General features: G+C 41.7%; 1 long non-coding RNA gene across 1 annotated transcript; it reads right to left on the bottom strand.

The window, feature by feature from the left end:
- Positions 1–58,631: 58,631 nt before the first annotated feature.
- On the bottom strand, positions 58,632–125,116 carry LOC116512994. The gene is made up of 3 exons (XR_004255951.1): positions 124,865–125,116; positions 61,332–61,417; positions 58,632–58,995 (listed from the first exon to the last, which is right to left on the bottom strand). It is a non-coding gene; the product is annotated as an uncharacterized LOC116512994 (long non-coding RNA).
- Positions 125,117–144,179: the final 19,063 nt, after the last annotated feature.

The raw sequence follows: 144,179 nt of genomic DNA, 5'->3' as shown, positions 1-144,179 counted from the left end.
TATGGCGGATACAGTGCCGGGGCATCCAAAAGCCCTGCCACTGTGCCCGACGTAGAGGCATTCCGCCTCTGTGGCGAACACAGTGCTGGGGTGTCCAAAAGCCCTGCCGCTGTGTCCGACATAGAGCCGTCCGGACACAGCGGCAGGGCTTTTGGATGCCCCGGCACTATGTCCAACATAGAGGTGTCCCGCCTCTATGGTGGACACCCTGCCAGGGCATCCAAAAGCCCTGCCACTATGTTCAAAAGCCCTGCCGGCTGCCGCTATGTCCAAAAGCCCTGCTGCTATGTCCAAAAGCCCTGCCGCTATGTCCAAAAGCCCTGCTATGTCCAAAAGCCCTGCTGCTATATCCAAAAGCCCTGCCGTTATGTCCAAAAGCCCTGCCGCTATGTCCAAAAGCCCTGCCGCTATGTTCAAAAGCCCTGCCGGCTGCCGCTATGTCCAAAAGCCCTGCCACTATGTCCAAAAGCCCTGACGCTATGTCCAAAAGCCCTGCTGCTATGTCCAAAAGCCCTGCTGCTATGTCCAAAAGCCCTGCCGCTATGTCCAAAAGCCCTGACGCTATGTCCAAAAGCCCTGCTGCTATGTCCAAAAGCCCTGCCGCTATGTCCAAAAGCCCTGCTATGTCCAAAAGCCCTGCTGCTATGTCCAAAAGCCCTGCCGCTATGTCCGACATAAAAAAAGTGCCAGCCCGTGCACCAGCAGAGGAGGGTAACACACACACACACAAACAAAAATTACTTACAATAATACAATTACTTAAAAAACTACATTAATTTTGAATTCCTCCCCCTCCCTCCGACCCCCATACCTTTCCCAGCTGTTTCACAGAGGATTTCAACTCTGCTCTTGTCTGCCATGATGAAAATGTAAAAATGTAAAAGGAAAAAGGCAAGAGCTGCTGAGGTCAGGCTGGGTTAGCTGCTGCCAGAGTCCCCAATGGATGACTCTGCTTAACTGTTTAAAAAAGCATCTAAAAAAAATGCCCTCTAAGGAGGAGGTGAGAGAACCAAGTGCCTCATCTACATAAGGAATTTTTCAGCTTTTAACCCTTGCTTAACTCTGTTCGAGTGACCATAAAGATAGACTAAATGAGGCATGTGGTTCTCACGCCTCCTCCTGTTGAGGGCACTTTTTTAGAGGCTTTTTTAAACAGTTAAGCACTAAGCAGAGTCATCCACTGTGACTCTGGCAGCAACTACCTCAGCCTTTTTCCTTTTACATTTTTTTTCTTTTCATGATGAAGTGGTGAGGCCCTGCCTCCCCTGATTGCATGTCACTGATTTTGACCTATGTTAACAATAATGTTAATGGAGAATCTATAGCCTTACTTACACCCAGTCCATTCCTGGATTTTGAAGACTATTAAATTTATTATAGTAACATGAACCAAATGTCATTAGGAATCCAATTGATAATTATACACCCTAACAAAAATTAAATATTTCCCCTTCCCTTACAACTTTCTTCCAGGTTTTCAGATGTCTTTAGAAGGCCAATTTAATGAAACATAAAAAGCACAGACATAGAAGAACCAAATAAAAAAATTAGGTATTTAAAAAACCCAGAAAGAAATCTACTATAAAAGTATTCTAACATTATGTTTATTTTCCTCATAGAGAGAACTTGAAATCTTCTTTCAAAATTTATATATGTTTAGTCATAATTTTAAATGGATGTGAATATCAAAAGTTAGATGTTTGAAGACATTATAAAAAGTCATTTCAAATGAAAGCTTCCTAGAATTGTCAGAATAGCCAGGATAGACATAAATGTAATTATAAAATAAATAGTACCTAAATAAAATAAATGAATAAAGGTAATAATAAAAATGGCAAAGTTGATGACAGAGTAACAGTTAACAGCAGCATTACAATACAAAAAAAACAGCTTAGAGAGATGATGGAAAAAGAGGAGGGGAAGAAGGCCAAGGAGGCAAAGATGAAATAATGGACCTATTGAACAAAAATGAGATTAATGTCAAACTATATTGCAGTAAATGAGATTTAAAAAGATACTAGTATTGACAGTAATTTAAACAAAGAAAAAGGCAAAGAAAAAGAAGCTTTGCTGTTGGTGAAGATAACAGTTCCTACCTCTATGGTGATAAGAAATGTACTATTTTTAGTTGCTGATGTCAGCAACAAAGCAAAGCAGGTTATGGGAATTAGCTTTCCTTTACCTATGTGTTCTTTCTTATATCCTTTATTGCCATCTAATGTTAGAGAGGTGACTTGAATGTTATAAAGGAAAACATCACCCAAAAAGACACATATTTTCCAGTAGACTCGAGGGAGGGGCTACGTATGAGAGAGTCTGAAAGCCTGATTGGTGCAAAGACCAAGGGAATTTTCTTTTAACCTCCTCCTTTCCCTGTTGGCTCCCAGTTCCTCTTAATCTTTGGTCCAAATAACTGCTTTTTGTTCCCAGTGAATTATTGAGAGAAGTAGGTAATTTATTCAATTCTTTCTATTCGATCTATTGGACACTTTAAATTCCAAAATTTGAGCTGCTGCCTCACAGGGACAGGGGCCTCCATCTCACAGCGCATCGGGGGAGAGCTAATTGGCGCTTTGCTCTCTCCTCGTGGCACCGGGATCTCTGACCGATCCCTGGAACTACAAGGATCTCAGGCTCCTTCTAGCAGCTCTGCGGGTGAGGCTGCGAAGCAAAAAATGCCAGTTGAGCTGAGGGCAGCTTGCATGCAATCCCTCGCAGCCATGCCGCAATTGTTGAGCTGCGGCTATTCAATTCAAGTCGTGGCGAAGGAAAAAGTTTTAAACGGCGCAAGAAGCCTGTGGTGGCCATTTTGGAACACGCACATGGAGGCAGCCATTTCTGGCACTAATTGCTCCTGCTTGCATCGCGGCCAGAATTGGGCTGGCAAGCTTGCTCTTTGACAGCCCGTGATTCCCTAGCAGATCCAGGTCTCCATTAAGGCCAGGATCTCACCAATCTGGCTCTCCCCCCAGGGGTTTCAGCCTTTCTTCCCCATCTGTATCCCCTGTTAGGCCTTCCAGACAACCTGGTCTAGAGATTTCCCCTTCTCCTCCTATACCTAACCAAGGAGTCAAGGAGTATGATGGGGATCTGTTAGAGGGTTCTTCTAGGGAATTTCTTCCCCACCACACTCTAGCTCCTCAGAGCCCACTTGCAGACCAATCTGAGGATGAATTTGAGGATTTAAAGTTATTGCCTGAGAGCATCAAGACACTGATCTCCTCAGCCATCTCAAAGGGGGTTGCCTCAGCTCTCACCCAAAGGGAATCTCTCCCTCCAGGGGATCGGAGAACACATTCTTCTCAACAGCACAAGGGCTCCTCCTTGGCTCAGGGGCATCTCACTAGGCCCCCTTCCCCCTAAGTGGTTAGTGAGGGATCTTTTAAGTCTTGACGGAGGGACGACGCGCAGCCAGGTTTCAACTAACAAAACTATTTATTCAGGTTGACGGCGATTCAAGGAACGAAAACTCGCGCCAAGGTATTTATACTCTTTTTAAACCAATCACTGGCCGGGGACGAGACAGCAACTGCTGACGTCAGTCCCTCGGCCAATCAACAGTAACGTTAAGCCGGCAACACCCTCTAGAGCTCTCAGCCAATCAGAGAGCTAGAGGGTGTTACTGGCAGCAAGAATATTTAACTAATATTTAACACCCCTTTCCCCCAGTTCTGCGCATGCCCGTAACGGAGCATGCGTAGTCCTTAAGGTACGTTGGGCGGCGCCGGACCCGCCCAGATCTTCTCAGTTCAGGGGAAGTCGTCGGCGGAGGAGGACCTCCTCGTGGTAGCTCCTCCCCGAAGGGAGTGCAGCTCCGAGGCACGCCCTTTCGGGAAGGCCCAGAAGGCGGGCTCAACTGTAACGGTAGGTATAGCCGTGGGGGCGCGTCACTGGTCGTAGGAGGGACCCTCTGGGTAACGTCCTCGGATTGAGTTGTTAGGCCGGCGTCTCTGTGGTTGACGCTTGGGTAAGCAGGGCCTGGTGTGGCGAAGGCCCTTGTTTGCGGTCTTCCTGTTTGAGAATGTTGTGGTTGATACAGGAGGGGGCCTGGTGTGGCGAAGGCCCTTAGTTGCGGTCTCTCGGATTGAGGACTTTGTGATTGTGGCAGGTTGAGGCCTGGAGTGGCGAAGGCTTCACATTGCAACCCCGGTGCTGCGGTGTTGTCACTCAGGGGTTCGCGGCCACCGGCCTGCGACGGGAGACGCCTCCTCAATTGATCCAGGTGGCGTCTCCATTGGGATCCATCGGCCAATTGGACCCTAAAAGAACATGGGCCGGTCAGGGCAACGATAGAGCCAGGCACCCATTTTGGTTCCCCCGCAAAGGACCGAGCCCACACTGGATCCCCTAGCTTAAAGGACCGGGGAGGGAGAACCCCCAGATTGCTCGGCTGATCCCCTGAATAGAGCGGGTGAAGCCTATCCAGGGGAGTCCGCAGGCGCCGGCCCATCAAGAGCTCCGCGGGGCTTTTGTTGGTCGTTGGACAGGGGGTGGAATGTTGGCTTAGCAGGTAAGCCGCCACCCTTGCCTGCCAGTCGCCCCGGTCCATGCGGCTCAGCGCCTCCTTTGCTGAGCGGACCGCCCGTTCTGCCCGGCCATTGCTGGCCGGGTGGTACGGGGCTATGGGCGCATGCCGGATCCCTTGCTCGGCCAAGAACTCCTGGAAAGTGGTGGATGTGAACTGGGGCCCATTGTCCGAGACCACCACGTCCGGCAACCCATGGGTCGCGAACAGTCTCCGTAGGGCCCTGACCGTACTCTCGGCTGTGGTAGAGCCCATGAGGACTAGCTCCACCCACCGAGAGTAGGCATCCACCACAACCAGGAAATTCTGGCCGTGGAAGGGACCAGCGAAATCGATGTGGAGGCGCGACCATGGGCCTCTCGGAGCCTCCCACTCACGAGCAGGCCCGGCTGGGGGGTTGGGCCTGGATAATTGACAGGTCGTGCAGCGGCCTACATGGGCCGCTATTTCTGTGTCCAGCAAGGGCCACCAGACATAGCTACGGGCCAATGCCTTCATTCGTGCTATGCCCGGGTGGTCTTTGTGGAGCAGATCCAGAACTAGTGGCCGGAGCGCGGTGGGGATCAGCACCCGATCCCCCCAGATGAGACACCCCCCGTGGAGGGAGATCTCGGCCTGGCGATTTTTAAAGGGCTGGAAGCCCTCTGCCACTTTGTCTGCTGGCCATCCTCGTAACACCCAGGAAGAGACCTGGGACAGGACCGGATCGGCCTTCGTGTGGGCCGCTACGTCCGCGGCAGAGAGTGGGAAACCGGAGGCGGCAATGGAGAGGACGGAGAGAGAGGGGACGGGGGCGGTGTCCGTCTCCGGTAGTGGGCAACGGCTGAGGGCATCTGCATGCCCTAGCTGTTTGCCCGGACGGTAAAGCAACGTATAAGAATACGCTGCGAGGAACTCCGTCCAGCGAGTCATGCGGGGGGATAGAATGGAGGGAGTCGGCTTGTCCCCCGCCAAAAGCCCAAGGAGTGGCTTATGGTCGGTGACAAGGGTAAAGTGCCGACCGTAGAGGTAATCGTGGAACCTCTTAATCCCGGACACTGCAGCCAGAGCCTCCTTGTCGATCTGACTGTAGTTGCGCTCCGCCGAGGAGAGTGTCCGGGAATAAAAGGCCACAGGGGCTTCTGAGCCATTAGGGAGGATATGGCTCAGAACCGCCCCTACACCAAATGGGGAGGCGTCACACGCCAACGTCAGAGGCATCCCATCATGATATTGAATGAGAACTGCCGATGACGTCAGCGTCTCTTTGACAGCCGCGAACGCATGCGCTTCGCGGCTCCCCCAGCGCCAGGCCGCGGATCGGTCGAGCAACCGATGCAGCGGCTCGGCTAGTGACGCCTTGTGAGGAATGAAGGGGGCGTAAAAATTGAGCAGCCCTAAGAACGCCTGTAGCTCCGCCCTGGAGGTGGGAGCAGGGGCGTTCTTAATGGCGGCAATTTTTGATGGTGTAGGGTGAATGCCTTGGGCATCTATTAAGAAGCCCAAGAATTCTACCCTAGGGACAGCAAATGAGCATTTGCTGCTTTTCAATTTTAATCCCGCGCCCCTGAAACGACAGAGGACCTTCCTTAATATTTCGATGAGTTCTGAGCGGCTCGTTGCAGCGATCAGAACATCATCGAAATATGGAACTACCCCCGGAAGTCCGTGGAGCAAGCGCTCCATGAGACTTTGGAAGATCCCCGGGGCCACGGACACGCCGAATTGTAGGCGGCGACAACGGAAAGCCCCACGATGGGTGACGATGGTCTGGGCAGCCGCCGCATCGTCATCCACCGGGAGCTGTTGATAGGCTTGCGCCATATCCAGTTTGGCAAATATGCAACCCTGCCCCAAGGAATGGAGCAGGTGTTGCACAACAGGGACTGGATAGGGGTTTGCCTGAAGGGCCAAGTTGATCGTCGACTTGTAGTCGGCGCAGATTCTCACCGAGCCATCCGGTTTGATCGGGAGGACTATGGGTGTCTCCCATGGAGCATGATCAACTGGCTCGATGACCCCCTGCGCCAATAATTTGTCAAGTTCGGCGTCAACCTTGGCCCTTAAGGCAAAAGGCACCCTGCGGGCTTTCAGCCTAATAGGAGCAATCTGAGGATCCAAACTAAGGGAGATGGGGGTTCCTTTGTAACACCCTAGCTGCCCATCAAACACATCAGAGAACTCCTGTAGGACGTCCTCAATTGTAGAAGCATTTACCCGGTGCACCCCCCCGATGGACAGTCCCAGTGCCGGAAACCAGTCAAGGCCAAGAAGGGCCGGCAAGTTATTCCTTACAATTATAATTGGCAGCTCCCCCTCAAATTTGCCATACTTAACATGAATAGGAAAGGATCCCAGAACAGGAATCAACTTTCCCTGGTAGTCCCTTAAGAGTACCCGGGATGGGGCTAACTTAGTTTGGGAGACGGTCGGGCAAAGGTGTGAGAACATGTCCCATGACAATAAGGATCGGGAGGAACCAGAGTCCACCTCCATTTGGCAAGGCTGACCTGCCAGGTGGACATTGGCTGTGATTTTGCGATTTCCCGAGGAGGCCTGATTGATGGAACTTTCCACTTCCTGCGGCTCGGACACGTTGTGGCAGTCGTCTCCTCTGCGAGTTGGTCTCGGTGGCTGCTGGCGGCGCTGCTGCGGCTTGGGTTTCTCGTTAGCCCGGAAGAAGGCAGGAGCTGGCAAAGAGGCTCGGCAGACTTGGGCGAGGTGCCCCTGCCTCTGACAGCGGCGGCAGATTGCGTTTTTAAATTGACAAGTTTGGCGGTCGTGGCGGCCTCCGCAACTAAGGCAAGACACCTTGGAGTTTTGCGGTGTGGCTGTTGATGGTGCAGGTTGCTTCCGCCGCGGTTGGGCACGGACTTGGCCGACGTTGTCGGGCTCCAGGTCATCAGTAGGTGAAAAATCATCATAGTCAATTTCATGTACTTGTGAGGCCATTGGAGTGAAGGAGGCTTGCCCTGTCGTTTGAGATGACAGCTGCAGCCGCTCCAAATCTGCTGTTGATTGCTCAGAGAGCTCAGCTGCTCTGGCGATCTCTACTGCCTGGAGAAGTGTAATGTCGTGATGGCGGAACATGCGGCTTCTTAAATGCACATCCCGCACTCCGCACACGAACTGCTCGACTAAATTTTCTTCGAGGTTCGAAAAATCGCACTGGGCCGCCACAGTGCGCAGGGCTTCCAAAAATTGACTGATCGTCTCCCCCGGCTTCTGTACTCGTCTCCTGAATGCGAAGCTGCGGGCAATTTTGGACGGCGTTGGGGCATAGTGCCCCTTCAATTTCGCCATCAAGTTGTCCCAGCCTAATTTGTATGCGGGTCTGGGAGCAGCCATAGCTCTGGCTGAGGCAAACATCGAAGGTTCGCAGCATGATAAGAAGAAGCTGCACTTCTCCTCATCTGTTTGAGCCTGTTTTTTTGTAGCGATTAAATAAGTTTCAAAACGCTCCATGAATCCTTCCCAGGATTCGCCGGCGGAGCCGAAAGGAGCGAAAGGCGGCAATGAATTCATTTTAAATAAGATTTCAGTAGGCTGACGTGTGAGGAGCGGAGTGACGGAGGTCGTGACAGGAAAATTTTTCCCTCAGCGTTCGGTGCCGGCGCGGATAGCGACTTACAGCAGCTAGCTGAAATAACCTCTCTGTACTCTAACCTAGGCTTGCGTGGAATCGCCGGATCCCACCCTCGTCGCCAGTTTTAAGTCTTGACGGAGGGACGACGCGCAGCCAGGTTTCAACTAACAAAACTATTTATTCAGGTTGACGGCGATTCAAGGAACGAAAACTCGCGCCAAGGTATTTATACTCTTTTTAAACCAATCACTGGCCGGGGACGAGACAGCAACTGCTGACGTCAGTCCCTCGGCCAATCAACAGTAACGTTAAGCCGGCAACACCCTCTAGAGCTCTCAGCCAATCAGAGAGCTAGAGGGTGTTACTGGCAGCAAGAATATTTAACTAATATTTAACAGGATCGGTGTTAGGTGATGACCCTTGCCAGAACATGGGTTTCTCAGAGGATGAAGAAACTGTTCTTCCTGATCCTCCAGCCTTCCCCAATCTCTTTTCTCCTCCAATGTTTAAAACTCTGCTACTCAAAGCCAGAAAGACTACTAAGGTGGGGACTGGGGACCCTGCGGTTCTTCAACTTAGGGATCCAAACCTGGTCATGTTTTCCAAGACGGCCACCAATAAGGAGAAGGTTCCAGCCATTCCTTTATTCCTAGAGATGGTAAAGAATCAGTGGGTTCGCCCTTCCACCAACCCTGGGAGCAATGACCACCACTTCTACAACATGGAACAGGTTTTCTCCCAGGCACTTCAACTGCCTATTGTGGACGCTCCAGTGGCCATCCTAGACAATTCTTTGACTGTTGTGTCAGGCGATGTGGCTGATAAGTTGAAGCCGGAGGACAAGCGCATGGAACTTACCTTGAGTAAGAACTTCAATGCTTCTGCTTGGGTGATAAAATCTGCCGCCGCCATCTCCTACTTCAACCGCTCAGCAGTCATGTGGCTTTGCCAACTACAGGATTGCATTCCTGTTCAAGATGAGCGACTGCAGAGGATAATTGCTGCCATGCAGTTATCTGCGGATGCCACTGTAGATGCTGTGAAATACTCATCCTGGGCCCTTGCTACCTTGGTGACCTCCAGGCGCCTACTTTGGCTTCGCAACTGGCAAATGGACAACAAGTCCAAGTGGAACTTGGCATCTGCCCCATATGCAGGGGCTAATCTCTTTGGCGAATCATTAGATCTGATTCTCATAGAGAATAAAGATAAAAAGAAGGTAAAAGATTAAAAAAGGCTGACCAACTACAAGAAGCGAGACAATTGCCCGTCTTCATACCACAGGCATTCCTTTTTTTAAAGTTTTTATTTTACACACATAAACACATCAACAAGAACAAACACATGACTTAAGACAACATAGGAACAAGAAGTTTCATCATATATCATACAGCAGTTCCATATCGGTTTCTTTGCAGTTAGTGTTTTCCCTTTCTATACCTTTCTGTTTTGACCACCCTTCCTCACTCGATCACAGACGACAGTCAGACAGACTTAAAAGGAAATAACTTTATCAGTCCTGGCTCAGGCTGGCTGCGAGCCCAAAAATAAACATAAATAAAGTCTCTGGCAAAAAGGTTACGCAGCAGAATGCAAAAACAAAGAGCTATTACAGCAACACCAGGTTTACAGAAAGAAAGCAAATCACTTATCCAAGTGTCTCTTCGAATCAGGGTTACAGAAAGCAAATCACTTATACAAGTGCCTCTCACAAACAAACCACGACCGATGAACGACGAACCACGAACGAATGAATGAACGTTGACTTCTGCAACCAGGGCGTGGCACCATCAGTCCTTTTATCTCCAAAAGACGACACTAACGAGCTCCAGCTGCATTGCTATTCCTGCATCCCGACTCAACTCACAGCAAACGTCTGCTGAGTCACAACACTATCCCCCACTGCAGGGCCCATTCTCCGGGTCTGACGGTCTGGATGCAGTCAGAATGGGTTGTCCATAATCTGGCCCACACTCATTTCCTGTGGTGCCTTTTTCATGAATCCCAAATATCCTTGCTCCAATGCTCCCCAGGTATCCGGTGGCCACCACGTCTCCTCCCGCCCTTCACAGCTTCGACACCACATCCAGGGTCCTCCACCCTCTCCAAGGCCGACCCACCAGCCCCTATACTGATGGAGCCTGGCAGCGGCTATAACAGTTCTGGCCGAGCCCTAACACTCTGTCCAGGGTCCTCCACCTCCTCCAAGGCCAACTCATATGACTCCTCACCGTCGGAGTCTGGCGGCAGCTCCACCGACTCCTGCCGAGCCACCACACACTCCCCTCCCACAGGGCCCTTCCCCCGGTTCCGACGCTCGGGGTGTGGCCCAGAAGGGTTGGTGATGGCCTCCACGGAACACAGTCCAAGACACTGGTACCCCGCCGGGAACCTAGAAACAATGTCCAGTGCTGTGGGGACCGGGGTTGACAAAGACTGGAATCTTGGTGAAGTCGTCCTGCAGACCTGGCCCATTGGCACTGGGCACATGACTCCACGCACCTCCGCACATCATTTCTCAGATAGGGCCACCAAAATTGACAGTAGGCCAGGTGCAACGTCCGGAAAAAAACCCCAATGTCTCGATGCAGAAGCACCATGAACCTGCGAGAGCACCTGTCGACGGATGTGCGTTGCGGGAACATAGAGCCAGCCCCAAGACTTCAAAAGATCCCCTTCCAAAGTCCATGGGGAAGCCAGCCCTACTTCCGCCTTTTGTCGCTCCACCCAGTTGTCACCCTGCTGCGCATCCCGTATCAGAGACTGTATGCTCACGGGATGACAAACGGCAGCGCAGGATGCAACGGGTAGAACAGTCCGAGGTGGAAGTGAGTTCGCAAGGTCAGAGTTCTCCACTTTACTAGGCAGGGCATCCGCTCTGAGATTCCACCCCCCCCCGAATGCACGCTACCTTGTGCGAATGGTGTATCACGGCTGCACAAACGTGCGGGTTGTCCGACATGATAGTGCATTGCTGAGGGATGGCTGCAGTCCGCGCAACCCTTCTGTTCTTTTTGGGGCAACTCCCTGCCAGGTGTCCAAGATCCCCACAGTAGAAGCACAATCCCTCAGCACGTCGTCTGTCCATCTCTGTACACGACACTTGAGGTCTGACAGCACCCAACTCCATGGGCTCCTCCCAGTCCACTGCAGTCTCCTGCTGAACCGGCACGCTGGTGGTCTCCTGGAATGCACGGTGAGGCCTTCGCCTCTGCAGCCGGGCATCTATCCGGAGGCACAAGTGGACCAATGCATCGAATGACGGTGGCCTGTCCACCCTCGCCAGTTCATCCTGCAAGGCCTCTGACAATCCATCCTGGAATGTGTCCATTAGAGCTGGTTCATTCCACGTGGAATCCTGGCTACACAGCCTGAATTCACTAACATATTCCTGCAATGAACCACTCCCCTGCTGCAGTGACTTCAGACTTCTAGCTGATGTTTCCCCCTTGATAGGATCTTCAAACATCTGTTTAAAGTACTGACAAAAACCCTGGAAGTCATCCAACAAAGGGCTCGGCTGAATTAACAAGGGGGTAGCCCAATGGGCAGCCTGAGAGCAAACTGATCCGCAGCCTGAGAGCAAACTGATCCGCTCTCAAACTCAAGAACAGCTGGCATTGTCCCAGAAACGTGGCCAACATGGCCTGACTCACATCAATTTGGTCCGCCAATACCGCTATCTGTTGGGCCATTTGCCTATTTTCAGCAATTAATTGCTCCATAATTAATCAAATGGAGGCTTTCTTTGGCAGAAGTCAATCTGTTCTGACACCCCTTCCTCGCTCGATCACAGACGACAGTCAGACAGACTTAAAAGGAAATAACTTTATCAGTCCTGGCTCACGCTGGTTGCGAGCCCAAAAATAAACATAAATAAAGTCTCTGGCAAAAAGGTTATACAGCAGAATGCAAAAACAAAGAGCTATTACAGCAACACCAGGTTTACAGAAAGAAAGCAAATCACTTATCCAAGTATCTCTCACAAACAAACCACGACTGATGAACAACGAACCACGAACGAATAAATGAACGTTGACTTCTGCAATCAGGGCGTGGCACCATCAGTCCTTTTATATCCAAAAGATGACACTAACGAGCCCCAGCTGCATTGCTATTCCTGCATCCCGACTCAACTCACAGCAAACTTCTGCTGAGTCACAACACCTTTCTATCTTACATTCATGGTCTCTTTATTCGTTATCCCTTTTTATGTATAATTCTATATGTATTTATAGTTAGCTATTTATAACCAAATATTGTTTATCTATAATGTGCTATATATTCTTACTATCATTTATTCTCTTACATACAATTCTAGGTAAACATTCACATGGTTATTCTTTTTCTTTGCCAATCTTATACTATTGTTATTCCATTTAAGAGATTATAGAGTACAGTTTGAATTGGATTGTTTACCATCCCAAGCGTCTATTATGACATCACCTTATTTTCTCTTTCTTTTCTTTTCTCTCTCCCTCCTTCTCTATTTCCTTCCTACCTCCTCTCCTTCCCCTTCCTTCTTCCCCTTCCTCTCTCCTACTTTTATTCTCCCTCTTCCCTTTCCTACCCTCTCTCCTTCTCTTTTTCTCCCTTCCTCCCTCCTCTCCTTCTCTTTCTCTCCCTTCCACCCACCTTTCCTTATCTCTTTCTTCTTCCCTTACCTCTCCTCCACTCTTCCTCTTCCTTTCCTACTATCTCTCCTTCTCTTTCTCTCCCTTCCATCCTCCTCTCCTTTCCCTTCCTTCTTCCCTCCTTTCACTACTTCCTTCCTCCTCTCCTTTCCTTCCTTCTTCCCTCCCTTTCTTTTTCTATTGTTATAAGTGTCTCTTTCAAATCTCAATTTATATTTTCTTGGGGATGGTATTTCCACAAACCCATATAATTTCATATCATTTCCTTTTTTCTCTTTCGTTCTATAGTCTATATACCAGCTATAGTCCTGAATTGATTTCACCATTCTTAACCTTCTTATTTTATTAAACATCTGGGCTCTTTTTTTTTTTGTGCATTCAGTCCATTTAAATTTATCGAGATAATTGTTTTTTCTTGATCCATCTTTAACTGGGGTTGTTTTTTCTACTTCTGGTTTGTATCTGACCTTTCCCTCTCGCGCGTTCCTTCTCTGCTCTCTCTCTTTCATGCCTCTGTTCTTCTGTCCTGTTTCTTTCATTATGTTCTGATGTTTCTTTGTCTTGACCTCCACTTTCCAATTCCTCCTTGCAGAATTCTTCATAGAATTTCTTTGCATCTTCTATATTTTCTATCTTATATCTTTTTCCTTGCCAAGATACTAGAACCCCTTCTGGTACCAACCATCTGTACATTATTCTGTTTTTATTTAACTGGTTTGTTAAGAATTAGTACTGCCTACGTTGTTCCCGAATTCTTTGTGGAATTTGTTTGAGTGTGATCAACTCTTTTCCCTGTAGAGTAATTATCTCTTCTCTTATTTTTTTAGCAAATCTTAAATTTACTTCCCTCGGGAGTCCATGTCTTCTGGCATAATTAGTATGCACCCTATAAGCCTCATCAATGTCTCCTCTCACTTTAAGAGATTCAGTGAGAATTCTAATTACTTTTCCTTTCATGTCCTCCTCCTTCTCTTCCGGTATGTTTTGGAATCTTAGGTAGAATGCAGCTCTTTCATTTTCCAGTCAAATTAATGATAGTTCTAAATCTTTATTAAGTTGTTTATATTCCAATTCCATTTTTTTCCATCCTCTGGTCTGATTGTTCTATTTTTTCTTCCATATACTGGATTTTCTGTTCATTGATTGTTACTGACTGTATCTTTTCAATTTTGTCATCTACCATCTTAATAGTTCCTTTCAATTCTCCCATTTCATTTTTCATTTCTTCATGATTCCTCCTTGTTTCTTCATGATTAGTAGTTGTCACTTCTTGGCTTTTCGCCAGTGTCTCTTGTATCATCTGGAGGATTGATTGCATACTCTGCATCGTTGGAGCTGATCCCACTGTTTCTGCCATCTTTTCACCTTTCTCCAACCCCAACGCACTCTCAATCGATCTTTGATTTGATTTGAGGAGGGGGGTGTTGCAGAGATCACATTGGGTGTAGTTTTTTTCACTAATTTTACTGAAGTTGCCATTTTTCACCCCCCCTATTTATCCTTGCCCACAATTGCATATAAGGTTTACTTTTACTTCTACTTTGTCAGTAATATCTATTATATAAATTATTGTATATTTCAATATTCAACAATAATTAACTGTCCTTAATATCACATTTCAATCCCTAAACATTCCTATGTAGTATTCTATCCTATTTGATTATTTGGTTTTTGGTCTTTACTTAATATATATCATAGATTTATAAATTACACTATTATCTTATACCAATAAATGTCTCTCAATTTTATCAATTATGCAAGCATTCAATCCTAGTGACTAGTCTCTCTGTGTATATCAACAACGATTTTTTTACATCACGTTTCAGGGTTCGGATTTTCAATCCACTAGGTGTCACCCTTTTCTCAGTCCCACTGTTATTATCCATGCAGCAAAATTCTCTTTCCAATACAGTTCTCTCTCTGTTGTCTCTGGCACTGTTCCAAGCTCCGAGGCAAATAAGTGTCAAATACTTATAAATTCAACAAGCAGCAGAAGGAAGAATGAGCAGAAAAAGAAAAGGAGCTCAGGGTACCAACCCAGCTGTTAATCTCTTCTTTGAGCTCTCCAAATCTTTTCGGCAAATATTATCTCCCACTCCACTCCTGTTTATCCATGTCGGATTTTCGTTCTCACTGTGGCTAATTCCTTTAACCTCTTCCGGCTGTCCCTTTCATCCCAGCGTCTCAGCGTCTCTGCTCCAGTTCTTTTTGGCAAAATTGAGCTGCAAAAACAGCTTCTCTCCTGGCTCTTTCTCCTTTCCAGCTCACCCTCTCTGCCAGTTTCGCGTTGCCTTCCTCTTTGGGTTGTCAGCAATAGTAACAGGTATTCCGATTTCTACCACTTCTCTATTTGCTCCCTTCTTATGCGGTCGCCATCGTTCCGGTCCTAACCAAAAGGCAGGATAGCTCCTCATCTGTTTAGGGGGTTTCTCCTATCTGCAGGGGGATTTGCCTTATCACCCCAGCGTCTACAGAGTATCCCCTTTAATCTGTTGATCCCTTCAGGATCAACGGTGCTCAAAAAAGAGCCCAAACGAAGGAGTTAGCGTTAGAAGTTAGGAGAGCTTCCTTCCCTCCACTCTAAGCATGGTGACGTCACCACAGGAAGTACCCTCCACAAGCTCTACAAGGCTCCTGAGCCAGAGTACCAGCAACCCAGGTACTTTCCTTATAGATCAGATAGGCAGCCCCAGAGACCCTTCTATCAGGATAGAGGTAGGTACCAGGGCCAGTCCAGGTGGCCCTTTCGTAGGGTGGGGGGGTGGTGGTTATCCCTTCCGTAAAGGGAAATGACTCCAACCCGAGCATTCCCATCGCCGCCTGGAATTGTTTGCACATCAGAGGGATCAAATAACATCAGATGCCTGGGTACAAACCACGGTCAGACACGGTCTTCACCTAGAGTTCCTCTCCATGCCCCCAAACTTCTTCAGGGTTTTCCCATCATCCCGGGATCTGAACCATTGTTGTCTGATGTCTCAAGCCATACAACACCTGCTAGACATCCAGGCAGTGGAACCGGTCCCGGAGATGGAACAAGGGTTGGGCTACTATTCCAATGTGTTTGTGGTCCCGAAGACCTCAGGGGGATGGAGAGCCATTCTGGATCTCAAGCGCCTCAATCAATATCTGGTATACAGGCATTTCAAAATGTTCTCCCTCAGCTCTATTCTTCAGGGGATCAGGCGGGGAGTTTACTTAGCATCGGTAGATTTAAGGGAGGCTTACCTCCACATCTCAATCCTGCCTGCCCATTGCAGGTACCTTCAGTTCTCCCACAGAGGGGAGGGCACCACTTCCAATACAAAGCTCTCCCCTTCAGCCTAGCCTCAGCACTGCGCAAGTTCACAAAGGTCTTGGTGGCATTGGCAGCTCACCTCTGCTCTGCTCCGGTGAGACTTCAATGCTACCTGGATGACTTGGTTGTGCAGGCCCACTTGCATGCACAGGTGGTTCACGACCTCCGCCTGACCATCCAGACTTTACAGTCCCTGGGGTTTTCGGTCAACTTCTCCAAAAGTCATCTCTCACCCACGATAAAGATACTTCATCTAGGGGCAGTGATAGACTCCACCATTTCATTTCATTTTCATTTCATTTTCCCTTTATTTGTATGCCGCCCTTTTCCCTGGGGGGACTCAGGGCGGCTCACAGTTCAAAAAAAGGGGGGGAGGACAGACAATTACCAACATAAAGACAATACAACATATTAAAAAAACACAACAGTCACACAATTCGAGTGGGGTTAGAATCTTAACCCCAGGCCAGCCGGGACAGCCAGATCTTTAGGGCGGCGCGGAAGGACTGGAGGTGGTGAGGGTCCGAATCTCCACGGGGAGTTCATTCCAGAGGGTCGGAGCAGCCACCGAGAAGGCTCTCCTCCGGGTAGTTGCCAGTCTACACTGGCTAGATGATGGAATTCGGAGGAGACCTAATCTATGCGATCGTATTGGTCTAGTGGAGGTAATTGGCAGTAGGCGGTCTCTCAAGTACCCAGGTCCAGTACCATGAAGGGCTTTGTAGGTGATAAGTAGCACCTTGAATCGCACCCGGAGATCAACAGGCAGCCAGTGCAGCTCGCGGAGGATAGGTGTTATGTGGGTGAACCGAGGTGCACCCACGATTGCTCGTGCGGCCGCATTCTGGACCAGCTGAAGTCGCCGGATGCTCTTCAAGGGCAGCCCCATGTAGAGCACATTGCAGTATTCCAGCCTAGAGGTCACAAGGGCACGAGTGACTGTTGTGAGGGCCTCCCGGTTCAGGTATGGACGCAACTGGTGCACCAGGCGAACCTGGGCAAATGCCCCCCTGGTCACAGCTGACAAATGATGTTCGAAAGTCAGCTGTGGGTCCAGGAGGACTCCCAAGTTGCGAACCCTGTCTGAGGGGCGTACAATTTGACCCCCCAGCCTGAGAGATGGAACACTTGGCAATTCGCGGGAGGGAAACACAGCAGCCACTCGGTCTTTTCTGGATTGAGCACAAGTTTGTTGACCCCCATCCAGTCTTTAACAGCCTCAAGACCCTGGCTCATCACATCCATCGCTTCGTTGAGTTGGCACGGGGCGGACAGATACAACTGTGTATCGTCCGCATACTGGTGGTATTTTATCCCGTGCCATCGAATGATCTCACCCAGCGGTTTCATGTAGATGTTGAAAAGAAGGGGGGACAGGACCGAACCCTGCGGCACCCCATATGTTAGGGGCCTAGGGGTCGATCTCTGCCCCCCGACTAACACCGACTGCGACCTGTCCGAGAGGTAAGAGGAGAACCACTGTAAAACAGCGCCTCCCACCCCCACCTCCCGCAGTCGTCGCAGAAGGATACCATGGTCAATGGTATCGAAAGCCGCCGAGAGGTCAAGGAGCACCAGGATGGAGGCATGGCCTCCATCCCTGGCTCTCCAGAGATCATCGGTCAACGCGACCAAAGCGGTTTCTGTGCTGCAGCCAGGTCTGAAGCCTGACTGGAATGGATCGAGATAGCTGGCTTCCTCCAAGGACCGCTGGAGCTGAAAGGCCACCACAAAGGGGAGGTTGGAGACCGGACGATAGTTATTTAAAACAGCTGGATCCAAGGATGGTTTCTTCAGGAGGGGTCTCACCACCGCCGCCTTTAAAGCGGGGGGAAAGACCCCCTCCCGTAGAGAGGTGGTAACAACCGCCTGGATCCAGCCTCATGTCACCTCTCTGCTGTTTACAACCAGCCAGGAGGGGCACGGGTCCAGCACACATGTGGAGGCACCTACAGCTCTCATCGCCTTGTCCACATCCTCAGGGGTAACAGCTTGAAACTCAATCCAGCGATAGCTTACCAGATTATCCCTTAGTGCCTCGGCTGGTTCTGCAGAATTGGAGTCCAGGTCTGCCCGGAACCGAGCAACCTTGTCTGCGAGGAATTGGACGTAATCCTCAGCCCTGCCCTGCAGCGGATCGCCCGTATCCCTCCTATTTAGGAGGGAACGGGTTATCCTAAACAGGGCGGCTGGGCGCGACTCGGCAGATGCAACCAGAGAGGCAATGTGTGTTCTCTTAGCCGTCCTAATTGCTCGAATGTACTCTCTGGTGCAGGTTGTTAAAAGTGCTTGGCTCGATTCGGATTTACTGGACCTCCATAAGTGCTCTAGGCATCTCCTTTGGCGCTTCCTCTCCCGGAGTTCCTCAGTAAACCAAGGAGCCCTCCGGGATCCACTGCCTCGGAGCGGCCGTAGAGGCGCAATCCGGTTAAGAGACTTCGTCGCTGCCACGTTCCAGGCAGCAACCAGAGTCTCCGCCGGACTGCGGGCGAGAGTATCAGGAATAACCCCAAGCTCCGTCTGGAACCCCAAAGGGTCCATAAGTCACCTGGGGCGGAACCACCTGGTTGGTTCCTCCTCCCTACAGTGGGGGTTTGGTCTCCGAAAGTCAAGCCTCAATAGGTAATGGTCTGACCATGACAGGGGCAAGATCTCGCTTGTGACCCGCTGAGTGGGTTGGTCCTCAGATTACTTGGGTCAAGCCCATGGTTGTCATGGAAGCCATGAACTCCTGCGCTCCATCAGAGTGTTCACCGAGCGAAGGCAAATTGAAATCCCCCAGAACCATAAGTCTAGGGAACTCAACTGCCAGCTCAGCTATCGACTCGAGGAGCGAGGGGAGGGCTGCTGCAACGCAGTTAGGAGGCAGGTATGTTAGCAGCAGACCCACTTGACCCTTGAGGTCCAACTTCACCAGCAGGGACTCACACCCAACAAGCTCCGGAGCAGGGATCCTACGAGGTGCTAGAGACTCTCGGATAACAATGGCCACAACCCCACCCCTTCTTTGAGCTCTCGGCTGATGGAGCACCTGAAAACCCTCTGGGCACATCTCTACGAGGGGACTCCTCCCTCCGGGCCCAGCCAGGTCTCAGTAATACATGCCAGGTCTGCCCTCTCGTCTAAAATTAAGTCCCAAACGAGAGGAGCTTTATGAACTACAGACCTGGCATTTAGCGCCAGCAGCCTGAGGCCAGGGTCCTTATTACTCACACCACCTGGCCTTGGAGTGAGACTCATAGGACCGGAAGGAGGGATCTCTGTGACGTAGCGAGCCCTCCTTCCCCGGTAATGGCCTACCCTAAAGTCCCCGCCATATCTGCCCCTCCCTGTTAAGACCGTAATGCTCCGGCCCACTCCCGTGTCCGTGGTCCCCCTACCCATCCCCATAACCCCCGCGAGCTCCAGCAGGCCCTTCGAAACAAGCATTCTGCGGCTGGGATTGACCCAGGCCCCCCTAATACTTCTGCAGAGCACTCAGTATAGAGGGTGCCTGGCTAAGGCCCCAGCCTACTCAGACATACACAATCACAACACCATTCACTCCCCACTAACAATTTAAAAAACATAAAGAGAATACAACAATGATAGGGGTTAAAAGTGGGCACATGCAACAACAGTCACCTCATTCACACCTCACTCATAAAATACTCATTAAAAATTACGGAGCACTGCGATAGTGCGCTATCAAACAATGGTGTAAAAATGAAGAGAGAGCTGCTCCGCTCTTCTCCCTCTTCTATGTCCCAGAGAAAAGTCCACGGCTGGAAGACCGGAAGTCAATGGTGTACAAAGCAGTCGCACGTGGAGAGGGGCAAGGCAAAAATGCCTGATGTTTATAGATAGAAACCGTTCAGTCTTACTCCCCTTAAATTCCCAGAGGAGATCAGCGGACCATGTGGAAGGGAGTCTCTTTCCTGGAATTATATAAGGTCTATAATCCGGTGGGCCAGGGTCTGAAACTGGCCCCAGCTGCTCCAGAAGGAGGGGGAGAGAGCACCGATTTTCTTGATACCAAGTCCTCGTCCCTAAAGCTGCCATCATCTATTGTTCCTAATAAACGGTTAAGGAGGTGGTAAAAAAGGCTCCCCAATAGCTGGGGGGAGCGGCAAAGGAGCAATGTTTGAGGCGGCTATGATGATAAGGAGGCCAGAAGATGGAAAAAAGGAAGGAGCGTCCGGGCCTCTTTTCTCCTTGGATCGGGAGTGCAGAATGATGATAAAGCTGCTCAGGGCTCCGTCCTCCTCTCCATTCGATCACCAGCCAGCCAGACAAGCGGCCAGATCTTTTTCCCCAGAGGACCACAGGACAAACAAGGCAGCTGGCAGCAGGGCGAGCAGAGTAGAACGGGGGGGGGGCGTCCAGGGGGGGCTACGGCGGTGGCAAAATACAGCCGGCCGCCCAATCCACCGCTCCCGACGATCTCCAACAAGTTTCTGATCACATCTGGGGGTGGTGATAGACTCCACCACATCTGGGGGCAGTGATAGACTCCATCTCAACTTTCTCCAGAGCGCCTCGTCAGTCTCCAGTTGTTGGTACGGCAGGTACGCGCAAGAAGATCAGTTTCCATCTTGACCTTGGCCTGTTTATTGGGCAAGATGGTGTCATGCATAGGGATTGTGCCTTGGGCTTGTCTCCATTCCTGAACATTGCAGTGGGCTCTCATCCCGTTCCAGCGGAAGCACATGAGCAACTACCTGTGGCTCATCCACCTGCCAGCAGAGGTATGCCTGTCAATGAAGTGGTGGCTGTCTTCAGCTCTAGGACATGGATCTCAATTCTGGGAGCCAGATCACATAACTATCACTATAGATGCATTCAGTTGGGGGGCCCTGATGGATTCCAGGTTGGTGCAGGGTTGTTGGACTGTGTTGGACCTGCGCTACAATATAAACTGGCTGGAACTGAAGGCGGCCCGTCTGGCCCTCCAACAGTTCAAGTACTCGATCGCAGGACATCATGTTCTTCTTTTGATAGACTGTGGCCACGAAGGCCCACATAAATCATCGGGGGGGGGACTCACTCCAGAGCCTTCTGGATGGAAGCGCTGAAGATGAGTGGAGAGACATTTAGCATCACTGGTGTAGGAACACATCTCGGGCATGGCCAACCATCAGGCTGATTGGCTCAGCCGCATGACTATAGACTATGGGGAGTGGCACATTCAGCCCGATCTGTTCCAAATGATTTGCCACCACTTTGGATCTCCGCTGGTGGATTTATTTGCAATCCTGGTGAATGCTCAGCTCCCGCGCTTCTTCTCCTGATTTCCTGCCTGGGCAGAAGATGAGGTAGATGCTCTCCTGACCAAATGGCCTCCAGGCCTTCTGTACATCTTTCCCCCTTTCCCACTAATACCAGGGACCATGAGGAAAGTAGCGGTAGAGAGGGCAGAAATCATTCTAATTGCACCACATTGGCCCAGATGGCCTTGGTTTGCAGACCTCATCCAGCTTTCCATTTCTCCCCCATGGAGGATTCCTCGGGAGGAGATCTCTCTGTCCCAGGGGTGCTGATCCACCCAGAGCCCCAGTGGCTCCACTTGACCACCTGGCACTTGAGCGGAACCTCCTGAGGAAGGCCAACCTGTCCTCCCAAGTTATTGCAACCATCGAGGCCTCCAGGCAACCATCAACCACGCAAATGTATAATTCCACATGGTCAGCCTTCATTAGATGGTGTTCCCCTCTCAAGATCTGTCCAACCGAGGCCTTGGTTGCTCAGATACTCGACTTCCTTTTCAAGGGATTGGATGGGGGGTCTTTCCCATAATACCCTACGATGTCAGGTAGCGGCATTGTCCTCAGTCATTGCCAGGGATGGACATCCATCTTTGGCCCTCCTTCCTCTGGTCAAGAGATTCCTACGGGGTGCTGTCAACCTGCGGCCTCCCCACATACATAGGGACCTGCCACTAGTGCTCAGGGCTTTGACAGGGGCTACATTTGAGCCATTGCATACTGTCCACCTTAAGTTTTTGTCCATGAAGGTGGCTTTCCTAGTCGCCGTGACCTCTGCCAGGCGCATTTCCGAATTGGGGGCTCTGTCATCTAAAGATGACCTTTGTCAATTTCACCAGGACAGGGTGGTCCTCAGGTTGGATCCTACCTTCCTCCCAAAGGTCAATTCGCCTTTCTACCCAGCCCAGGAGGTTATTCTTCCAAATTTTTGTCCTAAGCTCTGCCATGAGAGGGAGCATCTTTGGCACTGTTTAGACATGCGCCAAACCTTGCACATTTATCTCTGCCACACATCAGGCTTCCACAGGTCTGAAGCCCTTTTCATTTCATTCCAGCCCGGCTCCTTGGGGGCCAGAGTTTCGGCTGCCACAATTGGCAGATGGCTATGACAGACCCTACCCACTGCTTACGAGTCTTCAGGCCAGCCCTCTCCCTTGGGAATCACTGCCCACTCAGAGTGCTGCGACTACAGCGGCATGGGCCACGAGGGCTCTGTTCGAGGAAATTTGTCAGGTGGCCACATGTTCCTCACCCACCTCTTTTATCCGCCACTATCGGCTGGATGCCTTCACATCTGCTGAGGCATCATTTGCGTGTAGAGTTCCCTAGCAGGTAGCGACCGCCCCTGCCCCTCGGTCTTAGGTTCCCTCCCCAGGACTGAGCTTGGGTACGTCCCATGCATAGCCCCTCCCTCGAGTCTACTGGGAAAAGAACATTGGTCCTTACCTGAACATTTCTTTTCAGTAGAAAAGAGGGAGGGGCTACATCCCACCCCAATTAGTTAGTTGCTAGTCTGTTGAGGTGTGGGGCGGTCGGGTGGTTTTGTTTCTGTTTGTCTGTTTCTGCAGCTTGCATTCCGTCATTGGACTTCAAGGAACTGGTAGACAACAGAGAAAGGAGCAGGTTAAAAGAAAATTTCCTCAGTCTTTGGTCCAATCAGGCTTTCAGAATATCCCATGCATAGCCCTTACCTCTCATCTTCTGAAAAGAAATGTTCAGATAAGGACCAACGTTCTTTTTCTAAAATGTGAATCAATAATTCATAATTGTATATGAAATATAAAAAATATTATAATACATCTATAAAAAATTACCATAGCTCTGTATGATTTAAGACCCTTTTCAGCATTCCATTGGTGCATTTAAAACTTCTAGTTTTCATTCTTGCCTTTTGGCTAAGATCAAGTATGCATTTTTTGTCATGTGCTTTATCATTAAAGCAGACTCAGACATGATAATCTTCATATACAGAACCTCTCCCCAGAACCTTTCCAGAAAATGGTATTTTAAATAGAGAGTTATGCTCCATGAAGTTGGATTCATGGCCATCTTATTTAAGGTACATGTATTCATCCCATCCTGTGGAAATTCATATTGGCTTTCATAGAAAAATCCATTTATTTGGAACAAATCATAATTGTTGTACTTCAGTTATTTAATTGATTCCTATTCCTAATGAGCTAAAAGCCATAATTTTGTAAGATTGCCAGTCAGTAGCACTTTTTTGAATAGTTTATGTCAACAGTTATGGTACACATTTGTCTCCTTTTGGTCGCTTTTAGGATTCCCTTCAATTTGCAGCATCAGGGTCGTTTCCAATGACTCATGCCTTCTCATATGTCTGAAATATCTAATTTTAGCTTCATTATTAGTATTTACAGTGATTAGTCTAGTTTTATTTCATTTAGTGTGAATGATTTGTTCTTATGATCCAAAAACAACACAACAACAACAACAACAGCAGCAACAACAACAATCAACTCGAGCCTATTATCCTCCCATTTTATGCTCTTATTTTTTTGAGGGGGGAGGGCCATCTATACAGCAGCATGCAACCACCAATATTATATATGATGATAATATCCTAATTTTGTTTTACAGTGTGTAAAATTCAACTTCATTTCTTTACATTATTCTCTTTAAATGTAAATCAAGATGGAACCAAGAGCTTGGTATAAATCAAGGGACATTCCCATAGGCATGCTGGTACCATGGACATCAGGTTTCTGACCTCGTTATAGTGGATACAAAAGGCAACTCTGATTTAAGGGATTTAAAAAATCATAAACCTGGAATGGGTAGTATAGGGTAGATGGAATGTTGAAAAGAAGTACACTTCACTGAAATATTTCATTTCAACTCTGTCTAAGAGGTTGCTTCTATTTCCATCATCCAAAGTCTTAGATTTTTGTTTTCAGTTTATGAATGCACCATTTAAAATATACACATGTGCATACTAAGCTATCAAATTTGCTAAATATTCTACCACCCGCTCGATGTGGTCAGCATGGTTGTTCTTTTTGGAACAAATCTATGGCATTCATTCAAAAGGGGAAGGAATAGCTTTTGCAGTAACCATGATTTGGCAATGAGGGAGCCCAGAATAGATGCCCAGAATGAATCTGTCAGTTCTGTTTTATTCTATGTTTCAACAGTAACGAATCAGAATCTGAAATTCATTTACATTTTAAGAAGAAGGAAATCATATCACTCTGAGAAAGTAGCTTGCCTGCTGCTTGTTATTACTGGAATAAATACTTAAGTATTATTCTGAATAAATTATTTATATGTGAATTATTGTGGTTGGTTTCACAATCAACTATCTGTTTAGACTGGATTTGGCATTTCATACACCTACTGAGTCCTTCCCAAGGCAAATTTGATAGTGTTAAAGGTATTGCCACAGACAGAAAACTGTTTCATGTAAAGAGACCTTTTGGTGATTCTGTCAATTTTGATGGTGTTCAAGTGATGATCCAGGTGATTTGAGATTGCTCCCAAGATGTTTAACTATTAGTACTATTGATTCCTTTCTATTCTATTCTATTCTATTCTATTCTATCCTATCCTATCCTATCCTAATCCTATCCTATTGTCTCCAGATATTGTAGTGTCTGCTATACTTTGTCTTGCTATATCTGTTTTCTATTTTTCATTTGGTTTTACCTGTAGGCCAGTTTGGTTTCTTCAGTACTCAGTACGTTCCATGAGAGCTTAGTGTAACCATAAGTTACACTAAGTCAGTGCATCATCATCATCGTCTTTCAGATATTCTTCCAGTTTCGTCTTTCAGATATTCTTCCTTTTTCTTTTTCAATTGTATGGAGGAGGAGCATTAGGATTAATTTAATATAGCTTTCCAGTTCAATGAACTCTGTAGGAGGTTTCTTAGTCCCTCTTCAAAATCTTGGCTTCCAAATCTGTCACCAAATTATATTTTTTCATGAAATGGAAGGCAGTAATTATTAAATGATTAATATGTAACTAAAAAGTATTGATATTAACTCTACTTAAGTGCAATGAAATTGAACTAGAGACAAAATGAAATCAAATATTACTGCCTAGTTGTTTCTATCTCACTAAGTTTGAAGTGTGGACTCTAGCATGCCATTCAAAGGCCACACGTGGTGAAGGATAAGTTGTTTATCCTTGTGTTACACCTATAGGTTATTTCACTTTTAGTTAGGAAGTGAAGTATGTGTTGGCAGGTAGATATTTGAATGTTTTCCAAGAACCTTAAAAGGATAGGGATGTGAAAGAGTGATACTTCAGATTCAGAAAGAAAATCATAAAGCCTGTAGTATATGCATTTGTTGGAGAAAAAACACAGAACCCCACTGACTTGGGGGAATCTGTAGAAAAAAGAAATGCAAAATTTTGAACTTGTTTAATAGAAGAAGTACTAGCTTTGGATGGGAAAATAATGGAGGGAAAGAATCTTATATGCATTAATTTATGATACAAAACATCATCAAAAATAGAAAGAATGTTTTTCTGTCCATAGTTCATAGAACAAAAATAACATTATGTGAATATATCAACTAAGTTTCTGGTGAGTGTGTGTGTTTTTAACTGTGTTTTGGGGAAAGGGTGAATGGGAATTGAGTTTGATTATAATTTTGTATTCCTTTTTAGTGCTCTCATTATTTGAATTGTTCCTTATTAGCAAACTGTACCAGAATCTAGACTGCTGCTAAAGAAAGTGTGAAATTATAAATTACTCTCAGTTTCTTTTCTGTGTTTTTGTGTCTGGTGACAATTTGTAAAATTATTGTTTTAGCTTGTTGGCTGACTAACTGATTATAGGTCTACTTACTGTGTGCTTTACATGATTATGGCAAACTGCCTTTTTCTTCAGCCTAGCTTACAGCCCTGGGATTTCCATTCAAGAGCCAGATAATACTCATGAATTTCCTTCATTTTAATAGTGCATTGTCTGCTGTGAATTATGCACTTTAAATATGTTCCCTCACTCAATCCTAACAACTGAATTTTGAAGAAAATAGCAACCACTTATATAGTACATGTCTCATTTTTTTTTTTGCTTTGGGTATTTTTAAGTTGGCTTATTGCCATTCAAGGAATACCATAGTCTTCTGAACTTCAAGTCATGCTGTCAAGGATTGTTCTACATCTTTAAACTTCCACCTTCAGTACCTCCTTGGAAAGTTGCTTGGCAATGTTGCCTGGAAGTTAGTAGAAACAGAACAATAAAATAAAATAAAACAATACCTTTGCATTTTCATCAACCTTCTTCAACTTAGTTTCTTAATATTATACCAAGTTATCTTGAATTGCAAAACTTAGAAAAACAGGGAAGAGTGCTATGAATTTTAACCTAGGATTAATAGTATTGAGGTAGAGACTGAAATATAAACATACTTTCAAATTATCAGACATAACACTCATTGATGGATCTTGAAAAACAAAGGAACTAAAGTATAGTTTATGCAAACGTTACATTTAAAATATAATACACTAAGTCATATAGTTTGCCAGCTGGCTTAATGTATTATTTGCCCACTCTTAATTCCGACGGCAATTCTTGTCTTCTCATTTGTCTTTCTGAGTACTTATGTTGCAGCAGATTGAGGTTTGTAATCTACTTACGAAAGACCAGGACTTGAGACCACGAAGGTGAGAGAAACAGGTTTATTGGATGCATCGAGTTCAGCGTGTTCACACACCAAAACCTGAACTGCCTGGGCTCTGCCCAGGAAGCTACTTTTATGTCGTGTTCCACACTGTGCATTCTCAAGGCGTTTCCATACACGAGACAAGCATGACATTTCGAAAAGCAGAAGTTCATTTGGAATGTTACAGCAAAGTACATAGGAGAAATACAAAAAAGAGAAATTCCTATAATGTCTTAAGCTGTCAGCAGTTTTTACCTCTGTTCTATCTCTCCCCCATGTCTGGCTTCCTGTGTCCCTCCTTTACAGAGTCTTGCCACACTGTTCAGCCCTATTTTTAATACTTATGAGGAAGTTGGGGAGAAAGTTCACTCCAGCTAAAAGTCAACTTTGGGACTCCAGGGCACTAGAATGAAAAGCCAAGCTAATATGAATTTATAAGGTCCATTCTATTAAGACCACCTAACCTGGCCAGCCACTGGTGGGTTTACCTGTGCACCCCCTCCTGCATCACTTATAGCCATTAGGTTAAGGTTCCCCTCACACATACTGTATGTGCTAGTCATTCCTGACTTTAGGGGGCAGTGCTCAGCTCCGTTTCAAAGCCGAAGAGCCATTGCTGTACAAAAACGTCTCCATGGTCATATGGCCAGCATTACTAAACACTGAAGGTGCACGGAACCCTGAGCTTACTCCGTTACACAGCACTAGGGATTCAAACTACCAAACTGCCGATCTTTCTGATCAACAAGCTCAGTGTCTTAGCCACTGAGCCACCATGCCCCACTTATACCCATTATCTATCATCTTTTCTAAGAATTTAGATAGTAAGTATCATATTAGCAATGGAACAAATAGGAATGAAGATGGTTCCAATGTGTGGGCTAAATAGAATCACTTCCTCAGTTCATAGAAAGCAATGAATAAAGAGCTATGGTAAAATGACAAATGGGAAAGGGAAGGAGCATAACATTATAATGTTTGATATGTAAGATACAATATAACAGCAGACAAATCAGTCCTAATCTACTGATTTTCAATAAGGCTAACATTTTGAAATGCTATTCTCAGGGCACATCTCTAATTACAATCATTTTAATAATTTCCCTAACAAGATACTATGAATCATCTTTGTAATTAATGATGCATCATAGCAAAAAGTATAATACTTGAAATCTTATTATTAAAAGTAGTAATAATAGCTACTTAACCTAACCTAACTCACAGTGACTCTGGGTAACTCACAATAAAGAAATTACTACTAAATTGTAATCAAATTAACAAAAGATAAAAATAAACAATGGCAAGCAAAATGAAGTGATGGGTCTCCTTCTCTCTTACCAAAGCCCTGGGTGAAAAACTGGTCTCCACAACCTCTTCTGAGGCCAGAGTACAACGCAGAGGAGGTATTCAGCTGGTTCGGGTCAACTATTAGCATCGGTTGTGGGAGGTTCTGCCCACCTGCCCCAACGTAATGCGTGAGCACTGTGTATGCAAAGAAAGTGGTGCGCATGTGCAGAGGAGACACATACGTTCATATTTGCAAATCGGTAGAGAAGGTAAGTGTCTTCCAGTAGTGTAGAATACGTAAGGATGCTAAATCATTCATTTGGCCATTGATTTTTTGTTATGAGTCCCTGGACTTCCAGATATTGTACATTTACAACTTGCAGTAAACCAACCAGTTTGGCCAGTTATGAAGGGTACTGTGAACTTGAGTGTAATGACCTGTATCTCTGTGCTGCAGTCTTCTAATCTGAGAAATTATTTTTCTTCCAAGTAAATGAATTGATGTTTCCATATTTCCATGAAAGAAATGTAATCAAAGGAAGAAATTAGGATGAAAAGTGATAATCGAGAAAAGAGTTTAACTCTGAAATCTGAAATTCCATTCCATTCCAAATTTATAAATGTTAAACAATGATCTGTATTTGGCATAATAGTTTTGCTCTGTCAGTCTTACTTCCCATACTCCACTGGAATAGGTCTTCAGGCTAGCAATGCTGCCACACTCATAAATCTTCAACCTTTATAGATCTAATTCATCATGTTTATATTATATATTTATAACCTTTTAAATTTTCCATAGGGAAAATGATTCATTATGTATCATTTTGCACACCAGACAGTTGACAGAGATAAGCAAGTAGATTCTGCTATATTTGGGCATGTTTCCATGTCGTTTGATATCCCTTTAAGATACAATGTGGTATCTGAATAGGAACAAATATTGTATTATAGATGCTACCTTGCCATTTTTCATACTGATAATGTGCCATTAAATTGTTTTTGATTTCTAGCAATGAAATGAAGCCATAGTATTTAAAAGAAATTTGACCGGGTAAACAAAGTTTAACAAGATCTATTTCTTCATCAATATTTGAAACTTTTATCGCATATAGTGTACTGTATATTTTGGGTGTCTTTCTAATTCAAATTGTTAGATAATTTTTATAGGAAGAAATCTTAGAAAATTAACAATGTTTGGGAAATTGCACAATAAGTTGTTCAGGTATTCATATCAATTTGGGTGAATTTGTATACATCTCTGAATATATAATATCCTACTAATGCCTTGACTTACAACCATACATTTAGGGACTGTTCCAAGTTATAATGGCATTCAAAAAAAGTGACTTACAACTGTTTCTTGCACTTATGACTATCACAGCAGTCCCATTATCATGTGATCAAAATTTAGGTGCTTGGCAACCAGCATGTATTTATGACATTGCAGCATCCTGGAGTCATGTGATCACCATTTGCAACCTTCCTAGTTGGCTTCCAACCAGCAAAGTCAATGGGAGAAGCCAGATTTGCTTAATGACCATATGATTTGCTTAACTGCAGTTATTAGTTTACCAACCATGGCAAAATAGGTCCTAAAACTGAGCATGATTCAACAGGCATCTTGCTTAGCAACTAAAATTTCTGTTCATAACTTGAAGACTACCCTATAAGGCAAATGAACAAACACATTACAATTTTTGAAAAGACTATTTTCAGTGTATTCTTAGCCAGAATTTTGTAGTGTCTTGAAATAAAGACAGTTCCATTTAACACGTATAGAACAAATAGCTATTTTTAAGCGCTAGAAACATGCAAATCAGTAAAAGAAATTAATCAATGTTCCATTTCCGTATATTTGTTTATATAACTCCTTCATCACTTTGGAGAAAATAAGGCACACAAATTCTTCAAAAGCTACAGCTTGTTCATTCTGAAAAAATGTAACATTATATGCCTCTTGGCATCAGATGCCCCCAAATATCCCAGACTAAAGTCACTTTCTTGCTTCAAGTTAGTATGCAAAACATGAACTCTGCCCTGCTCAACAACACACCCACTTTATATCAGATTAATAAATATTTGGCATTTCTGTAGATACAAAATAAATGTCTATCAAAGAAGACTACCTAGTCAGTCCAGGAACTATTTGGGGTAGATAAGTCACCCAATGCATTTTTTATTTTGACTTTCATTTCCATTAAGTTATTGGATTGTACTGTATCCTCTCTGTATAGAAAGAAGTGGGTTTTTAAGCTTAATTTGCATATAACATCAAAGAGGTTCCTTTTCCCATTAGCTATGTCCCACTTTTTTCACTTCTTCCATGTAATTGTTTATGATTCTGTGAAATGAATTTAAGGCAGTCTTCCTTTAGTTTTTATTAATAAATCAGTCTCGCTGTTTTCCCACTAGTTTTGGAGGCCTTGGGCAATCAATCCTTTTAAACTAAATTTGCCAGGACTCAAGCCCAGGGTTTCTTAGCAATATGGGTATTTTAATCTTTTCAACGTAAATAACATATATAAGTTAAAACTGGAATCGTTAGAAGAATAAGATGGCATACATATGGTTTTATAGGAATACATTGTAATAATAAAACTGAAAGACTATCAAAATTTAAAAGTGCAAGCCCTGATATATTAATTCATTTATAATTTATTTATAGTGAGGTATTAAGTTGTATTAATGCATTACTTGAAAAGATGTATAGAAAATGTTCTTATTTCCGGAGTTAAAATTAATGTATTAATTTGATATTATATGAAAAATAAAAATGAGAAAAGAAAATAATTCAGTGGCAGAGCAAATAATTCACATGTAGAAAGACTGGATTTAAGTTTATAAGATTGCAAATAACTGTTTTACCTTCATTTAAAAGAAAACTAAAATGTCAATAAAAAAAACCCTTTCATTTCGAATCCTAAAGAGATTTTTTTGCAGCCAGGAGTACATAAATAGTCCCATTTGAAATATACCATATTAAAAAAAATACACACTTGCTTAAAACTATAGATGAGGAACTCATCAAAGTTCTTTATTATTAGGGAGATAGCGCCCTCTACTGTCAGTGTGCAACATAAAGCATTCATTTAGTCTAAATGTCTATGGAGATTCTCAATCATCTAGGTCATCCCAAAAGCATCTCAAAGGTGCTTTTTAAAGAGGCAACTGGACTTTGTTTTTTCTTTGAAGAACATTTCACTTCTCATCCAAGAAGCTTCTTCAGCCTTGACTGGATGGTGGGGAATGGAAGGGTTTATATTCCTTGAAAACAGCTGGTCATTTGCAATTTTTTAGACAGATGTTAAGATTACCTGGAGGTTTATCTGTGTCATCAGGGTCACCTGAGTGCTACAAATGGGTGTGGAGCCTTCTTGGAACTGTTGAAACTGTTGTAGATTGGAGATAGATGATATCATTTCTCTTCTCCTCTGTTAAGAGAATTGAACAGTTTTCACTATTTTTCCTTGTTTGATAGTGAGTGTGGCACATTTGTCCAATCCAACTCCATTGCAATATCTTGGCTATATATATGGACAGTGTTGAACAGCAATTCTATTTCAGATGGTGTTTCTCCATACAGCTTCAGATGATCGATGTAAAGGAGATGGGATAATTGGCAGATGTGTTTGATGTTTGATAGCCATGGACTGAGTTATTCAGTATTGTTGACAGAGAAAAGAATGCAATGACAAATAGTAATAGTGATAAAGAATCTTCTTGAAATATTCCTCTCTTGATATTAACCTCTGCCAGCCGCTCACCATTGACCTGCAAATGTGTCTTCCATTGTGCCATCAATCTTTGCACAAAGATTTAGGGCACAATGTTTCTATTGATTCCTGTTATTTCTGGGCACTTGATTATCCAGTCATGTAGACAATAGGTGATGCACATCTACTTTTCACTGCAAAAATGAACATATTGAGATATATAATAAAATAAAATGAGAAAGCAAAAATGGAAGAACTTGCAAAGACAATCCCCACTGCATTTTGGAAGCATGTAAAACATGTAGGAGCCGAGGTGGCGCAGTGGTTAAATGCAGCACTGCAGGCTACTTCAGCTGACTGCAGTTCTGCAGTTCGGCTGTTCAAATCTCACCGGCTCAGGGTTGACTCAGCCTTCCATCCTTCCGAGGTAGGTAAAATGAGGACCCGGATAATAACAAATAGTTATTACTCAAGCCCCTTTTAGGTGTCACTTAAGAATGGTTCTAATATTGCAATATGCTACTGTGACCAAAGTCCTTTCTTACTTTTGTAAACCTTCCAAATTTTCTGATTGTAGATTGTATGTTCTACAGATTTCTCCAGCAAGGGCGAGATTTTTAGAGATTTTAAATTATAATCCCCATCACTTTTAGTAATACAATACTAGTATTTAATAGCACTATTAATAGGGTAGCCTATTATTAATTAAATTTGCATACATAGCAATAGCAGTTAGCAGTTAGACTTATATACCGCTTCATAGGGCTTTCAGCCCTCTCTAAGCGGTTTACAGAGTCAGCATATTGCCCCCAAAAACCATTCCTAGATGGTTTCCTCTATATCCTTCCTTCCTTTGTTCTCCTCTCCCTCCATTTAACCGCTTCTCAATCCATGCTTTAAACAAAAGTATGGAAAAAGTAATAATCGAAATAGCAATAAATATATGTATTTAAAACAAAGTAATTCATTTATTTATTCTTTTTTAAACATTTTTAGTCTCCCGCAGAGCAATACTTTGCATTGTATTTAATACTATGCTCTGAGAAATTCTTGGCAGGAAAAAGAGAAAACCAATATTTTAATATACTTCTTCTTATTGGCTATTGTGAACTACTTAGTGAAGGTCTGTGGCAACCCACTTTATTTTCCTGTGGAAAAGATGAACCACATTCATATGCAGATGGTATTCTGAAGGCATGAACCACAGTGCATCAGGTGAAATCAATATGTCTACCTTGTCCTGTTCTCCTCCATCTTCCCTGAGTCTTCACATTGCCCAGGTTTGGGTCGACGCTGGGGCTTAGGACCCTGGACAGCATCCCAAAGTTCAGGGTAGCTGGTGAAGTATTTTAAGGCAGATTCCGGTTAATGGCAGAGTTCCAAATAGCATCCAAAAGTAAATCACAGTCCAAGTCAAAGGATTCCTCAAAGTTCCAATTTATTAAGAGAGCCATGTTTATACATCTGGGAAAACCTGAATCTGAAAGCTTCCAGGTTTTCCCACCCAGTTGAAAGTTCAAGATCTTGTCCCCATACCCACAAGTCCATCACATGGTTCAATCTTCCACTGCCATGCTGGAAGCTTCTACCCATCCAGTTCCAGCCAGGTAAAGAGACAAAGATGACCTTGGCTTTCTAGAAAGAATTTTGTTATGGCTACATATCACCCAATTCCTTATAATCCCCCATCCCATAGTAGAATAATAGAAAGTGTGGCAAGCCTAAAGTCCAAAAAAGAAAAGATGGCTTGCAGGCCTGACACAATGATTTTCCTTCAACATGAAGGGCATGATTTTCCTTCAAAGTGTATCAAATGTGGGTTTTCCTGAATTGTTGACATTTGATATTGCAGGCTGTCTTAGTTGATGCACATGACTAGTTTGGAATTTGTGTGATAATTAAAAACATTAAAAATGTAAGAATTCTAAGTAGTTGAGTAGAAAGGCCTTAATGCAAAACTAGAAATTTACCATAGTTTGAGAATCACCTTTTGGCTAAAATATTTTTACACAGCTCAAGAGGATTATATTTCTCATTGTGGTGAAAGTTTAGTTAGTGTGGTTTACAATTTAAAGGAAGAGGGAAAAACTAATGTTGTCTAAAGATAGCATAAAAAGCTTGTTTTCTTTTAAGATAATTATCATCCATGTTTATAGTGATTAAACTACAAAAGGTTAATAATCAACAACGCCACACACAAATGCCAGAAGGCAACACCTGAATTAGATATGTGTGTTTAGTAGCAGTTATGCTTCTTAGGTTACTTTTCTTTCTCTCATCAGTGAAAAGTAGTTTCATTCACTATATGGTTTTCATCTTAGTTTCATCTGAGAGGGAAGATTTCCTCCACATTGCATAGCAATCTAGTTGGACTTTGATCTATTGTTTGTGCATCAACTCTTTGAAAGTGAGTTACAGTGTTTTATGGTTTTAAAGCATGGCAGCTGTTTCTTTTATATTTCTGGCAATGTTAGCATCTAATAATTTTATATTGCTTGCATTAAAGAGTTTCAGCCTAAAACTAGACTTTCAGTTATAGTGAATATAGTCAATTTGGATACTAAGCTAGTCAGAAAAACTAGATCTAATTACAGCTTCCTATCCAAATTCACTGAATTCTAACCTAAGTGCTTTGCCAGCTTTGGAAGAAAAATCACAAATGCCAAAAGAACAAACAAACAAACAAATACTGTGCCCCCTCTTCTAAAAATCAAAGTGAGAGGAAAAATCTAAGTGGCTCCTTGTTCTTTGATTTTCTTGGGCTTCCTCCCATTATCTGGACTGATTGGTCAGCTGACATGTTTCAGAATATGAGCCTCTTGAAATAGAATTCTTCCATTCCTCATTCTTAATTTGTCCCAAATATAAACGAATTAAAATAAATTATTCCATTCTTGATTTCAGACCTTGAGACAAAATCTATTCTGAATGGCTGTCCAATCTTTTTGAATATATTTAAAATGAACCCAGATCTAAAGCTGGTTATTTTTAATCAGGATGTTAGGAATCCATGTCCAGGGCATATGTATGAATCTGGAGTTTAAATCCCTCTCCTTTTTGGCCAGAAGGTTTTATTTTAATTTAGCAAATTTATATGGATGCTCACCATGACCAAACAAAGAAATAAATATGCAGTATATAAAATAAATACCCTCACTAATTAAAAGCATAGCGGAAGCAACCCTAATCCTCACAATTTAACTAACATTATAAAAAACACATACCATACATCAGCTTCCATTAAATTCTGGGTTCAGAGCCTTGATAAGATAACCTTAGAGAACTGTCAGTCAATCTATCAGTCAATCATTGATCAATCAGTAGCTGAGTCTCCAATCACCTCCTTCAGGTCATACTGTCTTCCTGAGTTACAAAATAAAAGCATATCTTTGTGTTTTTGTGCTTGCCATAGGCACAAATCACCCACATTTCAAAGTTCTAATGCAACTGCTTCTTAGGAATCCTTACAAAATGAAAATAGTCTGCAACTAAAACCTGGAAAGAGAGATAAAGCAAATGCCACTTCAAGGGAGTACAGATTGCCTTTTCAAGCACAAGGCAGTAATACATTTCGGTTTCTAAGGCAGCACTAAACAGTCATTTTTTATACACAGATACCATACCAGTGAAAGGAGAAATACTGTATAGAGATTACTCAAAACCTAAGGCAGCAGTTTTCCTTGTCAGGATTTTTTCAGAAACTGCTTTGCCATTGCATCCTTTCTAGGGCTTAAAGCTGTGGTGGGTTTCAAAATTTTTAGACCTATTCTGTAGGTTTGGCCTGTTTTGTGGGAGTGACTCAGTGGTCATGTGACTGGGTGGGAGTGGCTTGGAGGTCATGTGATTGGGTGAGCATGGCCAACTGGAAAATGTGGTGAAAACTCATTTTAACAAAGCTCTTGCGGTAGCAACCAAAATTTTGGACTCAGTTTGTGGTGCATAAGTTCCTCTTTCTCTTTCGTTTCTTTCCGTTCTTCCTTCTTATCTTCTTCTTCTTTCTTCTTTCTTTCTTTCTTTCTTCTTTCTTTTCTTTCTTTCTTTCTTTTCTTTCTTCCTTTCCTTCCTTCTTTTTTATTCTCTCTCCATCTTCGTTCCACGTTTTTTTCGTTCTTTTTCCCCACGTTCTTTTTTTTTTTCTTTCTTTTTCCCCTTTCTTTCCCCTTTTTTCTTATCCTTTTTCCCCTTTTGTTTTCGTTTTTTCCCATTTCTTTTTTTCTTTCCCACCTTTCCTATCTTTCTCCCCCCCTCTTTCTCTTTCTTTCTCTCAATCTTTCTTATCTATCTTAGTCTCTTCTCTCTTTTTTTTCTCGCCTCTCCCTCACTGTCCTCCCCCCTTCCTTCCTTTCTTGTGTGTATCTCTCCCCCTTCCTTCCTTCCTTCCTTCCTTCATTTCTTTATCTCTCTCTTTTCTTTTTCTCTCTCTCCACCCACTTTCTCTCTCACACACATACATCCCTTCCAATTATTTTCATAGATATATTTGATGAACTAGAACCAGTGCCCAATAAATCTTATGATCACAGCATTCTGTGTCCGACAAGCCAATTCACAGAGTTCCCAATACCGCTCGGGGGGTGGGGGTTAACTGAAGATAGTTAGTTGTCCTGTTATCTCTTGGCCTTGGTTCCTGCCTTTTTATCAGAGCAGATAGAAATAGAAAGAAAGAAAGAAAGAAAGAAAGAAAGAAAGAAAGAGAAAGAGAAAGAAGAAAGGAGAAAGAAAAGAAGAAAGAAAAGAAGAAAGAAAAAATAAAAAAGAAAGAAAAAGAAAGTGGGAGAGAGAGAAGAACGAAAGAAAGAAAAAAGGGAAAGAGAGACAAAAGGAAGGAAGGAAGAAAAGAAAGAAAGAAAGAAAGAAAGAAAGAAAGAAAGAAAGAAAAAGTAAGAGAACTTATGACCACAATTGAGCCCAAAATTTTGGTTGCTAAGCAAGACCGTTGTTATGTGAGTTTCATCACATTTTCCAAGTTGGCCATGCCCACCCGGTCACAGAAACTCCAAGCCACACCCACCCAGTCACATGACCACCAAGCCATTCCCACAAAACAGGCCACACCTACAGAATAGGTTCTAAAATTTTTTGAAACCCATCATTGCTTAGAAGTATTTAGCCTGATGCCTTAACTCCTATACCTGTCAAGCCGGCGTCCCTCAGCAACCAAGAAAGAAACCACTTAACTCCATTTCGCAGAATTGATTACTTTTACTGATTATTAAAAGATAGCAGGTAAGCAAAGCAAGATCTGAGGCAAAAGCGCGCGAAATCATACATTCAATATGTGAACAAACCCCCTCCCCCTGGTAACCCCATCCCAGTACAATCTGAAAATCCCTTAGGTGTCATTTGATTTCCATCTTCAAGGAGCATCAACAGGTTGATATGCAGGATGGTTGGCCTTGATCACACCAAGCACGATTTCCAGCATGCGCAGTAGATGGTGAGAACAAAACTCCTTTTTTACAATCTCTCCTGTACCTAAAACTTCCCTTCCCAAATACCAGGTCCCCCTTCCCCGTTTCAATGGCAGCCGAAAGCAAATAGCGAAACAGAGGCTGACAATACCACTCTGCTTCTAGTGATTTATTTTTAACTCTATATAAAAGTTTCATTTTATAGAAAGTGTAATTCTCAACACACTGAATCAAGACCAGGTCTAATTAAAGTAAATAGAACTACAGAAAAATCTTAAAAACCTATTTTAGAGTGTAATTTTTAATATTTTCTTGGAAGTAGTTTTTTTCTGAACTGAAAGTAATATAATCACATTTTAAGAGACTGTGACTGGTGTCAAAACACCACTCAACTCTGAGCAAAGTTTAAGCATAAGCTTCTCAGGTTGAAGTTCCAGGCTTAGATGACTACACTATGTTCTTTCATTGTTCTTGTTAGATTTTACTCCCCCCCCCTTCATGCATTTCCTATTTCATATAAGGGATGGTAGTTTCTGTAAATCTCAATTAGGAAAAATCCCTGCTTTTTTTCCAACTTTTGATTATTTTAACATCCAGATAATAAACAAGCCCTCTGCATTGCTTTGTTTCATAACTGTCATCAGATTGTTGCTGTGACAAATCATCATCAGGTTCTTGGTTCTAGGCTGTTCACAATTTTTCATCACAATTCATGTTAGCTCGTCATTCTTCAACTGTTATGTTATGGCTCCGCAAAAGTGTATTAGACTATGCGCATGCGTGAGAATAGAATGGCTGCCGGATTCCGCCGCTCCGAATGCCTGAGAATAAGAAGACACTAACCGCGGCGCCCAGGACCCCTAACATGGTAACGGAGGGGTTCCTTTTGGGCGCCAGCCTTCAGCCCTCCCAGGGAGGTGGTTGTTTGGGGAGGGGGCCGCCTCTGAGCGGCTCCAGGAACAGCTCCGGAACGACGATATCCCCCCTGGCGTGGTTTTCTGCATCGGCCTTTTTAAACAGCTGGGAAGCGGCGGCGACGGCTTTGTGCGAGAGGCGGAGGCTTTGGCCCCGCTGTTTGGAGGGGTGCCGAACCCCCTCACTGACTGGACAACATCGTGGGGCTGGTTTATGCCCCGAAGAGGGGGTGGGCGGTCCAGGAGAGATGCTTGGACTGGACTGGGACTGGGACCGGGAGGCAGAGGAACTGGTTTCCTGTCTCCGCTATAGCTTTGCTGATATCCCTCCCTGTATTTTGAAGCGGCGTTTTACTTCGATCTCGCCGCTGTTTCTGCAGGACTTTAAATGGCTTGACCATCTGCCTGCTTGGCTTAGAAGTAAAGCTGTAAGAACTCAATTACGGGCTCCCTGCGGCAGCCATTACCATCAGCTGCTACCATTGCAATCATCACTGCCTCAGGAGTGCTGTGTTGGCTGGGAATTTGGACTCCCTCTAGTGGCCATTACTGGTATTTTTCTGGACCATCAAATACCTTTATTATCATCAAGCACTATTACACCAGAGAGGCAGTGTGTTGAGAACTTGGACTCCCTCCAGTGGCCATTATTGGTACTTCTTTCTGGCCATATACTTCTCTGGACCATATACAGTTTTCTATTGGACTCCCATTAGACTTTGTTAACGAGAAGGCCAAATTTCTAAGATCCTGCCTTCACCAATTCGCACAACCGCGCAATTTTTATCTGGTATGATGAGTGCATGGGATTGTATGTGGTTGAGTGAATGATCCCACTTTTATCATTTTATTATCATTGTATTTTATATGTTTTTAACTTTTCTGTGGGGACTGCTTGGGTGAGTGAATGAGTATGTCTGATTCGGAGGACCTGCCGGGAGAAGCTGGGGCCATGGGGGTGGTTGAGGGGACTAGAGACACGGGAGAGGGTCGGGGTATTACGGTCGTAACAGGGAGGGGCAGATACGGCGGGGACTTTAGGGCAGGCCATTACCGGGGAAGGAGGGTTCGCTACATCACAGAGATCCCTCCTTCCGGCCCTATGAGTCCCACTCCGAGACCAGATGGCGCAAGTAATCAGGACCCTGGACTCAGGCTGCTGTCGCTAAATGCCAGGTCTGTGGTACATAAAGCTCCTCTCGTCCGGGACTTAATTTTAGACGAGAGGGCAGACCTGGCATGTATTACTGAAACCTGGCTGGGCCCAGAGGGAGGAGTCCCCCTTGTAGAACTGTGCCCAGAAGGATTTCAGGTGCTGCACCAGCCGAGAGCCCAGAGAAGGGGTGGGGGTGTGGCCGTTGTTATCCAGGAGTCGTTAGTTCCTCGTAGGGTCCCTGCTCCGGAGCTTGTCGGGTGTGAGTCTCTGCTGATAAAGTTGGACCTCAAGGGTCAAGTGGGTCTGCTGTTAACGTACCTGCCTCCCAACAGCGTTGCAGCAGCCCTCCCCTCGCTCCTCGAGTCGGTAGCCGAGCTGGCAATTGAGTTCCCTAGGTTGATGGTCCTGGGGGACTTTAATTTGCCTTCGCTCGGTGAAAACTCTGATGGGGCGCAGGAATTCATGGCTTCCATGACAGCCATGGGCTTGACCCAAGTAATTCGGGGCCCAACCCATTCGGCGGGTCACATGCTCGACCTCGTATTCCTCTCGGAGCAGTGGATTTGTGACCTTGGTCTGAGGGGTAACGACATCATACCCCTGTCGTGGTCAGACCACTGCCTACTGAGGCTCGACTTCCTGAGACCAAACCCCCACTGTAGGGAGGAGGAACCGACCAGGTGGTTCCGCCCCAGGCGACTTATGGAACCGCTAAGGTTCCAGACGGAGCTTGGGGTCATTCCTGATACTTTCGCCCACAGTCCGGTAGAGACTCTGGTTGCTGCTTGGCACTCGGCAGCATCAGAGGCCCTCGACCGGATTGCGCCACTACGGCCCCTCCGAGGCGGTGGATCCCGGAGACCCCCTTGGTTCACCGAGGAACTCCGGGAGATGAAGCACCGGAGGAGATGCCTAGAGCACCGATGGAGGTCCGATAAGTCCGAATCGAACCGAGCAATGGTAACCACCTGCACCAAGGAATACACCAGGGCACTTAGGGCAGCGAAAAGATCTCACATAGCCACCTTGGTTGCGTCCGCTGAGTCCCGCCCAGCTGCCCTGTTTAAGATAACCCGCTCCCTATTAAATAAAAGGGAAGCGGGGGAACCCTTGCAGGGCAGAGCTGAGGATTATGCCCAATTCTTAGCGGACAAAATTGCTCGGTTTCGGTCGGACTTGGACTCCATCCCCGCAGCTCCAGCCGAGGCACAAGAGGATTGGGTAGAACATCTCTGGGTTGAGTTTCAGGATGTTACCCCCGGGGATGTGGACAAGGCCATGAGGGCTGTAAGTGCCTCCACCTGCGTACTGGACCCGTGTCCCTCATGGCTGGTTACTAACAGCAGTGAGGTGACATGAGGCTGGATCCAGGCGGTTGTGACCGCCTCTCTTCGGGAGGGGAACTTCCCCGCCGCACTGAAAGCGGCGGTGGTGAGACCCCTCCTAAAGAAGCCATCTTTGGATCCAGCTGTTCTTAATAACTATCGCCCAGTCTCCAACCTTCCCTTCCTTGGGAAGGTTGTTGAGAAGGTGGTGGCCTTTCAGCTCCAACGGTCCTTGGAGGAAGCAAACTATCTCGACCCCTTCCAGTCAGGCTTCAGACCCGGTTACAGCACAGAAACCGCTTTGGTCGCATTGACCGATGATCTCTGGAGAGCCAGAGATGGAGGATATTCCTCCATCCTGGTCCTCCTTGACCTCTCAGCGGCTTTCGATACCATCGACCATGGTATCCTTCTGCGACGACTGCGGGAGGTGGGAGTGGGAGGCACCGTGTTGCGGTGGTTCTCCTCCTACCTCTCGGACAGGTCGCAGTCGGTGTTAGTGGGGGGGCAGAGATCGTCCCCTAGGCCCCTAACATATGGGGTGCCTCAGGGCTCGGTCTTATCCCCCCTACTATTCAACATCTACATGAAACCGCTGGGAGAGATCATCCGCAGGCACGGGATCAGATACCATCAATATGCGGACGATACCCAGCTGTATCTGTCCGCCCCGTGCCAACTCAATGAAGCGGCAGACGTGATGAACCGAGGCCTTGAGGCCGTTATGGACTGGATGAGGGTTAACAAGCTTGTGCTCAACCCAGAAAAGACCGAGTGGCTGTTGTGTTTCCCTCCCAAAGATTCCACCAATATTCCATCACTCAGGCTGGGGGGTCAAATTTTATACCCCTCAGAGAGGGTTCGCAACTTGGGAGTCCTCCTGGATCCACAGCTATCGTTTGACCACCACCTGACGGCTGTGACCAGGGGGGCATTCGCCCAGGTTCGCCTGGTGCGCCAGTTGCGACCCTACCTGAATCGGGAGGCACTCACAACAGTCACTCGGGCCCTTGTGACCTCTAGGCTGGAATACTGCAATGTGCTCTACATGGGGCTGCCCTTGAAGAGCATCCGGCGACTTCAGCTAGTACAGAACGCGGCCGCGCGAGTGATTGTGGGTGCACCTCGGTTCACCCACATAACACCTATCCTCCGCGAGCTGTGCTGGCTACCTGTCGATCTCCGGATGCGCTTCAAGGTGCTATTAGTCACTCATAAAGCCCTGCATGGTAGTGGATCTGGATACTTGAGAGACCGCCTCCTGCCAATTACCTCCCTGCGACCAATTAGATCTCACAGATTGGGCCTCCTCCGTATTCCATCGGCCAGCCAGTGCCGGCTGGCAACTACAAGGAGGAGGGCCTTCTCAGTAGTAGCCCCGACCCTTTGGAACGAACTCCCCGTGGAGATTCGTACCCTCACCACCGTCCAGGCCTTCCGCACAGCCCTTAAGAACTGGCTAGCCCGTCAGGCCTGGGGACAAGGATAGTTGCCCCTCCCGAATGATGAATGTATGTTGCTTATTACTTTTATTATATGTGTCTATGTCACTGTACTTCCCCTCCCTGATTTTATGTGAGCCGCCCTGAGTCCCCTCAGGGAAAAGGGCGGCCTACAAATGTTAATAAAACAAACAAAACAAACAAAACAATTAATTCGCCAGACAGTTTCTGTTTCATCTGTAGTGAATATACAGTGTTGAAGAAACAGCAGAATATTACAGACTTTGTGAAAAAAATATACTTTGCATATTTGGACTAAAATTTTGAGATCAAGATAAAGTTTGGGTGCCTCATAAAGTGTGCAAATGGTGTGTTGAGGACCTCCAAAACTGGTTCAAGGGTAAGAAAAAATATTTCCATTATGGGATTCCTATGGTATGGCGAGAGCAAAAGAACCATAGTGATGATTGTTACTTTTGTTCATGCGATGTGAAAGGGTTTAATTCCAAATGGAAGCATTGCATTTCATACCCCAATCTTCACTCAGCAATTCATCCTATCCCCCATACCTAGCTCCAATGAAGGTGAAGTCATACCTGAACCAGATGACGAATCAAGTTCTGACTTTGAAGATGATACAAGACCAAAATTGTTTTCTCAGGAGGAGATGAATGATTTGGTAAGAGACTTGAATCTTCCCAAAGATGCCGCTGAGTTACTCGGATCAAGGCTGAAAAGCAGGAATTTATTGTTGCCAGGAGTGTCATCTTCATGGTTCAGACATCATGAAAAGGAGTTCGTTCCTTACTTTGCCCAGGAAGACAAGTTGGTTTATTGCATCGATGTCGAAGGTCTGATGGGTCAATTTAAAATCCAATATGATTCAGAGCAATGGAGTCTTTTTATAGATTTGTTCAAAAAGAAGTTTCAAAACAGTTTTACTCCACAACGGTTTTTACGCTTCCATACCTGTAGGTCATTCCGTACACTTGAAGGAAACCTACGAGAATTTGGAATTGGTTCTTGGTAAACTTAAATATGAAGACCATGGTTGACAAGTGTGTGGGGACTTGAAGGTCTTGTGCATGCTGCTCAGGCAACAAGCTGGGTATACCAAATACCCTTGTTTTCTGTGTCTATTGGATAGTCGAGACCAACAAAATCACTGGACCAAGGAGAGTTGGCAGCCGAGGGTGCTAACAGTCAGTGAAAAAAATGTCCTCCGAGAAACTTTGGTACCTTCCTATAAAGTTCTTCTACCACCTCTCCATATAAAATTGGGATTGATGAAATCACTTCCAAGAGATGGAGAATGCTTCAAATACTTGGTCACCAAGTTTCCATGCCTGTCGGAGGCAAAATTGAAGAAAGGTGTGTTCATCGAACCAGATATTAGAAGGCTTATAGTTGATCAAGAGTTTGTCAATACCATGACAGATCCGCAAAAAGAAGGGAGGATTGCATTTAAAGAAGTCGTACAGACATTTTTAGGCAATAACAAAGACCCTCACTACAAAAAGATCATCGGAAGAATGCTGAAAGCATTTCAAGCTTTAGGTTGCCTGATGAGTTTGAAAGTGCATTTCCTCCAGTCCCACCTTGACTACTTTCCTGAAAATTTGGGGGCTGTGAGTGAGGAACAAGGTGAACAATTCCACCAAGACATTAAAGAGATGGAAAGGAGATACCAGGGAAAATGGAGCATTACAATGATGGCAGACTACTGTTGGATGCTTCAGAGAGACATTCCAGATGCTACTCACAAGCGTAAATGCACCAAGAGGAGCCTCACAAGGAAGAAGAATCGAGTTTAATGTGTGTAGGTGAGCTCATTTCAGTTCAAAAAAGGATTTTCATGAAAATATTGTAATAAAACTTTAATTTTATAAGTCTATTTCCATTTATTTTGCGGTATTGCCTTATTTAACATAGTTACCTAAATTGTCAGGAAACGTGATGTCCTATGACAAAATGGAGGTCATTTTCGGATTCAGCGCACCAAAAAACATAAAGATTACTTGGAATAACCAAAACAGCTCTCGAAAAATTTTTTTTGCAGACCTGTGGAATCTATGAGAAATTTACTTTATATTGCAATCTGTAAAATGACCATTTGTGTCATAAATGGAAATGACATATATTTGCAAACACTAATTTATATATATGTGTGTGTAAATGTAATAATCACTGTCATGATACAAATAGAAATTCAGCACAATTGTTCATAACTAGAATTAGTTAAATGTCATATATGAGCTCAGTCTCTGATCTATTTATTAATCCCTGCTGCACATTTTCAAGAAATTTGTTGATCAGCCTTTATTTTTAAACTAGGTATAGATTGGATAGCTTTTGATGCACAGCATTATCAATGAGGACAACATTCAGATAGTAATTTAATTTCATTACCAATGCTGCCTGTCTCTCTGAAGTGACTCTAGGTGGCTTACAAAGATATGTTAGTCTTTAGTTCCCACAATGTTCATTTTGGATGGGAATTAGAGGATTTGAAGTCCAACATACCATTGAAGATTCAAAATTGGTGAATGCTTCTGTAAACAGCAATTAAGATATCAAGTTATTGCTGTTTTTATTTAAGATACTCTTGTTTCCTCCTTTTATGTTGCTAAAAGAAGCAGAAAAGTAAAAGACAGTACATTATTGCCATCTAGTGGAGTTAGATTTTGAGTATCTATGAAACATTTTAATGTTTGTTACTGTTAATTGATATTACAATATAATAGATTTCAAACATTTAATTTTTTTAGTCTGTAAAGCAAAATCTAATTAAGGAGATACCATAACATCAACAAATAATAAATTTATCTTTAGTGTACTAGAACTGGAACTTTAGATGAAAAATTCAGTAATTTTTCCCTAAATTCATTTAAAAAGACTATTTTTTAAAACTATAAAAAGTATTCTTTAATAAGATTTGAAAATGAACATTGCTGAAATTGCAGTATAATCTTTCTTAATTTATATCATGTTCCCCCACCCCAGACAGTTTATGTGAAGGACTCCCTTCATTATATTCCTTAGAAAACAGTTCCATGAAGTAGATTGAGCTGAAATGGTAAACTCAGTTACCAGTAAGTTTCCACAGTTGAAGAAAGACTAGAATCTATGCCTCCCAGTCCCAGTCAGTTACCTTGACAAGTATACCACACTGCATCTTTAGTTATGCAGCCTGCTTTCAGTACAGTGCTGGGATATGACACATTGACTTTGAGAAAGTTATCCTTATCATAGATTTCCATTTCTTCCTTGATCACAGAATGGTTTCCTTTCTTTTAGAGATAGAAAAACATGTTTTGCCTCGCAAGGGCATGGCTTTCAAGTATTCCAGAGGATGACCCTCTTAAATATTTTATTACCTGTCTAACTTCACAAAATATTTTGAATCAGAAACATAGGAATGCTTATTTTACTTGAAGCATTTTTGCTCTGCCTTTAACAGGGCAAAAATGACTTTATAAAGTCTTTGTTATTGTTATTGTGAGTTGCAGCACATAAGTACAATAAATCATTTCTGAACTGTCTATCCCCATCACAGGCTATTACAGAGGGAAAATATGCAGCTTATGGTTGCATATCACAGTCTACTAAATGCTATGAATTACTACAAATTTACAAATAATCTTGTTGCTCAACAATTTTCAGAAGTGAGGTTTCTTTCCCAGTCTTACTTCACTACAGGTAAATGAACATTCTTTAATGTGTGTGAATGGGTGATTGCATGGATGTGTACATGTGTATGTATGTTTGTTTGTGTGTGGTTTTTTTTCTGACTAGGCAGGCTGGCTGCATCCACAGCTCATCCAGAGATAATCCCTTAAAAGATGCCATACTAAAATGGAACCCACCAAGTCAGCAACGTTGGAATATTCTAAGAGAAAAAATGATATGAAAAAAATGATAGTTCCCTAAAACATTCTGCCTTTTGTAGGTAGATTATATCTATGAACGATTAGGACTACTTGGGATTTTTCCAGAAAGAGCAAAATTAAAAGTCCTCTTTCCTATCACTATCATGATCTGAATTTACATATGGAGTCCTACCTCATGATTTCAACCAAAGGCCAATTGTCTGATTTCTAATTTACTCAAAATACTCAAACTTGGCACCTGCCTGATATATTGCATTATTGCATTATTGTCCTCATCACCATTATGTAGGACATTATATGCTTATCCTAATGGCATAATGTTAGAAAAAATCATTTTCTTTGATCATTTGAATTTAACTATGTGTATGGTTGATATACTTTCTTATTATGACTTACAACAGGAAATATTTAATTTGCAAGCAAAAACTTAATGCTATTATAGGATTTGAATGTTTCAAATATTTCAAGTAATAAATGTTTCAAAAAAGTGAGGGACAAAAAAGTAAATGATTTGATTCGATTTATTGCAAGTTACTGCAGAATGCATGTTTCTATGGCCTGAGAAGTTCTACAAATCCTGCATGCAAATTACTTGAGGCAGAAATCACAAACCTATGAAAATCAAAATGAAAAATAGAGGCCTATTGAATAGCTATTAATTAGGATGTTCAAAAGATCCTTTTACTATTTTTGTCTTTAATCATTTCCTATTGCCTTCAAAACAGTTTAGCTTTTGTTAAAATGGATTTAGCTATCCCTAGATGACACTCGTGTTTTACGCTTAGCTGAGCTTTTGATTTTACTTTTGGAGTTTTAACAATTGTTTAATTTTCCTATCTGATTGTTATAAAGATTGTAACATGAACCGTAGTAGAGATGAGTGGCAAGCGGGATTGTAATGTAAGAATATCTTGTGATCAGCCTGTCACTGCTCTTCTATTCTGATGCTATAACATAAGTAAATGCAGCCCCTCTTCTTTCATTCTTTACTACAGTACAGTTTATGTTTCATGAAATAGGTGCACAGCTGATGTTCAGTTGGCATGAGAGTTCCCATTAAAGCTGTTCCAAAATCTGGGTGTTGATAACCAGACATATTTTATACCATATGTGCATGGTGTCATTTGGCCCTAGCAGCTGCCAGTAGTGTTCAACAGTATGTAACACTGAATAGTTTGGCCACTTATTCTGTTGTCTTTGATCATGTGATTAGTATGGTCAGTATAAATATATATGATCAAGCACACATATACAAAGTGTGTGTGTGTGTGTGTGTGTGTGTGTGTGTGTGCGTGTGTGTAGGCTGGATTGGGTTAATAGATTTGGCCCTATTTCCATCTGTGGATATTTTACTGTATTATCTTTGCACAACTGGAACTGGAGAAACCACCTTTGCTCTGTTAAATTAAGTATTTAAGTATTTAATAAATTTATAGGCCGCCCAATCCCGAAGGACTCCGGGCGGCTTACAGAAATACATTTTTTTAAAAAATAAAGAATTAAAAATAGAGGAAAAAAAGATTAAAACAGATTAAAAGATCACTTCATGCACTCAATCTAGGCGGGGCATTCATGAGGTCAACAGCCCCAGGCCTGCCAGAAAAGCCAGGTTTTGGTAGCCTTTCGGAAGGCCGTGAGAGTGGGAATGATCCGGATCTCTGGGGGTAGATCATTCCATAGGGTCGGAGCGGCTACAGAGAAGGCCCTCCCCCGGGGAGCCTCCAGATGGCATTGTCTGGTCAACAGCACTTGGAGAAGGCCCACCCTGTGTGATCTTATTGGCCGTTGGGAGGTATGCGGCAGAAGACGGTCTCGCAGATATCCGGGTCCTAGGCCATGTAGGGCTTTAAAGGTAATAACCAGCACCTTGAAATGCATTCGGAGACCAATAGGAAGCCAGTGCAGCTCGCAGAGGATAGGTGTAACATGGGTGTATCTTGGTACACCCAATATCGCTCGCGCAGCTGCATTCTGGACCAATTGTAGTCTCCGAACACTTTTCAGGGGCAGCCCCATGTAGAGCGCGTTACAATAGTCAAGTCTTGAGGTGGCGAGGGTGTGAGTGACTGTTTGAAGTGCCTCCTGATCCAGGTAGGGCTGCAACTGGTGCACCAGGCGGACCTGGGCAAAGGCCCCCCTGGTCACAGCTGACAAGTGATGTTCTAATGTCAGCTGCAGGTCCAGGAGGACACCCAAGTTGTGGACCGTCTCTGAGGGGTGTAAAGTTTCACCCCGAGGCTTAGGGATGGAATATCTGGACTGTCCTTGGGGGGCAACATCCATAGCCACTCGGTCTTGTCAGGATTGAGTGCAAGTTTGTTCACTCCCATCCAGACCCTGACAGCTTCCAGGCACTGGCACATCACTTCCACCGCTACACTGAGTTGGCACGGGGCAGAAAGATACAACTGAGTATCATCCGCATATTGATGGTATTTAATCTCGTGCCGGCGAATGATCTTACCCAGTGGCTTCATGTAGATATTGAATAGGAGAGGGGACAAGACTGAGCCCTGCGGCACCCCATATTTAAGGGGCCTAGGGCTCGACCTTTGTCCTCCAACCAACACCGACTGCGACCTGCCGGAGAGGTAAGAGGAGAACCACCGTAAAATGGTGCCTCCCACTCCCATCTCTTCCAGCCGTCGCAGAAGGTTACCATGGTTGATGGTATGGAAGGCTGCTGAGAGGTCAAGGAGCACCAGGATAGAGGAATGTCCTCTATCCCTGGCCCGCCAGAGATCATCGGTCAGTGCGACCAAGGCGGTTTCGGTGCAGTATCCAGGCCTGAAACCAGACTGAAAGGAGTCTAGATAATCTGCTTCATCCAAGGTCTGTCGGAGTTGAAGGGCCACCACCTTCTCAACAACCTTCCCCAAAAAAGGGAGGTTGGAGACTAGACGATAGTTTTTAAGGATAGCTGGGTGACAAGCTGGAACTCATTCCAAGAAGTCTGATCAAGGCCCTCCCTCGGCATTGAACATCTGATGAACATTTGGAGTATGAAGATAATTTTGGTCCCTCTTCTACACAGAATGCTTCAGTAATCCCTTCCTGCATAGTCAGGAAGGAATCTAATGCCAAAGAGATTTGTGTAAACATGGCTAGTCCTCTAATATATAGTTTGCAAATAGACACTAATGTTTTGGAATAAGGTTTTGCCTGCACTGACTGAACAGTGGTGCTAGAATGGTGTTGGCAGCTGAACACCTCAAGGTTACTAGTTTATAAAGGTTATTTTTTTAAAAACCTTTTCTAAAATCGAGTATTGGGATTGCTGAAAAACCTGAAGTACAATGCAGAAAAAAATGATAATAGAAGTTATGTTTTACAGAATTTTTAAAAAGAATGAAAAGTCTTACTTCAAACTACTACAAAAATAAGAAAAAAAATCAATTTCAGTCTGATTCAAGATTGTAACTTAACCATGCTGATTATATATCAGTGCCTATGCCTCTCTGTATCACAATATTATGTGTGGTGCCTGGCCACAAAACATAGTTCACTGTTGTCCCTTCTGCTTTTATTTATGATCTCCTCTTCCCTCCTTCTCTTCCTCCACTTTTGTCTCTTATTGTAAAAAAAAAAATGAATCCAGACAACTATAGGCCAATCAGCCTGACGTTAATACTTGACAAGATTCTAACAAAGCTAATGAAGCAATAGATCTGCAAACACCTAGAAACAATCAAAGCAGTTACTAGAAGCCAACATAAGTATGTTAAAAACAGATCAAATAAACCTTATTACATTCTTTGACAAAGTGACTCAATTAGTGGACCAGCAAAATGCTATCAACATAGAATACTTGGACTTCAGTAAGACATTAGACAAAGTAGGCCACATCCTATTTCTTGGTAAAAGAGAAAAATGTGGAACAGATAGAATTACCATCAGATGGATCCATAAATGGCTGACCAACTCACTGAATGTATAATCCTAATTGGAACTATGTATTTACATGAAGGGAAGTATGCAGTAGTTATCCTAAGGTTCTTTCCCAACCCTAACCCAATACTCTTCAACATTGTCATAAATGGTTTAGTAGAAAAAATTAGAAGAGATAAAAGGGAAAACCACTAAATTTTCAGATGACTACTTAAATATGAACCAGCAGTGTGCTGCAGCTGCCAAAAAAGCCAATGCATTCCTAGACTGCATTTAAAGAGAGATAGTATCATGAAGTGTTAGCACCATTTTATATTACTTTGGTAAGACCGCAGTTGGAATACTGCATCCACTTTTGGTTATCACAATGCAAAAGAGATATTGAAACTAGAAAGAATGCAACAATGATGATTAGAGGGCTGGAGGTTAAATATATATGATGAGCATTTGCAGGAACTGGGTATGTCTAGTTTAGTGAAGTCTTCCAATATTTGAGGGGATGTCTCTAAAGCGCCTGAGGGCAGGACAAGAAGTAATAGATGGAAACGTATTAAGAAGAACTCCTCTGACAGTGACAATAATTAACCAAGTCTAGAAGACTTGCCAAGTCCCTTCCACCTCTATTATTCTATATTCAAAAACTATAGCTAGTCTAGAATACAGTATGACAAAAAGCACATGGGAATTTGTAACACATCTGTAACACAGTAGGCATACTTTATGCTCCATCCATCCATTAATGTCATGTCAAACATATCTTCTCTTTTGCAGCAAGCAAGTCTCCAGAGATTCAGATAGCCTGTTCCTGCAAGCCTTTAAACCTCCTCTGAAAACTTGAGTTTGATGTTTATATGTGTCAAGTATAAAAAATGAAGACAAACATAAAATAAATTGATTGTTCCAGAATTTTAAACTGCTTGCTAGTTGCAGAACAAGATCTTGAGATTAGGCTGTGAATTGTCATTTGTCTCTATCTATTTTAAGGAAAAGAGTTAATGTGGTTTTTGGGAATGGAATATTACTTGTATTGGCTAGTGGCCCAGTACAATTTGATGTAGAAAAAGCCCTATTTTGGGTTGCATATATGTGTTATGCACCACCCAAAAAGTCAGGCTATCTTTCTGTTATCCAAGATTTGATAATCTGAGCTATTTTTCCTTCTTTCTATTTTATAATGTACAACCTACTTATAACAGTATTTGGCATCATAGCTGCCTAATTACGCTAATCTTACTTCCATTCTTGGGGAAAACTCATTCTATTCATGTGCTCAACCTATAGATGCATATTTGTAGCCCTCACAAGCCACAGTTTCTCAAAAGAACTTTTGCAGTTGATAAAAAATCTTATTTAATTGTTAGAATGAAAATAAAATCTTTTTGCCAACTGCAAAGGTTCTATGGAATGAAACCAGCAAAGTTCATTTCAAGAAGGTTGAAAATTCACACTACTAAAATTTTCTCATGGGGGAAAGGGAGATTAAGTTTCTGTAATAATTTCAGCTGCTGCTTATCTCCAGTGAAGGGGCTACCCAAAACTACAAAGAAAAAGATCCACAAATTCATGCATGAAATGAACTCAGAAAAGAAAGAAGAACCATCTTATTTTTTTCATTTTATTTCCTGTCAAAGAGTCACGTGGTAGCAAAGAGATAATATATCCTGGTCTAAATGACATATTTCCAAGGGACTTTTTCAATATGGCCATACCATCAATGGATAGTCCTATCATTGTGATTCCAGGACTAAGTCCTGATACTATTCTACTCCTTTTTGGTCAAGGTTGAAGAAGAAGAATAAAGTTTCAGTTGGATTTCTCTCAAAGTTATGACTTGAGTCAGGACCATTCGAATCTGGTTTGCAATCCTGGTTTGAATTTTGTAATAAATGAATTATCCAAATGGGTTTCACATCTGGCTTCAAAAAGTTCTAATTATAACAGAAAGACTGATATCACTGTTGCTATGCAAATTTGTAAAATAGTAAATACATATTTTTAAAGTGCATTTAAACTTTCATCCTTGCCAATATTTATGTAATGCTCTAAGGCCATGTCTATACAGAGTATAGGCCATGTCTATACAGAGTATAACCAAACATTTGGAACAGCTGCAGTTTTCATGTTTATTTATTGAACATGCAGGAGGTTATGAACTGCTAATTTAATTAATTTAATTAATTTTTTTCTTGAAAGTTAGCATCAACTCATTTTCCTGGAATTTAAGCCACATTTCAAACAAGAGAAGTGAAGGTGTTTGAATAGGCGTTAACTGCTATGAAGCCAAAACTGATGTACTATATTAATCTGTTTGTTTGAAAGCAATTGCACAGATTCAAATCAAAATGCTAAATGGACATTGTTCAAGCAGCACAGTGATATTGATTCATGCTACCTATTCATAGCAACAGGATATAATATTAAATTGCTAAATATTCAAGTATGTGGTACCTTACATTTACAATGCTGCATGTACAGCCAGACCTCTGACTGGTCACAGCTGCTATTTTACACGCTCCCTTTCTTTAACATGTTTATCCCAAACTGATAACCTCCAAATGAGTGTGGTTTGAATGACCAAGCAGGAATTTCGAGCAATTCTTCTTTTGGCAAAAGAAGTCAAAGAGAGGCATTTTGTTGCTTTTTAAAAAACAACACAGAAATGGTGCCAGTGGCTCTTGTGATTTGTGAGCCATGTTTGTTTTCCTTCCTGAAAATCGCAAGAATTATACCCACCTCAAGTACAGGCTAATCATCATCTTAGAAGAGAAAGTGAACAGCTGGAAGCCAAACTAATTCCCTTACCTCACCATATCAGAAAAGATAAGGAATTCTTGGAATGGGCACAGAAAACACATCAGGAAGGGCAATGATACCAAGAAGGTCAGGTGGCACGACAGATATAGAGGAATCCTATTACTTTTTCTTTAGAGCTTCAGGGTACATTTCAGGTCTCCCTATTCATAATATTTTGAGCCACTGGATGAAAACAATCACAAGCTTTGGAAATGAGAAAGAAATTTGAAAAGTTGTTCAAAGAGAAACATTTCTAGAAGCTCTTAGAGGAAACAAGTGGACCATTTCAATTGGGGTTCAGACCAGTATAGTACAGAGTTAATTTTGGTTGTACTATATTTGGTGGATATTAGGGGGGGGGGAGTTCCTTGTGTTCCTTTATCTCTCAGTGGGTTTTTTATATTGTCATGCATTCTTTTGGACCAGTGCAGAAATCAGAAGTGATGCTGGTCACCTATAAAGCCATTAGCAGCATAGGGTCTGGTTATATGCAGCAACTCCTTTCTCCAATAGTTTTTGCCTACCACAATTGGTGTGGTCCAGGTACCCTCAATTATATTTGTCATCTTATGGGAGGAAGAAGTACACTTTTTCTGAGATAGCTCTTGTCCTCTGGAATAACATATTCCCAGAGGTACATATTTTGCCTACTCTTTTAGGGTTCTGGGAGGCTCTTACAAACTGTTCCAGTTTGGACTTAATCAAACCACTGTTTTTTGTTTGTTTGTTTGCTTCCTTCCTTCCCACATCTTACGTGATGTGGTTTTGGTTTAATTATTCTTAATTGTATTTTGGATATTATAAGCTGACAAGAGCTGGAGTGGGGTAGCTAGAGGACATCTAATGTAGCAGAATCTAATCCCAGAAAACCCCCAAGTCTACTATATTTCATCTCTTTAATGCCTTAATTCTAAATCAATCCTGTAGGTGCGTTAGAGAAGAAGCTCTGCAGAAACTTCATTTCCCTTTAATGGAGTCTTATAAAATGTTCATCAGAGCATCTTCCCCATATTATCAGGTTTTAGAAAACCATGAATACTTAGTTGTATTGTTTTAGCATTTCCTTTCTCCTTTCCTTTTCCCTTTAATTTTGCTTTTTGTTTTAAAGACTTTTTCAAAATAGTTTATTCTTATTATTTATTCATTATTTTGAAAATAATGAATATTTTAATATTGAATCTTATAGGAGATAAGATCTTTTCAGAACTACTTAATTTTGAAGGTACAGTTAGGGTACAGTTGGTTTTGGCAAATGCATTTTTTAGCAATATCATATTCTACATAATATTTAAAACAGTTTATACTCTTCTCAATTTAAATCCAATCAGCACAACCTTTAGTATAACTTTCTCTGTCAATTGCTAGGAAATGAGCCAATTTTATAAAATGAGATTTAAATTGGAGCCAAGAGAGCATATATAACACTAATTAGGATGAAATAAATCTAGAGTCATATAAATGTCAATTTAAAAAAAAAACATTGCTGTATAGTTAGTCACTGCCATATGTAGCTGCAGTACTTAGATTCAGTATTAGTAATAAATATTGAAACTGCTGACAATGTACAAAGACAGTAGAGATAATCAATTGCAAGCCCTGATCAACACAAGACTTAAAATGCAACTCACTACAGCAGCCTTAATAAAAGGCTGCACAATGAAGGATAGACTATTGTGTCCTTTATATTGTCTATTGTTCAATGCTGATAAATTTTGTGTTTACTGAGAGAAATGCCTAAATAAAATCAGAATTTGGCTATGTCTGCTTCCTAATGTAACAGGACATGTGTTTGATATTATAGAAGATGACCTTGACAGAAATGTGCAAGATCTAGGCAAAAGGGTATTTTTTAACAGTCAAAGCAAGAAGATAACATTTGGAACCAGCTCATGCAAATATTTTCTGACTCCCTGGAGTATTATAACTGGGAAAGGTACAACACAATCAGATTTTCAAAAATTATTAAAAGTAGCGTTAGCCACCCAGTAGAGTTGATTTCTTGGTCTGGTCTACTTAGTGGGATTGATATCAATCTTGCAAATGTCTTATTCTCTTTCAAGAGAAACTGATTGCTTAATCTATGTCAGTAGATATGGTTTTCAATCTTCAGGGCTCTCGGAAAGTGGATTCATTAATAATTAACTTGCAAAATGCCATGATGCAATATAACATAACAAAATTTACTTCAGCCAACAACAATACAACAGCCTGCACCACAGTCAATATTTTTGCATTCTCGTGGGAATTTGCCAGAGGTATTTGGAGAAGCTCAAGACCAAATTATGACCTTCATGATTCAGTGTGAACTGTTTAAAGCAAATTGACCAGTGGGGCTTCCCATGTATTGCACCAAAAGTGAGTTTAATTGTAAGTTTATTGAAAGAAGGAGTACCTAACACTGAATGAACTTTTCTGGATAATTATTAAAACTCCATGCAAATAGAAGTTCCTTTAATGAATCTACAATGTCCCTTCTACAATTTATGAAATTCAGGCAAAGTATAGAATGCAGGAATACATATTAGATTTAAAATGATTTGCTAAAGATATGGGATGGAACTATGTGGCTCTGACTAACCACTTTGGACAATGAGTTGCAGAGGAACAAAGAAATGAATTGGGGACAGAAAAATCCTCAGATGGAAGGGATCTTCTAACATTGTGTGGTAATAGATGGCCAACTTTTTTTAAAAAAGTTTTTATTTTTTTATTTTCATACAAACAGCCACATATATACCATTGCATCTTAGCCAACATTATTTTGTATTATTCTTATTATATCAATTCCCCTTACCAACCCCCAACAACTATCATTTGCTCTTCTGCTTTCCATACATCATATTTATATCCTATCCATCGCTTTCTTGCCTCCTCTCCCTCTCCTCCTTCCTACCTCCTTTCTTCCCTCTACCATCCCTCTCTTCTCTACTTCCACTTCCTCTCTCCTCTTTCCACTCCTTCTCTCTCTCCTCCTCTTTCCCCCCTCTCTACCCTCTCTCCTAACCCCTTTCTTCCTCTTCTCTTCTCCCTTCCTCTCTTCCACTCTCTTCATTTCAGTTGCATGGTGCATTCAGCATCCGAACAGGTTCCATTTAATGTTGATGGTATTAGTAATTTCAATAAACAATAGATGGCCAACTTAAACAGTTGAAGTAAGGGATAAAAGGCAAGAGAAAGAGGTTTTACAGCATTTTCTCCTGATAGTCTCCTTGGAATCCAGAGATGGACAATAGATGCTAATTGGAGCAGTCAAGAGATCTGTCACATGGCAGGAAATAGAAAAAGGAGAGATTTAGATTTATACTGTTAGTGGACAGCATATAACCAGATGCTGCACTGAAACTTCAGACCTATGATTCAGCTATGAAATTCCACACCTGTGGATCACAGGCCATATAGCAAGAAGAGAACATTTAGGATTTCAGTGCCAAAAAATTTCTCAGGCACTTCTCACAAGAGCTCCAATGGGGGACCTTAAGACAATTTAGGAGAACTCAGCTGAAAGTAGGCAACCACAATTCTATCCCATTGGTCTTTTGTAAGGCCATAAGGACCTGGTTCTATACCTGGACATGGGACCTAAGTGACTGCAGGGAACCACTTGGTTAATGATTTTATGGTTACTTTTTTTAAAAATATACTTTTTTATTTTCCATTTTCATAACATACAATCACATGTATACTGTTACATAGCCAGTATCCTATTGTATTAAACTATTAAATAGTAATTACATCAGTTCCTCTTGTCATCAACACCCAAAAAGATAAAAACCCATTATTAGCTCTTCTGCTCTCCATACACCTCTTTCTTCTACCTCTCTCCTACCTCCTTTCTTCCCTCCATCATCCTATCCTACTCTACTTCCCCTTCCTATCTCCTTCTCCTCTCTCTACATTCCACTCCTCCTTATCCTCCTCATCTTCCCCCCTTACCCTCTCTCCTATCCCTCTCTTCCCATCTTTCTTCTCTCTTCTGTTTCCCACTCTTCCTCTCATTGGTGTATTTCCGCTTCTGAGCAAGCTCCAATCTATGTTGATGGTATTTATGCTTCCACATCAATATACTTAACATATCCTAGTTTTAAAGAAAAAATATGGTTACTTTTATTGTTTCTTTGTATTTCATTTTTTGTAATGCATTTAATTGTTTTAATTTTAATTCTGTTTTCTGCCAAGAATTACATGTTGACGTAGGTGACCATATAAATTGAATAAAAAGATAAATAGGAAGGCAGGCATATCTTTCTCTTTTTGTTAAGATTCAGGTCAGAAAACTCAAGTCTCTGCATTTGTAGACTTAGGGTGACTGCTAATTTCATTGATGCAATGCAAATATTTACCGACTCGTGCTCAAAAATCCATTGATGTTGGAGATAATAGAAAGAGAGATGCTATGAGTGGAGACAGTGTTCAGTACACTAGCCCATTGCAACTAACAGTACAAAACTGCACAGAGCCGAGGTGGCGCAGTGATTAGGGTGCAGTACTGCAGGCCACTTTAGCTGACTGTGATCTGCGAGTTCAGCGGTTCAAATCTCACCGGCTCAAGGTCGACTCAGCCTTCCATCCTTCCGAGGTGGGTGAAATAAGGACCCGGACTGGGGGGGGGGGCAAGTTGCTGACTCAATTTGCTAAAAAAATTGTAAACCGCTTAGAGAGGGCTGAAAGCCCTATGAAGCGGTATATAAGTCTAATAAATAAATAAATAAAAGCTTTTTACCACCCCATGTCACTGCTTCTTTGCAAGAATAAATTGTCTTGAAAAATTAGTGGTTGCATTTGCTTTTCCACCAGGGGTTTGATTGTCCTGTCATTTTGAAATCAGGGGCCCAGATTGTGGTTAAGATAAATTATCCCATGTCTGTGTAAGAGTGGCCATCCTGAAAGAATATCTGTATGACACTTTAAAAAGAGTGTTTAATTCATCCTTCATTTTTTCCCCAGTATTTGTGCCTCCTTTTTTTATTCCTATAAGACAAGTGGGAGCTGTTAATACAGTTCATGACTCTATTATATATCTATTTTGTTACCACAGATTGACATGGATATTTCTGCACTCTCTCTATATACCGAAGAATATTTCTTTTAAATATTCTTGAATAGGGAACATTGGAAGCAACACAAAGTTGCATTTCAAGGAAAAAAATTACATGCAATCCAAGCAGATGCTCACAAAGAGTTCAGCAGATCTGAAGCTCTTCCTTTACATATAAATCATCGCAAATTATTGACTAGAGTGTAGTTTGTATTTCATAAGTAACAGTGAGGCCTTGGAAAGTTTTCATACTCAAAATGGTAACAGCTGCTGCGAATTTCTCATGACATACTATTACTCCATATTTTAAAATTTGTTGTAAAGCAGAAAAAAAGACAAAGACATAAAAGAGTTGATGGGTGCTAACTAAAAGGCTATCTGTCCTGAAGTGAAAGTATTTCAGGTACACTGAATTACAACTCTTTGAATTCACAACAAACAAGCTGTGGCAGTTTGAGAATTGTAGAAGGCATTGGAGAGCAATGTGTTAGGGAAGATTGTTAAAGGTTCCTGAAAAGGAGTAAACAGTTTTTGCAAGATGTATTTAGTTATGATTTTTATACTACTTTTGTGATTGTTTGCATTCTGAAAGAAATGCATAATATAATTATATATTATATATTTCCCTCAGAATACAACCAATCATAAAACCCATGCTCTCCTGTAGTCATTGGATAAGACTGTTCATCCAGCTGTGTATCAAGTTTAATAGTAGCCCAGTTTGGCCCACTTCTTTCCTAGAATTCCAGGGCAGCTTTTGTCAAATTGTTCAGTGATGTTAGGGTACTTCATATTGACTACTTTCCTATGGTCATCTAAATCGGTCATTTTATCAAAGAAAGAAGGGTAGAGAGATCAGAATGATTTATTTTTGAATCTTGATAAACCTATACTATTTTCTGCGAAGCAATACATTCTTTTCTAAATACTCATGTTCCAAAGTTCTGTCTTCAACAACAACATATAACATGTAACTAGTTTGCACGTACTTTGGTTCCTTTTTTGGGTGGGGGGGCTTCTTCAGTTCTCTGGCATTGTACCCATCCTTCATGATTTCTCATAGGGAAGGAGTTCAGAGATGTTACTGGCAAGTTCCTTTAAGATAATTGGATAAAACTAGCTTGATTCTGGAGAGTGAAACTTGATGATGGTAGCCAGTTCTTAAAAAGTTAATTATATGGAATTGCCACTAGCTCTGTTGTCAACTTCTGTCTTCTCAAGTTCATTGGAACAGTTCCTACTGAAGAAAAGATTGAGTAGAAGCTGAAAATGCCAGATTTTGTATTACTTGTTACTATTCTGCTATCTTCTCCTAGCAACAGGCTCACCTTTTTCTTTTCTTTTGCTATTTCTACTGAAATAGCAAAGAGTCTCTACTTTTTCTTTAACTTGTTTGTAACCTCTTCTGTACTCCAGTTTTTCCAATTTTCTTCCTGCAAATATAAGCTATTTCCTGATACATCTCCTTGGTGATAACACTACTCTGTTTCTTAGATACAGATGTCTGTGATTTGATGCTTTCATCAAGTTATTGAAAGCATCATTATATAGTCACAGTGCAAGTGTCACCTGTTTTGTACATGTGCACGAAATCACAGTGCAAACATACCAAAAAGAAAAGAAAAAGAAATAGCTTGTGTTATGCTTATGCAATGCTTCTTTTATCACCTTGATCCCTCCTGAATGTGCCTCTGTAGAGGACAGGAAAACAAATATAGAACAAAATTTTCAATTTCTGTGGGAATAAAATAATGCATGTGAATGTGCCTAAAACTGTAAAATAGATGACTTGTCTTTAAAGGGTTATTTTTTCTATTTAAAATAGGGGTGTTTTTTTTTAAAAAAAGACTTATTTGAAGAATAGATGATTTAGAACACATTACTGTTATTTTCCATTGGAAGTGTGAGATTACCATGGACTTACTTAATCAATTTTAAAATGCTGGTATCTGGGATTCTAATTCCCCCTCCATCCCATTGCTGTTTTAACTTGAATTTCAACTACATTAATACAAGAAATTCATGTTTGCACATTGAACATGTACAGGGTTCTTTTTCATTTTTCCCCTTTCAAGATATTCTAGAACTAAATTTGCTGATATTTATGGTGATTGGTTTGTCTCTGAAAATGGAAAGAGTGGAATACTGAAAGAGGAACTAAATGGAGAGGAAATCTACCCTAGATGGCAAGATACAGAAGAAGAAAAAACAGATTAATTTATGGATTTAAAGAGAGAAATTTTATTAGCAATATCATTGATAACACTACTGGCAATAAAAGATAAGCTGATTAAGGAAACCGAAAAAAGGCATCAAAATTACATGAGAGATTTTATAAGCAAGGAGTTGCTAAGAGGAGTCCATACAAAGTTGATTAAGGAGATGATTAGAGGACTGACACCACAAATGGCAGAAGATATGAGACTGTTTTGCTACCAGAAAGATACAGGTTGATAGACGGAAGAGCACAATTTAAAACTAGTTAAACTTAGTGAAATTTAGTGACAATAGATATAATTAAATAAATAATTGATAATGTTACTAATGTATACAATGTGTAGTGTTATGATAAGTAATAATTGGATATGAATATCGAATGATACTCATGAAAGGAAGATTAGAAATTCTTTTGGATTATATATAAAGGTTAAAAAAAGAATTGTTAGATACAGTTAAAGTCTTGATTATTAGGGGGAAAATGTTATGATACAGGATGGAGTTAAATAAAGGAGGGATAAGGATAACAACCTATATATAGGTATGGGTACAACATAAGGAAACTGTATGTAAACTGTAAACAGTGATTTGGAAAGAAGGATCAGAAAGTTTTGTTATTAAATATTATGGATGTTTAGCTAGAATAGGACATAAGGCTTCAGTATTAATGGAGGATTTTAGAAATAGTAAATGAAATGCCAGTATGTGGTTATGTATTAAATCTTGGTATATTTTATGATGAAGGACTTTTAAACAATTATAGTCAAATGAAAATGGAGGTATGATGATGGTAAAATGTATAAATATCTGAGTTAAAATACTTGAGTTAATATGAATTATGTTTGTTGATTATGGAAGAGATGCACGAAAGTCTTTTTGAAACCAACTGATACCTTTTTTACAGTATGTAAAGAAGGATGTGTTGTGTTTGTTTTGAAAATTAAAAAAAAATTAAAAAAAGATATTCTAGAACCAGGATAGTGAACCTATGGCACGCGTGGTATGTGGAGCCATTTGTCAGGGCATGTGAGGCGTTGCCCTGTCAGCTGGCCAGTGTGCATGCCAGCTGAGTTCAGCTTTTTTTAAAGCTGTTTTTTGCCTTCCCCAGGCTCCAGAGGCTTTATAGGCACCTATCCCCTGGAGCCCTCCTGTTTAGTCCTCGCTCTTACGAATGACAGCCCAGCAACAGCCAGGCGCGCCTGATTGGCTCTGGCGTGCCATGGCTGAGCCCGGGCTCTCAAATGCGCAGCTATTGGCTCCGTATAAATAGCTGTCAAGCAGGGGGGAGGTCCCTGTTTACTGCTTTACTGCTTTGCTTGCTTGTTACTGCTCTGTTAATAAAGGTTACTGTTTACTTACCTCAGACGCCTCCTGCCTCATCCCTTCAGGGAAGGGATGGGAGACACTGGTGACGAGGATGGGATCTACAGGCTCTGAGCAACAGCCTACAGAGACAGACAAGCACATTATTGTTAGGCTCTCCACGCTGCCAGAAGATCTAACATTGTCTAACTATGGCTGCAATTCCTCCATTCGCTCTGTTCGGAACTGCCAGCGAGTCGTGGGCCGCATTCCTGGAGCGCTTTGAGTGCTTTCTCATAGCTAACAACCGGCAGGGGTATTCGCAGGCTAGGAAGTGCAGCTTCTTCCTCAGTGCCTGCAGCCCTGAAATTTTCGGGACGGCCCGCTCCTTCGGGGCTCTGAGGCCGGTTTATGAGCTAAGCTGGGATGAACTTATGGAGGGACTCAAAAATCATTATGCCCCAACTCCCTTAAAGATTACAGGCCGCTACGCCTTCCCTCAGTGTGTGCAGAAGGAATCCGAGTTGATCAGCCAATTCCTCCAATCGCTCCGAGTTGCCGCCATCCAGTGCAAATTCCTAGATGTGGAGGACAACTTGGTGAAGCAGTTTGTGTGTGGGGTAAAGGACATTTGCCTCAAGCGGAAACTGCTAGCCAAGGCAGACATTACCCTGCCTCAGGCTGTCAATGAGGCTAGGGCTGCGGAACTCTCAGAACAGTCGACTGTCAAGATGGCCAGATACATGCTTCCATTGCCTTCCCTGTGAGCCTGCCTGATCGACGAGCTGGCCCTGTTGCCGGACCCAGACGACAAAGACCAGGTTGACCGCCTCAGAGCCGTTCCCTGGTGACAACAACCTCCTTAAGCCTGAGCCGCTGCGGCAGCCGCCCCCTGCCTTGCTGCGGAGGCAATCATGCCAGGGCATCTTGCCCCTTCAAAGTATTGATGCGCCACCGCTGTGGCAAAAAAGGGCATCTGGCGCAAGTCTGCCGGGCTACCCTGCCGCTTCCCTCACAGTCCGAGCCTCTTGTACCTGCCTACGGTCCTCCTGCACCACCTAGAAGCCAGCAGCCCCGCCTTCAGCAGAAACGCCACAACGACTGTTTCACCATTGAGGGAGACCTCCCTGCCACCCCTGCAGAGTCGGTCAGCCAGGCAACGGCTGGCTCTAAAAAAATTACTGTGACTGTCCGCATCAAGGGGTCACCCTGCCTCATGGAGGTGGACTCAGGGTCCTCCCGGTCCCTGCTGTCTTGGGCCACCTTCACCCGTCTTTGCCCTGGCATCCCCAAGGCGCAGCTGTCTCCTCCGGACACCATGCTTAGAGACTACCAGGGGACTCAAATTCCAACCCTGGGCTGCTATGGGGTGCGGGTGGAGTACGGGGGGAAATGCTGCTATTTACAAGTCTTGGTTGTCCAGGAGCCACTGCCGGCTCTCTTGGGACTGGACTAGTTCACCCCCTTGGGCTTCTCCCACTCTGGGGTGCACTTTGTGGCAGACATGCCCCCTGACATCAAGGGCGTCCTGGTGGACTACGACAATGTATTCGATGGTGAGCTGGGGAGGCATAGGGGGACCCCTATCTCCCTCAACCTAGACCCTGCAGGATGCCTTTTGCCTTGAGGCCCAAGGTTGATGCCAAATTGATAAGTTGTTGCCACAGGGGATCCTGGAGCCCGTCGACCACTTGCGATGGGAGACCCCAATAGTGGTCCCCATCAAGGCCGACAGGTCCATCAGGATCTGCGCTGATATAAGTTGACGATCAACCTTGGCCTCCAGGCAAACCTCTATCCAGTCCCTGTGGTGCAGCACCTGCTCCATTCCTTGGGGCGGGGCTGCACCTTTGCCAAACTGGATATGGTGCAGGCCTACCAGCAGCTCCCAGTGGATGACGATGTGGTGGCTGCCCAGACCATCGTCACCCACCATGGGGCTTTCCGCTGTCGCCGCCTCCAATTCGGCGTCTCCCTTGCCCTGGGGATCTTCCAGAGCCTCATGGAGCGGCTGCTCCATGGGCTCCCTGGCATTGTACCATAATTCGATGACATCCTGATCGCTGCTACGAGCCGCTCAGGGCTCATCGAAGTACTACGGAAGGTCCTCAACCATTTCAGGGGCGCGGGTCTTAAATTAAAACTCAGCAAGTTTTCCTTTGCTGTTCCTAATGTGGAATTCCTGGGCTTCATGACTGATGCCCAGGGAATCCACCCCACCTCCTCTAAAGTAGCGGCCATCAAGAATGCCCCTGCGCCCACCTCCAAGGTGGAGCTGCAAGCGTTCCTCGGCCTTTTAAATTTCTACGCGTCGTTCCTACCTCACAAGGCGTCACTAGCCAAGCCGCTGCATCGGTTTCTTGACCAATCCATGGCCTGGCACTGGGGCAGCCATAAGGCGCATGCGTTCGCGGCTGTCAAAGCCATGCTGACGTCTGAGGCAGTCTTAGTGCAGTATAGCAACAAGATGCCTCTGACATTGGCTTGTGACGCCTCCCCGTGGGTTTGAGAGTGGTCCTGAGCCATGTCCTTCCCAATGGCTCGGAGGCCTCCATTTCTTTTTAATTCCCGGACACTTTCCTCCACCGAGAGGAACTACAGCGAGATCGACAAGGGGGCTCTGGCTGCGGTGTCCGGGATTAAAAAGTTCCATGATTACTTGTATAGTTGGCACTTTATGCTCTACACCAACCACAAGCCGCTTCTTGGGCTTTTGGCTGGTGATAGGCTGACCCCTCCCATCCTGTCCCCCAGGATGACCCGCTGAATGGATTTTCTCACAGCGTACTCATACACACTGAGATACCGTCCTGGCAAGCAGCTGGGGCATGCCGCTGCCCTCAGCTGCTGCCCTCTGCCCTGCGCTGACCCCCAGCCAGTCCCTTGCCTTTCGGTCCTCTCCATTGCTGAGTTGGACCTTCCTCTCTCTGCCACTGATGTGGCTGCCCACTCCAAAATTGACCCTGTCCTATCTCAGGTCATAGCATGGGTCCTGAGGGGCTGGCCTACAGGGGGCGTCTCTTCGGAGTTCCGCCCCTTTAAGATTCATCAGCTGGAGCTGTCACTCCACTGCGGTTGCCTGTTATGGGGCGACCGGGTGGTCATCCCTCCCTCCCTCCGCTCCCAGGTCCTCGATCGTCTCCATGCAGACCACCCCGGGGTCGCGCGTATGAAAGCCCTGACCCAGAGTTATGTTTGGTGGCCCTGCCTGGATGACGAGATCGAGAGCTTGTTGGGGAGGTGTGTGCCCTGCCAGGTGTCCCACCCGGCACCCCCCTCCACCTCCTCCAGGGAGTGGGAGCTGCCTCGCGGACCCTGGTCTTGTCTTCATCTAGATTTTGCAGGTCCCTTCCATGGCCAGGTATTCCTGGTCACCGTGGATGCCTACTCTCGCTGGGTGGAGTTGGTTCTTATGCACTCCACCACCGCGGAGAGTACGGTGTGGGCGTTGAGGCGCCTGTTCGCCACACAGGGGTTGCTGGACATCGTGGTGTCCGACAATGACCTGCAATTCTCTTCCACGGTGTTCCAGGCCTTCCTGGCCCCCCAGGGGATCCGCCACGCACCGGTCACCCCTTACCACCTGGTCACCCTTACCACAGAGAGGGCGGTCCGCTTGGCCAAGGAGGCTTTGGGCCGCTTGAACCGTGGCGACTGGCAGGCAAGGGTGGATGCTTACCTGATGGCTCAGCACTCCACTCCTTGCCCCCTCACACGGCAAAGCCCCGCGGAGCTGTTGATGGGCCAGCGCCTGCGGACCACCCTGGATAGACTGCACCCACTCTATTCAGGGGCAACCTGGAGAGCCCCTCCCGATCCTTTGGGGTGGGGGATTTGGTGTGGGCCAGGAATTACACAGGGGACCCTCGGTGGGTGCCTGCCACCGTCACCGAAATAACTGGCCCCTGTTCCTACAGAGTCCACCTACCCGATGGCAGTGAGTGGCGGTGCCACCTGGATCAACTGAGGCGCCGCCACCCTCCAGAGACCTCCACTCCTTCCGCCATGCTGAGTCCAGCCACCATCGCCTTGCAGCCAGCCCCGGGCCCACCGCAGTTGCCTCCAGAAGCTCCATTGATGGCCTTCCCCGAGTCAGGCCTTCCCTACCCAGGTGCCGGGACTCAGCAACCCTTTGCTCCTGCTCCATCCGTTCTCGCACCCCCTGGTTCAGCCAAGTTAGGCCTTCCACCGTCAGGCCTCTCCAACCCCCTGGCCGCCTACTGGCCTGTTCAAATGGACCCGTCATTCCAAGCTGCGCCCCCTCCACCCAGCCTACCTTTTCCAAGGGTTCCGCCTCCAGGACTAGGCCGTGATGATGTCACCCAGAGCTCCACTCCCTCCAGGGAGGAGCTACTACGGGGACATCTTACCTCTCCAGCGCCGCCTCTCCAACTGAGGCATTCTGGGCATGTCCGCCATCCGCCTGCCTACTTACAGGAGTACGCATGTGCCACATCTGGTGCACACGCCCTCGCTGGAGGGAAGAGGTGTTTAGTCCTCGCTCTTACAAATGACAGCCCGGCAACAGCCAGGCATGCCTGATTGGCTCTGGCACGCCATGGCTGAGCGCAGGCTGTCAAACACATGGCTATTGGCCTCCCTGCTTGACAGCTCCATATAAATAGCTGTCAAGCAGGGGGGAGGTCCCTGTCTACTGCTTTGCTTGCTTGTTACTGCTCTGTTAATAAAGGTTACTGTTTACTTACCTCAGAGGCTTACTTAGGCCTCCAGAGTGCAAAAACCCCTGCCCTATGGGCAAACCAGAAGTTCGGGAACAGACTTCTGGTTTGCTCGTAGGGTCAGTTTAAGCCTTCCGGAGGCTTCAGAGACCTTCAGGACACTTCCCTGAAGCCTCCGGAGGACTAAAGATGGCCTGAGGCTTCAGGGAAGCCTCCTGAAGGTCCCTAAAGCCTCCGGAGGGCTTAAACCGACCTTAAGAGCAAACCAGAAGTGATTCCAGTTTGCTCGTAGGGTCGTTTTTAGTTCTCCGGAGGCTTCATGGAAGCTTCCTGAAGGTCCCTCCAGGTGGGTGGGGAGGCTGTTTTGCCCTCCCCAGGCTCCTATAAAGCCTCTGGAGCCTGGAAAGGGCGAAAAAAGCATGCAAAAAATGGGAGAGGAGCGCCTCTCATGCATGCATGCACACTGGGGGGGGGGGTTGCGCGTTGCATTATAGATGTGACCCCCTTGCACTCCCCCATTATGGCACTTGAGCCAAAAAAGGTTTGCCATGGGTGTTCTAGAAGATATTCCAGAAATATGTTCTCATGAGTCCAAGTAAAGATTGGTTCTGCTTGAATCAGTTTATACTGGTATAGCATCAAGATGCATGGGAGAATTTAGATTTTTATGATGATGGAATCTGCTTTGAATAATTAAGATTGAATAATAATTAAAATACTTGAAAATAGTTTGTGATGTGAATGAAATTCCAAAGTTGAGTTATTTTGTGGTAGCTACCTCGTTTAGCCTTTTAGTAACAGTAGGTGTTAGCAATCATATTCCTTAAGAGCAAGTTAAACATATTTTTGGTTTATGAGATCTCGTTTTGTTTTGTTCTTCTTTCAATTCAAAGATTTGCCAACTAAACCATATGCAAAGAGCTTATAATTCAGCAATCAGGTTTTTTTCTCTGATTTTTAGAAATGAATAGTTCTTTAGTAATTCAATTATAATTCAGTACTAATTGAGCATGGACCTTATTCCTATTTAGTTAAGCAATATAATTTGGAATATCAGTATTTATAGGAAGGCAATTATTTTATTGCTTTGAAAGTTAAACAACAAGAACCAGAAATTTTAAATCATTCCTATTATATTGAAATTACTTTGGGATCTGCTGAATGATCAAGATTATTCTTATTGTTTTTTTCCTGCATTGTTATTAAGAAAAAACAGATCACTTTCTGTTCCAATTGGTTGTCTCTCACATTGGCCCACTGTCAGATAGTGAAACAAATTTTCGGAAAATGTTTTTACATTTAGCTAGAATTATTGTTACATACTATAACTGAAATTATTTTAATTATATTAAAATTCAAGATTTTTTTTTGAAATGTATATACATTTCAGATGGATATTTTTATGTCTAACATTGTATAGCTGGGTGTGTGGAGTAAATAGATAATTAAAAAAGTAAGTTTGTTGTACAGGCTTGTCTGTATGTTGAACCTGTGATTTATTTACAAGTCAGGAATGTAGCACAACCAGACTACTGATATACCAAACTATAAGACCTACTGCTTCTAGCATTTTGTGTTTGTATAAGATGAATTCCTTCATTCTTTGTGTTTCCAAATTTACAAGAAGTTGGAAAATCCCACTAAAAAACAGGATATAATGTTTGTCTTGGAATGTTACATTCTACACTATCAAATACACATAGGGTTGGCAATGTTTTAAATTTTAGTATTCCTTGGCATATTAAAAATGTGTTTTTAGTTTCTTGAAGTAGAAATGTGATTGCCAAATGTAAATATTAGTGCATTTGCAATGCAACTTTAAGTATTCCAAGTATTCTATTCTAAACAATATTCATTCATTTTATTCCTACAACAACCTATAGATTAGGATAATTTAAGAAACCAAATCCTTTTCAGGTATTTATATAATTAAACTTTGCACAGAATATTGGTATGAACTGGAAAATGCTTCTGCAGATAGAAGATTATCCTGAAATTTTTGAAATTTATGTTGCATGTAATGGAGGTTGATGGTATTATAATATTTTAATTATGTAGGATTTGGAGATATTGATTTAGATAGTGGGTTGCTGTTTAATGGGCTTCATTTGTATTTGCTATGTCAAACTAAAGAAATATATAATTCAGAAAGATTTATATGATTAGATTGGCATAATTATGTAGAGAAAGTTTTACATAATTTAGGTTTAGAAAGATTTATATGATTTCCAGTAAGAAGATGAAGAAGATAGGAATTGTGGTGTGTTTGTATGGAACAAATGTTATAAGTATCTCTGGATTGGTACTAACTAGGTTCGGCATTGGACTTAAACCTGATGTTGAGAAGCTGGGCACACTGGTTGCATTGGCCACACCTGCTGTCTGTCACATCTGGAAAAACTGTCCTGCTACTGCCTCTCTGCCTGCTGCATTTGTCTGCTCTTGTGTTTACTACTGCTATTTGCCACTTGTTTTGTTGTCATGTTTGCAGATTTGTGGTTGAGAATCTGTGGCTGGAGAGAGGGTTGGAAGACAAATTGCACTCTGTTTCTTGTTGCTGATTTTGCAACCATGCATGTAGACTCACAGACATTGCAACCTTTTGTGCTGTGCAGGGTTTCTTTTTTCTGCTGAAGACATCTCTATCCTCTATCCTTCTCTGCACCTTTTTGCTTTGAGCACCTCTTTTCTTGCTGGACATCTTTTCCCTTGCAGATTTTTTTGATGGAAGGAATGGCTTCTGTCTACTGGCAAAGTTGTCTACAATTGGAGACTGAAGATTCTCGCAGTGTAACATATAGTCTGGATGAAAACCAGAGAAGAGAATTGGTATGGTTGGGGTGGTAACAGCAGCAGGGGAGGGGTTCCAATGAGTGTTGTGAATATATTTGTGAGTGAAGTAGGAAGGTGGACATTAGGTATCCGGATGGCACTGAGATATAGTGAAACTGAAGTGCCTCAGAGTGTCTGGCTTTCTTTCTCTGAGATGAATGGTAATGGGCAGAGGTGGTATTCAGCAGGTTCTGACCAGTTCTGGAGAACTGGTAGTGGAAATTTTGAGTGTTCTGGAAAACCAGTAAATACCACCTCTGACTGGCCCCACCACCATCTATTGTCTGCCTTCTGAATCGAAGCTGATCAAGAGGGAATGGGGATTTTGCAGTAACCTTCTCCTGGAGTGGGGTGGAAATGGAGATTTTATAGTACCCTTTCCCTGCCACTCCCACCAAGCCATGCCCACCAAGCCAAGCCATGCCCACAGAACCAATAGTAAAAAAATTTGAAACCACTGGAAATGGGGACATTGGCCAAAATATTTATGGTGATTGGCATGTGGGAATATTGTAGGAGACAGGGGCAGACCACTGTTATGGAATGTGGGACCATTGTCTTATACTGGTTTCATACTCCAGCTCCTGTATTTAGTCAGCAGAACTTTAGGAACCCCAGATATCAGCTGTTGCTTTTGAATGCCAGGTTGGTTTATAATAAACCATTCTTCATCTGTGATCTCATTGTTAATGAGAGGGTGATATGCATTACTGAAACATGGCTGGGTCCTCTGTTATGCTTTGTTTAGTCTTTCAAAATATTTTCCATTTTTTTCTCTAAAGAGGAGAAAAATACAGAAAAATTCTAATGGTTGGAATATGAGGTTGTTATATTCTCTTAATTATACAATATTAACTGCACTATTTATTATACAATTATCTTAATACTACAGTATTAAATGTTTGTAAACTCCTTGGATTCCCAAACTTCACTTAAATTCTAAGAGAAGGTATTGTGTGAAAAACAACAAGGTATGCAGGACATCAAAGGACAGTACTGTTTGATGCATCTTTGAGTAAAGCACATCCCCAAATCAAAAAATAAACTGCCTCTCAAACATCTAACAGTGGAACAGAGCAGCTGGGCTGCTTCACACAGATAACTAAAATAGATTCTGTGAAGATCAGTAACTGATGGGAACCACTGAGGTGGAATGAAGTCACTTTGCATGCCCCTATTTGTGGTTTTATTCAGTTCAAAAAGCATGAGCAGCCAAGACTTTCTATAGTCATAGAAAGATGTACACAGGAAATAATCCAAAGCTATATCAGTCCAAAACACGATCTCCCACCCCACCCCTCAAATTCTAAAGATGATCTAAAGCACCTTGAAAATATAGTACATAAAATTGAGCCATTTTCATAGGGGGCACAAAATGTGGGTGGAATTGGAGAAGGGTTTTCAAATAACATTAATTTATAATATGAAATACAATACTATCAACTAATAATGACAATGATATGTTGGAAAAGGAATATGTAGGTTTTAATTTGGCTAGCAAGAGGTAGATTCAGACCCCCACCTAGTCTTAGGAGGGATGTGAGTGCGTTTGGTTCAGGCATTACTTTATGTGTAGTCAGACTAATCTAAATCAGATATGAAAAGAGAATCTGATAACACTATGCTAAAGCAGGACGTAAAGTGAGATTTGGACATTAAGTGTGAAACCTATTGGGTCAGGCTGCACAGCCTTTAGAGCCCCTTTACTTTTATATTAAAGCCACATAGGCAGAGTTGCAGTTTGCAAAAGAACAGGAAGCAAGTGCCTAACCACAACATGTCCCTATGTCAAAAGCCTATGTCAAAAGTCCAAGGTTCAATTAAAGTTCGTTAATGACACGTACTCCATAAACAAAAGGAGAAGTAAGACCCCATCTCCTTATAAGGCTTTCTCCTCAAGGTAACCACTAAGAAATGTGTTAAGTATTTCCGTGTTGCAATGCTTTTGAGAATGTATAAGAATGTGTGCTTCGATAATGAAGGTTGTTCAGAACTTGCAATGCTAAGCCATGGGCTAGCTTTCTGAACCTGGCTGCCAAATAAACTTTTCCTGTATCCTGAGAAATCTAAAGCCTGTCATTTTCTGCAACAATGCAGCAATAGAATTCATCATTTTTTTCCCTCTCAACATAACAGAATAATTTTTTCAAAATTCTAAATGTAAACATTAGCTATTTATATGGCAATTTTCATGGTTACATATAATAACAGTACAAAATTAAACTCCCTGTTTTCATAGTATGTTTGAACTGCTAGATAGTCACTGTTAGTAATCAATTTGGCTGGCAATTAAAATTTGGCTCTCCTCTTAACATGTACTGGAACTTGGGCCAAATCTCATGCTTTGAGGTATTTCGTGCAGTGATTGTACATTTTCACAGACAAAATAATTAGAACACACAGATTTTAAAGGGTTCTAGTCCCCACAAAATCTGTAAATGGATACTTTTGCAAATAACTGTAGAATAAGGCTGATTTTCCTTTGAATTGAAAAAAAATTGCTTTAGAAAATGTAAGTGCTGTATATTTACTGAAACAATATCATTTATTCTTTTGCATCTTATTATACAAACAAAAAAAATCACACATCTGATTTTCTTTCAAGCTATATACAAACATTATTGTATGTAATAGTTTTCCTATATATAAAGTTTTAATGCACTTATGCTATAATTTTCTTCTTCTTCTTCTTCTTCTTCTTCTTCTTCTTCTTCTTCTTCTTCTTCTTCTTCTTCTTCTTTCTCTTCCTCTTTTCTTTCTATCTTCTTCATATTTATTTTGTTTATTCTCTGTTATTCTTTATTATTATTATTTTATTATTATTCTTTATTTTCTATCTATACAAAAAGGCTGTATTTATGTATGTTCCAGTGTAACTCTGGAGTGCCTCGAGCAATTTCAACCAAACATAGTACAAAGATGACTTATTCTCTGGAGAAAAGTACTGGGGGGGGGGGTAAGACACCCATAACACCCCTCGGTGTGTGTGTTTTGTTAATATGCAATCTGTTGTGCCTTTCAATGGCTTCTACTGTACTGCCGTAACTCTGGACGCCTTGAGCAATTTCAACCAAACTTGGTGCACATATGACTTATTCTCTGGGGGAAAATACTGTGGGGGTAAGGTACCTCTAACACCCCTCGGGATGTGTGTTCTGTTAAGATACGGCCTGTTGTGCCTTTCAATGGATTCTACTGTACTGCTGTAAAATGGCTTCTATTGTACAGTGCAGTGGAGTTGCCATGGGAACAGCTTCATAGTAGTCCACAAGGGGAACCTCTGGTAAGGGGGAAAATCCAACATTAGAAATTATGTTTGGTTCGGACATTTCCCCCCTATAAATAAATACCCAGGCAATACCGGGTTATCGGATAATTTTAACTAAACAATAGACAGGAAAATAGTATGCTTTAATTTAAACATACATATTCTCAGAGTATAATGATTCTGAATTATCATTTTTCATATGATTGAAGTTAAAAGATTCAGAGAAAATAATACCATTAGTTGCATACAATTAATTTAATTGCATTGATTAAATGCAATTATTGCAGTGATTCTCCTTTCTCCATGGTTGCTTCCAGTCTTTGTTGATGAAGGACAAATCATGTCCATGGCCCCTAATATTGTATGGGGCACAATATTCCTCCTATTTAACATTTACATTAAACTTCTAAGTGAAGTCATCTGTTGGTTAAGGTCTGGTATCATCAGCATGTGAGTTTATTATTATATACCTTATTATATAATGAAATTAGACAGAGTTGATGCACTTTGTAATGATATATGAAAATGACCTTGAGGGAAGAGGGGAAGAGATGCTGCCTAAGAAATGATCAGACAAAAGATGGAAGAACCCCAGTGGCTTAATGGTCAGAGAAAGGAATAATCTGCCTTCATTGATCAGGCAATTCAAAGTGGTGGCAGCAGATTTGTACCTTCAAACTTGCACATTTCTGTTAATGTTGAATTACAGTAAAGTAGAATTAGTTCATCTGGTCATGTTTCTTCTCTGGTCTATTTCATAAGGCTGACATAAACATATTTCTCCCTGAAAACCAGGACTTTAAATTTGATTGTTTTCTGATTTATTTCCAGTTGAGATTTTTATTTTTATTTTTTAAGGGAATTAGGTTTATTGAAAAGAAAGAAATATTAATCGTAATTGAACATATGTTGTACAATGAAAGTGAGGCATCTAGTTATATTAGACGGAAAATCTGTGATTGTGTATGTAATTGAGAATATGAATGCAAAAACACTTGTTGTATGTAATGGATGAGAATTTTTGTATGTTGTTTTTTATGTTTAAAAATTAAAAAAATGCAAAAAAAGAAAGAAATTATGTTTGATCCAGACATTTCCCACCCTGTAAATAAATACCCGAACAACGCCAGGTTATCGGCTAGATGCAAATAACGTTCGGGCCCTCGAGGGGAGAGATTTTTATTAAAGAAACAATTAACGTGTTTCTCGTCCATCATTCTGGAGATGTTGCGTCCTGATTTTCCGGGAGAGGATTGTTTTTTTTTTTTTTTCAAATATATTTTATTCATTTTCACATTCACATTCCATTTTACAGTCACTTATATATATTTGCTATAAGAAAAGAAATAAAACAAAATAAAAAAGAAAACACAAGTCATCATTCACAACCCCTCCTGACAGTTCCATCCTCCATACACCCCACCTTCCCCCTCCAACTTTCCTTTCCTCCCTCTAACACTCCCCTCCTACTTCCCTTTCCCCTCAAACCTTCCTTCTCCCCTTACTCCCAGCCCGCCCTCCTTACATTCCCCTTACTCCTTCCTTACTCCTCCCTCTTCTTTCCCTCTACCTCCCTCCTTGGTGTATTCCTTTATTCAACTGTTGTTTATTAATATAATATAATAAAAAATAAAATAAACCAAGGAAAAAAAATATAAAGAAAAAAAAAGGAGGAAAAAAAAAAAGGAACAACCGTATACAAGTGCATTCTTTTTCTTATTGAGAGTATATTAACACCCACCCACCCACCCCCCATAAATCCCCATCCCTAATCCTCCCGACTTCCCAGGGCCCACACCTGGCACTGCCCTCTATCTAAATTATCTTATAATCGTATGGATTAAAACTAAAAATAATATAATAAAATTAAAAAAAATGGATAAATACATGTATAAAGGAAAAGAGAGAAAAGAGAACAAAAAAAAGGAAAAAGAAAAAAAAGAAAAAAAGAACTCTATGTATTAAGCTCAGCCCCCATCTTTATTTATGTTTAAATAGTGTAAGTGTCCTATATGTATTTTATTCTCGTCCTAGCTTCTTTGTTATTTACCCCAACCTCCTGTAGTCTCTCCAGTTCCTCTTCCTTAACCTTATATTCAGATAAGCATTTATACAAATTTATATAGACATCAGTATACAATCTAGCTCAAAAATAATCTCCCCAAACTTTCCCTTCTAGTAAAATTTAAGCAGCGTGGATCATTCCACATATTCAAATATTACTTTACAGAGAAATAATCTCACCAAACTTTCCCTTCTAATAGGATTTAAACAGCGTAAGTCATTCCGCGTGCATTTCACCCTCGTCCCTTTTCCCATAATCCCTACAGATAAACTTTCTTAACCTTATTTTCAAACAAGAGTCAAAATTTATACAAATTTGTGCAGACATCAATTTACAATCTAGCTCAAAATGATCTGACCAAACTTTCCCTTCTAGTAAGATTTAAGCAGCGTGGATCCAATATTACTTTACACTAAAATCAATTTGCATTCTATCTTGAAATGATCCCATCCAGCTTTCCCTTCTAATAGGATTTAAACAATGTAAATCATTCCGCATGCATTTTACCCTCATTCCTTGCTTCTCTGATATTTACCACTATCAAATTTATGCAGACATTAGTTTACACTCTAGCTCAAAATAATTTCGTCAAGCTTTCCCTTCTAATAAAAATTAAATAGCATAGATCATTCCACATATTCAAATAATAGTTTCCACAAGAATCAGTTTACCTTCTATTTTAAAATAATCTCTTCAAACTTTCCCTTCTAACAAGATTTAAACAACGTGAATCATTCTGCATGCATTTTACAAATGTACGTTCAGCATCACCCCACCAATATCCAATTCCGCTTTTTCTACCGGAGAGAGATCGCAAACCCCCCTTCAGTCCACGGCTTTGACGAATATTTTAAAATGTCTAAATTCTCGAACTCCGCTTTTCTGCTTCTCCGCGGGAGGGGGAGCTACCCCCTCCATCTTGCAGCCATGTGGTCTGTTGCTTGCCTTCTCCTTCGGCTTGTCCTTCCTCTTTTCCAAGTGAATCAGGAAGTCCCGCCTTCAAAGTCTTGTAATAGAAATCTCGAGCCTCCGAAACAGAGTTAAGACGAAGTCTTTGATTCTCAAATGTGACCGTAATGCCGGCTGGGGCCTCCCATCTATATTGAATCTGTTGATTTCTAAGCTCTTTAGTTAAAAAAGCATAGTCTCTTCTTGCTCTCAACATCTGAAATGGTATTTCTTTGAAGACAATCAGGTCCTGGCCATCAACTCGCAAGCTATTATTGTAAAATTTTTGCACGATCGCGTTTCTGGATTCTTTTGTGGAGAAACATATAATTATGTCCCTCGGGAGCTGTCGCTGTTCCGCTACCAACGAATTCTGTCGATAGATTTTCCGAATCTGCCAATCAAAATTAAGTCCCGGGCTTCCCACCGCATGGCTGAAGGCTTCAACAAAGGTCTGTTTCAGATTCTCTCGCTCCTTTTCGCGGAATCCTCTGACTCTTATTGCAAATGCCTTCTTATTAAAGTTTATCATAACAAGCTGTTCCTGAGTATCTCTAATTTTTTGTTCTAATATTTGGATATTAGTGGTCAACTTAGAGTTAGCCTCCTCCAAGCTTTCCAGTTTGCTCTCCATTTCAGCGGTATAATCTGACAGGGCAGACACGGCTGCAAACGTATTCGCCTTCATTTGGGCAATTTTAGAATTTAAATTACCATATAGCTCCAATACAAATTCTTTAATTTCTTGTTTAAAATCATTAAACATTTGAAAGAAAAATTCCTGTGTTAAGAATTCTCCAGTAGAGGGCGTAGGAGACAAGGGCTGTGATTCCATAGTAGATTCTTTAAATTCTTTCGTAGATTTCATAGGGAGACGCTTCGATTTTGACTTGGGTGCCATTGTAAATAAACAAATAAACAGTGCTCTCGCTCCCCTCTGTTTCCAAAAAAATTATTTTGTTAAGGAGCGGTCTGCAAGAAGGTAAAGCCGGTTAAGTACATCCCCTATCAGTCACCAACAGAGAGAAATCGCCATTTTGAAGTCCGTTTAAACAAAGAAGCCTCTAGGACAAATGGAGCTGGTGTTTAAGATAGTAATAAAAGCATAAATCTCCCAGGGATGGGACCCGCCCGTATTAATCCTAGCTTCAAACAACTTTGCTTTGTCCTGGGGGGGGGGGGTCGCCTGTCTAGGGCTGCAAAAAAAAAGCAGCTGAGAAGAACTGGCTGGAGATAAAGGCTCCGCTTACGCTGGATCTAATCTCTGTCCACAGCCAAAAAAAGAAAAAGGCTGTGAACTACGAATAGACCCTAGCCACAGAGCTACTCCCTGCCCCTTTCTTAGCCAAAAAGGGGTGATATCTATGATCTTATTTAGATATACAGACCAGATCTCTGAGAGGAGCTCCGGTGAGCCCTCTTCGGCGACAGGCTCCGCCCCCCGGAAGCCCAGTTGAGATTTTTTTGTCAAGCTACAATTTCAATTATTATTTTATTTTATATGTAGATACATCAAATTATTGAAAGTGATGCATTTGTTTCTTGTGAACACTATCCCAAAGAAATCATTTAGTCTTTAGCCATATGGAAGAGTTCATACTAATTCATTTGATCATTTCACAGAGTCATTGCACTGCAAATTTAAGACTCTCTAACTCTGTCAAAGGGATAGCAAATATTTTTGCCACCAGAGGGCAGATTGAATCTGCAAAACTCCATGGACGCATAACCCTGATAAGTCTCAGTTCAGCTCTTGGCAACTGATCTTGCCTGTTGGGATTGCTGACCAACCAGGATTTTCATTGTGCATACAAAATTAGATGAGGAAAAGTATATGCTTTGCTACTTATGTGCGAAAATTGCCACATTTTCAGGAACAAGGCTATTAGAAATATTAAAGATTGCTACAATGTTTCAGATGCTTGATGACCCTTATCTTCTTGGACAAGTGGTGTATCAACTAAGCATTGCTTGAACAGAATGTGAAATATATGGTCGAAAAATAGATGCTTTTGTCTACTATAGCTTCATGGTTGCAATTGCCAGCCATAGCTAGTAATCAGTATGTGAGGACACTTGTTTTTTATCTACACATATATGTTGGAGATGTGTGCATTATAAATAACACAAAACAGACAGCCTCACAAATGAACAATTTGACTTATTTGTGTGCAATTTGAAAAAAACCCCAGAACTTTCTTTTTCAATTTCACTCATTTAAAGGTCTTCATTGTCGTTTGTTAACATGAATATTAACTCTGCAATCTTGTACACACCAGGCATTTCATGTGAAGCAGTCTTTTGGCAGGCAACCAATCATCTGGGTATTTTAAAGACTGGCAGGATTCCAGAAGTGTCTTTTCCAGTCATTTATTCTTTTTAAAAATGTTCCCTGAAGCAGTTGCTTAAGATTGAGCTAGATTTCTTCATGTGACCTTTGATTTCCTTTAAAACGTTTATCCTGTACATAAATGAGAATTAAAACAACAACAACAAAGTCATAACAGCAAAACTTGGGTAGGACAAAGAAGGGAGAGGGGAGGAAATAACCCCTAAGCCAGAGTTTATATAGATGAACCTCATATCTTTAGTCTGTCCTCTGCTACCTCTTTTCTCAAATATATTGTATATCATTTCTCCTACTCAGCAGCACCTAGCACTCTCCCAAAATGTTGTTCTGCATTTTTTTCAATTGTTCTTATTCAATCTAACAAATACAAATTGATTTGGATGGTGTAGGGTGGTGCAAAATTGCAAAATCTTGTTCTAAATGTACTTATGAGGAGCTGAGAGATGTGAGAGTATCCATTTTTTCATTAGACCACAATTTCTCAGTGCTGTGTATTCTCTCACACTTCCCACACTTAAATTACATCCCCAGGGAAGGTCCATGGAGGGTCCATTTCCTGTGGGTTTCTTTCAGATCAGAAAAAGTCAGCAGAAAAACTACAGAATCAAGAAAAGAACAAAACAAGTCAGTCAGCGAGTCAGTTAAATAAATCAATGAAATTATCCTATGTGACCAAAAGGCAACTTCTTTTTAAAATCTTAAAATAGACCTTTTGTTTCATGTTAACAATGATCAAAGTATGCTTTTAATATCACAAAATGCATGGAGGGGATTTCTCAGTGTAACCCTATGCGTATTTCATTAGAGCTAACTTGTGTGGTAACATAAGCTTTTTTCCCCTGGGAATTAGGAATAACTCTAGATACTTGGGGCTTTTAGGTACAGATAAAATTTTGCTGTTAGTTATTGTTTTATCTGGTTAAAATTTTTTAAAAATGGCAGCAGCAGAACTACAAAAGACAAATTATGTTCTTAGCATTTTTTTGTTTCTTCCTACAAGCAAGCAGATGCCCAAGAATGTTATATTAATTCAATATCCTGTGAACTATTAAACAGCCATAGCCACACAGCAAAGCAGAAATCATTTAGCTGCCAAAAACACATTCATAAGATGAACAAAATGGCAGGTTTAATTTCAACTCTTTGTTGGCTCAGTGTACCACTTCAGAAGCTCAATATTTCCTTCTGGAAACAAGAAGCTGCACTACTCCTGAAGAGTACCAAAGTGTACAGTCTGGGTTCATGTCTTACAAATGCACTAATGAACAAATGACACTCTTACAAATGTCTAGCACTAATAAATGTTATTAAACATTAACTCTCCAAGCCCATTAAAACAAAGGCAACAAATGATAATTGACTTCAGGTGCATATTAAACAAGATGAAATTACTATAATTATACTGTAGATCTACTTCTGTGGATTTATGGATTCCTTTAAATCAGGAGAAGGTTGTGGATTTCTAAGATGCCACATGGTTTCAGGAAAGACCAATAAACGTAAGAATTTGTTGCAAAAGCAGGTTCATTATTTTACCTTTACATAGAAACGTTCTTAGGTTGTGATTTATTAAAGCTTGGAGAAAATCAGAGGAAAAACAGAAACCATTTGGTTAAACATCCTAACAAGCTAGGCTGAAAACAAACAGCCTGTACATTAAAATTGGCATGTAAATTATCACTGACAATGGTGCAGCGTAACCTTTGAAAAATCTTGTAAAAAGAAACAGTAAAGAAAGGCTGCTTTATACTATGTTTTTCTGTTCAATTATAAATGGTTCTTGCCCACCAAGCTGTTTTTTTGGCAACTTACATTTCTTCACATGGGGGCCTGTGCTATGTTCTCATGAAAGCCTCATGGGAATTAAGAGACAGCTGTGAGTAAACTGCATCAAGAGCCTCTGCTATATTTGTTTTACTTATTTAAAGCTTTACATGTGATATTATGAGCAGATTATTTTCCCACAGAAGAAGGGGAAAGAAGTCAAAACTTATCTCAATAAAAGATGAACATTGACTTCCAGAAGAATCAAAAATCTGTATGTTCATCGGCTTTATTAAGATCAAGATGAAGTTACTATAATTATACTGTAGATCTAATTGTAGAATAGAATTTTCCATAGAAAGAGGTGCTCTAATTTCTACCACACATTACTACAATCCTTTGCAAAGTCTTTGAAGAACCATATGCATTTTGTGTCTTCTTCTCAAGGGGCCAATTTAATCTTAGAATCCTTATAAATATCTCTGGAACTATCCTTTGCTATGAAAAATGAGCTGTGTAGAAGATGCACGTGGAAAATTAATAGAAGGAAAATCATAGAGAATGTGAGAAAACAAAATCATTCCTGGTCACTGAGATCCTCTCTACTAGTATGAACCCAAAAGGACTTTATATGCAATAATTTATTTACTTATAGCCATGATGGTGAACCTATGGCACATGTGCCACAAGTGGCACATAGAGCCCTCTCTGTGGGCACGTGCACCATTATCCCAGGTCAGATCTCTGTGGCGTTTCCCTGCAAAAGATGAAACAGAAGCTCACAAAAGAAAAAGATCTCACCTTTGGCGGAGCTGCCAGTATTGGGATGCCCTGCCTCCTACTGGCCAGCTAGTTTTTGGTCCTCTGCTGTGCATGCACACATGTTCATGCATGCATGCACATGCACACATGTTCATGCATGCACGTGCATGCGCACATGCCTTGCAGTTTGGACACATATGTGCAGTTTGGGCATTCAGTGCCTAAAAGGTTCGCCATCACTGACTTATCAGGTTTTCCAATATAGCTTAATATAGTACCTGCTGTTGAGTTTTCAGATATAAGATATTTTTACACTGTAATGTTTTCATATTTGACCTTTAATGGTAGATGGAAATAGAGAGAAAGATAATTTATTAATCAGGCAAATCATTGATTCATGATCAGTTGATTCTGATATTGGTTTCACACGTGGAACAATTGTATCAAATATCTAGCAGTAAAGAAATGAAATATGGATCTTGGGAAGGTGCTAAAAGAATTGCTTTTGTCCTGATTGAACATGGTAAAATTCAGCATAGCTTAATGTGGAAATAGGATTCTATTGTTATTAGTTCTGAATTAAGAAACAAAACGAAGTGCCCGATCTCCTTGTAGGTACATGGTTTGATAGATAATTCAGTAATAGATAGAGGTCACAGTATCTATTAGAAAATATCTTCTATATCAGGGGTGTCAAACTGCTAGCCCATGGGCTGGATGGGTCATGTGCAGGCCCTGCCCACCCCAGCTCCATAAAGGCAAAAAACTTTATGATACCTCAGGATATGTCATGTGATGCAATCAAGTTTGACACCCATGTTCTAGATAGAAATGGGAAACATACTGTATATTTATCAAGGTAATGACTCAACTCCATCATCCTATCCAAACAGCTATTGCTATTTGTTAGGGATTATGGATATGTCCTCACTTCTCCTATAAACCAATGCTGGAACCACTCAAACTTTTTTTGTAGATTTCAGTCAATTACAGAGAATATTAAAAGAGATAGTTTTGCTAGTTAAATGAATAACATACAGGATTATGTTAATACAGAGCTAAGCTACGATATCTTGATAGTTTAAGCACTGAACAAAACTGCTTTTTCCAGGTTCATGTGTGGAAACTGACAAGATTAGCAGCTGGATACTACTTCAGCACTAGTGATAGGACAGCATTTTCTAATTCATTGAGTATAGCAGCTATTTTTGGTCTGTTGTAAGGCAAACTGCATGACACAGAAACAGTTCTGACTTTCAGTACCTCCCTACATTTTATTAGATCACTCATCAAGTATATTAGTCATATAGGATATTATACAATATGTAAATGGTTACATTTGATAATTTAAAAATGAAATTAGACAGTATATAGAGGACAGATTTATCAATCAGCATTAATCATAATGAAAATCAAGATTTAAAGGTAGCGAAGTGGGGGTGACAATGTTTTTCTCAAATCTTGTGGTTGCCTGCTATTTGAAGCAGAATGCTGAACTATATACATTTTCATTTATTTTTTTCTGTTCTTTTGATAAGAGAGTTACATGACAGTACCATAAACAAAATCACAAAGCAAGAAAACTATGCGTCTCTGAACTGATGCCAGATTTCTTTATCACTCACTTATCTGCATCAACAATATTATTTTGGAGTAAGATGGAGTATTGGAGTATTTTACCTAAGGAGTGTCAAAAACAACCACCAGCTGTTCGTTAGGTTTTATTGCTTACAGTTCCTGATTAGTATATTTAATTTTCTAATTTTGACACATAAGTTGCTTGTCAGCATACCTCTGTTTTTATGTTTGGAGCTCCCAAAACATCTGCTATATTGTTTTCTATTTATGTGCCAGCTCGACCTTGTTGTAAGTAGTGGCTGATAACAGGTTTGTTCCTGATAGTTTTTTCTTAGCTTAGGATTTCACAAGTCTAAAACCACAAGATTTTGTAGAATTCTATAAAACAAGATATATCAGAGGATTGTGCATTTTTCTCTAATATGGTACCAAGTTATCTTTAGATGATTACAATTTTTTAAAAAATCAGTTCATTTGTGGTGGAATTGCTCATTATCCAGGAATGATGCTTATAGAAAATGATACAGTATAAGAAGATAACCCAAGTATACAGTACATTATTTTACAAAAGTAATGTACATTATTTTACAAAATCTTTCCTCAGAGGAAAATGAAAATGAAGGAGGTAGATCTATATTGTATTCCTACCTTTTATGTTCCTGACTTAACGAACCATAAAGTGACTTCTTTAATATTTAAATGTATTTGATTTTTTAGCAGTACAAACCCATGTTTTCCTTTGATTATTTTGTTCTTAGTTTATTCTTTATAATCAATTATGTTTTGATTCTGATGTCTGATTATAAGCAATAGCAAATGATGCCAATCCTTGTGCCTTGATTAAAGTGAACCAAAACAATTTTACCATCCACGTCATAGGAATAAATGCTAATTTTATATCACTGAAAAAAGGAGTCACATGCCTTTAACTTCTTAGTTCTCTATCATATTAAAAAGCTCTTGTTTCCAGAAATAAAACTAAGAAAAATTGTTGGTGATTTAGATTTAAGCATCTTGGATGAAGTGCATTGTATTACTCTTCCTGTAAACTGAACCACAATTGTTTTAATAATGTTTTTTGTTCAAGAATCCAGTTTGGATATTAACAGGTTTGGTCCTGTGATGCCTCTTTAGCTAGTGCAGAGCTTGTCTTACCATTGAACTGAAATGTATGAACATTTATTTTATCAAACATTCTTGTATGGGATGCTCTGATTACTTCATTATTTTTGCCTTCTCTAGAAAGAAACCAAGAACATGCCTTCTAATTTATTTATTTGTACTCTATGGATCCTTTATTTCTTGCATCAAATATCTAATATTAGAGACTCCACATCATGGTCTGTTTCTGTTGCTCCCTTCTGAGAGGAGGTTTCAAAGTTTCTATAGCAGGACTACAGTACTAGATTCTGTATCAGCTTTGTTCCTTATGCCATTAAACTTGCAAGATTCCTTTTCTTCCCAATGAACATATATACATCAGCACTAGACTGTGATGTTTCCTTGGACCATATATCTGTGTGTATGATGGTATACACGTAATTTCTATATTTTCAGACCTGAATGCAATTAAATTTTATGCTAATTAGTGTACATTTAAATTCTATACTATGCTATGCTATTCTATTCTATTCTATTCTTACCTTCAAAACCTTGTGTCTCCTTGCTTGACCATATACACATTTCCAGCTTCTCTTTCGGTTTCTATAATACTTTCAATCAAAGCCGCAAACTGAGGATCTGAATCAAAATAATGCAGTGCAGGTTTCACGATGCTAAAGCTTTTGATACTAAAGTTCTTCAGCCCTTCTTTGCCTTTGCACTGGGAGGAAATTAGTTGCCACCAGCTCTCCCATCTGCATTACTTTGAAGCCCAAGGTCAGCCTCTTGAAAGCCATCGCTTTATGAGATGTGTTCATCTGAGCTTGCAAAATAACCTTAAGACCTTTTTCACAAGGTTGACTGCAGTTTCCTATGTGCAGAAATATAAAAGTGATTTACAGAAGCAGCTACAGAGTGGTCTTGATAATGATAATGATAATGATAAGGATGCATTTGGTCATATTTCTTCTTGCAAGCTAAAGGGGTTTTTTTGCCTGATTGAAAACAAGCGGCCAACACAGACAAGGGTGATTTGGTGCAAAGACATACATTCACAACCTGCTAAGCAGACATGAAAAAGGTTATGGAAAGTATCGTAAATGATAGAGACTTGCTGATGTCCTCAGAAAATAACAGTAGGTCAATAACTGAAAATGTAGCATTCTCAACCTGCTTTGTTCCCCTGTCGCCAGGCAAACAAGGTTATCTACATGCTTGCTGTTTTTTACATGGCCTGTCAAGTCCTTCTTTTTCTTCAGCTATTGTAACATTCACCTTTTGTTACTGGTCTCTGTATACAGTAACTACTGTATTCATGGCACAATATTTACATTCAACCTATTTCAGCTCAAAGAGCCACATGCTTTTATTGTTTGTCTGATTAAAGAAAGGAAATTGCAGCTTCCAGGAAATCTTAGTGAATAGAGAAAGGAAAATAAGGAATGTTTATGTTTTCAATAACATTCCTTAGCAGAGGTTTCTTGACTCATCTAAAATAGAACCCTTTTCTCAGGGGCCTCTCTTTCCACTTTCTTTCTTTTTCTGTCTCCCTTCCCCTCCTCTCAAATGACATGTCATGCTTTTAGACTCCCTGAAAAAGAAAGAAATCTCTACCCAAATATACAGGAAGTATATTGTGCTACTGAATAGTAAAAAGTTTGGTTTTCTGAACAAAAAATAAATAAGTCAAATCTTTATTAAATATGTACCTCCATTTTCTTTTTGCTGAGCAGTAAAGCAACAATTTCATACGTACACTTTCTCAGAAATACTCAATGAGCCACAGTAAATGTGTGCTTATTTTATAGCTAGTTTGAGTTTTAATTTTGGTTAATTTAATTTAAATCAGATACCCTAATCATTGTGGCCACCCTGCCCACAAAAGTGGGTATAGTCAAGGCTATGGTTTTTCCAGTTGCAATGTATGGCTGCAAAAGTTGGACAATAAGAAAGCCTGAGTGGCAAAGAACTGAGGCCTTTGAACTATGATGCTGGAGAAGACTCCTGCGAGTCCCTTGGACTGCAAGTTGATCAAATTGGTCAGTCCTAGCAGAGATCAACCCTGACTGCTCTTTAGAAGGCCAGATCCTTAAGAGAAAACTCAAATACTTTGTCCACCTAATGAGAAGGAAGAACTCCCTGGAGAAGAGCCTAATGCTGGGAACGATGAAGGGCAAAAGAAGAAGGGGACGACAGAGAATGAGGTGGCTGGCTGGAGTCACTGAAGCAGTAGGCGTAAACTTAAATGGGGGCATCACATCGAGGACATCGTTTGGGTGGTTTGGGGTAGAGATGAAAAGTTGGGTATCATCAGCATATTGATGATACCATACCCCAAAACCACGGATGATCTCACCCAGTGGTTTCATATATATGTTGAACAGGAGAGGTGAGAGAACCGACCCCTGGGGCACCCCACAAGTGACACGCTACGGGGTTGATCCCTGCCCTCCAGTCAACACAAACTGCGACCGATCTGACAGGTAGGAGGAGAAACACCATAAAACAGTGCCCCACACTCCCAACCCTTCAAGTCGTCGCAGTAGGATACCATGGTCGATGGTATCGAAAGCCACTGAGAGGTCTAATAGGACCAGGACAGAGGAGCAGCCCCTGTCCCGGGCCCGCCAGAGATCATCAACCAATGCGACCAATGCTGTCTTCATGCTGTATCCGGGCCTGAAACCCGACTGAAACGGATCCAGGTAGACAGCTTCATTCAGGGACTGGGGAAGCTGACGTGCTACCGCACTCTCAACAACCTTCGCTACAAAGCGAAGGTTGGAGACCGGACAATAGTTGGCTAAAGAAGCTGGGTCCAGGGAAGGCTTCTTAAGGAGGGGCCTCACCACCACCTCCTTCAAGGTGGTGGGAAAGAACCCCTCTCTCAATGAAGCATTGGTAATCGCCTGGAGCCAGCCTCGCGTCACCTCCTGGGAAGCCGAGACTAACCAAGAGGGACACGGGTCCAACACACAAGTGGCAGCACTGAGTCTCCCCATAATCCTGTCCATGCCCTCAGGGGTCACAGGGTCACAGGGTCAAACTCATCCCAGATGATCTCCACAAGATTCATCCCCGTCGACTCGCCCGAATCTACCCAGTCAGAGTCCAAGCCTGTCTGGATCTGAGCGATTTTATCCTGCAGATACTGAACAAATTCTTCAGCCCTACCCTGCAAGGGGTCTTTCCCAGCTCCTTGGTTAAGTAAGGAGCGGGTCACCCTAAACAGGGTGGCTGGGCAGTTATCTGCGGACGTGATAAGAGCGGAAAAATGTTGCCATTTTGCCACTTTTATCACCACTAAGTAGGCTTTAATATGAATTCTTACTAGCGTTCGATCAGATTCGGACCGGCTGGCTCTCTAACCACTCTCTAGGTGTCTTTTCCGGTGTTTCATCTCCCGGAGCTCTTTGGTAAACCAGGGAGCTACCCGGGATCGACACCGGGTCAGAGGCCACAAAGGCACAACATGATCCAAAGCCCCAGTGGCCTCCCTATCCCAGGCTTCCACTAGGGCTTCGGTCGAGTTGTGAGCAAGGGATTCAGGAAAAGTCCCAAGCTCCATCAGGAACCTTTCAGGGTCCATCAGGCGCCTGGGGCGGAACCATCTAGTCGGTTCCACCTCCCTGCGGTGAGGGGTAGCAGTATGGAAGTCAAGCCTGATGAGGAAATGATCCGACTATGACAAGGGTTAGATAGAAATATCCCCTAAATCTAAATCATTCATCCACTGCCCAGAGACAAAAATCAGGTTGAGCGTGTGTCCCCCATTATGGGTGGGGTCTTGAATTAACTGAGTTAGGTCCATAGCCATCATGGAAGCCATGAACTCCCGAGCTGACTCAGATGTCTCACCAATGGAAGGCAGATTGAAATCCCCCAGGATCAGTCAAATGGACTCCAGAGGATGGTAGAGGACAGAAAGGCCTGGAGGAATGTTGTCCATGGGGTCGTGATGGGTCAGACATGACTTCACAACTAACAACAACAACCAATTATTGTAGCACACTGCATATCCATACCAGTATTTCTTCATCTTTCTCAATAATTTTAAGATGTATGGATTTCAATTCCCAGAATTTCCCAGCCAGTTCAATCTTGGCAACTCTACTATGTGTGGATTTTAACTCCAAAAATTTCCCAACCAGCATGCCTGGGGAATTCTGGGAGTCAAAGTACATACATTTTAAAGTTGCCAAGGTTGAGAACTGTTCCACTCTTTATTCATTTCACAATACATTTACAAACATGGGTCAGGGGTCAGAAGAAACGTGGCACGACAAAACCACTGTGATTAAAATAGCGGTGATTAAACCGCGTCGCTAAAGTCGCGACGTCATCACTGCGTGTCATCACCACCGCGACAACAGTGCGGTGACAGAAGGGCGTTCTACATGCTTCGTTCTTTGCCTCCAAAGGTAGTCCTCCTCCTCCAGCTGACAGCGGCAGCGGGCACAGGGCAAAGCGGGCTGCCCAGCAGCAGCAGCCCGTGGGAAGGGTCCAGCTCAGCCGCGGGGGCAGCAGGAAGCCCGCGGGGGGCCCAGCAGCGGCGGCGGCTGAGGCTTTCCCGGGGCCGGCGAAGCGGGCTTGCCCAGTGGAGGCAGGCCGCCCTCTTCTTCCTCAACATGGGAGAACAGAAGAGGGCAGCCTGCCTCTGCCGGGCAAGCCCGCTTCGCCGGCCCCGGGAGAGCCTCAGCCGCCGCCGCTGCCGGGCCCCCTGCAGGCTTCCTGCTGCCCCCCGCGGCTGAGCTGGACCCTTCCCATGGGCTGCTGCTGCTGCTGGGCAGCCCGCTTTGCCCCATGCCCGCTGCCGCTGTCAGCTGGAGGAGGAGGGCTACCTTTGGATACAAAGAACAAAGCATGTAGAACGCCCTTCTGTCGCCGCGCTGTTGTCGTGGCGGTAGGGTCGTGTTTTTCTTAGCGCTTCGGACGCCGCGGATTTGCCTCCGCACTTATGTCGGCGCAGTTAAGGGCTTCGCGGTTTTGTGGTGGAACCAGAAGAAATGGTTTAGATTTAATTTTGTTCCAATACAAAACAGAGCCCTGAATATCCATGTCCACATTTAACAACTTTGTCCTGGTAATTAAAAAAACATTTTAAATAAGAAATTAGATCTCATTATCTATCCTTGCTCACAAATTGTTGAAATAAGATTAATTTTAAAGGCAAAAAATTAACATTTCTATTTCCTGTAACCCTAAACACTCTTATTTAAAGAGCTGAGTTTCCCTATGTTCTTTTTCACATGCTTTTTTAAAAAAAACTTGTATAGAGATGACTTTTTGGACTTTTAGCCATTTCCTTTTAAATACAATGAATAAGACTATCTGGAATTCCACCCATTTTTTTCTACAAATGTTACTTCCTGTGTTAAGCAGAGCATTTCCCAAAGAACTTGATTTTGGGGATGGGTGGGAAGAACAACAGCCAATGACTGTTTATTGAATATCTCACAGAAACCTGACAGTTTAAGAGCCTTAAGAACTGAATCAATTTCACAGCTGAAAGTGAAAAGGAATCTTGCAATTGAAACTGCTGATTACTCATTTCTCTGTAAGCTGTAGCATTAATTTTAGAGCAGTGTAACCAAATACTTGTCAGTTACAAACCCACATAAACTTTTGGCTTTTTGCTGTGCAAAATGCTCTGCAGTTGAGGGGCCAAGGAAAATGATTTCATTAGTGGTATAAAGGAAACATTTGTTATGGTTATCAGGCTTGTGGGAGAATTGGGACTTGATATGCCTTTGAAATGGGACCTAAAGCAAAACACAAGCATTCTACAATGCATAAAGGCTTCACAGTCTAAACTCAGACTTATTTCTACAGTATATTGAAACTTGGTTTGTTCTGTGTGTGTTCTGACACAATCTACAAATCTCATTTTCGCAATCTGTATCTGTTCCAGGTGACATAGTGCTTTTATTTGGAACAATTTTACACAAACTAGGATTCACCTAGCTTGTTCAAGTAAGAAAGACGTTTTATCACAGTCTAGGTTTGCATGATTAAATCAATTATGGATTGCTTATGCCTCCAAATATATTGAAATGATGATTAATGATGCAAGCTAAGCTATTTACTATTATCCATCCTTCTGCCTAGTTCCACCTGTTTTTTATGCCCTTTATCCTTGCAGCCTTTAGCTAACTTGATTTTTCCCACCTGTGCCTGACTGATGCCCTTTAAATGGTGTTCATGTTAATCATCCTTCATGATCACGAAAGCTACCATATGACAAAGTCATCTTTGAAAAGCTGATGCATAAATTTCTAATGGGCAAGGGAATAACAAGACTTTTATTAAGGTAATTCATCATCTTTAAGCTCTGCACTCATATGTATAACTGGACAAAATCTATCATCCTATTTCTTTTTCCTTGGCAAATTCTGAAGTCTTTAAAATTTAAATTGTTAGGCATATTCAAAGCTTCAAGTGAACTGAATCTCCCTCTGAATGGAAAATCCAAGTCAAATTGTCAGATTGATTTAATTTTTTGGGAATTTTTTCCCCTTATAAATTTTCTCCTTATAAATTTTTCCTCTTATAAGTACTATTAACATTTATCTATTAACCATTAACATTTATCACTATCTTCTTACAAATATAGAAAATATAGTTTGGGTCACTTTCTTGTCACCCCGTGTCTCCATCTTATTTTGCAATAACCCTGCTCCTTCCATCTTCTCAACCTCTCTTCTCTGCATTCTTCTTTCATCCTCTCCTTCCTCTTTTCTTCTTCCCACATTCCTTCTCTCTTCTCCTCCTTCTTATCCTCTCTCCTACTCTTACTTCCCCTCTCTTACTTCCATCTTCTCAACCTCTCTTCTCTGCATTCTTCTTTCATCCTCTCCTTCCTCTTTTCTTCTTCCCACACTCCTTCTCTCTTCTCCTCCTTCTTATCCTCTCTCCTACTCTTACTTCCCCTCTCTTACTTCCTCTGCTTTACCCTTTCTTTCTTTCCCTCCTTGTCCTTCCCCCTTTCTATTTTTGTTGTTCCTTATTTGCTTTCTTAGATGGATTCTCAGTGTGACATTTCAGCGATCCCAACTGTATATTTACATAAAAATAATTTCCTCTGTAGCATTTTACCTCCCAATAATAAATACACTTATACCATTTTTAATGTGTACATTGTATTTTAATACTTTTCTATTTTCCCCCTCCACCCCCTGATGTAATAATGTGTCATCTGGTTTATTTATTCTATGTTTTGTTCCTTTCTCTTTCTATTTCTATCATTTTTTAACCATTCATAAAATCACCCCATGTCCTGAAGTGCACTGATTCTTCTATATCCTTTATTCTCAATGTCAACCTGTTAATGAAATCAACTTTGATTGAATGCCTTTGAAACAATTTGACAATTTCAATGACATTTGAAGATGCAAATGGTCTTTTTGCTAATCAAATTGAATCTTAATCAACTTGACTTGATTAAAATCACTAATTCAAATTGATCTGATAATCACAAAGTCAGATTCAATAAATTATTCTGAAGTAATCAGAAGTTATTAAACAACCATTTCATAATGACACAAGATTATGAATTACTACTGTATCCAACTCTAGATCAGGGAACAAGTACTGTACTTGCTTCTAAATTTGTTGCAACAATAATAGTGATATAAGCCAAATCCTGTGTGCATGTCTGTATAAAATACTGATACTAATTTATATCCAAAAAGTTGCTTTTATGATTAGTTATCAGTCTTTAAAACTATTGGAAAATGCTTTGAGACCTAGTAGTAATCCTTAGAAACTACACCTAAATAACGGAAAATTTCAGCAGCTTGAATCAAAGAGATTAGTCAGATCTTCCCAATCTGGGGATATAAAGTAGTTGTTCCCTGGGGGAATTGTATGCAATAATTCCTCCATATGTTTCCACTTCTGAAATCCTGGGAATGACAGAGAAGTGAAGAATTAGAAGCTAATCGTGGATTAGAAACAGGATGTGTGAAACAATATTGAAAGGAAGAAACTGAAGCATCTGTCACATAAGACCAGCTGTGGATAAAATTGATGTTCAACAAGGGTGTGGTTGGTTGTAAAGTATAGAAATGATGGCATAATCTCTGGTTATGGCTAGACTGCAATCGGGTGAGGTAAACCGAGAACAAAATGAAGATTTTCTGTATGACATTTGAAATGATTGGTAGTAGATTCCAGGCAGACTATATGGTGTTATCATGTTCTGTCAATCAACAACCAGCTTTTGTTAAAAAGGACACAATTCACTAAGATAAAGTTTTAAAAAGCAGTGTTTATGTTTAGATTGTCTTTATTTTGATTCCAGATCCCCTGTGGGTGAGACTGAGCTTAGTTTTTATTGTTTATAAGAGTATTTTCCTCTCAGACTTTGTATTTCACTCAATAACATCTCAATTGTACTTTTAAATACTGCCTGTGGCCTAGCCCTTACATGTTTCCATAACTGCTTTTCTTTTTTATATATTTATATATTTATTTTGTGGAAGTGCCATAGTGTAGAAATGTTTATGGATGGAAGGATTTCAAATCAATCTATAATCTGTGAGTGAGTAGTTGCAAACGAGGACTTCAACACATGCTTTTTTCTATTTAAATGTGATCTTCAAAACTTAATTGGGCCCCACAAATGTTTGGCTTTTCTTTTTATTTCTACTCAAGTTTTTTTTTTCCTAAAGCATTTTGTATGGATGGAAAACATATATGCAGCTAATTTATGTTGCACTTAGAGCATGTTAGAATAAGGTGACCAGATTTTCAGATTGGTAAAGAGGGACACCATTGACCGGAGGTGGGGGAGGGCTTGTTTAAAAATTTTATATTTTGTCAAAAGGTCACAAAAGGCGATTACATGACCCCAGGACACTGAAACCATCATAAATACGAATCTGTTGCCAAACATCAAAATTTTGATCACATGACCATGAGGATGCTGCAGCGGTCGCTAAGTGTGAAAAATGGTCATCAGTCACTTTTTTCAATGCCATTGTAACTTTGGTCACTAAACTTTTTCCCCCTCCTCGAGACACCTCACTCGAAGGAATGAGGCAACAGGATTGAACCTTCTGGCCAGCAAGAAAGAAACTTTTGGCTTACCTGCAGAGATGCGACGCGGGCAGGTAGAGGAAGCATGCTACGTCCCGGGAGGGCAATAGTTGTTCTGGGGTCTTGGATGAGGGGGACGTCGTTCAGCACCGATCCACTCTTCCTCGCCAGCAGAGGTGCTGCAGGAGAGTTGCCAGATGTGCTGATGCATGCTTACAAAGGAAATGAATATAACAAAAAGGCGTTTGCTTGCATTGGCAGCAAAAGTTGTTTATAGTGGGAGGAGCTCACAGCCCGGGGGCTGCTGATATCTTGCGCAGAAGGGGTGGGGGAGATGGGGGAACCCGATCTAGGAATGAGCTGTCAGCCTGACAAAATGCAACCCCTTCCTTCGTCGTCCTCCTCCTCCGTCATTAACAGCTGGGGGCTCAGGAATCGGAGCAAAAAGCCAGTCCTCCATCTCTTCCCTCTTCCTGGATTCACTCCAAAGTTTTTTAAATCCCCCTTCTGTGCATAAACACTACTTCAGCCTCTTTCTATCTCTGTCCCCCCTCTTCCTGGTTTCATTCCGAAGTTTTTAAAATTCCCTCTCCTGTGCATAAACACTCATTCAGCCTCTCTCTCTCCCTCTCTCCCTCTCTCTCTGTTTCCCCTCATCTGGATTCACTGGGATGTTTTTAAAATTCCCTCTCCTGTGCATACACACTCCTTCAGCCTCTCTCTCCTCTCTCTCTCTCTCTCTCTCTCCCTCTCTCCCTCTCCCTCTCTCTCTCTCTCTCTCTCTCTCTCTCACACACACACACACACTCCTCTGGATTCACTGGGACTTTTTAAAATTCCCTCTCCTGTACATAGATACTCCTTCAGCCTCTCTCTCTCATTCTCTCTCATTCTCTCTCTCTCTCTATCTCTATCTATCTATCTATCTATCTATCTATCTATCTATCTATCTATCTATCTATCTATCTACCTATCTATCTATCATCTATCTATCATCTATCTATCTATCATCTATCTATCTATCTATCTATCTATCTATCTATCTATCTATCTATCTATCTATCTATCTATCTATCTATCTATCTATCTCTGTTTGTCTTTCACTCTATGTTGGCTCTTTGCCTCTATCTCCCTCCCTCCCTCTCTCTCTCTCTCTCTCTGTCATTCTCTGTGTGTGTGTGTCTCTCTCTGTCTCTCCTCCCTCCCTGTGTGTGTTTGTGTGTGTGTGTGTTTCTGTGTGTCTGTGTGTGTGTTTCTCACTCTCTGTGTGTGTGTCTCTCTGTCTCTGTCTGTAAGCTGCTGTCGCGCCTGTCGTCCTGGATCAGGCTGAGCTGCCTGTCCTTCTTCAACACTTCCCGGGGGTGCACGTCCATCATAAAATCCATCGGGTCATCCAAAGTAGTGGGGCTCAGCAGGACCTTGGCTGAATGCATGCAAATGCTCAAGTCCGTTGCTCGCCGCACCTCAACTAGTTGCAAAGTTCTCTCCAGAGATTCTGGTGGGCGGAGGCAGTGCTTGCCTCTCGAGCTTTGGCGAAGGGGATTTTTTCTGCGGGACGGAGCCTGGGTGACAGGGAATTTCCCTGCTGAAGTAGAAGGTGAGGCTTTCAAACTAGTCTGATCCTGCTTGAAAAGGTTGCTGTGGTGGAGGAAAGGATGCCCTGGCTGAGGATTCCCTCCTTCAGTCGGTCTCTGGAATTTCCCCCCCCCTTTTTTTTTCTACAGAAGGAAAAGGTTTTTTGACTGGGCAGCTCGACATGATTAAGGCTGTTCTGCTCTTCCTTTGCGCTTCTTGCCCATGGGCACGCACTGCCCTCCTCTCTCTGATAGCCGCCTGTTTAAAAAGGAGGAGGAGCCCATCCAGGAAGATGAGGAATGCGAGGGGGATCCCTGCCCCCGCGGATGGGCTCCGGACTAGCGGAGCCTCCTCTTGCTCCTTTTTAACCAGGCGATCTTTTTAACCAGGCGATCTTTGGCTGTTGCACAAGCCCAAGGGCGCGGGCTGCCCGGTTTGCTGAATCCAGTGCGGCTTCAGAGAAAGAAGGCGTGCAAGAAAGTCGCCCCATCCCCGCTGCCTGAACATTTGAATGAAGGAGGCTTCAGGCTCCTTTGTCCTCGGCTATGTGATTTTCTTTCGTTCTCTGCTGCCCGAACGAGTGAATGAGGCAGAGGGAGAATGAAAAGAGATTGTGTCCCTTCTGTCTCCCCTTTGCTCAGAAAAGCAACTCTGGGAAGGTCCTTTGGTAGCAGCAGGCATCCTAGAACCTGCCTGCTAGCAAAGGACATTCCCGAACTTGCTTTTCTGAGCAACGGGGAGACAGAAGGGACAAAATACCATCTGGCTGGGACAGGTATACAGGGCTGGGGGCAGGGCAGGCTTACTTCCGGGTCCGGTCACAAAAATCAGGACTTTAAATCGGGACGTCTGGTCACCTTATGTTAGAACATCTTGGAACTGAAAATTACAAGGTGCATATACAATATAAGGAATGGTTGGCAAGTGATTTTCTACATGCCTATACAGTATATAAATGATCTATAAATGTCTCCTTTCTAATAAATTCAATCCTACTTTATGCTTACTTGCTGATCACTTATTGATGCAGGTGTTTTTTCTTTCTTGTGAATCATTAAAGTGTTATCATTATGCTAGTCTGTTTTATGAGTCTAGCACTGATTTAAGACAAAAGTTGAATAGCAGCTATAGTTGTGTTGATTGGATTCTACTGGAAATTTCCCTTTGTTTTCATTTATTCTACAACAAAATATGCTTTAAATAGAATATCATCAGTTTTTAAACTTGGTTTGGTTTGGTTTATTAGATTTATATGACACCCTTCTCCCAAGGACTCAGGGTGGGATACAACATTAAAAGAAACACATAATACAAAAGTTAAAAAAATTAAATAGACTATCCCAAACAAACCCAATTAGAATTGACAATAATATTTTTTTAGAAAAATCAAATTAAAATTAACAATGAGCAATAATTTATTTTGTTTTGTTCAGGCCAGGCTGGCTTGCTGGAAAAGCCAACTTTTTAGGGCGTGTCGGAAGGACCAGAGGTCGGGGATTATCCGAAGCTCCGGGGGCAGCTCATTCTAGAGGGAAGGTGCTTCCATAGAGAAGGCTTTCCCCCTGGGGGTCACTAGCCGACACTGTCTGGCCGACGGCACCCTGAAGAGGCCAACTCTGTGGGATCGCACTGGACGGTGGGAGGCTACCGGTGGCAGTAGGTGGTCTCGCAGGTATCTTGGGCCTAAGCCATGGAGCGCTTTAAAGGTCATAATTAGTACCTTGAAGACAACTGGCAACCAGTGCAGGCCACCTAAAAGGGGAGAACATGGGAGCACCTAGGTGCCCCCATGATAACCCGCGCAGCCGCATTCTGGATGAGTTGAAGCCTCTGGGTGCTCTTCAAGGGCAGCCCCATGTAGAGAGCCTTACAGTAGTCCAGGCAAGAAAGGACAAGGGCATGAGTGACTGTGCACAGAGCATCCCAATCCAGGAAGGGGTGCAACTGATGTACCAGGCGAACCTGGTAAAAGGCCCCCCTGGTCACGGCCGTCAGGTGTTCTTCTAAACTAAGCCACGTATCCAGGAGGACACCCAGATTGCGGGCCGTCTCTGAGGGGGCTAAAATTTCTCCACCTATCATCAAAGATGAAACAAGATGCACAAATCAGGATGACAGAAACCACAGCCATTCAGTTTTGGAGGGATTGAGCTTGAGCCTGTTCCTCCCCATCCAGATCCACACAGCCTCCAGGCATCACAACATCACATCAAGGGCATTGTTTGGGTGGTTTGGGGTAGAGATGAAAAGTTGGGTATCATCAGCATATTGATGATACCGTACCCCAAAACCACGGATGATCTCACCCAGTGGTTTCATATATATGTTGAACAGGAGAGGTGAGAGAACCGACCCCTGGGGCACCCCACAAGTGACACGCTTCGGGGTTGATCCCTGCCCTCCAGTCAACACAAACTGCGACCGATCTGACAGGTAGGAGGAGAACCACCGTAAAGCGGTGCCCCACACTCCCAACCCTTTGAGTCGTTGCAGTAGGATACCATGGTCGATGGTATCGAAAGCCGCTGAGAGGTCTAATAGGACCAGGACAGAGGAGCAGCCCCTGTCCCGGGCCCGCCAGAGATCATCAACCAATGCGACCAATGCTGTCTCCATGCTGTATCCGGGCCTGAAACCCGACTGAAACGGATCCAGGTAGACAGCTTCATCCAGGGAATGGGGAAGCTGACGTGCTACCGCACTCTCAACAATCTTCGCTACAAAGTGAAGGTTGGAGACCGGACGATAGTTGGCTAAAGAAGCTGGGTCCAGGGAAGGCTTCTTAAGGAGGTGCCTCACCACCACCTCCTTCAAGGTGGTGGGAAAGAACTCCTCTCTCAATGAAGCATTGGTAATCGTCTGGAGCCAGCCTCATGTCACCTCCCAGGAAGCCGAGACTAACCAAGAGGGACATGAGTCCAGCACACAAGTGACAGCACTGAGTCTCCCCATAATCCTGTCCATGCCCTCAGGGGTCACAGGGTCACAGGGTCAAACTCATCCCAGATGGTCTCCACAAGATTCATCCCCGTTGACTTGCCCGAATCTACCCAGTCAGAGTCCAAGCTTGTCTGGATCTGAGCGATTTTATCCTGCAGATACTGAACAAGTTCTTCAGCCCTACCCTGCAATGGGTCTTTCCCAGCTCCTTGATTAAGTAAGGAGCGGGTCACCCTAAACAGGGCGTCTGGGCAGTTATCTGCGGACGTGATAAGAGCGGAAAAATGTTGTCGTTTTGCCACTTTTATCACCACTAAGTAGGATTTAATATGAATTCTTACTAGTGTTCGATCAGATTCGGACTGGCTGGCTCTCCAACCACTCTCTAGGTGTCTTTTCCGGTGTTTCATCTCCCGGAGCTCTTTGGTAAACCAGGGAGCTACCCGGGATCGACACCGGGTCAGAGGCCACAAAGGCACAACATGATCCAAAGCCTCAGTGGTCTCCCTATCCCAGGCTTCTACTAGGGCTTCGGTCGAGTTGTGAGCAAGGGATTCAGGAAAAGTCCCAAGCTCCATCAGGAACCTTTCAGGGTCCATCAGGCGCCTGGGGCGGAACCATCTAGTCGGTTCCACCTCCCTGCGGTGAGGGGTAGCAGTATGGAAGTCAAGCCTGATGAGGAAATGATCTGACCATGACAAGGGTTGAATAGAAATATCCCCTAAATCTAAATCATTCATCCACTGCCCAGAGACAAAAATCAGGTTGAGCGTGTGTCCCCCATTATGGGTGGGGTCTTGAATTAACTGAGTTAGGTCCATAGCCATCATGGAAGCCATGAACTCCCGAGCTGACCTGGATGTCTCACCAATGGAAGGCAGATTGAAATCCCCCAGGATCATAAGCCTGGGGAAATCAACTGCCAATCCAGCTAACACATGCAGCAGCTCCGGTAAGTCCGATGAAATGTAGCAGGGAGACAGGTACATAACAAAAAGGCCCACCTGAACTCCAAGGCCCCATTTCACAAAAAGGGACTCACACTTGCCTATCTGAGGCACAGTGACCTCCTGAGGTCTGAGACTTTCCCTAATAACCCCCCCGCTCACCCCTGCCCTTGGCTCTCGGCTGGTGAAATGCCCGGAAGCCTGGTGGGCATAATTCACAAAGGGGAACAACCCCCTCATGGCCCAACCAGGTAGTGCACATCAGGTCTGCTCTACCCTCTTGTATGAGGTCGTAATTGAGGGGAGCCTTATGTACCACGGACCTGGCATTAAGGGACAGCAGCCAGATACAGGGTCCTGTAATCCCGAGCATCCCTGGGGTGTGAGAAGGGTGATGAGGGTCGGAACTTAAGTAACTTTAGTTTTGAGTAACTTTAGTTTTTCATATTGCAATTGCTTCTCTAGCAACTCTATATAACATTTGTTTACAACTACTTGGAGGGGATGATGATGCTTTCTGATCAATCAAGTCTGATTCTCAGCTATTCTATGAACCAGCGCTCTCTCTCGCTCTATTTCTCAATCTTGTATGGATTTCATTGTTTTATGCTATGGCTGGTGTACGCTTTGATGGTTTTGAGATTTGGTAGACCTGTTTCCTTTTACTGCTAATCATTCTGAGCATAACTGCCTTTTCCTGTGACTTCGATCTCATGGCCAAAATAACTGAGGTGGAGTTTTGTGACTTTGCTTTCCAGTGATGTTTGTTTTTATACACTACAGTACTTGTTAATTGTCACTTTTGCTGTCCAAGGAATGTGCAGGAGCCTTCTCTAGCACTACAGCGGGAACAAGTCATTTTTCCTCCTGTTTAGTTTTTTTCATGGTCCAATTTTTACAACTGTAGATAGGTATGGGAATACAATAGCATGGACTAATCTTCATTTAGTTGCCAGGTTGATGTCCTTGCTTTTCTATTTTTGATTCATGTTCATCATTGTTGTGTGACCTAGAAAACCTTATGCTTTATGCTTGGTCTGCATTCCCCACTTTGATGAATTTGCAATTCTAGGAAATTTATTTACATGCATTTGATCCCTTTACTGTTGATTGTCACTTTTACCTTCCCATTTTTTGCAGTGATCATGAACTTGGTGTTTTTGATGTTCAGAAAGAAGCCAAATTTCTTGCTTTCTTCTTTAATCCTTCAATCAGATATTCTAGGCCTCCTTTGTTTTCTCAGAGGACAGTTGTGTCATCACCATATAGAAAATTGTTGTTGTTCTTCTAATTTTTACTCCAATTTTTTGATTTTATAAGTTCCAGTTTCTTCATAATCACTTTGACGCACAGGTTGAAAAAGAAAGGCAGCCTTGCCATACTCCTTGCCATGCTTCTACCTTGAACGAATCAATGTTTCCATAAAGTATTTGTATTGTGAATTCCTGATTTATATACAGCAAATGCATCACCTTGACCAGACGGGTTGGCACCCTCAGGTCTTTTAGGGCTCTCCACAGTTTGCCATGATTGACACAATCAAAGACTTTCTTGTAGTCAATAAAGCAGATGTAGATTTTTTCCCATGAGCTACCATAGATTTTGCAATATGGTCAGAACTGCCTCAGCCTCTTCTGAAGCCAGCTTGTTCATCTGCTAATTCCCTTTTGGTCAGCACCAGACTTTGTTGTGTGATCTTAAAGAAAATCTTGCTTGCATAAGGGATGAGGACAATTTATGCAGTAATTGAAGTAATCCTTGGAGCCACCTTTTTCTTGGCAATGGAATGAATACTAATTATTTTCAAATTTTTGGCCATGTGTTTGTTTTCAAAATTTTCTGGCACAAGACTGTACCTGTGGTGATGAGTGATACATGCCTCAGTAATCCTGTGGGGATGATGTCAACACCTGGGGCCTTGTTGTTTGGTAATTGCCTCATTGCCCACTTGGCTTCTTCCTGAAAAAAAATGGCTGGTTCTATTTCTACTTCCCTTTCCTTATATTGAAGAGAACAGACCTCTTTGTTGCTGCATACAACTCTTCTCAATATTCTCACTATCTGTTCTTGATACCTTGTTGATCAGTCAGTTCTTTTCCTTGCTTGTTTTTGATGATGCTTTTATGAGCAATAAATGGTATTCAAATACCTTTGACTTGCACAAATGCATTCCTGGTATCTCCCTTCACTGCAGTCTTCTTCTAGTTGTTTGCAATGCTGGTTCCAGTCCTTCTTTGATGTTTTTTCAAAATCTGCATTCAGTTTCCTTGTTTCTTCCTGTTTACCTGCTGCTTCGCTACTTTGATGGTTTCATCTGACTGCTACTTGCGCTTAATCTCTGGGTTTTTCTATGGTATGTGTTCAATTATTGTTTTAATATGGTTGATTAAATGTCATGTCAGTTTGTCAGGTCTCTGCTCAGCAATGTCCAGTAATTCAAACTTATTTTTCATCTCAACTGTATGTGAGGAAGGGAATTTGGTAATGTCAAACAGCTCTTTTTTCATGCTGCATAATTTGACAATGATCTTAGCCACCAGAAGTTCATGACCTGAATTGTAACTGGCACCTGTATATGTTTTGACAGCTAGGACTGAGCTGGCTCATCTATAATTACATAGGAGATATTTGATCTGATTATGGTACAGTTTAGGGATGAGATCCAAATGTATAACCAGTGCATATACTGTTTGAAGAAGTTTCATGATTCAAAATATACTTTTATGGCAAAATTGAGTCAAACAATCACCTGCATTATTTTTCTCCCCAGGTCCAAAGCTGCCAGTGTGTCTTGTTTCTGCTTGGCTGCCAACATTTGCACTGAAATCGCCCAATATGTAAGCACTTGTTTCAATTTTTTTAATGCTCACATAGAAACCTTCACTGCATCAGGCATAGACTTGGACATCTGTGATTTTGAGTGACTTGGCACAGATTTGGATGGTCACAACTTGATCATTAACCAGAAAGAAGCTTTTCGTGCTTGCACAATTTTCTTGCTTGTGATAAATGTCATTTTTTTTGTTTTCCTGCTATTATATATTGAGTATAAGATATTGAATTCCCAGACTGGAAAGAGCCATTGTCTATCCATCTAGATAATCAACTGACACGAAGGAAGTTGATTTTCATCCGCATTTGATGATATCCAATTTATGTTGACTCATTTCTTGGACATTCCAGGTTTCCTATCTGATGTGTTTTTCTGCAATGCAGACTCTTGTTTTCATCAATCAGTGGGTGCCTGGAAGGAAAGCTACATATTTGATTGCTTAACTAATTCCTTAAGTACTATTATAAACTATTTTCTTTTGTAAACTGTTTTTATACTCTAGATTTCCATAATATGGATTTCAGAAATAATTGTCTTCTCATACATAAGAGTCTGTGTTTCCAAAATAAAAATGCACCTACTCTAAAACCTGATCCCAAGAGACTTGGACTAATGGACTAATAAACGGAACCAATCAGAGGTTACACATCTGAGATGGATAGAGCATGGGCTGTCTGAATTTCTGAGGACAGTGACAACTTCCCAATATATAAAAAAGACAGTTGATAACCTCTGTAATATGGAGCCAACCAACAAGACAACAGCAACTTAAGTTAGTCAGATAACAATAGGGCATTAGGCCTCCTTTTCACCTAAGGGTGGCCATCTTAATTACTTTGCAACAGTATGATTCCCTATAAGAACAAACAGGGACACAATCAATTCATCAACATCTTATACTGTATATTCTCCAAATGCTTATGGAGAGCAATTTTGTAATATATATATATATGTATATAATGTTAATGGTCCAATATTTAATTTGGTGAGTATCTCCTTCGTTAATCCTATTAAGCAGGATATTACTCCACTTTGTTTTAGGAATTAAATCAGCAGAATTTGTATGCCTTCCCCAGGAGATTAAAGGTCCCTTTTCAATTATACTACACTTTTTATGCATAAAACATATCTAAATATCTAAGTAAGCATAAAATAGAGACTTAATATATTTTACTAAAGGGGCTTCGAGGGGAGGAGCTGCCGCCGTCGGGAGCTTAATAAAGCTCCTGCCAGGACTCTGGTTCGTATATCTTATAAGATCTATAGATATCTCCCCTTTCTGGCAGAAAGGGGCAGGGAGAAGGTCAGTCGTTAGGATCTCTTTGTAATTCATAGCTTTTCTTTTTGCTGTGAATGGAGAAGAGGTTCAACATTAGCTGAGCCTTTACTCCGGCCAGTTTTCCGCGCTGCCTTTTTTTGCAGCCTAGGCAGATTGCCTCCCCCCCCAGGACAAAGCTAAGCTATTTAAAAGCCAATCCGGGCGGGGACCATTCCCGAGGAATTTCTTCTATTACTATTTAAAATACCAGCTTCAATTTCGCAAAAGGCTCCCTTTCTTTTTTAGCTGCGTCACAAGATGGCGATCTCGTAGCTTTTGTGTTTGATCTGACGTAGCTAGTTGACCCTACCCTCCTGAAGGCTTCTCCGTACTAATTGCTAAAAGATTAACTGAGGGGAGCACAGACTTTGATTTTTGGCTCGCTTGATTGCTTGTCTTTTATTTTTATTCTGGAATGGCTCCCAAACCTAAACAGAAGCGCTTCCTTAATAACATATCTCCAAAAACTGCTATGAAGGCGCTACCCTTGTCTCCTACACCCTCCACGGGAGATTTGCTAACACAAGAATTCCTTCTCAAAACGCTTAATGATTTCAGACAGGAGATTAATCAACTGATATCGGATTTATGTGATCAATTTGATGCTAAAATTGCTCAGGCAAAGCAGGATATGATCGGAGTAATGACAGTCATGACAGATTATATTGCTGAAACGGAGGACAAATTGGAACTTTTGGAAGAAACTAACCTTAATCTGATATCAAAAATTCAAACGTTAGAACATGAAATTGAATCTGCCCAAAAAGAACTTGTCATGATAAATTATAACAAGACTGCCTTTGCTATACGAGTTAGAGGACTGCGTGAAAACCAACAGGAGAATTTGAAACAGACATTCTTTGAGGCTTTCAGTCGCTTGGTGGGAAGTCCGGGACTTAACTTTGATTGGCAGATTCAAAGAATTTACCGCCAGAATTCCTGGGTAGCAAAACAGCGACAGCTTCCGAGGGACATAATAATATACTTTACTACAAGGGAATCTAGAAATGAGATAATACAGAGGCTCTACGGAAAGAGGTTGAGAATTGATGGGGAAGACTTGATTGTTTTTAAAGAGATACCATTTCAAATATTAAGAACAAGAAGACAGTACGCTTTCTTAACCGAAGAACTCAGAAACTCTCAGATTTCATACAAATGGGAAGTCCCAGCTGGTATTACAGTTACATTTGGCAACCAAAAACACCGCATTAACTCCGTCTGTGAAGCCCGAAAATTTTACTACGAGACCCTGAAGGCGGGACTTCCTGATTCATCCGGATCTGGGGAGAGACAAGGAGAAGGAGAAGACAAACAGCGAGACACGTGGCTACAAGGCGGAGGGTGTTGTTTTTCTCTTCCGGAAGGGCAGAAGACTAAGGAATAAAGACTAAGCGATGTTTTTAAAGTTTTATGATTTCCGTCTGGGATAAAATGGAAAAGTGGCATATCAATGATGAGACATGGAGACTGAAAGAAGCGTTGTTGATTGTGGACATATATTGTACAGAAGTTTTGTCTGAACTCTAACTCAAATTGTGCATGAACTATTTTCTTAGGCGAGGAGAGCGGAAATTGTGATCTTTTTGAGTTGCGCTTTGGGACGAACGGAGTTGGGAGGTGCGTGGGAGAGGGAAGGGCAGCGAAAGTTTAATTAGATTACCTGGGGCTAGAACGCAAGCTGATGTTTGTTTGAGTTGCTATATCAATATAAGGTTAAGAAAGATTGGTCGGAGAATCTTCAGGAAAGTGGAGTAAACATGGGAGGAGCAATGAATGTGGTTAAAATATATATGTGGATATGGATAAAGGCAGGGTGGAAGGTAAAAAATTTATATGTGGAGGTGGGTAAGGATAGAAAGGGAGGTGTTGGAAATGAAAAATGAAAGAAGTATTTGAGTTTAATGGTGTTATAGAAAGGTTTAGATATTTGGATAAAAAAGAGATAAATTAAAGGTCTGAATAGATAGACAAAGCAAGGAGACTTTTAGTTGGGGAATTCTAATTGATCAACTTACCTGGCTCTAATACAGTTTGAAACCCTGCAAGTAGCAAAATAATCGAAATTTGGAATGAGTCACATTGTTTAAGATTTACAGATAATGGGAAGCTGTGTTAACGTAGTGGGTTTATTGACCCTTTTTGTTTCTTTCTTCTTTTTGTGTGTGAGTGTGGGTGTTTTTTTTTTTTTTTTTTTTTGTTTATTTCTTATTTTCTACTAGTCAGTAAAAAATGATATGCCACTAGCAGAGATACTAGTAAATGATGATGACATTACAGAAATGTACATTCTGTAGAAACTGTTAAAATACTTCTACTATTTTTCCTTTTTCTTTTTGGCTTTACTTTTATTTTATTTTTTTAATTTTAAAGTTAGCTGGCCTTATTATACTCAAATGCTTGTTAAAGAATTATGCCGGGCATGGGACCTGCGAAGCCGTAAGGGGGTTAGGGAGGGGGGATTATAGGGGGGAGGGGGGAGGGTGGAATTACAGTTTCAATCCTTAGAACAATAAGAATTCACTTGTGTACTGCGGCTCGTTTTTCTTTTTTTTTTTCTTTTTTTCTTTTTCTACTTTTATTGTAAAAAACAAATTGAATTGTATGGATACACCAAAGTGAGGAGAAGAGGGAAAGAGAAGGGAGAAGTAAAGAGGGAGTGAGAGGGAATGTAAGGAGGGTGAAATGGAGGGAGGGGGAGATGTCTGAGGGGGTAGGGAAGTAGAAGAGGGGAATGCTGGAGGGGTGAAAGGAAAGTTGGAGGGGGAGAAGAGAGGGTGTATGGGGGAATGAAGTGTTATGTTGGGTTTTTTTTTTCCTTTTTTTCTTTTTTTTATGCACAGTATATAAGTGATTGTATAAAATGAAAATGAAAATGAAATAAAACATTATATTCAGAATATATTTTACTAAATAAACAAAACTAATACACAGATCAAATTAATATCAATAAAATGAATCTGAGAATGAATGCAGAAAATCCCCTGCCTTTTTGTATTGGTATCCTGCCCAGTGTTAATCTTGACCTTCAAAAAAACCATCACGGCCCCAAGCGTGCAAAAGATTTCCTACATTGAAAATATTGAGCAAGATTTCTATTGTTTAATCAAGTTAATAAATAGAGAGTACTGATTATTACTATTTTACAAAGCAGGATTATGATATGGAGCAATGCCATAAATCACCCTGCATTTATCAGCTATTTTATCTGACCTTTGGTTCAGAAGAAGAGATCAATGCATGAAAACTGAAGATAGGGCTTATTGCATGTATATGCTGCCCTACCACTTAATATCTCTTGCTTTGCAGGATGGAAGAACTTGTGTATGGAACCCTGTGATATATTCATAAATATGGAGATAGAGCAAGTTTGCTGCATATTTCTTAGGATCGTTGTTTTCCCCATCTTCTTAGAATGAAAAAAGTCATATTTCGTGGCTATGTTGCTATTACTACTGTGATAACAACCACTTAGCAGTGTCCCCATTATATGCACAATAGCTTAATATTGGAGGGTTGGATTGAGGATTTTACCTTTTGTCCTCTACGGAAGCATAACTATCTGTCACAGAAGGTATCTGATTACAAAGTTACAGGCTTATTTTCCACATCTACCAAAACAATAAATCTCCACTGGAGTTTAAGCATCAACATTTTTTGTTTTGTTCAGTTTTATACATGACTTGCCTTTTTCATTGCTACCACCTGTTTTGCCATTTATGCACTAGATTACTATGGTCAGCCTGACACTGACATGTCATTAAATACTGATAATAACATTCTACTCAGAATAGAATTGTTTCCTATGATATGGCCACATAAATCTTTTCCATGATAATGTATCTCACAGGAACTTTCATTACTATTCCTTTTTTCCAGGAAAAAACTATCTTATATATTTGTCAACTAATTTGAATAAGTTTGTTTTAATGCAGTTGGTGAATGAAAATATGGAAGCCATTGCTGAGAGCATTCTAAATATTCTGATCTCAATGGGAATCAGAACAAATTTCCCCCTGAATCCCATGTAACTTTTTTATCAATGATTCAGCAAAACACAATCACGACAAATGCTAACACTTACATGAGGATGTCATCAAGTAAAAGCAGCCATCGCTGCAAATGCATGAACTGTAGCATTTGCTTGATTATGTCATAATGTATGTATTATAATTTATTCTCATTCTCCCTATGGAGAAACCCAAACTTTTAATCCTCTTGCCCTGTCAACCCAGATCATTATGTCTTATTTTATTTTTATTTCATGTGACTGGAACAGCAAGAATTATAACCACATGGAATGTATAAGTAGTGACTAATAGAATTTAAATGAGGAAATAAAAAAATAAAGTGAAGGGAGAGACAAAGGAACACATTTTTTTTCAATTCAGTTGAAAATCCAACCAGAGAAAATATTTCTTTTTGCTTATCCTATCCGCTTTGTATTTTAACTAATATTATATGCTGGCAATTGTGACTATTAGTACTGTAGCAAAAGATAAAAGTCTGTATACAGTACTGAATAAACAATTCATATCGCTGAACATGTTTAAAGTGAAATGGCAAGAAAAAAAATCCTTTGCTAAAAATACCAAACTGTCTCATCCAAATTTAATATAGTAAAACCTATTGAGAGAACCATTTTTGTCTCTTTTTTGGAAATTTCCTTCTTGATCATAACTTAATTATTTGAATTACAGTTTGCTTAGGAAAACACATAATATAAATATTGCTCTTACTTTTTCCATTCCTTGATGACAATGAAGAGGGTTTGAAGCAACTGTACAAATGAATAATAGCAATAGCAATAGCAATAGCAGTTAGACTTATATACCGCTTCATAGGGCTTTCAGCCCTCTCTAAGCGGTTTACAGAGTCAGCATATTGCTCCCAACAACAATCCCGGTCCTCATTTTACCCACCTCGGAAGGATGGAAGGCTGAGTCAACCTTGAGCCGGTGAGATTTGAACAGCCGAACTGCAGAACTGCAGTCAGCTGAAGTAGCCTGCAGTGCTGCATTTAACCACTGCGCCACCTCGGTTAATATTGCTTTAAATATTCACCAAAATCTTGATCAAAATCATAGTTAACATAATGTCTAGGCACCATTTAATTTTAACAAGCCAGTGTATTACTGATACTGTCAGTGTTGTAACAAAAACTATAACGCTTAAGTTTGCTTCATTTATCATTATAGTCATCTAAAATGTCCTCTTATGAAAAAGTAATAACCCATTCAGACGAAATACTTTCTCTAACTGCCACTCAGATCAATGATGTGTGGTCCATGTCTCCATGGTGATGCTTCATCTCAATAACAGATGAAAGTTTCTAGTGTGATCTGCTTGTTTTGTATCCTGCTATTTTTAAATGAGGGAGCTGGTGGTTCAATAACTAAGACGCTAAGCTTGTTGATCAGAAAGGTTGGCAGTTTGGCAGTTTGAATCTCTAGCGCCACGTAATGGAGTGAGCTCCCATTACCTGTCCCAGCTTCTGCCAAGCAGTTTGAAAGCATGTAAAAATGCAAGTGGAAAAATAGGAACCACCTTTGATGGGAAGGTAACAGCGTTCCATGTGACTTTGGCATTTAGTCATGCTGGCCACATGACCACAGAGATGTCTTTGACAGCGCTGGCTTTTTGCTTTGAAACAGAGATGAACACTGCCCCCTAGAGTCAGGAACAACTAGCACTTATGTGCGAGGGTAACCTTTACCTTACTATTTTTAAATGAGGTTTCAGCTTGTCTTGTTATTAATTGTTGAAGTCTAGTCCTATTTTATGTTTTGGATCATTGTCTTATTGCATAATCTACAGTAGTCCTCAGTCACTGACTTTATTTGGGATTGGCAACTCTGACACTAAGTGCCATGGTCACAAAGTGAAAAAAATCAAGTGACCATGCTGGACTGATGACATCACTTTTGTTTCCATTTTTAAGCAAATCGCTATGCTCACTAAGGAATATATCACATGACCACAATTTGCAATTTCATTTCTATTTTCTCTATTCTACTTGTTGGAATGTGGCTATGAAGTTCACAAATGATGCCATGATGGTCATAAATGTGAGGATTGATCACAAAACTGTTCCCCCCCACAATAGTTGTACATTTGTTTAACAAGGCCATTGATAAACAAGGATTACCTGTATTTGTGTCTTGACTAATAAACAAAAGATCTGACATATTTTTCTGTAAAATTCTTGGCAAGAAAGAAGAATTCTTAATTCCATCTTTTATGTTAAGTCTTCAGGCAACAAAGTATGCCAGACAACTACAAAATCCTTTCCGTAGAAAGGATTGCATAGAAAGTTAGAACCCACTCTTCTCTTAGAAGAATGAAATATTCTAGGAAATATTAAAAAGGCAGAATATTATATTTCTCTGGATGAGAAATGAAGAAATATGTTGTTAGGCAGGATGCAGACTTACTCTAAAAAGCCCCCATCCTCCTCAATAGTCCACAGCAGATCTCAGCACTTAAGCGAAAAAAGATGGTTAGATCTATTGATAAGCAAATACCCTCGCCCAAGATCTAACAAAGGTAAGATTAATCCTCAGCCATAATAGGAATTGACCCAAATGTTCTTTATTATATCATCACCCAGCAAGATTCAACCATGCCTGGGACTCATGACAACCTACAAAGTTACTCCTGCGTGGCCCCATGGGAGTCTGACAACCAGGATACCTGCCTTTACACAGGAACAGGAAGCTCTAAGGCGGGGCCCAAGAGAGGATCCAAAAAGCCTGACGTGATCCTGTCCACCATTAAACCATCTTTCCAAACAGCTTCCATGTTTCCAGTATCTTTCTTCCCAGTTGGAACTGAACCCAGATGGACATTTCTTCCAACAGTTGTTAGTTGGCATGAGATTCTTATTATGGAAAGTACTGTTTGATTTTTCACAAGACAGAAAGGCATCCACATAGCCATTAAAGTCCCCTATTAATATCATCTATTCATAAAGCATTCCTCTAGAATTTTAGAGAATCATCCACTGAGTTTTGGCACACAATCATTAGTGTTCTCACTGAAGTTGATCTTGCTACTCTTATGAATCTCATTTAAAGTCAGTCCTTTTCTTATGGTTGGAGTCCTGAACATTAACAGTCTAGGCCAAGACATACCTGAAGATTCCTTGATCTTGCACTGCAATTCTTTGTGGCTTCCTGAATGGTTTATGCTGTGCTTGTGAAGTGATCACAACAGGCTGGTTTCTCTTTGAAAAATTCACAAGTGTCCATTTTAGAGCTATGTCTCTGATTATTGGTGAAGAATAAGAACTTTAATCATTATACACGTTGTATTGTCTTTTCAAGACTGATAGGCATCCATGACTTGTTAAACTGGTCTTTATTTTGACATGACATCCCTCTAAAATCTATATGGTAATAATTTCACTGTGATAAGGGGAGCCAATGAGATTTATATAGTGATGGATTGATCAAAATATTCATAACTGTATACTTAAGTATAGGCACACAACTAGTTTTAGTTGAATGAACTGAGGGGAAGCAAAGAGATGCAAACTTTCAGCAAATATAAAAGGGACTAAAGTGTATTTGTTACTTTATAATCAAATATTAAAATATTATCATTGGTTGCTGTAGTTTTTCCAACTCCAACTTTCAAATAATTGGAGCACGAGAATCATTAAAACTATTGTTCCATGGCTATTCAGAATAGACCCAGTTAATTCTTAATAGACATACCAGTATGTAAAATTGTATATATGATCATCCATAACTGATGTATACATACTGACTTTGCAAAATGTATAAACATATCCTATTCTGTTTTCCCCTTATGTAGTCTTCTTTGTCATAATCAAAGTATTGATTGATACTACAAAACATTAAAACGATAGTAAGAAAAACCAGAAAACTAAATGGACATGGAAAGAAATATTTATGCATCCCTTTCCTTATGGCAGTCAACAAAAATGTGAATCCTAATACTCTTGGCATTGCCAAGAAGAAATCAATCTTTTAAAGGATAATCAATCCAATTAATGTTTTAAGTGCAAAATGCCCTGAACCAACACAGTGGGATGCCTTTCATCATTTCATCTGCAAGCAACTAATTAGTGGAAGGAGTGAAAAGTCTTTGGATTCTATTTAATCCACCTTAACCTAATGGTAAAATGACTCCATATCATTAAATGCCAAAGGACATTAGTGGCTGCACCATGGCCATTTGATTCAGTTGGATTGAACATTGCCTGAGGGTCAGCTAAAACAGCAGGGCTTTGTTGCTAACTTCAGAAGAGGATGGTACAACAAAGGTTTATGATCAACTTCAAGGAGTACATAAAGCTGCCTTCTAAGCAACTTCCTATTGGCTCTTTGGCAATGATTACTATAGCATGTTGTTACCATCTCAGACTGCTTTTAACCGAGCCCTTATTACATCTGAAGTCATGATTTAAATTGCTTAAGTCATAATTCCTCAATCCTTCTACAGTTGAAATGCATGCATCTGAGTGCCTTTGGTATGTTAATCTTGCTCCATTTTCTGCAGGGACAAAGTCTTTAACTAAATCACCATTGGTACATTGACGGTCTACAACATTTGTATTTATTTACAAATATATAATTTCATTACACTATAAATATATAGCACAGTTTAAACATTCAGAATTTCAGAGCTTTCAAAAGGATCTTAAGATCTTTACACTGATCAAATTGTGTACTGCATGCATTTCCCATTCTCTTTTAAACAGCAATCCGTTGTCACACAAAGAAATACAGTATGTATCATTTTTAATAATGGCAGGAAAGAGACATTTCCTTTTCAAGGCATTTCCAAAAGAATAATATTTCTAGGCATTTTAGATATAACATTTATTGGTAAATGCCAAGCACTGAATATATATTCTGTCAAAATAATCTTCAGACATTTGTACTATATATAAGATAATGACTACTCACTCAAACATTAAAATTTCAATGTAATAGTAGAAACTTCTTTCAACGTAATTGTTACTCAACATCTTTTGTATTTGAGCTGAATTTTTAAAAAAAACATAAATCATTTTCATTGCAACCCTAAAAATATATTTACACTCCTAGAAAGTTTACATGCAAACTGTTAACAGTGGTAGTACAGTGTGTTTTTTTATTTTCAAATGTGCATCACAGCCCTATGGCATAGACACCGCCCCTCCCCCGATGGATATATATTTATGCATTATCACTTTTCCCCACTTTTCTACTCTCTTTTTCTGCTGGTCCCATTGAGCTTTTTCATTCCCATTTTGCAAATCCTTGGATTTCCTTCTATCCAAGAATTATTCATGCCAGTTTACAAAAGTTATGCATAGTCTTCCCACCCAGGCAAGTTGATCTGATTACAAAGAACTGGTATTGTGTTTACAGCAGACAGGAATTGATTGTAGGGAAACAGTGTTTAACCACTTGCAAAGCCTTTCTAAAAGATCTTTATTTGCATAGGTTAGTTGGGAAGGGACAAATTGTCTCCTTGCTCAGATCACCAGAATTTTGTGGCTTGGCCCGTTTCAGATCAAGATGCAAGCTACACTTTGCAGACACTTTTACAAATGAAACAATGTGCAGCATATTTCAAGATATTAATGATATATAGTTTTACTGTTCAAAGGTTTGCTTTTCTGCAACAGCTAGAACTGAGTAATATTGTACAATATACAGCGTCACTTCTGTAGAGAGAAACCTAAAATATTGGTATTCCACAATGAACCTTGTAAACTGGAATATATTAACTGGAACGTTGTAAACTGATAATATATTAAGAAAGAAGCAGAATTGAAATGCAGTTTGAGCAATGAAGACTCATTTTAGTGGCCCAAGATTTAAGTGTAACTTGTTTATCCACAAAATCTCTTTCAATGGCTAACAATTAACTGGAAAACTTTATATTACCATTTATATCACCTGGCATTGTTTTGCCAGGCACTTAAACCTTCTTTTAAAACTCAGTAATAGCAGTTTTCCCCAATTTTAGAAGAATTTCAAAGCAATAGTTCTGAATTCTTCTAGTTGGTTAGTTTTTTTAGTTAGTTGAGTTTATTTATAGGCCGCCCTTTTCCCTGAGGGGACTCAGGGCGGCTAACAACTTGTATGGGAGGGGAAGACATACAATAACATAAAAACACAATATATAATTAAAACCAAGCAACATTCATACAACATTCGGGTGGGGGCGGACTATGGTCTTTACCCCCAGGCCTGGCGGGATAGCCAGATCTTGAGGGCTGTGCGGAAGGTCTGAAGGGTGGTGAGGGTACGAATCTCCACGGGGAGATCGTTCCAAAGGGTCGGAGCTGCTACTGAAAAGGCTCTCCTCCGCGTAGTTGCCAGCCGGCACTGGCTGGCAGATGGCACTCGGAGGAGGCCTAATCTATGCGATCTTATAGGTCGAGAGGAGGTGATTGGCAGGAGGCGGTCTCCCAAGTACGCAGATCCACTACCATGGAGGGCTTTGTAGGTAGTAAGAAGCACCTTGAAGCGCACACGGAGATCAACAGGTAGCCAGTGCAGCTCGCGGAGGATAGGTGTTATGTGGGCGAACCGAGGTGCACCCACAATCACTCACGCGGCCGCATTCTGGACTAGCTGAAGCCGCCGGATGCTCTTCAAGGGCAGCCCCATGTAGAGCACGTTGCAGTATTCCAGCCTAGAGGTCACGAGGGCGCGAGTGACTGTTGTGAGAGCCTCCCGGTTCAGGTAGGGTCGCAACTGGCGCACCAGGCGAACCTGGGCAAATGCCCCCCTGGTCACAGCCGACAGGTGGTGATCAAAGGTCAGCTGTGGATCCAGGAGGACTATTCTAAAATAGTTTTGAGTTCCTTGTATTTTTCAAGGATAAAATATGGAATCAGGAAAATATAAGTGAGAGTTAGAAATAAGCAAATATCAGTATAGAGTAGTGCAAGCAAAAGAAACATATATTAAATGATAACAACAACAAACTCTGTTCTTTCTATGAGAATGATTCACATCATGGATGTGAGCATGTTTCTTTTAGAAATATATCACAGTTACTAATTCCATCCTTGAGTCTGGTAATAACTTTCCATAAAATCTAGACAAAGTAAATCCATCCATCTGTAAAAGTTGATGGTAGACTGACTAGTTTAATCTTGAGATGGATGACCTATACTTTTGCTATAGCTGAAGAACTCTGTGCACATTCAGTACGCTATTTTCAAAAAGCAGTTCAAATGGTGTCATTTTAAAATATAAAACAAAAAGTTCAGAAATAATATAGGAGAAAGGTAAAGAGGGTGTATTGGTTGGCAGAGTCAACCAATTCAGATATAACTTTCTGTCCATTTTCGTTGCTGTTGTTGTTGTTGTTAGTTGTTAAGTCATTCTGACCCATTGCAACCCCATGGACAACATTCCTCCAGGTCTTCCTGTCTTCTACCATCCTCTAGAGTCCATTAAGCTTACAACTACAGCTTTGGTGACTCCATCAGCCTCATTCTCTGTCGTTCCCTTCTTCTTTTGCCCTCAATCTTTCCCAGCATGAGGCTCTTCCCCAGTAAGTCTTTCCTTCTTATTAGGTGGCCAAAGTATTTGAGTTTCATCCATTTTCTTACTTATCTGTTATATAAACATGAGGCCTGGAATGAACCACTGTGCCATGTCTTAAGATTCTCATACAAAAAGTGGCATTCATGACAAACCACAATGAAACCAAAATGACATGCATGTGGTAATGTGCTGCATTTATATTACAAAGATGATACCATGCATTTGTGTGATGATCAGATGTCTGCTGTTTTTTGTTCGGGTAGACAATCACCATGGATCCACAGACACATACAGGCATCCACACCTCAGATTATTTCTCCATTCTAATTAAAACTGCTCCTACAACATAAAGCTTCCCTTTCCATTCTCCTTTTCTTAAGAGAATATAGTATATAACTTTAGAATGTTCTTTGGAATGAGAATCACAAAAAGAGGAATAGGCTGCAATCATTTCTAATTTTCAACCAATAGTTTTTGGAATTATTTCTAAAATTTCAACCAACAATTTTTGAATAATAGTTTGGTTGGAAGTGGATCACATGAGTAGGAACAAGCTGTTCATAAAATCCTTTTGAAATGCAGAAGCATATCTCACCATCATATTACATACCTTTTGAGGCATTCCAGGAAGATGTGCCAGAAGAAAGTGGCAGTTCTTTCTTCCTCTTGCAATTCTTCCTAAAATGCCTCTGAAGTAACATACCACATTATATTGCATTTTATCACATTCTTCACATGGTACTTAAGAGATGTAAAAATAATTAATATTTGTAGAGAGAGTTACATAGAAATCTTTTAAAATTAAGACAATAGAGGAATAAAGTAGGCTGGCCATACAAAACAGTAGTCAGTCCTCTGAAAAAGTTAATGAAAATGGCTCTTCTGTACTACATCATATTTCCCAGTATTGGAGTAAGTACACATAATAAACCATTCTGAGAGCTAAATATTTCTGAAGGAAAATTCCCTTACATTTCAATCTCTCATCATCATCATCAGTTTTTCCTTCAATTTGTCACAGAAAACTAAGTCAGTTCACAAAGATCTTTCTAGGCCAAACAAGAGGACTAACCTGACTATTACTCATATAGATGTCTCTGATACAGGCTAAAAGTGCTGAGAGGATTTAACTTGCTTTTTTGAAAAGTATTTTGAAGAGCTGTAAACTAGCAATTTGTACTACATGCAGGAAGTAGAAAGTAAAATGGTAATTTTGTCCCTATTTAACATCTTGCATACAAGAAGAAGCCCTGAATTAGTATGACAATGGCATCCTGCAGTGTTTGCAAACATGTGGCAAAGGAAGATTTAGGTGTGAAAATACCTTTGGGGCTTTCTTTGACCAAGCCTTTTTGCATAAGCCCAGTGGCAATTACTAGCTAAAATAAACTAAATTCAGTGACATTGATCTTATAGAAAGAAAGTTTCTCTTTCTTCATAAAGGAACTTTGCACTTCCCTACATAATTCAGAATTTCATTGAAAAGAGAAATTTAAACTTTACTTTTTTAAAACCACAGGTTCGTGTCTGATTTCCTTTTTCCATATCTTACTCCCTTTTGCTTTAAGGATGCAAACTGGAGAGAACAGACACTACAAAATTGCAGATAGGGTGCTCTTCAAAGGAAAAGGAAAGAAACTCGCCATGATAAAGAGGCCAGTAGATTAATTAGGGGCTGTAACTTCCCCACACACTAATCTTCCAAGGAGTGGGAGGAAAGAATGCGAGTCAATGGCAGCTGAACAATGATTCCTCTCATCCAGGCATTTAGCCTGTGAGCAAATTGAAAAGGGACCCACACTTTTAAAACCACCAAGAAATAGCCATGTTTTTTATTGATATCAGCATTTTTTTATGAGGCATCTTCATCAAAAGATATTGCACACATCTCTGCATCCAAAAGAAGAATGTGATATCATACCACTATCTCATTAATAACACTTCTCCAGATAGTTTATTGGATTGAGGCTCAAAGGTTGTGTTCCCTGAGGATTATGAAACACTTAGTAACACTTTTGGAAGGCATGGTTGTGTATTGTATATAGAACGCCAAAAAAAACCCAAAAAAACCAGAGGATAATTGCAAGCATAAAACAGTCTATATATTAGTGTAAAACTAACCTAAAAAGCTTTATTACTATGAAGTATTAAGACAATCTAACTATTTGTGAAAGTTTTATGATTTTTAGAACACTTAATCTGACAAAACAAAGGCAGAAGATCGAGAGGAAAGGAAATAACAATGCATGAGGTGGGGAAATCCTGACTTGATATTGAATTGTGCCAAACCTCAAAGGAGTGCTTCTCTTTGATTGAAGTTTTGCAAAGCAGGTACATTGTACCTATGGTAAGCTGCATCCGGTCAAAGCAAACCCTTTGATGGTCTTTTGCCCATGTATGTCAGTGATCTAAAAAAAATGGATCTGGAGGCACTTCCAAGTTCCTGCACTGATAAAATTGTTCAGGTGAAGCACATCAACTTTTTGGAAAAGGAAGTACAGCTTGAAGCAGATCATTCTAAGTGATAGCAGCTGAAGTGAACGCACAAAAGAAAGAGGTAATATAATGTGAGTGTGTCTAGTAAGAGCTATGTGTAATTTTGAACTCAAAGCCTGCAGGAAGAGAGACTACAGACATTCAGAGTAGATCTTAGTTGGCATTAGGATACATTCCACTAAAATAGAGTAAATGTATAGGAAAAAGCACAAATATTAGAAGACAGAAAAATCAGCAACTATGACTTAACTAAGAAATAAAAGTGGAAATAAGCAGTCTCATTGTTTTTCTTCTTCTCTCTTCCACGTTGCTACAGGGATTACGTAACACAAACATATCTTAGAATAGTTTTCTATGTTTTCTGATTAAGGACAGTATGTTTTGTATTGTTTAATCAGAGTTCTGTGTTGTTCAGATAATCTTCAATTTGCTTTCTTTGGTGTTGTTCACTGAATGTTTAATATGCAATCCATTTTCCCCACATTAGTCTGCATAGGTAGGTAATGCGATGCCACACCTTACTCTGCTTTTGTGTTTCATTCTCAACTGTAAGTTGCATCCCATTGCATCCAGTTTAGTGGCATTTTTCTTGAGCTGAGCATACAGGGAGCTGCCCAGGATATGCTTTATCTACCACTTTAGGAAAATATATTTATTTTGGTATACTTTTAATAATATCCCTGTTCCATATCCATATGGCAGGACTGGTGCCTGGAAGGTTTTCATAATATTTTTCACTGAGATGTTTTGTTTCCTCTGTGGAAACTGGTTTAACTATTGAAAGATTGCTGTGGCTGGTTATGTTTCCTATTGACACTTTTTCTGTACTTTTATTAGTGACCTAGGATATTTCACTTTATTAACCTAATTATAACCCTAATGTGGTTATATAGATTCCACTGAGATGGATGGCAGTGTGATCAAAATCTTTGTCAGAATCTTTAGATGGTTGATATGAATTCTTAGGTCTTATGAATTTTCACTGGTTTTGATATCATACAAGATATCAGTGCCTTAGTATTACTGCTGCAAATATGCCCCTGTCATCAGAAAACTGAGATTCAGTGGGTTTCATCCATGGATGAAATTCAGCAAGTTCTGACAGGTTCTGGAGAACTGGTAGCGGAAATTTTGAGTAATTCGGAGAACCGGCAAATACCACCTCTGGCTGACCTCCAGTGTGGGGTGGGAATGGGAATTTTGCACTCTCCTTCCCCTACCACACCCACCAAGCCATGCCTGCAGAACCGGTAATAAAAAAAAATGAATTTCACCACTGGTTTCATAATACTATAATGGTTTCTCAACTGTGGCATTTCTTTGGAAAATGTCTTTGATTTTCAAAGCTTCTCACAAAATTGGTCAGAATATACAGTTGATGGCCGCTGAAAGATCAGTGAATATAATGGCTGTAATTTTGCCTTTCTGAAGTCATTGTTGTATGAGGCTTTTTTGATGATGAAAATTATCCTTAGTTTGTACGGAAACTGGACTGCTGTTCTTTGGTTGTCTGTTGTCACTGTTTTTAAAATTTACTTGGATGATTCTTTCCAATAATTAATGGTAGCTTTTGTGGCTCTGTATTTTTTCAAATTGGGATTAAGATATCTCCGTGCAGTGTAAACATTTCTGAATTGTAACATTAATTCAGAGGGTCTCTACCAACTTTGAATGCCTCAGCTTTGATTCCATTCATTTCAGTTATTTTATCATTTTCATATTTTTACTGTCACTTTCACTTCATTTACTGTGGGCTATGCATCCAAATCCTGCTTTTCTTGTGCTTGGACATGTAGTAAATCAGCTGCTGCCCCTGAAGCTCTTTGTGATTCTTTGTGGTAAAAAGAAAAAAAACTCCCTTCTTTTTTAAATTCACTAATTTAAACATCATATAAACTTCCCATTAGCCTTGTAAATATAATTGATGGTTAATTTAGACTAAAAGTAGTAAACTGCATACTAAAGTTATATGTCTGTGCTGTCTCTTCCAATGTTAGGGTCTTTATTTTCCCTTGTGACTCATGCTCTGCCTTTCACTAATGGTGAATTTCATGGTCAGTTGCCTCTTTATGCCTTGTCAATAGACTTGATTTATTTCTGTTAGTTTATCAGGAAAAAAGCACATGAGATCCATACTAGTTTTCATGATCATATGGTTGAGTATAGCCTTTGGCACATTCATGGAGAGCTTCAAAGACTTCTTTTTTTTCCACATCACATCAAGCAGTCATAAAGTGGTGAATCTATTATTAATGCTATTTTTTCTGGGAGGGCTGATTGGTGCAAAAAATGATGAGTACCCAACAATTTTTTTTCCTATAAGGAATAATGTAAATACATTTAATGTGTTCCCAAACTAAATGCAATGCACATTTTTATGGCAATATGAAAAAAAGATGTGGTTGTATACCATTACTTTACATGAGAAATAAACCAAAAAATAATAATAAATACTTAGATTAAGTGAAATAAAAACTTCACTTTGCTTGTATTAATGACAAAAACATGAAAATACAGAAAATGACTACAGAATCTAATATAAGACTGCAAGGGGCTGTACAGAACTACCAAATGACTAAAGTGTCACACTTTGTTTTGGCTGGAAAGGTTAGCAAGTCACAAGGCAACCAACACCAATAAGTTCTAGGTTGTATATTGAGTACCAAACAAATAACAAAAACCGGGACAAAATTTTCTTGTCAATATATGTTGCATACCAGATTCAATAAGTTTCAAAGCAGTTGAGTACTGCGATACCATTGTATTTTTTTACAGCTTGTTCAATCAGTTTGGACCTGTTCTTCTTTAGTAATGTAAATCGTCCTTTATTTTACATTGGAGTTTAAATTGACTTTTTGAACAGACTAAATCATGAATGGGGTTAAAATCAGCATTTTGAATTCTTTGGTCATTTTTTATGGATGATCAGAAGTAATTAGAATGTAATCTGGGATGAATACATTCTTGCCATCTGATGCTTTTGGGGGGTGGTAGAAGAGACCTTATTACTAGGCTTTGGCTGCTGCAAATGATAAATTCTGACACTATTTTCATTTTGTTAACCCAGTCAAATTTTCCAAGGATTTCTTCTCCTCCTGGTCTATCTGCTGCCACATGGACACTGAAGTCCCCAGCTATTATAACTAAATCCCCCTTTGGATTTGCTGTCAAAAGCATTTGAGATTTCAATGTAATGATCTTCTTTGACACATCTGGGCTAATTTTGATGGGAGTATAGATAGAGAATTGTTCTGAAAATGCCAGAATGATTAGGCAGTTTGAGATATTTTGGAATTTCAACACACTTGTGGTTATGCGACTAGTGTGATGTCAATGCCCCCAGAATAAAGAGTGTATTTCTTCATTGTTTTCTGATACTTGAGAGGTTTTTTCTCTTTAATTCAGTTGGTCTGTTATCATTGCTATTGAAATTCTATAATATATTTATTTTTGAACAACAATGTTTCTTTTGGTTCATATCAAAGATCACTAAACAACAAAAAGAAATTGCTTTTAGGTTTTGTGAAACATTTAATAATTCATCTGTTGAATCATTTTAATTCCTTTGAATTAAAAATATTAATAATAAAAGTAAAGATGCTTTCATTTTTCAGAAGGTGTACATGAAATTCCAAGTACTTTGAAGTTTCTAAACATTATAAAAGTGGTGATAACATATATGCTTTCTTAAGAAAAAGAAATTGATTTTATGAAGGAATGAAGAAGAAAAGAATTTAACTTCTGGTTTGAATAACACAGCTATGCTATTACAGAGATATTACTATTTAAGTGGACAATATTAGTGCTGCTGAAAAATGCTTATCAAAATATCCTTTAGTACCTCTGGATTATTAGGCAGGGCTCTGGATCTAATACTGACACTTGTATAATACAAACATTTATTATAAAAACTCTGTGGAAGCATATTCCCCATATTTCAGTAGAATCTGTAGCAATGCAGACACATAACGGATGTGTAATAATCTTATTACAATGTTAGAAAAGGACTGCTGGGAGTGATTTATATGTAAATATGCATAGAATATACACTTTTCTCATGTATTAGAAAAAGTCTCTAAAGTTAGTATAGTAAGGATCCATTATGACAAAACACAAATCAAGCACATATATCAGAAAAATTTCCTAATATATCAAAACTATATGATTCTAAAATTAGGTTTTTAAATAACTAGATGATGTAACTGTCATTTGCCTGAATGAAGATAATTTGTTCAACTGAAATATGTTTTTAGAACCCTTGCTCTTCAGGTAAATGTCTCAACACATGACTGTAATTGATGATGACATTTACTTGGTAACATTTATTTTGGCTTTGGAAATTGAATAGGTGCCTGATGTAATAATGGGAACAATGAAGATTTGCATTTGGCCCAAGATTTGTATGTGGTCCATGTCATATGAAAATATAACTGTGGGGCTATATGTGAGGCTATACATTTTAAAAAATCTCTCATGTCATTCGTGTTTAACAATTCAGAGGCATATTCTGTAATTAAAATAATAGCACTGACACCATAGCAGAGACAAAATAGAAATAGATGTGTATACTAACAAACTTTTGTATATATGATAAAAATATTGTATATATGATAAAAAGCAAACTAATGAAAATAGCTTTTATGTTATGATCTGTCTAAATGAAAACTACTCTGATTCCTGTGAAATCAGGCTGAGACAAAAAAAAGTTGCTGTATGCTAATTTTGAGACCTGATGTCTTTGAATAGAAAGAAAAATTATGAGCTACTTTTAATTCCATATTTATTCACATAAAAAATCTAAAACATTATCATGGTATGCCTGCCAAGTCAACATGCAAAATCCAGCTTGGCAATAGCTTATCAGGAGTGACCAAAATGCATAAAATACTGAAGGAGATTTATGATTTTATTTTGATAAGCTGCTCAAATAACATCAAGTCTAATGAAAAGTTATGGAGATTTAAAAAGTGTGCACCTTCTTTTCTGACATTTTCAATAGAACAATAAAGGTATTGTGACATAATTAACTTCAGTGTGTGTGTGTGTGTGTGTGTGTGTGTGTGTGTTTTCTTACCTAATAGACTCTGTGACATTTTATTCCTATGAATAGTGCTAAGGTCTTATAAAGGAAAAGTGATATCATAATGTTTTAGTGATATAAGTTCAAATGTAAATATATATTTTTAATTCTCTATTGGAACTAAACAATTTGAGCAAATTTGAACAAAATCAGCAGTTTTCTCTTATTTTCAGCATTTACTTTTGAATCAGATTCAAACACTTCATATGCTCCTAATGTTTCTCCATTACTTTCCATTACTTTCTATTCTAATATTTCCAGTAAAATCTTTCTCAAGTTAGTTCCTGGTGACAAGCCAGGAATTTGCTGAACAATACTATGGTGATGGTTTGCAATAGCCTCCTGTGGGATTTTTTTCTAGATAAACTGTCTAGTCTATACGTGTGGACTTTCTAAGTAGTGTCCCATCCCAGGATTAACTATAATTAATCATATTAACTTTTTTCAATCAATCAAATTTAGCAAGCTGTGCCATCTTCTGTAACTGATGTTTGCCAAAAACTAATACGCACCATCTTCTCTATCATAAATTATTCAGCCTGTTCCAGGGCTTTCTTATAGCAGTATATTCTTATCACTTATTCTTATAAGCCTTAGAAATAGTCTCTAATTTCTGCTTCAAACTTTTGAAAAATCAGCCCCTTCTATGTTTATACTTGAAGTCTGTGCCAAGAAATAAATAATTAAGGGCTTAGCACAGTGATTAATAGATACTATTGTATGAATGGACGCTCAAAAGCGAACTTTCTTTAAAAAAATAATGGCTTATGTGTGAAATTTTAAGAGAAAAGGAAAATATAGAAAAAACAGGCAAAGTAACTACTACTATTACTATAATTTTTTACATATGTAGGACTCTTATACCAGTACAAACACACACACAGACACACACAGAAAGTTTTGCACAAAACTTTCAGTGAAGGATGACCATATTTTATTACAATCATCCAGAGTTAATCTACATCTGTAAGTAACTTTTTCATAAGATAGTTCATAAGTAACATCTGTTCTTCAATTTACTGAGTAATTGGAGCTTTAAATTAATCTTCCCTGTGTTGAAAGTGTTCTGTTTTAGTCCACACACATGACACACACAAATGTTTTAAAGGTTTTATTGAAAGCCCAAGCCCCTAATGTGAATCCCCAAGAAACCACTCACATTCATTTGCAAAGTCCTAGGAATTTCAAACTGCTCCGTCAGGGTACAAAGCTACCAAGTCCAACAGCAAAGGCAAATGCAGTCCACAGAGTCCACAGTGCATTCCAGGAATCCAAAGCAAAGGTACAAATCCATGAGCAAGTCCAAGGTCCATGATCGATGACAACATAATCCAGAGTCAAGAAAACCAAGAGCATGAAGGAGAACCATGCACACAGTAGGAGAAGGGCAGTTGTCTCCAACAATTCCCAAGTCCATCTAATTAAATAGACAGTCATCAGTGCAACTCATCAGGAAGGGTGAGTAGCCTTGCCAACCTCCATTCTGTCTGCCTCCACTTAACCCTATACGCCCAGCAATCCTCTGCACTCACTTCCAAAGTGTGGTTCTTCCTCATTGTCTGAGCTGGCAGCTGGGGAAGCCATAAGAGAAAGACTAATCCCTTGCGAAAAGAAGGACGTGAAGAAACTACTTTAATTTTCAAGTGATAAGTGGAACTACCAATTTCCATGTGGTAAACATGTACTAAGCAGGTAATTAAAAATAATTTGGATGTTCAGAAATATTTAACTTGACAACAAATTAATAGCGCCCCAATGTTGTTCAGAATTAGCTGATAGTTAAATTAAATACATTAAATTAATATACAGGGTAGTCCTCGACTTACAACAGTTCACTTAGTGAAAATTTAAAGTTACAACATCCCTGAAAAAAGGGACTTATGACTTCACACTTACAGCTATCCTTGTGGTCATGATCAAAATTCAGATGCTTGGCAATTGACTCATATTTATGATGGTTGCAGTATCCCGGGGTCAGTGGTCCCCCTATCCACCTTTCTGAGAAGCAAAGACAATGAGGAAGCAAGATTCACTTAACAACCATGTTACTAACTTAACAACTGCAGTGAATTACCGTATTTTTCACACTATTAGATGCACTCCCCCAATCCCAAAAGTGGGTGGAAATGTCTATACATCTTATAGAGCGAATATTGCGGTGGGGGAAGGGGGGTTGGTCACTGCTACCACTGGAAAAACTGGAGCCTTCGCTGATGAGTGGCTGATTGGTGGTTGGATCAGCCTGCCGGAATACCACTGATCAGCTGTTCTAGGCATTGGGGATCACCTCTACTGTTCACTGCTACCAATTGCCGCTGATTGGCAGCAGCAGCGATTGGTGGTGAATGGCAGTGATGGTGAATGGTGGTGGCAGCAGCAGCAGCCTAGCTCAGCAGACCGGTGGTGGGTGCAATGAAGCAGAGCCCTGACGAGCCATGGGCTGGGCCTGTGATAATGTGCTTAAGCTGACCAGGCTGTTTGCTGCCAGGACGCTAGCCAGATGAATACTGGATGGATGTTGGGAGGCAAAGCAGATTTTTTTTCTCATTTTCCTCCCATAAAACTAATGTGTGTCTTATGGTCCGGTGAGTCTTATAGTGCGAAAAATATGGTACTTAACAACTGTGGAAATAAAGGTCATAAAGTGAGGCAAAACTCACTTAACTGTCTCGCATTGCAACAGAAGTTTGCTAAGCTCAGTTGTGGTTTAAGTTGATGACTGTATATAATTATTTCATGCCAGAATATAAGAACCTCTGAACTTAGTTTATATATTATAAATTAAATTTTAATGAATTATTCTCACTGTATTTCCAAGAATAGAAATTTCTTTTCTATATAAATTAGTGGGATCCAATAAGCATGTAATATTAGTTTTGTGTTAACTGTAATGTAAGAATTATTGATATTCTTACTGATATTAATACAATTTGCTATTTAAACAAAATGGAGATAATTCTTGGTTATAATCTTTATTTTTTGCATATCAGATTGAAAGTTATGAAGATATGAAGATATGTAGAAAGGTGAAGTAGAGAGTATGGATAAAGTTAGTCATATAATCTTAATTTTGTTACCACTTTGATTTAAATTGATTCAATGTATATGTAAGCAACCAAACCTCAATTTCCCAGATCAGTGATATGACCATTTCACACATAGTATGACATTTTTCTGTTGTGAAAGTTATCTTGAATATGTTTATTTTTGCCAGCTACAGCTTTTAATTGCCCTGTTGTGTCTCTTATTCCTTCTTATCTTACTCTTATTCTCTGAAAAAACAGTTGCCAAACAAGCAGGCAGCTAAAATCTTCTCAAGTTTGCAGATAACAGCAGTGGACCAAAGAGCTGGTAAGTGTCTAACAATCATGAATAGTTTCATTCTTTGATTAGTTGGGAGTTCTCATACCAAGCTAATCTTAGCAAAAACCAAATACTTCCTGAGAGAAAAAGAGAAAGAAACCATCCTGGTCAACCCTCTAGATTTTATAAGATTAACTTTTTGTTACACTGGCTTTCATTTATTTGCCTGTCAATAAGAAACAAATATCAAACTAAGGAGTTGGGTGAAACTTCATATGCATTTCAAAGATTTAATATGAACCTTATTTTTCATCAAATCATTCATTCCTCCAGATGAGTTTTCATCATTTATATCCATTTAATCTTCATTTTAGGATGTAAGTTAAAATGCTTATTCACTTTATATGGAGAATCATCATTCTCCAAATGCTGGAATTTAATACTTTTTGCAACTTAGATTTCACAAATTTTCAGTAAATGTAGACTATAAAAATACCCAACATAATATATAATATAAAATGGACCTAATGTACAGTGTAAAGAACATTTTACCTTGCACATCATAAAGAAGAATATCATCACCAGAAACCCATTTTAACTAAATGAAAGTCCATAGTGCAGAATGAATGCCTTGTCACAATTTGCTCAATATATCTCTTAGTTTTATATTGTTTTCAAACATATCTGTGGAATAATTTAATTTATATGAACTAGTGTAATTAGAGATCACATAAATATTTATCCTACATTAAAAATAGTACTGTAAGTAAAAAGATTTAAATTTCAAAACAAGAAATATTTATCCTTATAATGACAGTTTTTAAGGAAACACATACAAGAAATACCTATATGATATAATCCAGCTGTCCATCTGGGATCTAATCCAGCTCCCATATAGCACATTATGTATGCCTCCTCAAGCTAGATATAGCAGGCTCTTTCCGCAAAAGTATTTCAGTAATGATCTTAGCATGTGCAAGATTAGAATGGCTGCCAGGCTTTTTCGCTCTGAATTAATCAGGAGAAAAGCACTGGAAAACTCCTAGAATTAACTCTGTAACCATCCGGAAAAAGGTCCCTGGGGATGACTGCAATTCAGGGGACCTGAGGAGACCAGACATCTGGGGGGGGGGGGGTCGTCACTTTCGGGCAGCCCCATACCACGCAACCTTCAGCGGCTTTCGTGTTACCTATGCTGTTCGGCGATGAAGATGGCGGCGCCGCACTGATGACGGTGGCATTTTCCAGCGATTCTCGGCGGTTGCGATGCCTTTCGACCCCTTCCACTCGACTTGGTGAGCCTTTGGGGGCCTCACTTGACTGCCATCGCTCTGGAGAGGGGGTGGTTGATTTGTGCTTCTGCCGGGGCTGGGCGAATCGGGCGGCTGGCTTTGCTTGGCGCTGCAGCAGCCCTTCCGGACGCCCCCCCTTCCCTACTTGGCTCAGCCTTCTCGTCAGCGCTGCCTCTTCTTTCCTCCGCTCTCTACTTGATCCGACCTTCCTTTTAGTGCGACTTTTCCTCTGCCTGCCCTCGCTGCTGTGGGGCCTCCTCCTGCTTCTCCTGCCTAACATCTGGCTTTCCCCTACCTCGGCCCCTGAACACCTGACCTCTTCCAACTGCGGCCTCTCGGCTCCTGGACTCACCATTTGCTTCAACCATTGCCACCCGCCACTGCCCCTGGAGTACCATCTCGGATAGCGCCCACTCAATTCACCTTATTACAGCGCCATGGATTTTGGATGGGTGGGGGCACTTACAGCAAGTGTGGAGGCCCTCTGACATGTCGGTGACACCTACAGTTTGCTCCTTGGTGCATTTGTTCAGCGGAAGGAGCGACGGAAGATGGCAGAAATACGGGTGGGGACAACGTTTTTTCAACTGATGTACCCCCCCTCTTCTTCGATCCGCCTCAGCCACCCCGGACTTTGGACCCTTCTGTTATACCTTTCCAGGTCTACAGGAGAGGGGGGAAGACGAGACACTCTCCTGTATACCACCTGTATACCACCGCTGGTTCTCAGCTATTTCAAACTCTAAGAGTCACCTGCACAATTATTAATACCTGCCCGAACCTTCTTTGTATGTGGAATGTTTGTTGTATGAATGTAGATGAATGATCCCACTTTTTAAATTAATTTAATTTTTATACCCTGTTTTATTTTACCTATATGTTTTTAATGTTATAGTGTGGTATGCATGTGGAGAATGGCTGTTTGGTATATATGAGGGGATTGAGAACGCGGCCTGGAGCCCCCTCCACTGAGTGCAGAAGCAGAAGTGGATGGGGGCCCAGATCCGCCTCTCATCCCAGAGTGCATGGTATGAATGGCCTGCCGGGGAGAACGGGGGCCGTGGGAGGGGAGGAGGGGTCCACGGGGATGGGAACAGGCCTGAGCATCCCTGTTACGTTTGGGAGAGGCAGGTACAACGGGAGCTACAGGGCTAGCCATTACCGGCGAAGGAGGGTTCGCTACGTCACAGCGATCCCTCGTTCTGGCCCTGATAGCTCAACTCAAGGACCAGGTGGCAAGAGATGTCAGGGCCCTGGTTTCAGGTTGCTGTTGCTAAATGCCAGGTCTGTGATTCATAAAGCTCCCCTCGTCCGGGACTTAATATTAGATGAGGGGCAGACCTGGCATGTATTACTGAAACCCGGCTGGGCCATGAGGGAGGAGTCCCCCTCTCAGAAATGTGCCCAGAAGGGTTTCAGGTGCTCCACCAACCACGACACCAAGAAGGGGTGAGGGAGTGGCAGCTATCATCCGAGAGTCATTAGTCCCTCGTGGGATCCCTGCTCCGGAGACTGTTGGGTCTGAGTCCCTTCTGGTGAAGATGGACCTAGGGGGTCAAGTGGGCTTGTTTCTAACGTACCTACCTCCCAGCTGCATTACAACAGACCTGCCTGTGCTCCTAGAGTCAGTAGCCGGACTGGCAGTTGAATTCCCCAGACTGATAGTACTGGGGGACTTCAACCTGCCATCTCTCGGCGAACGCTCATATGGGGCACAGGAGTTCATGGCTTCCATGACAACCATGGACTTGACCCAGGTAATTCAGGGTCCGACTCATACAGCGGGACACATGCTCGACCTCATGTTTCTCTTGGGACAGTGAAGACATGATCTGGAACTGAAGGGCATAGAGATCTCGCCCTTGTCATGGTCGGATCACTTCCTACTGAGGCTTGATTTTCAGAAACTACTCCCCCACTGCAGGGAGGTGGAGCCGATTAAATGGTTCCGCCCCAGCGCCTGATAGACCCATCAGGATTTCAGAGGGAGCTTGGAGAGATACCTGACTCCCTTGCCCACAATCCGACAGAGTCCTTGGTCGCTGCTTGGAATATAGCGGCGGCTGAAGCACTAGACTGGATTGCGCCTTTGCGGCCTTTCCGTGGCAGTGTATCCAGGAGAGCCTCTTGGTTTACCGAGGAACTCCGGGAGATGAAGCACCAAAAGAGACGTCTAGAGTGATGCTGGAGGGCTAGTAACTCCGAATCTGACCGAACACAACTAAGAGCCTTTATTAGGACTTATTTAGTGGCGATGCGGGCGGCAAAATGTACTCATTTTTCCGCTCTTATTGTGTCCACAGAATCTCGCCCGGCCGCCCTGTTTAGGATAACCCACTCCCTCCTGAAAGGGAGGGATGCGGGGGAACCCTTACAGGGAAGAGCTGAGGAATTTGTTCAGTTTCTATTGGACACTCAGATTCGGACGGACCTGGACTCCACTTGGACAGTACCAGCGGAGATGCCGAGGGAGGGCCTTGATCAGATTTCTTGGAGCGAGTTCCAGCTTGTCTCTCCTGAGGAAGTGGACAAGGACATGGGAGCGGTGAGTGCCTCCACCTGCTTACTGGACCTGTGTCCCTCCTGGCTGGTCTTGACCAGCAGGGAGATAACACGAGGCTGGCTCCAGAGGATTGTTAACACCTCTCTACAGGAGGGATCTTTCCCGCAGCCTCTGAAGGATGCAGTGGTAAGACCCATCCTTAAGAAGCCTTCTCTGGACCCAGCTATCCTTAAAAACTACCGTCCAGTCTCCAACCTCCCTTTAGTAGGGAAGGTTGTTGAGAAGGTGGTGGCCTTTCAACTCCGACGGACCTTGGATGAAGCAGACTATCTAGATCCCTTTCAGTCAGGTTTCAGGCCTGGTTACTGCACCGAAACTGCTTTGGTCGTGCTGACCAAAGCTGATCTCTGGAGGGCCAGGGATAGAGGACTTTCCTCTATCCTGGTGCTTCTTGACCTCTCAGCGGCCTTCGATACCATCGACTATGGTATCCTTCTGCGACGGCTGCAGGAGGTGGGAGTGGGAGGCACCGTTTTACGGTGGTTCTCCTCTTACCTCTCGGGCAGGTTGCAGTTGGTGTTGGTTGGAGGACAGAGGTCGACCCCTATGCCCCTTAAATATGGGGTGCCACAGGGCTCGGTCCTGTCCCCCCTCCTATTTAATATCTACATGAAGCCACTGGGTGAGATCATTCGCCGGTACAGGATTAAATACCACCAATATGCGGACGATACCCAGTTGTATCTGTCTGCCCCGTGCCAACTCAGCGAAGCGGTGGAAGTGATGTGCCAGTGCCTGGAGGCTATCAGGGTCTGGATGGGAGCGAACAAGCTTGCACTCAATCCAGACAAGACCGAGTGGCTATTGATGTTGCCCCCAAGGATAGTCCAGATATTCCATCCCTTAGCCTGGGGGGTGAAATTTTACACCCCTCAGAGAGGGTCCGCAACTTGGGTGTCCTCCTGGACTTGCAGCTGACACTAGAACACCATCTGTCGGCTGTGACCAGGGGGGCTTTTGCCCAGGTTCACCTGGTGCACCAGTTGCGGCCCTACTTGGACCGGCAGGCACTTCAAATGGTCACTCATGCCCTCGTCACCTCAAGGCTTGATTACTGTAATGCGCTCTACATGAGGCTGCCCCTGAAAAGTGTTCGGAGACTACAGTTGGTCCAGAATGCAGCCGCGCGAGCGATATCGGTTGTACCTAGATACACCCATGTTACACCTATCCTCCGCAAGCTGCACTGGCTTCCTATTGGTCTCTGAACGCGCTTCAAGGTGCTGGGTATCACCTTTAAAGCCCTATATGGCCTAGGACCCGGATATCTGTGAGACCGCCTCCTGCCACATACCTCCCAACGGCCGATAAGATCTCACAGGTTGGTCCTTCTCTGGGTGCCGTCAACTTGACAATGCCAGCTGACGACCCCTCGGGGGAGGGCCTTCTCTGTAGCTGCTCCGGCCCTGTGGAACGATCTACCCGCAGAGATCCGGACCCTTCCCACTCTCTCAGCCTTCCGAAAACCACTAAAACTTGGCTATTCCAGCAGGCCTGGGGCTGTTGACCTCATGAACGAGGTCCAGCCCCACCTAGATTGAGTGTATGGTGTGTTGCTTTTAAATCTGTTTTCTCTTTCCCTATTTTTTAACTTTTTACCTTTTTAGTCTTGTACTTTGTAAGCCGCCCGGAGTCCTACAGGTTTGGGCAGCACATAAATTTATTCAATTACAATTACAATTAATTATTAGTACCATTGCTGGATTCCAAAGGGCTTGGTAAGCAAGTTCTTTTAACATAGCATTATTCTCATACAACTAGATACTGAATTGATCAAGCAGTTATTAAATCTGCTGCTATTCTTACATTGTGAACAACTGACATGCAGGTGATGATTTCTTACTTTAAATAAATGGGATAATTCTGCCCATTGAGGTAATCAATGGTTTCAAATGCAGCACAAAGAATAGAAGTATCCTGTTGATCAGTTAATTTTTGCTGAAGATTTTCCTTAGGTTCTTGGTGCATGCCAATATTTTTTGTTTATTATTGGTAGTAATTCCTGAGTTGATTATAATATAACATATGTTGTAATATTCCAGTTCACTCCAGTTCAATTCATCGGCTCAGTGGTGGTCGGTGATTGAAATGCATATGGGAATATTGCTCCCACCGCCTTGAGTCCGGAAACAGTTCCATAGGTGGAAGGCATAGACGTTGTGTGAGGTACCAACGTTTAGTACTGTAAGATGCCCCTGAGTGAAGGAGTGGAACATCTGCCAGTTTGAACTGAGGTAATGGAATGTGAGAGAACTGGCAGTTGGAACAGAGTCTTTTCCAGTGGGAAGGGGGAGTAGAATGTCTAACTCCTTAGCATCAGAGTGTGTTAATATAAGGCAACTGGCAGTTGGCACAGAGTTCTTTTCAGGTTGGGGAGGGGGAGTAAAACTCCTTAGCACCAGAGTGTGTTAATTACTATATAAAAAATACTAATGATCTGTTGGTCATTTTGAAAAATCCTTTCTTAGCAAACATCTAGAAGCCAAGAGAAACATACGTGCCAAATTTCAAGTTTGTAGGCTTTACAGTTCTGGAGATTTCGTGATGAGTGAGTGGTATTTGGCTTTTTAATATATAGATTGTAAGTATTATAATATTGATAATTTTATAATATTACAATGTAATATTGCATATTATAATAGTCAATTATTGTACACAAGTAGGGAATGACTTAGTGTATGTAGCAGGTTCAACTTAAACTATTCCATTTTGTGGAGATATCCCAGTGCCGAAAAAGGCTTGTAGAATGAATTCTGTTTTAGATTACATTCTTGCAGCAGCTTTCTTGATCATACTGCCACAGTGGGCAGAAGAACTATGGAAAAAATCACATGACTTTTGTTTGATGTCCAGTGATCCTATAAATTTAAAATCCTGAAAAATAGGATTAGAATATATAGTTCAAGCATGGGTTTTTACTCCCCTACTAAAAAAAACCCTCAGAAGTAATTAAGTGAAACAGATAATAGTACCTAATGTCTGTTCTGTATCCTTGCTCTAATATTGTGTGATAATTAGTCTGTTCTTCATTTGTTCTGGCTATTTGGATTCATCTGAAGGTCTGCTGTCTGAAGTTTCCTCTGGGAAACTTCAATTTGACATTTTCCAGATATTTTCTTGTATAGTATCACCTAAGCAGATACTTTTCGAGTGAATTTCAAAACATGATAGTGAACAGATTATGGTCACATTGGTCAATTAAATAGTGTTCCTTCTTGAAAATGTTTGGAAAATTGTGGTGTTTAGGGACAACACAAACAAAAATAATCACCCAAGTGTGTTGCTTAGCAATATGCTTTTCAGATGAGATAATTTCATTATAAGTCTTCTAACTGTACAGGCTGCACTAGCAGTTATCAGTAGATTTTAATATGTTCAGTGTACAAGTGATTACCAACATGACCCATTACAAATTTTAAGTACATTAGACTTGAAATATTTATTTATCATTTTTGTATAGTCATTGATTTTACATAGTGACTCTGGGTGGTGCACATAGCCATAATCAAGAGAATATGAAACATTAAAACAACAAAGAAAACATTTTAAAAAAATATATGAAAACATACAGAGAGTACCTAATGTAATATCAATTCTGTATATGGAAAAAGTCATAGGATTACATGTCTTGAGATTCATTCTCAAAACCATTGGGTAAATGTGTCGCAGAAAATGGTATTATATGACATCCTCCTGATGTTGCTTTTGTGTTAGTCCTAGTCCTCAGCTGAGTCAATTTAAAAGCATATTTAGTTTTTATTCTTCTAAAGTTGTATTCTTCCTTCTTGCTCCACCACATTTTTTTTCCAGGGACCCCATCAAGCATATTTTATTGATTGTTAAAGACTGGAGTGTGCTAAATCCTTAATGGCCATTTCAGAGTGCTCTAAGTACTCTTAAACCTCCAACTGCTATTGCCTAAAAGATTTTGCTTGGCCTGTAGGAGTGATTGAACACCTGGCTGTTAACATTCCATGTCAGATACTTGCCAACCTTTGCTAAAGTCAGCCCAATTATATATTATGGAAAGTGACTGTCACTGTTTCCCTGCCAGCAGATGATATGCAATAGAGGTATCCTTTCTATCTATTGCATTCCTTAGCATTCCTCACAATAAAACAGTAAGGGAAACATCAATCTGCTTCCTTACTGGAAAAGATCAGCAAGGAGGGCAATGCAGTTTTTGCTGGCCTACTTTCTTTCCAACTCATGGCCTGCAGAACAGCACTTTAACACAACATCTGCTTGAGCCAATTATATGCAAAACAATATCATCCCACTTGGTGTGTCTGAAGGTTGAATAGATTTTTAGTATATCGTAATTCATTTTTTTATTTGTAGAGTACCTTAAATTGTATTGAACAGGGTTATATCCATTCCTTCAAAAATGTGTATAAATGTAAGATATTCAGAAAAGAACTCAATGTGTTTGCCATTACTTTATCTAGAACAGTGATGGCAAACCTTTTAGCCATTGAGTGCTCAAACCGCGCGCATGCATGCCCAAACTGAAAGGTGCACGTGAATGCACACATGCTCACACATGCACAGACATGCATGCATGTGCAGCAGAGACCAGAAGACCAGCTGGCCAGCGGGAGGTGGGGCATCCCAACACCAGCAGCGCAGCAAGAGGGAAGATTTTTTTTCCCCGTGAGCTTCTGTTTTGTCTTTTGCAGGGAAACAGAAGCTCACGAAAGAAACACCACAGAGATCTGACTTGGGGCAACAGCACATGTGCCAGCAGAGAGGGCTCTGCATGCCACCTCTGACACATGTGCCATAGGTTTGCCATGACGGATCTAGAACATCTGGCTCAGGACGGTATTCTTATTATTTTCATTCAACTGATTTATCAGAAGTAAGGAAGAATATTCATTTATATCTTCTTCTGGAATTTATACTAATTCCTTTCTTAGGGATATAGAGTTTAGATTGATTTTTTTAAAAACTAAACATATCATTGTCTTACTCTTGTCATTTTAATATTTAAAATATTTCCATTTCCTTTCATATAAAATGTTTCACCCAATTTCTTTTAAGATAATATTAAATAAAGCAAAATAGAAAGTAGAAGATATGGTATGATGGTTAATGAAAATTGTTCTTGATTCTCACATTGGAGCCAATGGGACTTTAATGTCCATTAATATACTGTAGCTGAGCCTTGAACCAATATTTAGATATTGTGACATTATTTGTAAAATTAACATTCCAAGTCAGGAGATGAAATAGACTTTAGAAAGGCCATGTTAGAACACCGTCTGGTGAATAAGTTTGAAACTGGGACACCATGAGTTTTACTATCACCTTAGACATGAAAACCTTCTGTGTGGCTTTGTGCTAATCATTTTCTCTTTCACCCTAACCTCCCTCATAGAGTTGTGTGGAAAATAAGAAGAGGAAGCAGTATTAGGTACCTTCTCTAGTTTATTTCTAAAATTAATAAAGGTGGGATAATAAATCAATAAATAAGAAAAAAATGAGTTTCATGCCCTGCAGGGCTCCTTAGTTCCACATAAGGTCAAGATAATTATGCCAGATCAACAAAATCATATACATATCCAGGGTTCATATTATAGCAACAGCACTTAGACTTATATACTCCTTCCCGGTGCTTTACAGTGCTCTCTAAATGGTTTATAGAGTCAGCACATTGCCCTGCATAATCTGGGTCTTCAATTTACTGAACTCAGAAGGATGGAAGGCTGAGTCAACCTTGAGCTGGTAAGAATCGAATTGCTGAAGTGAAGGCAGCCAGCAGTCAGGAGAAGTAGCCTGCAGTATTGTATTCTAACCATTGAGCCACCACAGCATAGATTAAGCACATACACACATACTCTTTTTATCATATATGCCATAAATTGCTATTGGCTGATTTTGTCCCCATATATTAGATGCATTTAGTTCATTTGTTTGTTCTCTTTATTTAATTATACTGAATAGTAACCCTAATAACAGTAGACTTGGGTTAAAGAAAAGGCACAACAAAATATTGCTGTACAAAAAACTACTTCTTGAGCCATACTCCATGGTCTACATTCTTTGGGAGTCAGTTATATAATGTTATCAGTTGTGTTCAACAGTTCATACAGGATCGCAAACTTAACAACAATAAAACAACAATAAAAAGAACAAGATGGTAGCTCCATTTTTCTTATATGTACCACTGACAAAAGCTTTCAATTTTATTAGGAACAAAGCAAGAGAAATGCCTGGATGTCTTAAATAATTTGCATTGTGTCTCAGTTCTTTAAAAGCCAGGATTTCCCAATTTGTAAATAAAATGCAGCGTTGTTGTTTGCATTAATATTTATTTATTACTGTTACTTTTAAATATGAAATTATATTTTCATTAAATTATTCTTGCAAGAAAAACCATAACTAAAGTAATTAAAAATAACAATGTCACATTTTCTTATTTTTAATTCCCCCCCTTAAAAACATTGTGCTACCTTCCAGCTTCTCACTTTAAATAACCACCTCAGTCTACCCTGAATTTAAGCAATCATATATATATATATATATATATATATATATATATATATATATATATATATATATATATATATATATATATATATATATATATATATATATATATATATATATATATATATATATATATATATATATATCTCAGAGATGTTGAAAGAACATTTTTAAAGCATAGAAATAATACAATGAAATTTGGTCATATATTTTTCACACTTGACCAACAAATAATTCTATTTTATTCTATTTCTCTACTATATGAATTAAGGATAGTCAAAATCATCCCAAGTAAGTATTTTTGTTAATTCTGTTAATCATAGACTGCTCTATTTAGCAACTTTATTGATGTTGATCACAATTGATAAGAAGGTAGTGTACATACTACATAACTAACTATACAACTTTGAATTTTTAAAAACATATTAGTATAAAGACAAATGAATCAAATTGTTGTGAAATAATAGGTGTAACCTGATGAGTTTACCTTACTTTAGGTTATGATGAAAAGAGATTGAAGGCATACCTCAACAAGGAATGGTACATATATTTTCTAAATTTAGAAATAATAAGCACAATGACAATCAAATCATTTTTTTAAAACTCTCATATTTAGAAAGTAATAGTTATATTAAACCAAAGATAATTTAGAAATGTGCAACGTAGTATAAAAAGTGGTCAATAGTCATAAAAAACAAGAATGTAAATGATATAGGCAATTTTTGTTATTCAGAAAAAAGAAATTAGCCAAATGGTATATATGCAAGAATTTCTTAGGATACTTAAGATCTAAAGAAACCACAAAAACAAGAAGACAAAGAGATACAATCTCAATAACAAAGCACATGATATCAGTTATCTAAAAGTGCAGCTGCTGTAGATTATTTGTAGTATGCAGCATGGTGCCAAATCCTTTGATGAATCCTTTTAAAATGCACTTACAAACAAATGAGGTGGTGACTAGTTTCCATTAATCCTCCATAAGTATTATAGCAAGACCAAGATCTGTAGTTAGACATTTTGGAAAGCTCAAATTGACCATCAGTAACGTAGCTATTCTTTGAACTGCATTTTATTAATAAATGCCAACACATTGTGAAAAATACCACCCCTGAGTTCACGTGTCTTAAAACAAAGAACAAACAGCCAGGTTCAGAGGATACTCTGAGTCTGGGTGTCTCATCCTTTTAAAGATATTGTTGCAATGCTTCATTTGTTGTAATGCTACCATATCTGGGCTGCAAAACTGTATCTGATTTGCAAATACAGAGGATCACTAAATGGCGACAACGATTTATAATTTTATCTATAATTTTGCTAATGTCTGGTGATAATTCAATTTTTGAAACCAATATATGGTAGTCTAATATAAATCCAGATGTTTATTTTCCAGATACGTTGGACTACAGTTTATCTTATCCTTTATGGAAATCTAGAGAAAGTTGTTGTAATCACTGGGTTCTCTAATGTTATTGAATTTTAGATCATGCTTCTCTGGAAAGCTGAGATTTGTGGTTTATCAATATCTAAAATATGACAAATTGTATCCTCATGCTTTGATAACTATGAATGATGTTTGCATTTGAACTAGGGGTTACCATATACCATATACCATATGAAACAAACCATTAACTGAATATTGATCAATCAAAGGAAAACATTTGCCTGGCCATATTAGAGTCCTTGTTGGAAAAGACAGAGGGAGACTAGGGCTGAGAAACTGGCAGTGTTTCCAAAGAGAAGGTGTGGGAGGAGTAACCAATGGGTATTAACCCAGCCCTCTTGCCTAGGAGACTGAGGTAAACTTTTGAGGCCACACCTACGGCCCTCCTCTGACTTCCCCAGATTAACCTCAGTCTCCGGCCTGAAAGGAGCGTTACTCTGACTCTCCCTTCTCTCTGAAGACTTAGGAGTTTTTCTTACAGGATTTCTTAGCAGCCTTTACTTCAGCAACAAAGGATTACTTACAGAGCTTCGTTTGCTCCTCACATCTCCTCTCCTATGCTCCCCGCCGCTGGGAAAAGCCCCTTCACCGGGCAGTGTGTGCGCGCGCCCCCTGTGCGACCAGCTGGTCGCGTAAGAGGGGGAAGAGGCCTCCGCCCTGCAGCGACGATCAGAGTGACTGCAAAGCCTCAGGAAGACAGAAGAGGACCTGCGAGGCCCGGGGATCCTTAGAGATCGCCCCTACGATCCCCAGCAGCAGGAAGCTCAGACCGCAGGTTGGCGGTCGCCATCTTAGCCCAGTCACCATTTTGGAGCACGTGAGTGAGCACGTGACCAGCATTCCCTTACGGATGCCGAAAGCGCTCAAAAGGCACTAGTGAAGCCGGAAGAGGCTTCCTTTAGGCTCTACCCCGCCGGTGATCCGGGGGGTATTCCAGAGCTGTGCCTGCCGGCAGCTGAGTCCACAAACCAGCAGCAGAAGACCAGAAGAGCGGATTCAAATCTCGAGGGCTAGAATCCACCCTTGCAGCCGGCTGCAGAAAGGAGGAGGTTGGTCAGCACCACAACTGTAAGTAATGGCGGAGGCGACTAGGAGCAGGGATGCCAGGCCCAGGGCCCCAGGGGGTGCGGACCCAGATGAAGGAATCTCCAGGCGCATTTCCCCGGTTCCCAGGGGGAGATCCCCAGTGAGGAGGGATAAGGCCAGGGCCCCCAAGAAGGCAGCCCCCAGGAAGGAGGCCAGGACGACCAGGGCCTTGTCCAGGGAGTTCAGGGCGACTATCAGCCCTTCCCCCTCCAGATCACGATCTCCCCGCAGGCCTCCAGCCCAGGTTGAGGCCCGAGCAGCATCTCCAGCCTCACCAAGGGGCTCCCATAGAGGGTACAGTTCTCTATCGCCCCCCCTTTCGCCTGCTCCCCCAGCAGAGTCGAGAGCGGTTCCCTTTGGGTTCAGGGCCACCAGTCCAGCCAGGCCTCACTTGGCTCCTCTATCCCCTGAACCCAGGGAATTACTACAGCCTCCAGAGCTCCAGCCTGCCCTGCCTGATATCACTAACAGCTTCCAGGACATGCTGGCTAGGGCCTTGGCCCAGGTAATGGCCTCTAGTTTAAGCCAGCAGCCTCAGAGCTCCAGGAGCAGGGCCCCACAGGAGCCTACCAGGGGCCCTCAGGAATGCCCCAGCACCTCAGCTGCCAGGGAGGCCAGGTCTCCCTCCCCATCCACGGCTAGCGAGGCTTCCGATCTAGAGGAGGGAGAATTAAAGGAGGTGGGGTTCTCAGAGGATGAAGATCCCCAGGCAGAGGATGATTTCACAGTCGCAGGCCTCTTTCCCCCCTCCTTATTCAGTTCCTTACTTCGCAAGGCATCTGCCACAGCAGATCTGGATCCCCTACCGGATCCTAAGGCTGTAGCTGAGACATCTGGGGCTGGGAAAGGTAAAAAGAAGAAGGGGCCCTTCCATAGACCTCCTGTGGCTAAGGAGGAGATTCCCACGCCAGAAATGTTCATGGAGGTGCTCAAGTCCCAGTGGGTAAAGCCAGGCTCCTTCCCCACTCCAGGGGGAAATGAGAGAAAGTTTTTTTCTTAATTTTTTCTTAATCTTAATCAGACCTTTGCCCAAGCTCTCCAGGTACCTGAGGTGGACAATCCGGTGGCCACCCTAAACTCAGCCTCAGCGGTCATCACAGGAGACACAGCCAACTGTCTCAAGGTGGAGGACAAGAAGGCAGACATTGTTCTGCACAAGACGTTCCAGGCCATCATCTGGGCCATTAGGGCGGCCGCCTCGGCTTCTTTCTTCAACAGGTCCACGGTACTGTGGTTGGAGCAGCTGAGGGACAGAACTCCGGCCTCAGAGGTTTGCCTGCTGCAGGATATCTTGAAGATTCTAGCAGCCACACAGTTCTCAGCAGATGCCACGCTGGATGCGGTAAAGTATGCTTCCCGCGCTATGTCTTCCTCAGTAGTGTCTAGGCGCCTGCTCTGGCTACGCCACTGGCAGGCAGAGTCCTGGATGAAGTGGCACCTAACAGGGGCAGACTACACCGGGTAGAAGCTGTTTGGGACAGCGCTGGACCCGATCCTCATGGAGGGTAAGAACAAACGGAAGGTCTTCCCAACGACAACCAGGCGCTCAGACTTCCGTCATGCGCCATACCCCAGAAGAACCTCGTTCAGGCAACCCGACGCGGAGAACCAGAACCAGAGGTACCAGAACCCCAGGTTCCACAGGCAGGAGGATAGGCAATTCCAGAGAGACAGATTCAGGGGTCAGCAGGGCAAGCGGCCCTTTCGAGGAGGAGGCGGTCACCCCTTCCGCAGGTTCAAGTGATCCGACCCTGGATCACCCCATTGGTGGTCGCCTCTCCCTGTTCGCGGATGCCTGGGAACGTGTCACCTCGGATGAGTGGGTACTCCAGACTGTAAGGCTCGGGCTACACCTGGAGTTTTGCTCTCTCCCCCCCAGTAGGTTCCGCACCTTTGCCTCCTCCACTGACCCAACCAAGCGGGCCCTTAAGGCCAAGGCCATCAAACATCTGCTAGACAGGGCCATTGAAAGAGTCCCAGAGGGGAAGAAAGGTTCCGGCTTCTACTCAAACCTCTTTCTAGTCCCCAAGAGTTAAGGGGGATGGAGAGCCATTCTGGATCTTAAACTCCTTAATTCCAGGGTGGTATACCGCAAATTTAAGATGGCCTCACTAAAATCCATCCTGGAGGGCATCCGTCCTGGCGATTTCCTAGCCTCTATTGATCTCACAGAGGCATACCTACACATCAGAATCGCCCCGGAACACCGCAAATTCCTTATGTTTTCCCACGAGGGCAACCACTTCCAATACAGGGCCCTCCCCTTTTGGCTAGCCTCAGCCCCCAGGACATTCACCAAGGTGCTAGCAGCAGCCGCAGACTACCTGCGCTCTCTCCCAGTCCGTTTGTTCTGCTATTTAGACGACATCCTTGTTCTAGTTAGATCTCCAGACTCTGCTAAGCAGGACTTGGGGACCACCATCGACACCCTCAGGGCCCTGGATTTCTCCATCAATCTGGAGAAGAGCCACCTGGTGCCTTCCACCAGGCTCCTGCACCTGGGATCCATCACAGATTCAGTGGCTGGGGAGGTCTTCCTGTCCCAGGATCGCAAGGACAGCATTATTAAAATGATCCATGAGGTTCGCAAGTTATGCTCTGTCCCTGTAGTTCTTCTTTCCAGACTCCTGGAGAAGCTCATCTCGTGCATAGGGATCGTGCTGTGGGCTCGACTACACACCAGGGAGCTCCAGTGGTTCCTACTCCCTTACCAGAGAGCCAGGACGAGCAACGCCAGCTTCAGGATCTGGGTGTCACCCCAGTTGTGGCTATCCTTCCTTTGGTAGCTCTCCCCAGCCTTGAACAGGGGATGCCTCTTCAGAGAACTGACAAGAAAGATCCTCACCACAGACGCAAGTCTCTTCAGCTGGGGGGCCCACCTGGAGAACCAGATCGTCCAGGGCCGCTGGACTCCAACAGACCTGCGCAACAACATCAACTGATTGGAGCTCAGAGCCATCCACCTGGCCCTCCGTCACTTCAAGAACACGGTGACCGGGCATCACATACTAGTCCTGACGGACAACATAGCGGCCAAGGCTCATGTGAACAGACAAGGCGGCACTCATTCCAAGGCTCTCCGCAACGAAGCCCTACGACTGGGGAACTGGGCAGAGAGGCACCTACAATCCATCAGAGTGGAACACATCTCCAGAACAGAAAACCAACAGGCAGACTGGCTCAGCAGGGAGACGGTCGACAACGGAGAGTGGCAACTACATCCCGTGATCTTCCGACAGATCTGCGAGAGGTTCGGACATCCGACGGTGGATCTCTTCACGACCCCACAGAACGCCCAGCTTCCAGAATTCATATCAAGGTTCCCGACCAAGGGAGCCATGGACACGGACGCCCTCCGATGCAGATGGCCACCAGGTCTTCTCTACGCTTTTCCCCCCTTCCCCTCATTCCCGGGGTCCTGAGGAGGGTGGTGACGGAGGGAGCGGAGGTAATAATGGTGGCTCCCTTCTGGCCTCGCCGTCCCTGGCTGGCAGACCTCGTGGACCTATCCACAGCTCCTCACTGGAGGATCCCAGCGGGGGAGGTGTCCCTGCACCAGGGGTCTCTAGACCATCCGGATCCAGACAGGCTTCATCTGACCATCTGGCAATTGAGCGGGAACAACTAAGGGAGGCCCAATTCTCCGAGAGTGTCATCAGGACAGTTGAGGCGTCCAGGAGGCAGTCTACCACCCGCATCTACAACGCCTCCTGGGTGGCCTTTGCAGACTGGTGCCGAGCTAAAGGTCTCCGCCCAACTGCGGCCTCTGTTCCACAGGTCCTGGACTTCCTCCAGGAAGGTCACGAGAAGGGTCTGGCCACCAGTACCCTTAGGCGACAGGTCTCTGCCCTCTCTACGGTTCGGGGGGGGGGGATGAACGCTCCCCCCTTGTCCCAATATCCAGTGTTAAAATGCTAAGGTCTCTCCGGCCACCATCAGCAGATGGATTAGAGCAGCCATATCTCAGGCCTACGGGGCACGGGGACTCCAGGTCCCAGAGGGCATCATAGCGCACTCCACCAGAAGTGCAGCCACCTCAGCAGCCTGGTCCACCCAGGCACCCATAGAGGAGATCTGCTGAACGGCCGCCTGGGCCTCTCCTTCTCCCTTTATTAAGCATTACAGACTAGACGCCTACGCCTCTGCGGAGGCTGCCTTCGGCAGGAGGGTACTGCAGAGAGTCCTGGACTCTCCAGGGGGCTCAGGCCCATCTAATCCCTCCCAGGACATCTAGCTTTGATATGTCCCATTGGTTACTCCTCCCACACCTTCTCTTCGGAAATTGGCAGTTGGACTTACCTGAACTGCATGTTTCGAGGAAAGGTGTGGGAGGAGTCACTTCCCCCCCGCACAGGGCGCCCCGCGCCTAGGGGGCCTGAGCGAGTCCAGGTTCAGCTATAGCGGTTAGGAAGGATATGTGCTGGCTGTTCTTGTTTGTCCTTCCTTTCAGATGCTGCTACGATCCATCGGTTAATCTGGGGAAGTCAGAGGAGGGCCGTAGGTGTGGCCTCAGTCTCCTAGGCAAGAGGGCTGGGTTAATACCCATTGGTTATTCCTCCCACACCTTTCCTCGAAACATGCAGTTCAGGTAAGTCCAACTGCCATTCTCTTCTGTTCTATTCTTCAGAGAAAGAATTGCTTACCCCCAAAATGACTTTAGTTCTACACATTACCTAAAAATAGTTTCAGGCAATTATCTTTACTGTAAAAGGTAAAGAGTCTCTCAAGCTGAGCTCATCTTCTAAAAGATAAATATTTAATATTAGGTGAGAGGGGTATGTACTTCTCTGCAAGTTTGCCAATTTCTTCTAGGCCAAATGTGTTTAATTTACATTAACACTTTAAAGTATTTTTAGTTACCTTTGAACACACAGTCCTTTCAAAGCAGTTTATATATTAAGAACCCAGTAGAAAAATTGGCTTCATTTCAAATTCTGTAGCTATTCCTATTGCAGTGTTAATAAGTGTTGTAAATTCAGAATGACTAATATAGATTTTTTATTTAAAAATATGCAGCAAAAGTTAATAGTGCTGCTTGAAATGGATTTTATGAAGTGTGAATTTGTGTCAAGATTCTGTTTCCCATATGTGTAAATGTTAGGAAAGAGTTTTTCAGACTGGATTCTTTCTACATTGCCAAGAATTTGACATTTCTGGTTGTTACTGCATCTGTTTTGTCAAAAAGCGGTGAAAAGTTACAAATCTAAAGCTCAAATTGTTTCACAAATCGCTTTTGTCTTGTAAAGACGATTAATAAAAGTCATTTGCTATTGAACCAATCAGAGATTTTTATTCCAAGAAGTCTAAGTTTCAGTCCCTCACCATAGACTGTCTATAGGAATTAGTATTCAGGACTAATTGTACTAAGATGCCAGAGAAACACATCTATCTCATGAGCTCTTTGCTGTTGTTGTTTCTACTTATATTGCATGTATTATATTGGCTCTTGTTTCTGTATTTTTTGTCACACTTTCCTCCATAAGTAGCCATAGCCATAATGTTTGTATCTCCATATGTGCACTCATATGCCACCTACATAAAAGTGACACAATTTTGTGTTAAATCTATCCATGAAATGAAAAATATTCTGATTGAGAAAAATAAAGGTAACAACATAAGGACCAAGCTGAAACTTGGAAAAAGCTCATCCAACTCAACGGTCTGTTTTCATAATAGTCAATTGGACATATGGTTTACCCTTTTCATGCAGTGAATAAAATTTATCTCTCTATATATTTTAAAAAATATCCTTTGTCTTCTTTCACCCTTGTGTACTTTCCCTTCATAATGATGATAATGGCTTTTTTTCAGCTTTGCAAAAGCTTACATCCTGCAACAAAACCTCCTACACCATCGGACAGTAACATCTGCCATACCAGGTCCTTGGAAAGGATTTGATAAGTGGATAAAAATGCCAACTCTGGTCTAAACCTTTGGCTGACTGTATGACTAACCATAACAATCACAAAACAGGAACAGAAAATAAAGAAGCTAAAGTGCTCTGGGACTTTGGAATTTAAACAGATAAGTATCTGCCACACAACATCCCAGATAACAGTAGTTGGTGAAAAAACACAAAAAATGTGGATAGTATACATTACAATATCTGGAGGCAACAGAAGAGAAAAGAAAGAATTAGAGAAAATCATAAAATATCAAAATCTGCAAAAATAAGTAGAATGGATGTAACAAAAATGTAAAGATAATACCAGTAGTAATAGGAGTATTGGGAACAATTCCAAAACATTTGGAGGATGTCATCGGTATTGGCAAAATCACCATCAGTCAACTGCAAAAGGTTTATTTGAAACAGTTTAAATCATGCAAAAATACCTTTAATATTATTAAACATCTACCTATTTCAAGTCCTTTGGAAGGACATGATAGGTGGACAAAAATGTCAAATCCAGTATAAACCTCTGGCTGACTGTGTGACCATATACTGTATAATATAACTACACTACTTAATTAACCACCAATTAATCACCACATTAATTAAGCTCTATAATTTGTTTATAAAGTATAATCTGTTTTAACCTGGAGTTACCGAATAACAGTTTATAGGATTAGATTAATACTAGTTATTAAAAGCTATTTTCCCCACATGTTTAGGGGACAATAATTGTCATGTTGGTGTTATTTTATTCTTATTTACTGTTTACAGTAGTTCTTGACTTACAACAGTTCATTTCGTGACCGTTCAAAGTTGCAATGGCATTGAAAAATGTGATTTATGATCATTTTTCACAGTTACAACCTTTGCAGCATCCTCATGATCACGTGATCAAATTTCAGATGCTTGGCAACTGACCAGCAGGTGCCAAGCATCTGAAATTTGATCACATGACCACCAGTTGCCAACAATGGTCAGATTTATGGCCATTTCTGTGTTTCAAGGTCACATGATCTCCTTTTGAGACCTTCTGACAAGCAAAATCAATAGGAAAGCTAGATTCATTTAACTGGGTTACTAATTTATCAACTGCAGTGATTCACTTAACAACTAGTAAGAAAGATTGCCAAATGGGGCAAAACTTGCTTAACAAATGTGTCACTCAATAACATAAATTTTGGGTTCAGTTGTGGTCATGAGTCAAGGATTACCTGTATTCTAAATTCTATTCTAAAGCCTGTTACAAATAATACGTATAGAGATTGGTTCCATCTCTATAAAGTTTTTATATAATTGCTCATACAGGAGTGCAAAGGAGTCCATTTTCTGACAGAAAGCACCATGTACATTTCCAGAGCTGAATATGGGCTTGCAATTTGGTTGTAGTGCTCAGAACCTCTTCAAAAGTATTCATATGGAGCACCTAGGTTCCATAAAAAGTGTTAGAAAATTGCAAAATAATGAAATCATGCAAAGCATGTTGTCTCAAGTTCTTTTTAATTCACAGTTTAAATCCTTCATGGAATGCATCTGTATTTTGTTTTGCATAATGAAATAAAATATCTGCATCCATGTATGTGTACATGTAACGTTAGGCTGAGCTAAAGACTAAGAACTGAGCAATTGGCGGTATTTTGAGCCACTGTCCATCTATTTCTTCTGCAATGATGAATTGCAATATATTTCTCCATAGCCTCAGGCTGGATCTAACCCATTTCTGAACTCTTTTCCTGAC

This window comes from Thamnophis elegans, chromosome 9 (genome assembly GCF_009769535.1).
Source record: "Thamnophis elegans isolate rThaEle1 chromosome 9, rThaEle1.pri, whole genome shotgun sequence".
NCBI classification, from domain to species: Eukaryota; Metazoa; Chordata; class Lepidosauria; order Squamata; family Colubridae; genus Thamnophis; species Thamnophis elegans.
Note: the sequence above shows the minus strand (reverse complement) of the source record. Positions and strands in the feature narration are given on the sequence as shown.